Raw genomic sequence first — 144179 nt, 5'->3', positions numbered from 1 at the left:
GAGAGAGAGAGAGAGAGAGCGAGAGAGAGAGAGAGAGAGAGAGAGAGAGAGAACAGTAGTGAGATCAGGTGGGTACAGATGTATTATTCCCTGGAGAGACATGGGTATTACCTGGGGCGCTGATGGAGGGTTGTGCTGAGGGCTTGGGCATGGCTGGCTCTGGCTCTGGCTCTGGCTCTGGCTCCCGTGCTGCTCTGCGCTGGTCGACAGAGAGGAGTGAGATGAGACAACCTCACAGGCCCCACAGGGGAAAACCTCCTCCCAAGAGAGCGCAAACAAAGGGGGTGTGATCTGTCTCTTTCTCTCCGACACACTTGACCCTTGCACACACACCGCAGCCCAAGCACCAAGCTGTTGTCATGATGAAATAACCAACCTTACGCCTGTTGATAACACACAAGGCTTTTTATCGCCCATAATATAATTATGTAGTAGTCCAGCAAACAGGGCTGACCTGGAATTAAACTCTGCTATCAGTTTTATGGCACTTGGCAAAACACTGTGTAAGAGCAGGTTTTGCTAAAAGTATTTTACTTCTACCATATTGGTTTGTTTCTTCAATAAAAAACAAAGCTGACTGTACACACCTGGAGACTAGTTTCAGCACTGTCAAGACAGACTAGCTGACATTCCAGCCCCTTAATGAGGGTTTGGTATTTTCGCCCTCAGCCAAGACCAAGACCATCCGTCAGGAGCCAAAGCCACGTATCCTCTTGGCCTGTCAGTGTGAAAACAATAGCTGTTTTGCAGCCCTGGCCTAAACCCGTGGCCATGGTTATTTCCCAGCCCCATGACCTAAGAGGCAAGGCTGAGGTGGTTGCTAGGCTGGGGTTCAGGTGGACTTAATCAATGTGTTCCTGAAGGGAGCTACTACTACAGCCTGCAGATTTTTTTTTACAGTGGCTTACACACATTTTATGAAAAAAACTCTTTTTTTTTTAACTCTACACACGATTCACAAAACTGGACACACAAAATGCAAAACATCACAAATCTCCTGCAAAATGCAATAATCCCATTTCAAAATGTTTTGTGTCAAATTTTTCGGTCCCTAGATACACACTTGTTATTCCTTTCAATGTATCGTGTTCTAGTGCAGTTCATAGAGCAATCTGACAAAACCACAATAGACTGAATATTTAAACACAACAGCAGAGTACTTTCACAAATTTCAGTTATTCATTTTCAGTTTTCCAAAACACTGTGGACTGAACGTTTCACATGGACAGTGCACCTTTTGCATTTTCAGTGCTAGAATCAATGTTGAAAATACAAAATACTTTGTTCTTAAAGTTAAAGTTAAAATTATAACTTAAATATATTTAGTCAACACAAAAATGCAAAGCCATTTAGGGAGCTGAGGGTTGTAACAGCAACAAAGACTCAGTAGAGTGCATTGCCAAAACAGTATTTGAAAGTGTTATATTTGAAAGTAAGGAAACTATTTTGTAGTATGTAAGAAGAATACTAATTGGCCCTGTGTAGTTGGTACATGAACACTGTACGAGCAATCGCAGCCTACAATATAACCAGTGTCCTCCTTTGGAACTGGTATTGCGTTTTTACCTGCTGTGGCTTAAAAAGTGTTTCATGAAATTGAAAATTAGCTTTATGTTTTGCAGATTTTGTGAGGGGTTTTGCTCTTTGAGTGACAGGTTTCAGAAATTTCATGAAATGTAAAAATGTAATATCAAGCATCAAACATCAACAGGGAATTAAATAATGAAATACAAATGGTTTTCTGGCAATTAAACTACATTAACCAACACAAGAATGAAACATATGAACACAAACATGAATGTCACAGAGTAGAATTGAACAGATTTTGCCATATCTAAGGCCAAGGACTTCACAGAGGTGGAATCCTGCGAGCATAGGTGGTGCAAAAACACAGCAGGACTTACTGAGCCAATACTTTCTGAACTTTTACTGTTGTAGTTACCTAAAGTGTACAAAGGTCAGTTCATGTCATCCCAAGGAGACGAACCCTGATTATGGTGAAAGATGTCCTTCAACTGCTGTAGGGTCAAGGGTCGTCTTGGCACAGTCTACTATTACTGTAGTTTCTTCCCTACAGCGCAGTGAACTGTTCTGCCTTCACAGGAGGAGGCAGTGCCTGAGTAGTTCCACTAGGGGCGTTATCTTAAAAAGTTCACGTAATCATTTGTAAGGCCCCTCTGCGCCCCCACCTGGCCTTGCAGTGGTAGTGCAACAGCCCTTGAGTGTTGCATTGTCCTAACTAACTTGATGGTCCACAAGATGATGGTTATGTGTTGAAAACAGAAACATAAGGGATGCTCTGTTAGCATACATTTTCCAAGTAATACAAGAATGAGATATTATGTTATTGCAAATACAGTGTGTCCCCCCTGTGCGTTTGCTATTTACCCACACTGAAACCTGACAGCAAAGCAGGGTCTGCACCTCCAACTATGAAACTATAAAGATACACTTCAGTATTTTACTTTTACCATATTGATTCTGTTTCTTCAATAAAAAACAAAACTGACTGAACACACCTGGAAACTGTCAAGACAGACTAGCTGACATTCCAGCCCCTTAATGAGGGTTTGATATTTTTGCCCTCAGCCATCAAAACCATCCATCAGGAGCCAAAGCTACGTATCCTCTTGGCCTGTCTCAGTGTGAAAACAATAACTGTTTTGCAGCCTTGGCTTAAACCCGTGGCCATGGTTATTTCCCAACCCATGACCTAACAGGCAAGGCTGTGGTGGTTGCAAGGCTGGGGTTCAGGTGGACTTAATCAATGTGTTCCTGAAGGGAGCTACTACTACAGCCTGCTACAATATTTTTACAGTGGCTTACACACATTTTCTGAAAAAAAAGTCTAATTTTTTTTTAACTCTACACACGATTCACAAAACTGCACACACAAAATGCAAAGCATCACAAATCTCCTTCACAGGAAGAGGCAGTGCCTGAGTAGTTCCACTAAGGGCGTTATCTCTTAAAAAGTTCACGTAATCATTTGTAAGGCCCCTCAGCGCCCCCACCTGGCCTGGCAGTGGTAGTGCAACAGCCCTTGAGTGTTGCATTGTCCTAACTAACTTGATGGTCCACAAGATTATGGTTATGTGTTGAAAACAGAAACATCAGGGATGCTCTGTTTGCATACACTTTCCAAGTAATACAGTGTGTGTCCCCTGTGTTTTTGGTTTCATAATCCGTCTATGTCCTGACTGACTTATCTTCACCACACACACACACACACACACACACTCACACACACACACACACACACACAAATTGAATGACTCAAGTATTCACATATATTCCGAAGAGCAAAACGTGAACAGGGCAAATGTATTTGATAAGAGTGCAGCTTATATAAACTTTGCTGGAATCTGGGGACGCTTTCTTTGAATAGAAAGTCCAGTGCGAGACCTTGGTATCTCAGCTGTTAGCTTTCCCAGGAACTCTTACTGTATCTCATTTCTAAAAAGCTTTCATAACACCTACCTGGTAAAAACGAGAATGGGAGAAGGTGAGGAGGCAGAGTGCTCATCATAAAGCAACACTGCCTCTACAATTATCCACATTACACAAACAAATCCCTTCTATCCAGCAATTAGATTTTTTTTATCATTGAAAACAAGGTATGCCTTGGCCCACTGAGTTCCATCAGACACCAAAACAAGACACAAAGACAACACAACAATTTTCAGGGCACAAAAACTATTCAAGGACAGTAATAAGTGTTCAAAGGTTAAATGCATTCAAATGCATGTTGTATCTCTGAAAGACTTCTGGAACCTATATTCTGGACTCATAGCTCAATGCAGGCATATGATTGGTTCACACAAATGAGCACAAGCAGCCAGGTACCCTTAGAGTTCACTGAAGGGCATGAGAATAGTTTTTGATAGCACAGCTGAGTTGCCAATGATGAAAGTTCTCTTTTTTTTATCCAAAAGGCATTTCGTCACACCGACAGTGTGACAGGGGTTAGAAGCGGAGCATTTAAAAAGCAGCTTCAGACACCCTCTCACCGCAGTTGAACAAAGTCAACATGTTGTCCATTGTGCTGGCATCTGTGCTCATCGCTAGCGGTAAGGACCCTGTGTGTGTGCAAATTTCAAGTGTGAGTGTGTGAGAGAGACTAAGAGAGAGAGAGAGGGAGAGAGAGAGAGAGAGAGATATATATAAATAGAGAGAGAGAGGGAGAGAGGGAGAGAGAGAGAGAGACAGAGAGAGAGAGAGAGAGAGACTGATGAAGCATGACTGGAGTTTTCAGATAGTTTTCAGATAATGTGGCATTAGAGTGAATGGATACTGTTTCACCTCTCCAGCCCTCGGGTGCGGCACCCCCGCCATCGAGCCCGCCGTGACTCGCGTGGTCAACGGAGTGGACGTCGTCCCCAACAGCTGGCCCTGGCAGGTACCTCACCTTTCTCTCGTTCTCTTTCTCCCGTTTTATGAGTCTTTTACTTCATGCCTCTTTGTCTATGTCTTTGCTTCTTCTGTTAGTCCTCCCTTCTTTTCTTCCTTTCTTTCCTCTCACTTCATTTCTTTCTTTCTTCATGCATTGTCTGCAGCCATTAAAACAGTAGTAAAGTAAACAAAGCTTTTCATGACATTTGTTATTCTCTCTTGGTCTTAAGTCGTTCTCCACCTCCTTCCACAGATCTCCCTGCAGTATGAGAGGAGCGGAGAGTGGAGGCACACCTGTGGCGGATCTCTGATTGCCACCAACTGGGTCATGACAGCTGCCCACTGCATCAAGTAATAATCCTTTTTCTAGTGCTTAGTGTTACAATGTGCAACATGTAACAGAGGGCTATCATAGCTTTCCTGTTATATCATATGAATTAATATCTGCAAAATTATAATGTAACAACATGCCACTATACGAATGTAACACAAATGCCTGAGTAGTTAGGAAAACTTTGTTTAAAAAAGGAATGTTTGAACAAAAAGGTCCACTTCCAAGTTCAGGGATTTTGCTGAACAGAAAATGTAATTCATTGGCAAATGCTTTGGGAATGCTTGATTTTACTCTGAACCAGTAATTTCAACCTCTGTGGGTTAGAAATGTGTCTGACCATGCATTCTCTCCCGCAGCCACGACCTGACCTACAGAGTCTTTGTTGGAAAGCACAACCTGAAACTGGAAGAGGCCGGTTCCAAGGCCATCACCCCCGCTACCATCATTGTTCATGAGAAGTGGAACCCCATCTTTGTGGCCTTTGGGTGAGGAGAACACCCATTTACTGTCATTACCATAACTTACAAAAGTCTGGGACACAAGCTCCCTCTATCAAGGCTGGTCATACAGTATTGTTCAGCATATGCTATCCAGGAGAGGATCATTTCATGAAGTAAAAGATCACTCTTTTCTTTAATTTCACTATAATTTCTCATAATGTTATCAACTATTTGAGACATTGTCTTTGATGCTGTAGAGCCATGGCACTGAAGAAAGAGGTCCTGTTGAATTATGATGCCAGAACCTCTCTTGATTTGTGCTGCTCTCCTTGTCCCGTTTAGAAACGACATTGCCCTGATCAAGCTCTCCGAGCATGTGACCCTGAGCGACTCCGTCCAGCTGACCTGCATCCCCGCCGCCGGAAGCGTCCTCACCCAGGACTACCCCTGCTACATCACCGGCTGGGGCAGACTCTACAGTAAGTCTTCTGGTCTCTATATGGGGGCGACAGTGGTACAGGAGGTAGAGAAGTTGTTTAGTAATCAGAAGGTTGCTAGTCCGATTCCTCACTGTCGAAGCGTCCTTGAGCAAGACACTGAACCCCTAATTGCTCCTGATGTGCAGTGTGCCATCAGTGTAGATGTAAAATGTATATACATCCTTAATAAGTCGTGGATAAAAGCGCCTGCTAAATGTAAATTTCTCTTTCTTCTCCTCTTCTCCCACCTCCCCTTAAACATCTGCGTACTCATCTAAGCTCATTCAACAAGTCCGAATTTGACTTAGGAGTCACGTACACATGTTTTTGTGTCCATATGTACAATATACACTCTTAGTGCTTCATGTACATGTAGTGCGACTGCTCACTGAGTCATTGCTGAACTCCAGGTATGTCTCTCTGTACACATGCACTCCTACGACTGTTGACATTCACGTATGGGTGTGTGGTTCGTGCATACAGTATGTATACATTAGCAGTATGGAATGTGTGCAGTGCTGATGTCTGACTGTGCTGCTGCTGTGCTGTGCCCTAGCTGGAGGCCCCATCGCTGATAACCTGCAGCAGGCACTGATGCCTGTGGTGGACCACGCCACCTGCACCAAGAACGACTGGTGGGGACCTGCTCTTAGGAACACCATGGTCTGCGCTGGAGGAGATGGTGTCGTTGGTGGTTGCAACGTGAGTATTAGAGGCATGGATAGAAATGATGAAATATCAAACTTGTGTGGTTGGTTTGGTGAAAGGGCTCATACACAAACAAGCCAGAGAGGATAGAGGTCGAGTCGGTTGAGCGCAGTTTATCTGTGTGCTTTGAACATGAGTTACGGCACAGAGATGCGTCAGAAAATGAGGTGTGTGGTCTTGAATAAAAACGTCCTTAGCCTAACAAAGAAATCTAATCACTCCTTAAAACTAAAACTTATATCATGACTGCTATCAGTGTGTGTGTGTGTGGATCATACACCAGGTCGTGCCTTCTGTAAATGGCTTTTCTCTGTTTGGATAGGATGACTGGTGGCTCACTGTGCGCACACACACTCACATACAATACAGACACACACGCACGCACACACGCACGCACGCACACACACACACACACACACACACACACACACACACACACACACACACACACACACACACACACACACACACACACAATGCTGTCTCACTTGCACCTCCTAATGACTCATCTCAGGAGTGGAGCCTGTAGCGAGGGGCTCATGACTGCTATCAGTGTGTGTGTGTGTGTGTGTGTGTGTGTGTGTGTGTGGGGGTGTGTGTGGGTGTGTGGGTTTGTACACCAGGTGGTGCCCTCCAGAAATGGCTTTTTCTCTCTCTTTGCGTAGGGTGACTCTGGCGGCCCCCTGAACTGCAAGAATGCTGAGGGTAAGTGGGAGGTCCACGGCATCGCCAGCTTCGTCTCCGGGCTGGGCTGCAACTTCATTAAGAAGCCCACCGTCTTCACCCGTGTGTCTGGCTTCAATGACTGGATTGATCAGGTATAGATTTCAAGTGCACACACACACACACACACGCACACACACACACGCACACGCACACATCATACAGGAGCACTAGTTTCTGTCGACACACTGTGTATCCAACTAGTGCAAACATCAGTGTCCCTCACAAAGTGATATGTGGTGTATTTAACTTGTTATGTCATGTCCTCATAAAAACAGTAGTTGACATGCTGTTGTTGATATAGCAATACAAGAATATTATCCCCTGTAAAATAATGATGGGATTTTCTGTCTTTATCTTTTCAGGCTATGATGAACAACTAAGCGGAACATGTTTCAAATTGCAATAAACTGGTTTGAATAACATAGAACTATCTCTGAGCGTTTTGTGTCATTGTATGGAATTTGTGTGTGTGTGTGTGTGTGTGTGTGTGTGTGTGTGTGTGTGTGTGTGTGTGTGTGTTTGGAAGAGAAATCTAGAAGGACGTTTCATGAAATACGGGGGGAAAATCAATCACTGAGAATTCAAGAAGACCAAGAAAACACAGTTTATTTGATTTTTGTAAATTTAATTTAATATGTGCATGAAATGAAAGTTATAATTGTGCATAGTATATAAAGTGTGTGCTCACATAAATGTATTACTGTGGAGTACTAACTGAGTACATCTAAGCTACATTTAAGTGGTGTTGAGATGTATTTTAAGTACATTATGCCCAGTAGACTTTGAATTAATGTGATTTAATCACAGCTGTGGGGATGTCTTTTACCAACAACATCACTTTCACTCATGTCAAATAGCTTAATTATATTTCCTTTAGGCCAACTACAGTAATTATAGTGGAATTGGAAGTGTTTTAAGTTGTAGTGTATTTGATATTATGTATAATTAACAAAAGGTAGGTAGACCACATTAAAAATAAAATATTTAGTTATATTAAAAATATAATTTTTTTCTTATACATACACTACCGTTCAAAAGTTTGGGGTCACCCAGATAATTTCGTGTTTTCCATGAAAACTCACACTTTTATTTATCAAATGAGTTGCAAAATGAATAGAAAATATAGTCAAGACATTGACAAGGTTAGAAATAATGATTTCTATTTGAAATATTAATTTTGTTCTTCAAACTTTGCTTTCGTCAAAGAATGCTCCATTTGCAGCAAGTACAGCATCGCAGACCTTTGGCATTCTAGCTGTTAATTTGTTGAGGTAATCTGTAGAAATTTCACCCCACGCTTCCTGAAGCACCTCCCACAAGTTGGATTGGCTTGATGGGCACTTCTTGCGTACCATACGGTCAAGCTGCTCCCACAACAGCTCAATGGGGTTGAGATCTGGTGACTGCGCTGGCCACTCTATTACAGACAGCATACCAGCTGCCTGCTTCTTCCCTAAATATTTCTTGCATAATTTGGAGGTGTGCTTTGGGTCATTGTCCTGTTGTAGGAGGAAATTGGCTCAAATCAAGCGCTGTACACAGGATATGGCATGGTGTTGCAAAATGGAGTGATAGCCTTCCTTATTTAAAATCCCTTTTACCTTGTACAAATCTCCCACTTCACCAGCACCAAAGCAGCCCCAGACCATCACATTACCTCCACCATGCTTGACAGATGGCGTCAGGCACTCTTCCAGCATCTTTTCACCTATTCTGCGTCTCACAAATGTTCTTCTGTGTGATCCAAACACCTCAAACTTTGATTCGTCTGTCCATAACACTTTTTTCCAATCTTCCTCTGTCCAATGTCTGTGTTCTTTTGCCCATATCAATCTTTTCTTTTTATTGGCGAGTCTCAGATATGGCTTTTTCTTTGCCACTCATCAGGCCAGCATCCAAGAGTTGCCTCTTCACTGTAGACGTTGACACTGGCGTTTTACGGGTACCATTTAAAGAAGCTGCCAGTTGAGGACTTGTGAGGCATCTATTTCTCAAACTAGAGACTTGCTGAGTTGTGCACCAGGGCCTCCCACTTCTCTTTCTACTCTGTTAGAGCCTGTTTGTGCTGTTCTCTGAAGGGAGTAGTACACACCGTTGTGGGACATTTTCAGTTTCTTCGCCATTTTTCGCATGGAATAGCCTTCATTTCTAAGAACAAGAATAGACTGGCGAGTTTCACATGAAAGTTCTCTTTTTCTGGCCATTTTGAGAGTATAATCGAACCCACAAATGTGATGCTCCAGATACTCAACTAGCTCAAAGGAAGGCCAGTTTTATAGCTTCTCTCACCAGCAAAACAGTTTTCAGCTGTGCTAACATAATTGCACAAGGGTTTTCAAGGGTTTTCTAATCATCCAGTAGTCTTCTAAGGCGATTAGCAAACACAATGTACCATTAGAACACTGGAGTGATAGTTGCTGGAAATGGGCCTCTATACACCTATGTAGATATTTAATTAAAAACCAGACGTTTCCACCTAGAATAGTCATTTACCACATTAACAATGTATAGAGTGTATTTCTGATTCATTTAATGTTATCTTCATTGAAAAAAACAGTGCTTTTCTTTGAAAAATAAGGAAATTTCTAAGTGACCCCAAAAGGTTTTGAACGGTAGTGTACATATATGCTAAATTCCTTGTGCTATTGGTTGGGGACCTCCTACAGCGGCCAATCCTCTCGCTTCCACATGCAAATACTCAAATAGGCAACCTAACCTAACCAATAAAACGACTGCCCAACAATAGATCAACAACAACAAACAACTGGCTGGAGATAACCTACAGCAGTGGTTCCCAAACTTTTTACAGTCCCGTACCCCTTCAGACATTTAATTTCCAGCTGCATACTTCTGTTTCAAACGGTACATTCTGCGAATTCCGTCCGTTTTCTGTTATCGCGGACATTTTCTCCCCGCGTACCCCCTGAACCACTTCGCGTATCCCTGGGGGTACGCGTACCCCAGTTTGGGAACCGATGACCTACAGCACACGCCACATGTTGAGCCCGGGATCCGCAAAGGCCCTTCATCCCAGTAGGCTACAACATACGCTGTATGTAGCCCACACGTGCTAAACACAACATGACAGCACAATCATAGAACCTGAGCAGCAGTCAAAAAAAAAAAGTCTAAATCCTAAATCCTCCATACTGCACCTTTAAATGTCATTTTAGGAGTCATAAACTATAATCCTTGCAAAGACGCAGGTTTCTGACCATATCTGTATGATCTGTCTCCTCAAAACAGTTGGTAAAATATGGTCTTTTGAATGTTGATTGTCAGAAACAAACAGAAGCTGATGTACGTTCATCTATTTAAAAGCAAAACTGTCGTAGGTGAGGTTTTAGTTTGTAAGACAAAAAATGTAGACTACTTTACGATTTGGTAAAATGTAGGCTACTTTATGATTTGGTAAAATGTAGGCTACTTTATGATTTGGTAAGGCGTGTTATTGACAGTCAGGACGTGTGGCAGGACCTGCTCCCTCTGGTGTGCTCGTGTGTGTTTTGAGAGAGAGAGAGAGATAGACAGAGGGAAGAGAAGCTGGAAATCCCGCTAGTAGCCTAAAGCATAGGCAAGTCGGTGCACATTTTTTGACCTAACATATCTGAACCCGCAATATTTTCTGGGAAGCTTACAAAGAGCCAAGGGTTATGGGTCGACCCGTGCATCACTAACCTGCATGTGTCAGAATAATCTATCAAATCAACTACAGATGTTAGATCATTTACATCTCACACAGTCCACCCAACTCAACAAAGCTGCTGTTGTTAACTTCCTCTACACTGTGGTCTCGTGCTTCCTGTTGTGAAGATTAGATAAAGCTGCTTCCTGCCTATCTTCACTCTTTGCTGTTCCTGTTGCATTGGAAGGCCCTTGGGGAAACACCTAGAACAGGTTACATGCTTCTAATTACATTGGCAAAGACAATGATGAAAAATACTTTGAATCTGTATGCTAGTGTGTTGAATGTTTAAGGGCCCTGGTGTTGTGTCTTGTGTCTTTTAAGTCACTGAAAAAAATCTTTCTTATGCTTAGTAGCAGGGAATTTTTTTCCATCTTACTGAGACATGGCGATTCACAGAGGCTGAAATATCAGTGCAAAATAGGGTGACCAATTACAGGGGCATACATTTACGCATATCGTTAAATTGTTTATATCACTAATAATGTGTGTTAATGGGTGTGTTAATAGCCTTATGTAGAAGGTATTGTTTTCACAGGTGCATGATTGTCATGGGCATCTGTCATTATATCATAAGCAGCATTTCACTGCTGGGTAAGAAACGCTTCAGTGTCTGAGTGCATGGATGGAGAGACCATCTGATGGACTGATTATGTTTGATGACTTTGTATTTGGTTCTCTGTCTTGTTTGGATGTAGGGTTTGTTGCCATGGCACTCAACAGACATTCCTGCTTGCCAGTGACATGTCTTAATTGTAACAAAACTAACCTGAGCAACAGCTTAGACAGTAAGAGACTCATTTGCTGAATTTGTTAAAGAATTTATTCACCATGCTCAAATACCAATTTCCAACCTTTACACCTTTACATCTCTTCCGAAATAAACACAACATGTGCATACAAATGATGTTGTATTAGAATGTGTGGCTATAATATGTTGCATGTTTGTAATGTGGCCGTGTGTTTCTAGAGAGTTGTCTTGGTCTGTGTGAGGGTGCCTCACATTCCTGCATCAATGGTCAGTGAACTTCAACTTTATTTGTTTCGATGATAGTTACAATAAGTCAGTTCTATTTTTCAACACTGACGTTCTCTCTGTTTCAGTTTCAGACGCTCTTCTAGCCTGCATGAAAGGTAAACAGCTGATTAGACCCCAAATGCATGCATATTATACAATGACTGTGACCTGATTTGTTGAATTATTATTATTATTTTGTAATAATTTTACTTTTATTTAATTTTTATTATTTATCTTTATTTGTACACTTCTATTTTATCTATGTAAAATGTAGCACAACTGTGGTGCGCCTTATACCTGTAACCTCTGCGCCTCTTTAAATTAGGGTTTCCCCTCTTTGTGCTTCTCGATCTCATGCCATACGTCCTCCAACTCTGATGCAAATGATAAAACATTTGTTTACATCGACACACTGGCACCAATTTAAAGTAGGAGTGTCTGTCTGAGTCAGATTGTTAATATTTATATTGTTATAGAAAAAAAAATGACTATCCAACTAACTAAAATGCAGTCATTTAACCATTCCTGCTCTGCCATAATTGACTGTAGCTTAGTAATCAGGAACTCATACTTTAGTTATCAAGCTAAATCATGCTAAGTCTGCAATCCTTTACTCACAAAAGTTGCAAGAATATCATAGCAAAGAAGCACACTAGAGCAAATATTTACATGTTAGCAAAATGGACCACATAGTCAAGCGGTTCTTCAACCAGTTCAGTTAAAAAACGTTTGGCTTATGTTCTCAATCTTCATTAGATTTCCGAGTGTGGCTGAACACCTTTTCGACTGAGATCAACAAGGGGGATAACTTCACAGTCACCTGCGAGCACAACCTCACTCTAGACCACATTGAAGAATTGATTTGGCTTAAGGACAACGAACGTGTTCCTCGTCAGAACACACGCCAGTTGACCCTTGAGGACCTAATCATAAGTGTCACAGTGTCCTGCAAAATACACAGTCATTGTGGTGACTTCATCTCAGGCACCATGAAGATTGATGTTTCAGGTTAGCTCATTGTTGCTCATTATAACCACGAATGGTGCATACGTCTGCATATTCAAGTCAGCTGTTTATCTACTTGTATTGTTTTCAGGTCTGTTATACAGAAACATGTGTGCGAAACCTTATGTGATCTTAAAGTCCTGTCTGTCATGCCTGTCTTTCCTATTTCAGCATATGGGTCGCTGGGAGCTCCAGGCAGCGGCAAGGCGGTGTTGGTGGTGTTGCTGGGGGTGTGTTGCGTGATTGCTGTTGCTCTGATCGTTTTTAATCGGGATGGTGGTAAGGGTCAGGATCATTCGCCTCAGACTAGGACATTTCATAAATTACAGCCGCAGTTGAGAAAAAAGGGATTCAAGCAACATGACATGACACGAACATGTAGCCGGGTCGGACGTCAGGGAGGGATGTCAGTGTCAGTAGGGATGTCCCTGAATTTCTCCTCTAAAGTTGTGTTTCCCTTTCCAAGTTTGTGCAATTTCCGTGTGTGCATTTGTATTTTCCCACACCTCTGCAGATCCAGGTTCGGTAGTAGGGGGCAGGGGGTGTGCTGTAGGGAGGCCTGAGTTGGTTCCTACATTAGGGATTTCTTAAGTGCATATTACAATTCTAATGCTACTGTGATTTCCAGACTGTCAGCCCCACTTCCCCGTTTTAAGATGATGGTATGATTTGTGTCTGTCATCACGCATGATTGGTCGCATGGCACATAGAGCCAACTCGTTTGCCACGCTAATGTCGTGTATGTGTAGTGAGAGGCTACTTAGCTAGCATCCAGGATGTATTCTGGTTTTAAATGCGAGCCTTTAGCTCAGTCTAAGTCAGGGGTTTTTAACTGGTTTTGTCCCAGGGACCACCATTCTGACTAGAAAGTAATTCGCGGCCCACTGATGTGCCTGCGTCTTTGTAACCGCCGCCGCCACGCCCCCTCCCCCCGCACAGATATTCTGCCTATAACACTTAAATATGTGCAGTTATCAGGTTAGATCACTAACCGCCGTCGCCACGTCCCCTTCCCCCGCGCATATATTCCACCTGTAGCACATGTCAGTATAAATTATTCAATATTTTTCACGATATTCAAGAGTAATCTGGAAATGTGTTGAAATATCAAAGCAAATTTATAAAAATAAAAAAATTCAATGGTGATGTTGCTGACCCTCTGCAATGCCGTCACAGACCCCCGGTTGAAAACCCCTGGTCTAAGTAATTTGCTTCATTGTCGTGTGTGTCTCGAGTCTTGTTATTAACGTGGTTATAAACGTGCTTAACCTGTTCTATCAGCAGGAGAAGTATGCTGCTACCTCGTTGAATTCCTTTTCAGCATTTTAGGTATGTAATGGTTTTAATGTATTTGAATATCTGTTCATTTTCATATTGTAATTTTGTATGTTTTGTGTAATTATGCATTCATTGTGGTGGGTTGCAGCCCTACCCTGCTCCTGCTGCAGTTTGTTGGTCGTACTGTTGATCATTTCTCTTTGGCCACTGTCCCGCATCAATGGAGCTGTATGCACCTGGCTCGCTCCATGCTTGACTTCTTTTTTCTTTTCTTTAGAGTCAATGGAGTAAAACCAGCAACACCCATGACCCGTTGTGGCATCAGTACATTTTCCACCTCACAACACCATCACCATCACCAGCACCATCACCATCACCATCACCACCACCATACCACACCACAACACCAACACCAACACCAACACATCACAACACACACGTTTGTCCATCTACACAATGCAGAGAGGGAGAGCGCAGTCCTGTTACACTGTGAAGGGACTAGGATTTAAGAGTTAGTTTATTAAATATATTGCATAGTCAATAATTCAATATGTCTCATTCCTAGTGGTAATTTTAAATTATGTGGCTTTCTAAAAGACAGACAGTGAAAGAGATATAGGTGAAACTAGTTCGGTGAAATCTAACTCTCTCTCCTCCTCTGGTGTACATCATTGAAAGAATAAACCTAGATTTTTGGTTGTTCATCTCTCAGACTGAGTCTCCGATTATTGGGATACATTTTAATTCCTTTCAACTGAGATCCATCGTTTGTCCAGCTGCAGCTCAACGCCAGAGTTTTGGCCACAACAGTTACGTCATCACCCGGACCTGTTGTTGCTGATTCTGCCTCTGTTTCCTGGAATGCCATCTCCAGCATATCTTTTGCATGGGCTCTGAATTTTGAAGAATATTTTTTCTTTGTGTGTATTTTTGCTGAGGGTGATGCAGAAGAGCAGAAGCATGTATACATGTGCATATTTTTTATTTCTTCCTTGTATAATTTCTAGTATTTCAGAGTATTTAGTTAACCTGGGTTTTACTGGTAGCTGTCACGGATACTTTTTGTAAGGAGGGGTAGGGTCCTCCTTCATGTGTCCTCCACCTAGCCTTGGGTTAGATAGCAGTAGCTTAGTTACTAAGGACAGGCCTTGCCACAGAGTTTACCACCCCTTGATTATCCTAATGCAGTCACTCACATGTACTTGCAGACACACATCATACTTGCTTTGAAGTAATATAAGTTCTAAGAAGTTACCATGATCAGTGGTCTCGTTATCCAACTAAAATGCTGTCTCAGACCAGTGAGCCCGTCAGCTAGAACACTGCTTATCAATAATAACGTTGATCACATGCTTTAGCACCTGCCACCTTTTTCAGACTTTCACTTGGTGTGCTGTCTATTCTTGGAGCTCAGTGATATTTCAATATCTGATTTCTCTTTCTGTGTGTGTGCCACTTTATTCATGTTCCTCAATTCTCAGATACATGTGAGACCAGGTGTCCACGCCACCCTCAACAAATGACAGTAGTGAGTAGTGAGCTACAAGTAACTGAACTAATAGTTGAACTCTATTTTGCAGTAGCTTGCTGGTTGTTCAACTACATTCATATATGCAAAGTGATTCCAGTAGTTATCTTTTGCCATTTTTTTGTGTAGTTAACTACTGAAACTACAAACAATTGTGGTGTATAAAAGGAAAGGAATATATATATATATTTTCGATGTTTTAAATATATATTTTTAATTTAATCTCTACTGTAATAGAACCCCCCTTTGACTAGCCTCACACCCTTTTGCTTTCACCCTGACCGCTGTGAATGCATACACAGGCAACCTCTGAAAATTATTTGGCTATAGTTTTCAATGTTTTTAATCTGAATTTGTAAAACTGAACTATATTAGGTGTCAACTAGTCATAAGTATTGATTATTTGTATTTATTAACAAATGTTCGGAGAAGTTGTTGCATGTTATTTTAGAAGTTACCTGGCTAACTGAGTAGACATGCTTGGTGAAATACCCCCACCTGGACTCTACTTTATGGAAGGCAGGTGTCTGATGGACTGATGGACATTGTATACAAAACCAAAGCAATTTCTTTCCCATAAATATGGGGTATTTTTTATGTTTTTGGTTTATATGGACAAGTAGGCACTTCTTACAATAAAGTCACTTTTTCTGACTTTTTTGTATTAGATTTTGTTAAAATTTTGTGTCACAGATGCATGGTCAATTTGACCATTTATTTGATAAAGTAGTTTCATATACTTTTTATCAGTAGCTTTAGTTTACCAAACTAGATTTCTCCCTGGGTTTGCTTTGTTGTAGCTCAACTTCATCCAGTGGGAAGTTATTGGTTGCTTACAAAGCTATGCTTTTGAAGTAGCTTCCCCAACACTGGCAAAGGCACAAATGTATGAGGATTTAGAGAAGGTCAAATAAACAGAACAGTACAATGAGGGGAACTCTTTACAGTCAACCACTTGTGATTTGACCCTGTCCTTGCAGTGAAATGTTTTGTGAACATTGATCAATTTTGGCACATAATGTTTTGGATCGGAAAAAAAACAGTCCAGCTCTTTTGATGAAAATAAAAATGGTCTTCTCCTCAACATTGCCTTAAGGCCTTGTCTCTCTCTCTCTCTCTCTCTGTCTCTCTGTCTCTCTCTATATATGTTTGTGTCGGGGGTTAGCCACCGGTTTGGCGTTTGGGCGCGGACAGACTCTTTGTTTGGTCTGCCACGAAATAACATTCATCCATCTTAATATTTTCCTACACTCTGCCGTTTCTGAATTATACTGGTTTATAGTGTGGTACCCACTTTTGTCATGCATCCATTTGCCATTGGTATTTCTATAACGTCCATAAACTGGTTAAACATACACTTACTCACACTTCCTGGTGCTCTCCCTTCCCCATACTTCTGACTCACCCATGGACAGGAGACTTGATAGAGTGTCTATCAAGAACACTTTCCTCCTGGGCATCTACACTACACTGTCACAATCAATACATATTGTACCATAGGGTCCGACCCATTCTTGTATGTGTAAACACCCCACTCCTTGTGAACATGTTCTCCCTATGTGTATGTGATTTATGTATGTGTGTCTGTGAGTTGTATAAGTATATAAGCTACTGGATGACCTACATTTCCCTCGGGATTAATAAAGTATCCATCTATCTATCTATCTACGTATCTATCTATCTATTTATCTATCTATCTATCTATCTATCTATCTATCTATCTATCTATCTATCTAACTGCTCCAGTGGGGCCATGTCCCCTGCCTCCCTGAGCCACTCAGTGTCCCACCACCCTGTCAAATTCAGACGTGGATGTGGAGATGTGAAATTTGAAGAAATGAAATCCGTTTCAGCCAGTATACTGTGTGCATGATGGTTGGAGGCGGTATTTTTTATAACAGAGTAGGCCAATGATCTGATGAGACTCACATCTCCGATTCATGTCTTCCTTTACACCAGAAAATGTCTCTCTCAGGTCAAAAGTGTTCCGGTGGTGCTGAGCCTGGTCCAGGGTGTATTAACTCACTCAGGTCAAAGGTGACCACGTCATCCGGCTTCCCTTCTCCTGAATCAATCCAGCAGTATTCACTCAAGCAAATATAGGGTATCCCACAGGAATTAATCACAATGTAGTACTTGGTTCCCAATAAAGTTTAACTGCAGGCTAGAGGGTATGGCAACTGTTAAAACAAAGCAAAATCTTTCATATCCTAATCTATAAATACTCCGTACATCTGAAACATAGCTATAAGCTGTTTCTGTACTAACACCACATCCACCACATCCTGTCTTTCCTCAATCTGCCCTCTGAACTCACACTCATCCAGGGGGGAAGTGAGGTCGACTTGCTTCGCCCAGCTCATCTGTCTTCTCATCATCTCTTGCTTGCCCTTGCTGCCAGAGTAGCCACTGCCTGCCTTCATCTTCTTCTTCACCATTTCAGTTTCCTGCTTAACTACTGGTAAGCTAATCTCTGACAAATGTCGGTAAATCTTACCGGTTTTAAAAAGCTCTGTCAAAAATATGCAATGAAAATCAAAGCAAAAATGATGGCTATTTAAATGCTATTTATTATTATTATTATTATTATTATTATTATTGTCGTTGTTGTTGCTATTTTACACTTTTTATACTTCTCCTCATAACTGTGTGCAAGTACTATAAATAGTATTTGGAATTCTTTGGTTTGTTTTAAATCAAAGAATTCCAAATATTATTTAACACAATTTAATAATTTAGTAACACAAATGATATTTTGCCATGCCACTTGAAATGAAACTGAACTATTGCCAGGTGTGCTTTCTCTCTGAAATACGCCTACTGGCAGCAGTAGCACCGGCAGGAGAAAACATTGGTTCACTAACACTGAAGTATGCTTTAGTGCCAATAGGTGGCAAACTTTCTGCTGTTCCCATGTTCACTCGTGGGAACTCCAGAGAGGCGTTTGTGTGAGTCCTGCAGTAAGAGATTCCGATAAATAGCCTATATAGAGATATCATTTTAACTTCTCGGTCGTTTCCACATTTTCACTAACTGATTTGGACCATTTTGGATGCGATGATGATATCGTGATATGATTATATGGCGTGTAAATGAAAACTAAAAAAATAAATTCAACATTTTCAAGTGCTAAATTCTCTACACATTCCAGCATATAGCATTTTTAACCCGTAGCCATTCATATAAGGCTCAGTGCCCTCAGACAGAAAAAACTCAGACAGAATAGGCTAATAAGGTCGACATGATGGATTCTTGGTGCTTACACAAAATGTACATTACAACATGTTATCAGACCTAAGGGAGTTTGTGACACACAACATCCTATGTCAACCGTTGCTGGTTATGTAAAAGGCCATCTGTGAGCGTATATGCACGGCATGCTGAGGGCAGGACAAGGGTCTCTCATTATAAGCAGCAGAGCATTGTTTAACATGCAGTGACTGTCTCCCGAGAACGCTTGGCAGCAGTTTGAAAGAGGCGCTTTGTTTGAGTGTGCAGATCCGTGTATAAACCACTCCCCTAAGATGCCCCCGACGAGACAGTTCTCAGCTTCTGAGCGGAACACTGCTGCAATGCACGTTGGAAAGGAACATCAAAACATTGACGTTTTGAGCGCACAAAGGCAGTCGGGTAAAACACTTATGAACTCTTGTACGAGTCTACGTTCTCACGTCCAGCTGGGTGCAGATGGACAGAGGATGGGCGCGTAAAGGAACAAGTGCACTAACGCGAAACAAGTGGATTGGTCGAGTGGAATAGAGAATGTTATCGCGTTCAAGTGTTTAGTATTCACCTTTGTATTTAGTTGAACGGAGAATGAGAGAAACAGAGACGCTTCTGAACAACTCGAAGATACAAGTTGTGGGTAAGTTCAAATACTTATCGTCTGTGTTGAGCTGTTTAGCTTAAGTAGTCGTTTAGTTTTGGAAATTAAAACCACACCAATGTCCACATCATGTAGGCCTAGGATATGTATATAGATAAATAGATAGACAGGGAGTTTTGTGCATTCCACGGTCACAGGGGTCTCGGGAGTCATAGAGACGCGCCATGGGACGGCAAGCTGATAATATCCCCCAGTGTAAAGAAACATCAAGGAGACGAATGATCTGAACTTATGCTCTTGTTTATTATTTTGAAAATCTGTGCTTGGATTGTTTTTATTGCATCAACAATTTCAAAAGTGGTAAAACAATGTTAATTTCCTTGATAAATACAAATACACAGAGTTGAGGATGTACACATAATCAAGATTTATTCTGCACACCACTACTGAAAATGATCAACCATTCTTTCCCCTTACCCGCACAGTGACTTAGAGGAGATAGCCCGTAGCAAGGTTTGATGGCCTCGTGTTTTGACACATTATCATGCATACATGTCATATATTAGGCATGATATCCTAAGTTTGAGGGATATTTGACTATATATGATTACAACTAATGGGTCATATGAGTTGCTGTTCAAGTGTACCTCTGTCTGATGATGCATAGACCTTAAGTCGGTGAGCCAGGCAAAAGCTGATTGGTTCTGATTTGAATTGTATTATTCAAATGTTCAGTTTGATGAGAAGTAGCCTTGAGCATAGTTCATTTTCCTAGCCAAGACAACACAGACAAAAGAGGACTGTCATTGCTGAGATACTCCCATTGTAACATTTAAGAAAGTCAGCCCCTGCTGCAACATTGTCTTACAGTGTAACTGTACAAGTGTTGCATTGTGTGGGTTGAAAATCTGTGACCACAAAACAAGTTGCATAACAAACCCAGCCAGTAGATACGTGTAAAAAAGTGGCTTCATGGTATCGACAGGGTCTTGCAAGGTCTTGCAACACCAGGCAAAGAGCAGATCCCTAATGCGCTCTTTGGACTATGTGGGCAGCAGCACTCACTAAATTCGTATTGATTCTCTCACCACAACTGCTCCAAATGTAGTCCACCCACCCATTACCTACACACAAGCTTGGATGTTGTGAAATTTCCAATGGGTTCCACACTGTTTGCAAAACCAAGACCGATTCAATCTAATTAATGTATGGATTTAATTTTGATAATGAAAGAAAGCCACAAAGTCAGAATGAGCATTATAGAAATAGGCAGACTCTCTCCTATCTCACTATCCCAAGGCATGTAGTAAAACACATCAGGCTTTTGCAGGCTTTCCCAGGGTTGAACTATGTCTGAATTACTATTAACTCTGTTGTACTGGCTGTGGCAGATGCTACTGCAAGGCATCGAGTACAAAACAACATGCTACACCTTTTTTTCCTTAAATAAACAGAGGCTCACAAAATCTTAATGTGACCACTACTGAGACAATTTGTGCAGAGTGGGGACTTTAACGTACCATAGAGGGTATTTTGTCTGTTGTGCAGTGTAGAATCACTGTTCTTTTAATGTCTGACACTGAACTGTATGTTCTACTGAAACACACTGAATACATGTATGCAAAATTGTTTTTTTTTGTCATTTTATACTCCTTTTCACAGCTTTTGTTGTGGAGCCCCTATCAATGCTCTCATAAATATTTATCCATATTTCAATTATGTTGTTCAGTACCCAATTGTGATGGTTTTGTGTGTTCCTAGATGGGAGTGAGAATAAATTGGCTCTCCCACACATCTCAATTCACCCTAAGAAATGACTGCTGAAGGCTTAGATTGGAAGGGGCCTGACCAGAGGATTGTTTTTAGATCACGTCCAAGTTTTGTGATTTAGTCCAAATCGACCTTATCCACCCAAACCCCCTTGCCCTGGCTGAAAAATGAGTTTGTCCTTTCTGGCAGCACAAATAAGCACATCAATCTTCATCTGAGCTCAAGCTGTCGATCGCTGACATTACTGAATCTGTAGCTGGTTTCTAAAAGAGGCAGCTTCTTTTTTCTGGTGTTTCCCTGTGGGTTGAGAGGCAGCTCCACTTATCTGTGCATGTCATTAATGAGAAGCAGGTAGCTCTATGCAGATGAGTGTTAGAAGACTTTTTGAAGTGGGCGGCACTCCAGGCTCAACATCACCTTACCTGTCCATTGGAGCCACCTCCATCTGCACTGGATATATACATACTTTGCAATAGTGTTGTGGACACGCATATACATTGAGAGTATTGCACTGATATATGCATTAACAATATGATAAGTAATTTTGTCAGGTGTAGTGAAAAGGCTGTGCTTTTTGTTTTGCTATAGAAGGTGACTTTTTTATCTCTCGTATCTCTACCCTATCAGTCTCCATCACATCTGGGAGTCTTACACGTTTGATTATTGTTGCTAGAAATATGCTGGTTAGTTCTGTAGCAATTACTTCTAACTTTGTACTTACTTCTAAACTTTTAACAGACAGTAAATAACCACAAATAATGTTCTAAGACACCTCCTAGGCTTTGAATGTAAATGAGCTAGGCTTGTAATGCAAACAGGTCTGGAAACCTTTTGTTGTTCTGTATGATAATCTGGTTTCTCTGACTGAGATGGTTCTCAATGGCCTCCCCCATTCCCATACTATGATTAATTGCAGTCACTCACACCTCAGTTTGCTTCCTGACCCCAGGTTTCTGTGCAAATCCAGTCTGGGGACCTTTCCTTTGTGACCATGATAAGATTACCATTTTGGGTATTCTGCTGGCCAACTTTTGGTGGTCACAGCAGCTGCTTGATCATGAATCTAACACATATATTGATGTTTCCTGCTCTGATTCGTTGTTGCATGGTGGTTCTTGTGTAAACATATAAATGCTCATATGGGGGACTGATGGAACCGGAAATATTGCTATTCTGTTGTAAGACATTAACTAAGTGTAGCCTTATTTTGTATCTGTAACTCGTAATCTTGGATGTGTACTCTGTCTGTCTCACTGAGACCTGAACAAATGGCATGTGAACCCCTTCCCCCTGTTATCCAAGAGTTATCACCCCCCTCCCCCCATAGGTGAACCCCTCACCCCACTGTCTCCCCCTTCCTCTCACCTATAGGGTGTGGTCATCCCCTCCCCTATTGTATTCTACCTGACTGAATGGTATAAATACTATTCATAGTCTACACTCAGTAAGGTAGGCCTTTCTCTGAGCACCAGCTGAGAGGGGGTCTCCACGCCGAAATAAACTCCCGAAACCTGACTACGTCCTCCGGTCCCTTCTTCAACTTTGGCGTGCTCATTTAGATTCTATCAAAGGTTAACATATTCCTGAGACACACAGTCAGTGAGATCAGTATCACTCAGTTTCCACTAACTAAACTGGCTCAAGGTCTCCCATGTGCAGGGTTGTCTCAGGTCAGCAGATGGCTTACCAATCAGTAACATAGCACCGATTCACCAAGTGCCTTTCATTTTACTCCCAAGTGAGTTATTGTCAATGTCCAACAGTCAGCTATATGTCTGTTTCATATTACTTAATCTCATTTTCCTTTGCAGGACCTCCAGAGGGCGTCGGCCAACAAAACTAGAGGGCCCTCAACTGAAGAAAACGGACCAGTGGGATCATCGTCCAATCAAAACAAGAGCCCGATCACACCCTCTGTCCGAGGGTTCAACACATCTTTCCTGCCTAGGATGAAGCTGTGTATTCCTAAGGAGTGTAAGAAGTGTTCATTACATACTCATGAAAGGAGAGCATGTTCGCCAATTCAGAGCCAGTGATGCAGGAGTGCCTCTGATTGGTTGTGTACCTCCACTGTCAGCTCAGAGGGATGTCACTGACCCATCTCCAGGTATAGCCACAGGATTCACAGTCACAACACAGGATTCACAGTCACACAGACAGGCACACACACACGCATTTGTGCCTCCTTTTGGATCCCATCAATCATCATGGAATCAGAGCTGAGGACTGGCCTGTCTGCTGGGGCCATTGTGGCCATCGTCTGCAACTCGGTGGTGGGCTTCCTCCTCCTCATCCTCTTCGCCATCCTCTACAAGGCCTGCCAGGTGCCCTCCTGCCCAGAGAAAACGCCTGTCTTCACGCAAACTCCGGAACAGCAGAGGAGCGAACATAAGTACTTATTGACTGCAGCCTGAGGTACTAATGGGGGAAGAATGCCATCTCACAGTGCATACATATTACCATCCTGAGGGGAGATTGCTGACCCGAGTGGACATCACCATGGATACCTCAGTGAAGGAGACTGGGAGAAACTTTACTACTTATTGCGTTAAACACACTGGATAATCTGTTGAGTGGTTAAGCCAGATGGTGGTCATAAATTGCCTGCATGGTTTATTTGCCGTAATCACCTAAAACACATACACAAACACAAGCACACACACACAGCACGCACACACACAACACGCACAAACACAACACACCAACACACACACAAACACACACACACACACACACACACACAAACACACAGACACACACACACACACACACACACACACACACACACACACACACACACACACACACACACACACACAACACCCACAACACCCACACACACATACAATGCACACAGAAGGAACTCTGTTGGAGGATGTCAATGTGGACATTGAGCATTGTGCCTTTTGAGTCCCTCTCTCTGTCTCTCTCTTGCCGTATGAAGCGCGGTGGAGAACATGAAAAGCATGTCATAAAATGGAGCAAAGCCTCTTACGTGCTTTGAGACTGTCCATCTGTCAGTCTAAGAACAGCTCAGATCTATTTGACCGTTTTGTAACAGTGGTCAGCCCGTGTGGGTTATAAGAGTGTAAGATGACAGCCAGACTTGCAAGCTCTTCAAATAGTGAGAAAGAGAGAGTTCATATACAGAAAGTGTGTGGGAAGAGCCAGACAGTTAATAACTAATAGTAAAACAGTGAACAGGTTCACCAATGACTGGAACAGTAGGAACTAAACACTGCTCTCCTCCCATATAAAGACTGGAAAATGGTGCTTTGCTGCAATGTGCAACTAACTATACTGTACATTGACATTGTGTGCAAAATGACTAATATTTATTAATGACATTTACATACACTGTGTTTTACATGGTTTTTCACAGTTTTTCTATCCATAAATGTCCTCATGCCTGTTCTGATTATGCTGTACTCATAGTAATGTAATTAAATGAACTGACAAATTAAACTGAAACTTCTTCAGTCCAGTCCAATTCATCTGTTTATTCATTACTCAAGGGGTCATTTGGTTGCTTCCTACAACACATACTGAAAGGTCTTCAATGATAATGAAAAAAAGAAACCCCCGAATAGACATTAATTAAAAACAGAATTCTGTAAAATATCAAATGTAATTTCAACTGTTCTGATCATAGTACAGCGTTATTTATGAACAGCTTTAATGCTTTGTTTATTTATTCTCATTCATACAGAGCACATCCTCTTAACATCGCTAGTGCCCTGAACATCGTCACCTATGGGAATGCTTGCATCAATAGACATGTCAGCCAAATGAGGGTTATTAGGGCTGTTTGTAGGTTCCTAGGCTGTCCCCAGGGTCAGGCCTTTCCCATCAGGTAATGAGCCTCTGACAGCTACAGATCCTTATTTCGTGTGTTACTTTCCCACACTAATGAGATTTCAGAAGCTCTGTAATAGCCTGCAAAGCTGAACAGTGCAACAGGGCAGCAGTAAACCCAGGAGTGATCACACCAGTGACTGAAATAGGCGCTTAAGCTCTAAGCCAGTGCCACGCCAGTTAAGGGTGATGGCAGAGCAGAGAGAGCAAGGCTTAGCCAGGAGGATCACCAGGGTCTCTGTGTAAAGTTCTATGCCCCTCTGGCCAAAATCCATTGAATGTAATAAATTCAATATTTTGTCAACATGCTGAGATAAGTCAACACTGGCCTTGTGACTGAGTAGTCTCTAGCATTCAATGAAGTCATGCATTCCTTCATGTGTTATTCCACACTGATTTAAGTACTGACTTCACTAAACCAACATTTCCGTCTGTACTGTTGCAAGTTTATCACCCTGTCCTTGGTTACTCCTACTCTGTCTTTGTCTTCGTTCTGTGTTTCTTTATCTTTATGCAAATATTAGGCTGAAGAATCTATTAATCTGTATCTCCCTAATTCAGTGATCTGACCAACTCTGATTTAGTCTCCCCCTTTGTCACTCCCGTCTTTCGTCTGTCTTTTGCTTTCCCTGTCTATCCACTCTACACATGGACCTATGAGCTCAAAGGGACTGCAGCAGGTCGCAATGGCCCAAGGTTACAACTCCGTACAGAATCAAATTCCTAAGGTTCATTTACAGCAACAGGCTGAGTCTGATTTTTCAAGTGCATAACCAGGACCTTTTCGTGACCAGATGTTTTGGTGTAGAAGGTTGGCCTAAAGCAAATCCATTTTTGAGGCATTCAGTCTGAAATAAATACATTTTGAACACAGGTTGTGTTTATGGGCTAATTACTAACATCAGATTTTGGAAAACATGTTTTTGTAAACATCAAACATCGTATTGTATCACCTCAGTTACCAGCCAAAGCTCTGTACGGTTTATTTGATCATTATGCTCGGAATCAATTAACAGACCATATAAATATACCCTTTGTTGTGGATAATTGATTCTACTAATGGACAAAGTGATTGGAATGCTGATGATAATCACCAAAACAGGCTATGAACAGGCAGGTCATATGAACCACTGGGTTCTTCAAAATGGCTTTAAAAAAACATCCTGAAGCACAGGCTTCTATGGCAAGTGGTGTGGGTGAAGTTTCCATTGTAATGGCTTGCTTTGTTGTGACATGCACTCCGAAAGCGAATACACAGTAATACTAATGCAACCCTATGTAGTCTACACAGTACATATCAGTCATTATACGTGTGATAAGTTTTGATTTACCCTACTGCTTCCATGCATTACTTTGTTGCATGTTGCATAGTGGGAAAGTACTCTAATTACCTGCTAATAAACAGAGAAGGAGTGCATTTGCGTTGATGAGATAGTCCCTCCTGAAGCATACCTTTTCAGCTCTGGGAACTGGAAGGCCTGCTTCTCCATGCTGACTGTGCCAAGCACTATAAGCATTTTGAAAAAAAGATCAGCTGTGTTTGACGACATAGAGCGCCTGCCAGCCCCAAATGTGGTGACTTTGAGATTTGTTTCCTGGCTGTACCTCAAATCTCCACAGCCTCGTTTGCATTCCTAATGTTCCCATACAGCAGCTCGAACAAAGACCAACCAACAATCAAGCACACTCTAGAGGCTGAAAATGTACAAGTCAAATTGTACTATATCATTGTTTTGCAGAGATAGGGGCCAAAAAGGCTCTCTAGAACTCTAAATGGACAGACAGTTTCAGATGCCTGATTTCAGACTGTTGAGTGACCCTTGCTCTCGTCATTCATCATAAAATGTCATATGTTTCAATGGCTTTCCATTAGCCCTCACTGGGGTGAGTCAGAGGCCTCATTTGTGCTGTGCGGTGCTAGCTGTGCCCACCCCCCCCCCCACACACACACTCCCCAGAGAGGATTAGTCAACTGACCACAGTGGCATTGCATAACAAGATCAGGGGATATTGAAAAAAAAGAAAGATTCTAATGAACGACATAATCTGCCTCCCCATCTGCAAGGCTGTAAAGGGTTGCATAAGCCACATTTGAGGAGGACAGAGACAGCAACTATCCTTTCTTCATTCATTCATTCATTCATTCATTCATACATTACTCTTTCCATTCCATGCATTTCCCTCCCTCTCTCTCTCTCTCTCTCTCATTTCTCACTCACAGTCTCGTTTACTTTTGGTTCATAGTTATTTACAATGGAATGAACGTGTCGTTATTCATAAAATCCTTGATGAATTATTTTAAAGAGTATTTCTTTACTTTGCGGGGTTTCTTCTTGCTTGATGCTAGTTATTAAGCAACGCTCTCAACACAAATGATGATCACCTCACATCTCCTATTACAAAATGTTCTCTGCCAAATGAGACTAGAATGTAGCAAACAGCAAATTGCCACAGTATCACAAAAGCCACTGATGCTTTCCCCAGCTGTTGTAGCATATCAGCACAGGACCTAGTCACACAAAAAAACGAGTTCCAAATTCTGTCCTTTGTAAGCATCAGTATGACATGGCTACTTGCCTATGTGTGTTAATTACTGTTGCTTCTGCTCTCAATGCTTCTACCAGAGAACATTACACCATCCAATGTTTTTCTTCCACAATAACCCAGCTGCATTGATTTGTGACATTTCCTCTTAGATACATACAGACTTTTAAATAAGACCCTAATAGCCATCACAAATGTATCAGTCATAATGTCATTGCCACACTCATAGCCAACATGAATGCGAAAATTCCTGTATAGTCGCACATACACTTCTTCACCACTGCCAAGGTAAACTCTGACATCTTATAATGAGAGTATTAGTAAGTACAACTATTAGTACTTTAACTACTTTATATGTACATGTTTGATGATAAAGCCAGTGATGTATTATTCCTAGATTATCCAAGGACTAAAATGATCCTATAAGCATTAATAATTATCTAATTTATTGAACTATGAGATTAGTGACATTTTTCTACATTTTCTTAATGCCTAATTTAACATCCTTCATTTTTGCGTTTGTTTGTTGTTCAAGAGCCAACCTTATAATTGTTTGATATAGGATGGCATGCATGTGTAAGATGTTTAGCGAAAGAGACCCTGAAAAGATTTAGCGGTGTTGCTGAGATAGAGAGGCAATCTGCGTGAATCAGTCCCAGATTGTTCTTGAAATATGGAGCTGGCGCCCCCTAACGTTGAAAGTTTTTGTTTTTGGAGATGTTTTTGTATCTGCCTACACTTATCTGATCTGAAATGGTTAAAACGTCAGTGCAAAGTAGGAAAGCATATTCTGTTTTCACATTTATTCTGTGGAGCTATATTCCAAGTAAGGTATAAGGAACATCAAAAACTGCAAAGTGACAGTGACTGGAGCTCGAAGGTGTTGCAGTGGTCACCTTAATAAAGTGTTGATAGGGTACAGTTTAAAGCAGGGGTGGGCAATTCATTTCCCCAAGGGACCACATGAGATAGTGGGACTGTTGTGGAGGGCCGGACCAATAGGCTGAACTCAATTCTGCTCAATATAAGTGGTTCTTTATAAAAAAAACATTACATTGTATGGTTTTGATTAACTGCTACTGGCAAGAGTAGATGTTACATTTAGGCTATCAAAAAAAAATGGTGCAGGCATAGTAAAAACGCCAACATTATTTAATCAACATTTAATCAACATTCACCAAAACGATTTTGAAAATGAGCATGTTTTTGCAGTATTAAAGGTGTTCCCAGACGATCAATACACATGGCACACACACACACACACGAGAGCAAGCTTGCAATGCAATAGTATACAAATTAATAGTAATATCAATTTTTATCAGCGCAAATGGTCGCAGTGACACACACACGCACGAATGTAGGCCTACGGAAATAAAAAAAACATCCCGCTTATTATACGGTTACTTGCCAAAACAATAGAAGACATTTCTCCAAAATACCTATTTTTAATGATTTTGTTGCCGTTTAGTTCTTCACGCAAATGCGAAGCAACCCACCTTCTGACTTCAAGTTTCAATGACTTTCAGTTACGTTAAATGACCGGACTACTTGCGTTGCGGAATGATATGAAAGATGTGAATTATAAGCACAAAACCCGTTGCCAATGACAGCAGTCATACATTTTTCGCAGCAGTGAATATAAAGAAATTACAGACCTGCGAACGTTGGGATGGCCCATTCAAATCAAAGGAACTTTTTGGAACATTCTGAAGAGCCGTATAATAAGTACAGGTTTTACGTTTGATTCCTAATTTACAATTGACCTCCGCGGGCCGCACAGGGACAGCCAAAGGGCCGCAAATTGCCCTTGGGCCGCACTTTGCCCAGGTCTGGTTTAAAGGATGGTGAAGGAAGAGAGTTAGTGGGGACGTAGTCTTAATCAACCATCCTTATCCCAGAAGGCGAGTTCCGCAGAAGTCAGAGATTTTTTTTGTCCGTAGAAATGGAATCGTGTTTTTGATTTTGTGAGGGAGAGATGGCCTTCCAATGAACAGTTCACTAAAGGAACATTTGAGATGGACAATTATCTTTGAATGGGTCCTTACCGTCAGAAAGAGGACCAGCATCTGGGAATTACCTAGTTTGCAGGTAATCGGTGACGGTGCTGTCCAAGGTGCTGAACTGGAACAATTACAGGAGTGATGCCAGAACATTGCTGTAACTTTGCTGGTCCACCACAACAGCTGAACTGGATGGCATGATTTCTGTCTCCTGACTCTTACCTTTGCAAAAGCCACATGATGGCAATTTATTTGGAATCAAAATAAGCCAGTTTGCTCTATTCTGAATCAGCGTGCTGATTTAACGTCTACACATGACTCAAGCATTACACTGTAAAATACTTTCCGCATTCATAAAACTTCACATTAAATAGCTCCTTACACAATGCATGTTGATATAAAGATGGTAAATTCATGGTATTACCTCTATCAGTGTACGCAGAGCACAATTATAATTCATGTCGAAACACTGTTTCAATATTTCTCTAGTGCGTCATTTGATATGATCTGGAGATGTCATAAGGAGATAGGTAATGTCATAATATGTTTATATGTTGGTGTCTAGACTTGGGTGGAGCCGTTATGGGCCTTGTTTTGTAGCGCACTGAGTGCAGCGGCCTCTGGAGGGACCGCTCCACAATCGAGCCACAGTTTGGCGAGTCTGGTTGGAAGCCACGGCCCCGGAAGTGGGTGGTTGCGGGTTGAGTCGCCGCTTGGTCATCGCTGACTGAATTGGCTGCTGGGATGAGGCTAAGAACGAATGACGGCTGGAGCCTATTTGATATCTGAGAAACTGTGATTGTGATCATATAGAAACCTACAATTGCACCATTACACCATTGCTAGGAAACGTATTGGATAGCTTACATTGGACGCTTTAAAAAACGCTGAGCCAAGATGATGGAGGAAATGGATAGATTTCAAGTGCCGCCGTCGGTTCAATCGGAGATGCAGCCTTTAGTGAGTAGCCTAATATTCCTAGATTATAACGGTTCATGTGGGCTGTAACATACGAACATTTGTTTATTCATATAAGCAGACATTTTGGAGTTTAATTAAGAGGCTCGTTCAATCATTTTATCACCGATATTGACGCGATTGTTAGAATGGGTTTGTAAACACTTAGACACTCTACCACGTACAGCGACAAATCTATGATAGATATGTAAGAAAACAGATACCGCGATCAGTTACAATCCAGTCACTGCACTATGTGTAGCAAGCATCTTAAGTGCTTCCCGGCAGTGAAAACAGGTAGCATCAGTACCATTCAAAATAACTTCTGGGATAACGATCACGTACGATGGTTCAATTCTACTGCTTATTCAATCTCGACAACCATATGGTGAACAGTGTCTGATTCAAGATGTCAGTGAACAAAATTCCATCCTATACTTAGATGGCGGATGGATGTGATATTTGCTTCGCTGGGGGGATTCTCATACATTTCTAATGGAACTGGGGAAGGCCCTGTCCTACAGATTGCCTCATCATGCAGAGACGGAGACGTGCACACTAGTAGCCTATCCACACAGACGCTTGAACCCTCCCTTAGTTGATCATGTCTCAGGAAATGGGCAAGCATGTTTTAGAGGTCTCTTTTTGACCCAAATGTATTTATGCCATTTTGTACGTGTACATGGTGTTATTATAGGCTAATGCATGCATTCTTCTGCCGATGGCCACAATCTCAGTTAGATAGCTTTAGGTTAGTTTTCAGTATAAGTGGGTATCATATTCTTCTATACACATCTATGTAAATAGGCTGTAAATCTCCTGCACACTGAAGAAGCACCTCTCTCTCTCTCTCTCTCTCTCTCTCTCTCTCTCTCTCTATTACATACACACAATATAAATGATTTTGTCATAAATAATATAATAAATAAATAATAAACGACACCACAAATTTGTATGTTTATTAGATTTGTTATTTGGCCTTTATTTAGTAGTTACAAATCCATTTAATTCCTGATTCAAAAGACTCCATAATGGTCTTCGTCAGATTGAAATAAGCAGCCTTCTGCCCCCGCCTCCACCTCTTGTCTTGGAATGACGACATGATTCCTTTTTGCGACTGACAGCTTGTCCTTCAACAGTCCAGCAAAGTTCTGTTTCATGTCCATCGCTTCCTTTTGCTTAGCTAGCCTGGTCTTGGCCAGGATCTACCTTTGGCTTTTATCACTGTCAACTGAAAATATTCTACTCTCAGATGTTACGGTCATAAAGCAATTCTGTCCACTCTCTGTGTGTCTCCCTCCCTCTACCCTGTCTCTCCCTATTCCGTCCTTCCATTCACCAGGACCCAGCATCCTCTACCACATCAGAGGCGGACTCAGACACCCGAGACGGGGAACCCGCAACTTTAAACTATAAACCCTCCCCTCTGCAGATGAAGATAGGTGAGCTGTTCCCCCAGTTTTTAAACTCGCAGTTCTTATTACTTCATCGTTACATCTAGCACTAGGTCTTTGGGTTGGTATAACTGGTGTTGTTGTTCTACCTTGCTCTGTACTGGGACTATGGTTTTGAATTGCATCACTTGGTGCATATTGAATTGCATTCAAGTAAGTATTTACCATTTGCCAGTTGACTGACTTGAATGTCCGTGTTGTGTTTTCTGGTGTGCAGAGAAACAGAGAGAGTTGGCCAGGAAGGGCTCAGTGAAGAATGGCAACGCAGGGAGCCCAGTGAATCAGCAGCCCAAGAAGAATAATGTGATGGCCAGAACGAGGTACTTACTCAACACCAACTTACTGTTGCAGAGGATGAGGGAATCATCTATGCAGTATTCTGTATTCTGTGAAGCGAGCGGTTTTTCCTTTGAGGAATACTCCAATGTTCATGTAATCTAATCTAAAGTCACGATCATGGTCTCCTAATTTTTATTTTTAGGTTGGTGGTCCCAAATAAAGGCTACTCATCTTTAGACCAAAGTCCAGATGAGAAACCTCTAGTTGCTTTAGATACAGACAGGTATGAAAGTTATTTCATTGTTTTGGTTCTGACAACCTTTTTTATTTCCAAAGGACAAGCAATAATATATTGTCATTTATACTTATGTGTTCTTCCTTTTGCTGCAGTGATGATGACTTTGACATGTCGAGATATTCTTCATCAGGATACTCTTCGGCTGAGGTGAGATGTCTAAAGGAACATGTACTTTTATACACCAAATAACACTAATCATTTTACCTTCATGCCAAGATTCATACTTTCATATATAATGAAACAAAGGACTTCTGCTTTGATGAGAACTTGGCAGAATGGCTCATAAAAACCTTGTAGTCAAATGTTTAGGTCAGTAACATTTATCATAAAGTCTTATCCATTCAGTCATCATTTTGATGTTATCTATTAAATAGCTTCTTGCGTGAATTACAATGTGATTTTTGACTACTTAGGAAGGGATTTAAAGAAGGGCAGTTTTCACAGAGATGAGAATGAGTTTTATGAGTGGAACTTGGCTTAATGAGGAATGTGATAACAGAACCAGAACCAAAACAGAACAACACTGTACTACACATTTACATTTAGCAGACGCTTTTGTCCAAAGCGACGTACAATGGAGAGATAAGTCAAGCTAAGAGCAATAAAGAACATGGTGTAACAATAAATACTACTTTACATAAGAATTAGAAAACGACCTAGGAAGGAAAAAGAAGTGCAGGAATGTAACTGCTGAAGTGCAAGTTAAGCGCTAGTCAAGGTGCCAGTTAGGAAGGGAGGTGCTCTCTGAAGAGTTGGGTCTTCAAAAGCTTCTTGAAGGTAGAGAGGGACGCTCCTGCTCTGGTAGTACTAGGCAGTTCGTTCCACCAACGTGGAACTACAAATGAGAATAGTTTGGATTGCCGTGCTTGCACGGACGGCAGTGCCAAACGACCCTCACTAGACGAGCGCAGTGTCCTGGGTGTGACATTTGCCCTTACAAGAGCATTTAGGTAGGTGGGAGCAGAACCAGCAAGCACTCTGTAGGCACTACAGCACTCAGCACTCTGTAGGCACTACACAATGCTCATGCATAGAACAACACTGTACTACACAATGCTCCTGCACAAAACAACACTGATGGAAAAAATGGCATACATAACACACAATTCCAGCTAAATCCACTGAGGTGCTTTAAATCCTACAACCTTTTCTTCTCGTTTTGCAGCAAATCAACCAGGACCTAAACATCCAGCTGCTGAAGGATGGCTACCGTCTGGACGAGATCCCAGACGACGAAGACCTCGACCTCATACCCCCCAAAGCAGTGAATCCTACGTGCATCTGTTGCCAAGCCACATCCTCCACAGCTTGCCAGATCCAGTAGAGCCGTCCCCATCTCCTGTCCCAGCCCCGCCATCCACTAATGTCTCTCCAGTGAATCCATCTCACCGTGTGAGTGGTGACCAATTTCCGTGGGTTAAGCATAACATTGGAAATGACAAATAAATCAAGGTGATAGAAGAGAAACATACGTACAATAACCAAAATTAATTCAGAATTCCAGTTAATACAGGGGAAATGCGGGAAGGGTTATCGCAAACAAAGGTCTCTTATTGATGGCTTCCTCCTATGGCAGGACACGCACTTCCTTGTTTGGTTAAGAGACAGGAGAAGCCAGTGAGGAATTAACTCACTGCCCCTCCTCCTGACTGGCCTTGCATAGTTTAATTCATTTAATTAAGTAGTGGATTAAATAAAGAGAAATAAAAACATTTCGATTTAACATTCAATTTAGAAATGTGACAACTGTTTAAAATCTGCTGCTAACTGACGCTCATTTCTGTGTTGACACGATTGCTTCTATGTTATATTTACTGTTCTGCGCTTACACTTTCAATTTGTGTTTTTTTTTTCTTCACATTGAACGTTTAATCCTGGACATTTCAAACAGTCCTGAGATGTTTCACAGGATGTTCAGTCTCCTTGTGTAAAGGTTTATGGGCATTGCAGGGGCTACAGGTTGACACTGCATAGCACTGAGGGCAGAATAGTGTAGCATGTTTTAGGGCATTGCACTTTTGGTTCACTTGGTTCAGTTTCAAAACACTTTTATTTACTTTGAATTGCCCCATATCTGCAGTGGAATGCAAATGAATGTATCATAAAGAGATGAAAGTAGAGAAAGTAGAAGAGTATGCAGATACTTCTCAATTGATCAGGCATATCAGTCTATACAGCTTGAATTTAATTTCTTTTAATTTTTCTGTCTGGCCATGTGGCATGTATTGCAATATGCACACTTAAATGTATCCTTAAATAATATCTTGTGAATAATATGCCTTCCCTGTCACTGCCTATGGATTTAATGTGGTTTTGTTTCCTCTCTATAAACAGAGGATATGTATTAAATTTGGTGAGGGTAAAATAACCAAACAAACTCCAGTGAAAGTAATCAGGCCAGAAAGGAACAATGGGGGGAAACATGAGGGGTTTACGTATATCCTTATGCATTGCAGTTTATTACGTGACCTTTGAACTGCAACATTTGGGAAAGCATCAGCTATATCTGGGCCCACAAAATAACGTTTTGCCATGCTTGGGATAAATGCGTCCGTCATTAGAGTGACTTTGTTGGGATAGCTGTAAATCATTTCTAATAGCCCTCCTTACACGAGCACAAGAAATCACTCAAGGCCCAGTCGTTTAAAGCAACAAAAGAGATTGTACAAAGAATTTGGCCACAGATTTGGATTCGAAGAATGGCAGCTAGAGTCTTGTGAAATGGAAATGTTTTGGCACTGGGGGAAAATGTTCTCGGAGGTATTTTAGAGTAAGCAGTGTGTTACTATATTGGCATATACTTTAATATGACAAGTCAAGTATCCAATACATTCACTGTATGTTAACTACATTTCTGGTTGTGTAGGCTTGGTTTGTCATATGACATCTCTTGTAGGGTTCTTGGTCAGGGCCCTCGCCCAAATGGCGTTTACAGCTACTTTTGTGTTCACACTTCTACTTAGACTGTCATCTAATTATCAGCTAACACAGCACATTCTTAACTCCATTACACGGATTTGGTTTTGTCGTTTGAGTGTTTGTTTACTTTTTCACTGGATGTGTAACACGACATTTTGTGACATTTGGTTAAACTGGACTCACTCATCTCCAAATTAGTTTGCGTATAGAGTATGCCTTAAACGAGGAGTACTAACTGGAATGAAAATGGTATGTTCTGACTCTGTAAGACATACTGGGAGTCTCTATTTGAAACACAACTTTTTTTTTTTTTTTTTTTTAATATATTAATGATTATGTAGAACTATCCATGAGTATTTAACTATGTTACAATTCTCTGTTGTGTAAGATATCAATAAACACAAAGCCAAAATTAATCTTGTTGAGTTAAGAAATGATTTAGTTGCATTACAGACAAAACAACTCCACACAATACAGCACTGCGTGATGATAAATACCACACAGCTAAACCCATATGTGCACAAACGAATGTCTGGCTAACTTATACCATAATAATAATAAAAATAATAATAATAATACTTTATTTTGATATAGCGCTTTTCTAGAAACCCAAAGACGCTTAAATACCATAATTGTACCTACATGTACTTTCCAGCAGCAAAATAGTTGTCAACGACAGTATTCAGTAAGATGATACTGTGACTACTGATGCTTATGAAATACACCCTTAGCATACAACAGTAAACGCTGCTATTTTTCCAGTATATCTGTATCCATCTCAAACCTTAATGATGTTTTGGTTTTATTGTTCATAATAACCCAAATATTACAAAAAACATGATTAGAAAGTATTTATTATATTTCTATAGGGAATTAATACAGAAGTTTATATTTCATTATACCATGACTATGTCCATTTCAACTAAAGGCACAAACAGTGATGCATTTCACAGTATGAAAAGCAGCCTGTCTTAACAATACCAATTATGAATACAGTATCACTAACATTAACAGTAGTGTCTGACTTGCTTTAAATATATAGTCTAGCTGAGCTACATGGTTTAACAAAGGCAGGTTGGTAGACAGCAATGTTGGTGGTGAGTTTACTTCTAACTTACAGTAATTATCATGGAAAACCTTCACAGTACAAAGAGCTGCAACCAAAAGGTCTGTACCAATACCCCTCCCCCCAACACACACACACCCCACCACCAAAAATAAAGCTTAAAAAACAAACAAAAATAAACAAAAAAATGTCTGTACATACATAGAAGATGAAATAGAAATATTAATTTGGTTATGACGCACATGAGAGGTTGTAAAAGTGAGTTTTGCAACCGCTAGGGGGCGCAAGAAGGCGAAGCCTCAAATACAAACAATCCTCTGCTGTCTGTAGTGACTAAATACCACTTTGAACAATGAAATAAGACCTAGCCCTTTGTTTTTCCCAAATCAGTTGGGAAAGTTTTCTGTTAATTTCACATGGAAGCCACATGAACAAATATGAATTACAGCCATATTACAAAATGATGACCTAAAGTTGAAGTAATTCCCTTTTTTAATTTTGTAATTACATTGGATCTATAAATAGAAATGCAACAACACCCATATAGGATGATCAAATCAAAGTATGGGAAAACATTTCCGCTGCAGCATCACAGATGAGAATATAAAATCACACTGAACACTACCATTCACTATATCATCAATATGTTAATTTCTCTGAACCCTTATTCTCTGAACCCTTCACTTGGGTTCATGTCTTTAAAATGTAATGTCTTCAACCATTCCGCATTTAATCTAGTTGTACTTAATTCTATAATTAAAACGTAATTTCTTGTTATGATCTAGGGCTGGGACATCTACCTAAACTGATAGTTAGGTAAGGTTAAAGTTCTGTGATGACACAGAAGGTTGTAGTTTGGTGATGCTATCAATTATAAACAGTTCCTTGTGCCTATCCTGTAATATTATAAAGGCAATGGTACAATTGCTGATAGTTTCTTGATCAATGAAAACTTTTAGCTTAGATATATTGATAGCTTTGATTAAGCGAAGGACATTTATTGGGCGATGGGTGTGCTGGACAGTACTTTTTTTGGGGGGGGGGGGGGGGGGGGCAGTGGGGGCTAAAGCCCCCCTCTCCCCCCAATAATATACCTAGCGATGCCCCTGATTTTACTCCACAAGACCTGCACCACCTGGTCCACTCCATATGACTGTATTGGACTATACAGGGATGAGTGCAAACACATCCTTGCGCATGTCTGCTTGTGCATGTACATAGAGGTTAATGTAGGGAGGTGAGGGAGAGCTGATTGCGAATATCACACACATTCAGACGGCGTGTCACTTGATCCAGATGACGAAATGGATGCAGAGGAACGTTGTCTCCGGCCAGATGCGGTCTGGAGCATGCTGGGGTGGAAGCCGGCGTGCCTGCGAGCGTGCTTAGTGAGGTGATCGCTCCTCATGAAGCACTTGTCACATAGCGGACAGGTGAAGCGCTTCTCTCCGGTGTGCGTACGGACGTGACGCGTCAGCTCATCGGAGCGTGAGAACTTCTTAGCACAGTCAGGCCACGTGCACTTGAAGGGACGTTCACCTGGAGTCACAGCCAGGACAGTGTGAGGAGAAACAAAGAAAAAGAGTGAGTTTCAATCTCCACACACCCATATGTCACACAAGCTCTTTGATTTGTGTTTGAAAACAGTCAACACGCACTAAACGCACTAAGGTTCAGACCTGGGCGAGGGATGCAGACGCACGAGGGCAGGGGCGGAGATCCCATTTCATTGTAGGGGGGGACAATACATGGTAAAATTTCGGAGAGTAATTCCGGGGGGGGGGACATGAAAAAATTGCTTTCACGAGAGCTAGCATAACTTAGCTGCTAAATACCGAATTCTCAATAACATTTACAAACAGAAATTCGAAGTCATTTTTAAATCCTCTAAATGGCATTAAATGTACTAACACAAAATATCTACTCACAGACAAATAATGTCCAAAGTTCAAGAGAACTTGATGCTCAAAATAAGTTCTAAAACAGTTCAATTTGACCTATCAATAAGCCCCGCCACCAATATTTACTGTTCCTAACTCGGACAAGTTATCCGAGCTGAATAGAGTCAATGGCAGCTATCAGTGTCAAAACGATATCCCAAGAGCCTCGAGACAACTTTTGGAGACAAAAGAACCTGATTCCGTCTAGAAGCCATCAAAAGGGCCTTCATACTGCAATGGAGGGATATGCATAACATTTAAAACATAGATATATGGTGGATAACACGCTTACATTTGAGGCGAGAATTTACAGATTACACAATACAAGAGGGAGAATCCGCATCTCACGGTCATCACGATTGCAGATACATATATCCAATACCAGCATTGTTCAGGCACCGCAGGGAAAGATTAAATGAATTTACCTTCAGTTAATTTAACTAATCTGGAGAGGCACTGAGATGTAGACCTACCTTTATTAACTAACATTAACCTGCCCCTGACAGGACAGTGTCCTAACTGTCTAGCTAGCTATCCTAACGGTGTTAATTACCGGCATGCGTGTGTTATTATCAGCAAACGTTCACGTTGTCATGTCAATCCATCATTAAACTTATGTATACTTGTGCATATCGATTGTAACTTCGTAAAAGGAGTTTAGAAAAAACTTTAACTGCGTCAGTGGGAGAGAGGAGGAAACAGTCTCACTGTCTGACCGTGTACTTGGCTAATTGACTGAAACACGGAGCTGCCGGTAGCCCCGCCCGGTGGAAACAGCATGTGAACCAAACCATTTTAAGGAATAGGGGGATCATGATTTTTCAAAACTTAAAAACACATTGTTTTACGTTTATAATTAGCACACCTTGTGTTGTCGTGCATTTATTTCAAATTACTATATTTAAAAAAAAAAATTGTTTTGTTTCCAATGATTGTTGGGGGGGACAACTTTATGGTAGGGGGGGACACGTCCCCCCCGTCCCCCCCGTGATCTCCGCCTATGCACGAGGGCTCAGTCTGAAGGGGGTGCCAAAAATACAATTATTGTCAGGGTCTTAGGGAGGTTCTTTGTATTTTCTCCGCAAATTAAACAAATCCAATGCTTTAAGGCAGGGACAGGAAGAGTGGCTTGAACTATCTAATAGCGATGTAAACGGTTTCTTGCACATATTCCAGCGGCAAGATTGATTAGGGGCGCACTCATCAGAATACGTAATTTTATGATGTACAGTATGTCCTGTCTGTCTCTATGGGAGCGACATCAGTTCTGAGATAATGATTATGCTCCCAATAAATGTACGTGTACGCTTGGTACGTGTGGTTCTATTCTTTAATATCGAAGTCGTTCTTAACACCGTTTAATTAAACCCTTAAACCCTGTTTAATTGGATTTGGGCGCGCCTGTCCCTTGTTAACTGGACTGATCGAAACAGTGCAAGAGAAAAGCAGGCCCATGCTGTTTACAATATTAATTTTGCCATATCTTGTGTAACAGTAGTCAGCGGGTACACCTGCATGAACCTCACTCCGCGACACCCGAAGAGACGTGCTACACCTGCATGAGCGGGTACACCTGCATGAACCTCACTCCGCGACACCCGAAGAGACGTGCTAGCCAACCTAGCACCAGACGCTAGCACCACTGGATCAACGCCTCCTTTCTGACACGCCCGCCTCCCATGCCCGAGGTTGCGAGATCGAGTCCGGTGTGCGATTGTGCGACTTCTTCTACATAACGCTTGATACACCCGCATCCACAGGAGGGTCGCGTCGCCCAGCTAAAGTTGAGCTGAGGAAAATCTGTTCAGACGCGTTCATAACTCCCCCACGTTTCATCATCACTGAGCACGTGCGAGCTGTTTACAGTCGGTGGGTGTTGGCGAATGAGGGTTAGGTCCGGTCACAGTGGAGTTGTACATTTCGCAATCAAACCAGGTTTGTCAAACGAGTGGCAGTGTAACCTTTAGAAATTGTGGCTCTTTTATTAATCACCATCGAATAGTATAACGCAATATGTGCATAGTCTATACTGCCTAGTATACGTGGAGTTTCGCCTAGCATATTGCTTATCAAATAGTTTGATATTAGTTTTAATTTGTGATTTACTTATTTTCAAAGCGACATCAAATGTGCCATATAGCGGTACCAGACGTTGGTTAAGCGATCTGCACCGTATTTATCGCCAGTATGACTAAGCTCCGCTGGAACAGGCACCGAGGCGCATTAATATGCAGTCACACCCCCTGCAGTGTTCCATCGGCCTGACAGAAATATTACTGAGTCAACAACACCTCTACGGTAAGCTACACACTGAGATCATCCACATGACTAACACGTTGCCCTATGCCTTGCATACGCCCTCAAGGACAATGAAAGGCTTTGGAAACCCCATACTTTGCATTCATATCAGGTCACACCAGCAAGTTGTCACGCGTACCCATTCTCACAGCAGTTTTCAATAAACAAAACAAAACAAATAAAACTAACCTGTATGAACTCTTAAATGAGCCTTAAGATGAGATGATTTGCCATAGGTTTTTCCACAGCCATTGAAGGGACAGCAGTGCTTCTTTTCCGGGGACACGTGCAACCTCCCGGTGCGCCGACGACTCTGCTTAACCACCTTTGTATTTGGTCGACAGCGTCCGGTTAAGGGATTCCGCACTTCATCCTCCGCTCCGTGGTTCCACAATACTGTCTGATTACCTGCGTCACTATCTCCTAAACGTTTGCTGGCGCCGCTGTTGCTTCGAGCAGTTGAATCGCACTGTTTAAGATCAAGCAAAATCATTGCTACCATCAGCAAAGTCCGATTTTCTTGATTTTCTTTGGTCAGGTCTTCCACAGGACAGTCATTTTTGTCCAAACAGTTAGAGATTGAGTCCAAACACTTTACAGCCAGATCTGACATAGCGGGAAATATGGATGCAGCTGTATTGAAATCCGTAAACAGGTTTAGCCCTGATGTTTTAAATGAACACAGTAGTCCTATTAGGCTACTGATCTTTTCTTGTAGCGATTGGCGAGATTTCAAGAAACATGCGGCTGGTCCCCACACGTGTTTTCTCCAATGTGAGGACTCTAGATAGCAATAACATTTCAAAGAAATTGAGGCTGTCACGCTAAATGTGACGGTGTGGTGAAATATAGAAAACGAATCGTCTAAGTAGTTTTTTTTTTATCGCTGACTGGGCTCTTTTTTGTACATGAACTGAAAACAAAAAGTCGGTGGAAAGGAACGTCGCACTCCTGTTATCCCCTGCCGAAAGACACACATGGCTCAACACTATTCGTTTTGCTGCATTTCAGGGTGCCTTCTCAAAGTAGCAATTTCGCGGAATCCCAGGGTGTCATCATGAATCTGGTACACGATTGGGCAAGAGTATCAGTGACGTTCCGTCTATGCACTACTCGGAAACAAATTACAGGAAGCCGGCTAGAGGTTGGCCAGAGCCGCTTTCTGCTTCAAGCCCGTAGTCCAATCGAATTCGAAACAGAGGGAGCGTCAGCTCACGTATGTTGGCTACACTAAACTTAAATGACAGAAGTCGAATAGTGGTAACTTGCACTGAACTGAACTTTTCCCCTCGAGGTTAGTTCATTAACATCAGATGTGGTCAAGTTCAGCTTGTTGCTTGTTGTCTGGAAAACATTTAGTGATAGATGGATTTTTGTAATTAACTACTTTGACAGATATATAAACGTCATATTGTAGGCCATACTACCCTTATAAGTAGGCGTACACCTAATGTAAATAAAAGAAACAAGTCAAATGCACCGCAATATGACATAGCAATGTGTAGAGGTTGTTAGAAATCACCCAAACTAACAGGCCTATTGGATTAACCCCTATATTGAAATTGCATGATTAAAAAAGGCGATAGATAATAAAGGGAAGCAATGGAAGTGCTGGTGACAGTAATTTGCGAATGGCACTCTCAGTAAAGAACAATATGGTAATCTGATAGTGTGCCACATTAAAGAAAATATGTTGGTCTATATATGAATGATTGATTGTGCTTGTGTCAAGATCATATTGTTAACGCGGTGAAATAATTTGTCTATACCCTACTAATGTGCTTTGGAAGTTTCCAAGAGTTCACAAGGTCAGTATCCCATGGTAGGCTAAGTAGGTGTCTCCTTTCATTTCCAAAAACACATGAACTGATGCTCACTATGTAGTAATGGCCACTGGCATGAGGAATAAGGCACTCAATGAACTCCCAGATATTGCGTATACCTGGTGATAATTTATAGACAAGTACAAGTCAGAACAGACACTGTCAGTATTGTGTGTTTTCCGAGAACTAGGATGAGAGCAATATGACCTCTTAAGGACGCTTTTAAGAAAATAATTTTCGCGGCACTTCGCTGGCATGTAGTAGTTCATTTCAGGACATATTTCCGAGTAAAATATGTCTGCTACGCATAGACCATTTCATCCACGGCATGGAGTAGTTGAGCCCACCACACACTCCCTGAAGCTTAGAGTTGTGGGAGTTCACAGCTGGCCAAGGAACCCATGTAAACGGTCACGGCCCCCTTGAATGTTTTCCTGGAAGCACACGTGAAGGGGCGTTACACATTAGTGCGGGGTAGTGTGCAGTTCAGTCTGTTTACGATGTACAGATCGGGTACAGATTATGTTTTTCTTTACCAACTAACGTATATAGTCGTCATTCCGTTTCGAATGTGTTCTATGTGTCGATGATGTGGTCAGTAGTACATGTAGCCTTGCAAACCTACAAGCTTTGCAAAGCCTATCACCTTACTCAGCTCTAAACGTTTTGTTTTTTTGTAACAAGTTAGCCGTCCACGTATCCCTAACGTCGTGCGGCTTTACATTTGATATATATATATGCTTAGTAAACAAATGGCAAACAATTGGAAACGTGGGGTCTACCGAATGTAGGTTACAATAATATCAAGTTGAGGTCACGTTGTTGTTGATGATGTGTGTTAGCTTACTCTTGTCCGCCCTTCTTCCCACGTGTGAATTCTCACGAACATAATGTTCCCTGGGTGAAGATTAATGTTCCGCCAGGCACCTTTGCTTATAGTGAGCCGTTAATGGCCTGGTTTTTTTTATAACCTTTAAAAGGTAGGCTACATTATATGTAAAATGTACTATCAAAAGCTAGTAAAATGTTAAAGCTCGTTTGCCGACAGAAACATCCTAAAATTCACTTTTTTTGATGTCATAATAGCATGAATGTTTGAAATTTTTTTAAATTCCCAGCTTTCCCCAAATAATGTGTGATTAATGTGAAATGTACCAAGAATATGACAAAGTGTAATGGCTTGATCACACATCCTGCTTTTTGTGAGGCACAAACAACTATGACACTGACAAGACTGCTTGAATTATCATACATAACCTGTTGGTCATGTTGTGTGACTCACATACTCAAAACAGACCAAAAAGTGATGAAAGAATGATCTGGAGTTGCTCAGACATGGAATATTGTGGTTAGGTAATACAATAACATGATGTTGCCATTCATGGTGGCAAACAGCACTTTAATGATTAGTTATTGTAGTTAATTCCTTAATTCCGTGGCTGATCCACAGTTCTCGGTCATCAGTACTGTTTCAGTTCTGTCTCTTTATCCCCTCTTTTCATCCAAGTATAGAAATTCACTATGGATGCCTTAGTTTTGTCTTGTGTGCATTTTGCCATCATTCCCTGTAGGCTGATAGGTAACAGCAAAATTAAATAGCAACAAAGTGAGAGGACTTGGGCAGCTGTACCAGGCTGGTGACATTAAGAACAGGAGCATTACAGTACACTCTGGGCAATGTTGCTGACCAATATTGTTTGGGCACTTTCCCATTGATATTGGGCAACAAACTTTTCTTGCAGAACTTAAATCATAAGTGGGCAACTTGTTATGATCTTCCAATCCGAAGGATCCGTAGGAACCGGTCATACGATTTTACCAGCAATATTGCTCGAAAAGTGGCCCATTGTATCACCTTTACTTATCTATCTCACTCAAGTAGGGTCTGAAGTGCTTTTAGAGCAGTGTCCGGGATAAGGCTTAACGTAACTTACAAAAACTATACTGATCTCTGTACCTTAAGGAAACTGTGGTCAGATCAAATCAGATGAAATTCAACAGGTCTTTCTTCAGCTTATTCTAGAAAAAAACCAATGCTTGAAAATCACCTTCTAACTTTCTAACTTGACTGTAGCTACTGCTATTAAGCATTACTTGGATTTAAACCATTTGAATTATAATGTAAAAAATACTATTGAAACATTTTAGAACTATCAACCATTACAAACTGATATACAACTTACTCTCATGCCTACTTCATATACATATATTTTGTTTGACCACACTAATATTTTAACAGCAACTGATTCTATCCTTACTTTTATGTAAAAAAAAAAAAACAATGTACCTTGGTGAATGAATGTATTTTAACGGTAGTTTGCTTGTTGTCTCTAAAAATGGAGGCTAAATCTTGTGTTATCCTTTGCTTTTCTATGCACTGCTCTACTGAACGCTTGGATTGATGGCAGAGGAAAACGCTCAGAAACAGTAAGAGCCACCGGTGAAATTCACTGAATCATGAATTTATTTAGTAACACATGCCAAACATCCTATTCACATTAAGGAATATTAAAGAAAGTAGAACTGTATTTGCATCCAAATACGTACTACTCCAACAAATCGCCATTCCCATCCCCTTCTGTTGCCCTTGCCCTTGACCCCTACTCTTCACCGTGGTAACAGATTGCATCCTCTGAGGAAGAACTGCATGCATCAAAGGACACTACATAAACCGAGGCCCTTCAGTTAAAACTACAATATTATTGCAGAAAACATGTGCTTGGGGTCCTTAGTAGCATACAAGTTCTCACCAATAAATAGAAAAAAAAAACATTTTCACATAGGTGGTATTTAATTCACAAACCTGTATGCTACAATATAGGAAAATATTAAGAAAATACTGTACATAACATTTCCTCATATCCTTTTGGCACATAGTTAGGTTTGTTGTCCTTATTGGTACGTGTCTGTCATACAATGACTTGTCATAAATTCTTATATATATTTATTTATATTAGTATCTCTTACAACAATCACAACTACATTTACAGGACATGTACGTGTGACCATCAGGTGAGGTGGGTCTAAGTCAGGTCTCAAGCGAGTCATATAAAATAACGGTCATTAAGAATGGATTCAGTGAAATCTCACTCGAATGAACCCGAATGAACTTCAATCTGTAAGACAAGGCCAAAAAAACGGAACATTCAGTGTTGTGTCCTTTCATCTTAGCTAAACATCACTGATATGTAAAACAAACAAAAAAGAAAACAAGTGGGACAACCATATTTGTCTGGAGGAAAGTTAATTATTCATTGGTTGTCTTTATTACTGGCTCATGTTTAGTTAAAAGAAGGTAGGCTTTTCCAGACCATACATCTAATCCTGATTATTCTATATTCCTCAAACATGGAAGTCATGGGAAGTTCTGCGATTGGATAACACTACCCTCACGTGTGGTGGAAATCACAGTGATTAGATTGGCAGAAAGATATACATTTCCTCTTTGCCGTGTGCCTTTTTTCCTGTGATTATTTCAAATTGGTTTGGACACAAGCTAAGATACTCAGAACCTGCCTCCTGACAGGCCTCTTAACGTGCGTGTCCCAACAGCACTGTGTCACGTCAGGACGTCAAGCAGCACATCTTCTACTACAAGCTGGTGATTTCTTCTCCTGTCATACAACGATGGCTTGGTCAAGATCAACAGATTGAAGCCTTTGTTATATGTGGAGATCTGATTGAGTGACAAAAACTGCAAGGACCCCATTCAAGAGAACAGGTCAAATTAGTACAATTATCCCCAGCTTCTCTCTGTAGTATTGCACATGGAAAAGGCAACAAAAAAACAAAACGATTCAGTTGATAGCAAAGATACTATATGCACAGGCTGACAGCAGGTCCGTTTTGCATTCTTCTTGATGCATTCATACAGTCTAGTAGTAGTCTAGCACCTGGCAGGTACCACATGTGGCCATTTCTGACATTTCTGAACACAGCCAAGACCCCACAGCTTTGTAGGGCACATAATTATGTATTGCTTATAGTTTTTACAAGGTCAGAATTATTATTTTGTAAAACAATTTTCAGGTTTGGGTTCATGATTTTACCTGGCTCCAGTGGAAAAGTGTCCATGCACACATGTACATCATGAAATGCAGAAATTGTGATTGAAATCATGTCCTGAACTTTTCATTTATTGTATGTTACCTTTCCTTGGTTCCAGAATACTGAATAAAACACAAAAAAGTAGAAGATAGAACACTTTAAATTGACAATTGACAAATTGTCTTGAATTGAAAAGAAATTTCTCGACATAAATTGAGAGAAATGGCTTGCTCTACAAGGGCGTCTAGGAGTTAAAGGATGCTAAGAATAAACATAGAACAATCAATCCAAGAATCTCAAATGAATACTGAGTAAATATAAATTATTTATATAAATGTAAAATATTTCCTATATTTAGTATTATACAATAGGCTATGACAAACAATTATATAGTAATAATATTTTTTCAAAATAGTTTTTGAAATATGTATTTTAGGAGGCCTGTTAAATCATATTTGTACATTAGGGAAAAAAGGTATGCAACAGATAGAGCTCAGTGTTTTGGATTAGTTTGAATCACCTCTTTAGAACTACAGATTATTGTTTCTGTTTAGGTTTGGCCAGATTTCACTGGTAATGTTGATGTTTTAATGTAACTACCACGAGATTATTAAATTGTGCACTTCATCGGCAGCTCTGTAAAACATGAAATTCATGAGAAGTGATCAATGAGAAACAACTCTTCAAGTTTGAGATGTGCATACCAGAAGAAAAAAAAATAGCGACATGGTCTAAAGTGCATACTGTAACGTCCCAATCCAACATTGCCATCTCTGACATCTTGCATAGCAAGTGTTACAATGTTTGAGTTTATATACGAATTACAGTTGAGCCTCTGTATCCATGAAATAAAAACAGTAACCAAAAATACTACCAGAACCATCCATGTTCGGCACTTAAATGAATCGTAAGCCATACAATTTCTGTTTTTAAATGTTACTTGTGTGTGTGAAGTGTAGCACTATGACCTTAGTATGGTACAACGTTTTAAAATCAGCAACTAAAATCCTGCCTCGTGGAAGCTTCATGGTGCCCTCTAGTGGTGATAATGAGGCCATTGCAGGGGTACAAGCATTCGGCCAGATGAGCTCAATTCCTTAATCACTACTTTCTGCTTCTGATCTCAGTGCGGAGGTGGTCTGTATTATAAGGGACAAAACCTAAGACAACAATATGATAACATCAGGACGGTGTCCTCTTGTGTTATAACCGGTTCTGATAAGAACATTTTCAAAGGAAACCCACAATTTAACTACATTCATCATTGCCACTGGCAGATTTGGGAGTCTGATTCATGGTTTGTAATCAGTAAGCATGTGCATGTGTTTAGTGGGGATCCGAATTAATTACATCAACAGGAGACTCCTCTGACAGAGTTAGCAGGAGCTTTCATGATTATGTCAGTATTTCCCTTTTCTGTGGTTGTTTTGACTGGTTAAAATGACCACCACCACAACTTGGTCAGCCACATCCGCAAATCATAAGAGTGGGCTGTACTATGGAGTGATCCATGATTTATACACAGATTGGAACAGCTTCAGTGTCACCCATTGAACAAGGTGAACCCAATTTGCTAGCCTTTATGCACACTGATGTCAGGGGGATTTTTTGTCTTGTTTTCCTTACCATGTATGCATGTTTGCCACTTTAGTCTCCCAAATCAAATAAACACAAATCATTAAAATAATGTTTGCAATGCTTGGTTGGTTGAAGATGTAAGGTTTCATTACCACTGTGTCCCCAGCATGGAATAACTCCATGCATCTTGAGCGAGAGAGAGCGAATTAAGCTTTTGCCAAAGCATGCAATGGAAGGGCCACCTTAGAAATCACATGAGGTAGAGGACCATTTCCATCCAGTGTGCCTCCCACTCTATCCTTGGGCCACATCTGCTCTGAGCCCACCGCCATCATGTGAAGTTGTGCCTGCTGTCGAAGCTCCGGAAGGCAGCCGGCTTAGCCAGCTTTCTCATGGACAGGCTGTCAGTTTTACCCTCCTGTCGAGCCCCTGACTTGCTCGTTTGGAAGGGGTTCCTGGAGGAGGAGGAGGAGGAGGCCGCGCCATGGCCCCGCTCCATCCTCTCGCTGATGGAGAAGCTCTTGCGGGCATAGGTGCTGGCGGAGTGGGAGTCCTCGGATGAGGAGCAGCTGTTGGCTCTCTCGAGTCGGGAGAGCGGGGAGCAGTAGGGCCCGAGACCCATGCCAAGGTCTGCCCCGCCACCTCCCCCGCCGCCACCCTTCCTCAGAGCGCTTCGGCTGGACTCTGCCAGCATCTCCCCCGGGTCCTCGGGGTCGGACTCGGCGTGGCTGAGCTCAGCCTCACGCTCCGGGTGCGTGGAGCTCATGTCCTGGGGCTTGTCGAAAGTGAAGGAGCCCCCGGGGGAGTCGGAGCGCTCTGGCATGGGGAAGGCGGTGGAGACGCAGCGCGTGTCGATGCAGTCCGTGATGCTGGTGTACTCGGCCGCTTTCAGCGGCACGTTCAGGCCGCCGTAGTAAGGGCGCTGCGAGAACATCATGCTGTGGGACTTCACCAGTTGGGGCTCGTCCGGGAACAGCCCGCCCGAAGTTGACAGATAGCGGCTACTTTTGGAGCGCTCCAGCAGCCCCGCCGAGGGGGGCGGCGAGGGGTCCAGGTCCCAGGGCGGCAGGCTGTCGGGAAGCAGCTGGCCGGAGCACAGGGACAGGTCGGCCGCTGCGCTGTCCTCGTATATCATGGTGGCGTCGGACTGTTTGTCACCAGCCGCCGACCCAGACCTCCCGCTGTAGTCCCGTCCACTGGAGAGGACTGCTTCCATGATCTCCGAGTGAAGAGAGGACTCACGGGCCAGGGGGGGCACCATCCTGATGGGCTCCAGGAATCTCTCAGAAGGGGCGGCCTCCTCTGAGGCTGATACGTAGATGTCGATGCAGGACGAAGGCCGGTGGTGCTGTGACACAGACAGCGTGTTGATGGGAATTGGTTTGGTGTCTTTGGAGTTCGAGGCCACTGACTGGGAGCTATTGGCTCGATGAAGACTCAGCGATCGCTCCTTGAAGAAGCTTTCCACCCTCTCGGCCGCGCCACCAACCCTGCCACCCCCAACGTAGAAAGAGTGACTGCGAGCCCGCGGGGCCAGACTTGTGGGTGAGGTGGGAGAGATGGACTCCTCACCGCCCTGCTCCTGGGATTCGGGCAAGCGGTAGGAGGTGCCCTCCTGGCTGTTGAAGCTGCTCTGGCGCAGGATGTAGTGGGCGTCAGTGCAGTCAGAGGACGTCCGTGAGCGAACCTTGTTGACCTCACCCCGCTCCAGGCCCGTGACCCGCTCCAGGGTCATGGCGATGCGGCCTATCATCTCCTCCATCTGGGCCAAGCGGACGTCCACTGTCTGCAGGGATGCCTTCATAAAGTGCTCCCGCTCGTTCACTTCCTCCAGACGCATGGCCATATTCTCCACCCTGAGCAATAAAAGATTGAGAAAGTATACAGTCACCTTTTGCAGGCTGAGATGCTGACCAAAGACAATAAATGAAATAGGACGAGTAACGATGTCACACAAACTATTTGTTTACAAGGAACTTCATTTCATGTAACATCACATGAGGCTGTTGAGCTTGTCCTAGTAAAGTTGGCCTGGTATAAGCACTTAATCACTGAATCACCTTTTACGTTTTTCTGTGGTCTGGAAAGTGCCACTCCAACATTAGTGAGAACCACATTCTTCTGGTGAGAAGTATGAGTACAGTATGAGTTCTACTCGTTATCATTTGCTCCGGGGAATAGGGTCATGACTAATACCCAGCTTTGCAGTGTAAAACCTACAATATACTAACTGTTTCCTGGCAAACGTCACTGCATATTTAAACGTTTATAGAGGGACCTTACACCGGGGTCTTTTTGAGATAGGGACTGGCCTGTGCCTGCTGTTTTCCCTGTGGTATACCCAACCTTTCTGACGTCACACGGATCCTTTCGTCGTTGGAGGAGTTGAAGCGGTCATCTTTCTCCCGGAAGTACTCCTCAATGCACTGCTCTTCAAAGTCGTGCAAATTCTTCAGTTCATCCTCAGTGATAAACAGCTCTGTGGTTTTGGAGATAAACACAGACAGCTCAGAATTCTTCAAATGATTCTGGGGAACAGAAGCATCTATCTGTGTGGCCAACATGCTGTGAGCAGCTGTGGAAGTCTGCCCATTGTTTACAGCCACAGTTACAGATTTTTTGTGGCGTTTGGACAGAGGAAGAGGCAGTTCTGGGTATAGGCAACAGGAGGTAAATGGATTTACCCCCCAAGGGTTTGTGTTTGTAAAGGGCATGTGATCCAGAAATGCTACTACAGAAAAGCAAAGACTGGTGGAACCATGTCCTTGAATAAATATGGTTCGAAGCAGATTATGAACAAATCTGATCGCATTTCTTTATTCCAGTCACTGAAATATTTAGATTTCAACTTAGTATGCATGCTGCCATGTTAGAACAAGAAGCAAGCAAGCAATAGAAGAACTATTGACTCACTGAGCCCGTAGTCTCTCTCGTCATCGTCGCGTTTTCGCCAGCGACAGCAGAGGTGCTTGAGGACCATGGTTATGTGACTCAAGATGATGAGGGGGGGAGGAAGCACCGGCCGCTCGTGGAAGGTCATGATCAGCTGGTAGCGCTGGAACTTCCACACCTGATTGGAGATGGACTTCACTTCGAAGAATGTATTGCTAAGATGACAAACAGCACCGTGATAGGAATGACTACAGTTGAGAATTCAAAGTGTGAAGAGGCAAACTTATGATTGACATAACATATTTACTGTAGTGCTACCAGACCATCACTAGGACACTAAAGTGCGTATTAATTTCACTAAACAGTGAATTTTCTTCAGAAAAGAAATAGCAAGACTATACGTGATTTGAATAACAAACACTGAATGTGGACCTAATTCACGTGGCCTTTTAGAAATCGTCTCCAGCTTTTAATCAGTAGCAGAAACAAATAACACAAATAACACAAATAACAATAACAAATAGCACTTGTAAAACTGTGGCAAAAATAACAAAACCTAGATGTTAACCGAAATCTAAGCATCTTCTCAGTTCAATCCCCTTTAATGAAACCTTCATTAAAAAATTGTCACTATAAAGCTAAAATAAACCTGATCCAAGACACTACATACTTGAACACGGCTATGAGCAGGTTGACAAGCAGGATGTTGGCCACGAGCAGGTAACAGGCCATGATGGCTGGAACAATCCATGCCCCAGTCTTGCAGGCTGGAAGTGGGACGATGTGCCCGTCTTCTGTCGTGACATTCTGTCCACATGGAGCTGGAGAGTAGAGAACACAGTCAGGCTTTGAGAATAAAAGTACAAAAATCAAAAAAACGTAATTAATTGTCTTTCTCTCTCTCTCTCTCTCTCTCTGTCTCTCTGTCTCTCTCTCTCTCTCATGCACACCCTCATTGTCTTACGCTGCTTTAGTGTCTCATGCTCGCAGACACAGACTCACACACACACATGCCCACACCCTCTCTTACACAGCATGCACACGCAGAGAGGAAGGGGAAGGGGTGAGTGCCATAATGGAGATTATGTGGGCTGAAATGCAAAATATATAAAAAATATATTCATCATGTAGCTCGTTTGCATACCCAATATATTTAAACATGTTCCTAAATGTTTAAAATATATTGCTGCCCATGTGTGCTGTTGTCTTACAGGATATGGTTGTGCAATAGCTTCAAATGCACTGGTTCGTAACACGTTTTTTCCATTTGGGATGGTTCAGTTGCTGTTGGTTCCACGGAGAGGACACTGAGTACACTTGGTATTGAGTTTTATTCAGGAATATGGCCCATTCATAAATTTCAGACGAACACATCACACCCAGAAGCCCAAAGGAAGAGAACTGAAGTAACTGAACTGGCACTGTTTTTAATAAGTAACCATTCATTTTTTGCCTGAATTTGCCTGAATTTGCCTGAATTTGCCTGAATTTCCCTTAGCTAATCTGTGAAAAAACTCTGACAACTGAACCACGTGAAAAAACATTGTGGATGGAGAGATGGAGAGTTGATGTTGATGAGCCGGGCTGTCTCGGTCCATACACTTTGCGTGCATCAGGGATGTTGGTGTTTATGCGATTCTAAACACACAAACTGTGTGTGTCTTTTGGTTATTCATTTGTTTATAGTTGGCTGGGAGATGGATGGTGCTGATGCTGCCGTGCAATTCCAAGGGTGACAGAGTGGTGATGGCGATAATGAGGCGGGATGTAGAGGGGACGGGGGAGGGGGAGGGGGAGGGGGGGGGTGTTCAGAGCTTCCATGGCCTGGGTTCTCTACTTGAATAAACATGACTGATCTAGAGACACATGCATAGAGTCCTGGTCATGGACAGTTAGCCCTCAGCTCTTCAGAGAGAGCGAGAGGAGGTGTGAGAGTCGGTCACTCATGGATTCTCTGCTCAGGCAAGGGGAGGGGTCGGGGGGGATGGGGGGGAGCTCAGTCATGAGCATGGCTTTGGTGAGGCTGGGATGGTGCTGGTGGGGGCTCTTTTGTAATTAATTCATTCAGCTTGTGTCTTTAATTTTTTTAATGGCTTGAGTCTTATATATGTATGTGGATAGATATATATATAGATATACATATATGAGATGGCCCATTGTTACGCCAGGTTCCACGAGTTCGAATGTAATTTTCGACCGGCCAGAGTTTTTCATTCAGCCTGTGCTGTCGCTTCCTACTATCTGAAACAAAGAATCACAGTGTTATTTCAGCTCTCTTGTCTTTGGGCCATGCATCCTGCACACACACATCCACACACACACATCCACATACACACACGCGCGCGCACACCCACATACAGAGCACAAGCACACACAGTATACACTAAATCAAGTGGCAGTATGTCCACATGTGGCGGCAGTAAAAGAACTGAATGAAGATGTATGCTCTTCAGTATGCCGTTTTGGTGGATACAGGAGATGTTTCTAAAGGTGTTTTGCAACTATGTGGGGTTGGTGTGCATGCTGTGACGTCCACAACCTTGTAAAATCATCCTGGTGACAAAAAACAATGAGCTATATAAAGCACTAGCCACATTCATTATAAAAACAAATTCACACCATAAACAAAATGCCAAGTGAACGTGAGTCATAATTATATAACTCCTCATGGGGCTAAAGTTGACCAGCAGTCTGAGAACAGAGGAGACGTGTGTAATTCTGCTGGTGTAGGTTTTTTTGATGCAATAGTTCTCAGCCACATATTACACAAAGACGTCTGGATAAAGGAACTTAGGACTCAGAGAGATGATGGTTCACAGAGGCTTCTTCTTTTGTGCGTATCTCTGGCACTTTGACCTCTGGGGTATTCAGTGACAGCCTCCTATAGATGGGCAGATGTACCCACTAGGGACATTGTGAAAAGAAAAACACACTAGAGATTGCAAGGGATAAAAAGACCATATCACACCCTGAACCAAACAACAACACATGTACAGGGCAGCACAGGGGAGGCCATAGTAGCCAGCTCTGCAGATGACTGTACGAGCAATTTTTCCTAACCTGAGCAACACATTCTAAATGTTCTGGCACATTCTGTAGCGGATAAACATGTAACACAGTCGGCCATTCCTTGAGCTGCACAAGAGGCAACCATATCTCTCCCGTTCTGCCAGTGTGGTCAAACGGGTGAAGTGACGTTCTTACGGTCGATCTGGTCAGCGAACACCTCCCCGTAGATCATCCAGTAGGGCATGAAGAAGATGTTGCGGGCCAGCATCCAAGAGGGGTCCTCGTTGGGGTGCAGGATGGCCTGTCTGGCCACCCCGAAACTCATCAGCACCACCAGCATGATGATGACAAAGTACATCATGTCAATCATCTAGAACGGGAACCAATGGTTGCGGGGGAAAGAGACACAGGGCGGGCAGACAAAGCCAATGCGAATTAGAGTCTAGAATCTGCTTTGAAGTAATATCTCAGTGCTTGTACCTGGATATTTTTTCACTAACAAATATATACCATATGTATGAGAAGGCAACTATAAAAGGATTAGTCTGTCTTTAATCATTAATCATTAGTCGGACTGTGCAGGGTCCTGTAAAACAATTGGCTTAAACATTGACTGAGCGATGTTGGCGTCTCTCACCATCTTGCCGATCATCATGACGTAAGGCCCCAGGTACTTGTTCACCCCGAAGATGTCGAGCAGCCGTATGTACCAGTAGATGATGTTGACGCAGTAGATGACGCGTCCATAGCTCATGAACGGCGGCTCTTGCAGACGGAGTATCATGCCGATGGAGAAGATGAGGATGGCCATCAGGTCTGTGACGTTCCAGTACTCCTGCAGCCATACCTTCACCTTCTGCATCAGCTTGCCCGGCTCCGACATCAAAATCTATCCAAAAGAAAGCAGTGGACATGTGAACAGACCGATTTATATTAATTTACATTTTCATTCATTCATGGTTTTAGCTAATATACTTATGTGAAGATGCTCAGTAGACTGTGCATATTGATACTTCTGGATTTAACTTCTGTCACATAATGGAGTATATTGTTCTTTATTATTTACAAGCGGATACATGTAGTTCACATTCATTCCTTCTAATTTCAAAATAGCCTACAGTTGAAATATGAGCCTAGCACACTTTTTCTGTTCCTGTGTCCGAAGCAGCATCAAAGCTGCACTCAAGGTATATCCGCCATAAAGGACTGCACTCATTGCAATCATGGATTAATGGTGTCAAAAATAGATGTAGATAAATCTCTAGTTCAAATTTGGCAGAATCTCTGTCCTCTAAAGTGATTGTTGCACTGTATCAGTGGAGCTACAATACCACAGCCCACAGCATAGTTCTGCTGTAATTGTTGATTCACCAGCAGGGGGCAGCAGAAGTCTACTTTCATGTGGCGACTCAGTTGCCTGAATTACAGCTGCTGAACTGTCCACGTATGCCACCCCCAAGAAACATGTGTCTCCACATCTGAGCTTGTGCGCATTGTATGACCTTCCCCACATTGTATGACCTTCCCCACCTCTCTCATCTTCTCGATGCCGTTGGTGAAGATGTAGGCAATGACGATCCACTCCTGCGTCGACGGCCAGAGATCCATCTTCACCAGCACGATGTAGTTAAACAGCATCAGGTACGCGACATAGGCCAGCTGCGCACGACGGACACAGAGAGCGTTCATGGGACAGAGTAAAATTCATGGCCAATCATTTTGAGCAATGGAGCCTATGGGATCTGCACAGTAACGGCACAGTTGCCGAACTGGTATTTAACAAGCAGTAGATGAATGTGAAGGAGTCCACTGAGATACGCTTCAGCATTTTCCAACAGCGATGTCTGACATCTGTAAAATAATTAGATAGCATATATAAAAAAGATTTATCACAAGATGGCCCCTAGGATCTGCTTTGAAAAACTTGTACTCTAAAATTGAAAAAGGGGGGCTCATTTTCTGCTATCGGCCGTGGTACACTGTATTCCCATATTCATGAGGGCGATAGCGGGTGATAGCGGCTCGAAATAAAAACGAGTGCTGAACACTCACCTCACTTTAGGCTGAGTGCATGATAAGAGCGCCATCAAACTATTCCACTTCTTTTGTTTGCTAAATGGAGGGCCCCATTTCACTCTGCTTACATAACTTTTAATGTTGACGGGGTGAAAATACTACCCCTCTCCAACTCTACTGGGCCTCTGCATCAGCTTAAGGTTTACAGGATTCATGGTTTTGTTGGTCCACTTCAAATCATAACTTTCCTTTTACACTGATGTCAGCAGGGGTGTTTCTGTAGTGCATTTGTGTTTTTCCACAGATGAGGGAGTACATTTGTTTAATTCTTAAGCTGATGGGTATAAAACTAACAAACCAATATGTGAATAACATTTCATGCCCATCCTGAAAATTTGGATTCTATTGGTTATAAACCTTTAACCATAGAAAAACAAACACCACCATTTCAAAACAACCACAAATCTAAGGTATCACACACTAGGGATTTTATCAACATATTTACTTTTTGGCTTTACACTCACCGGCCACTTCAATAGGTACACCGGTTCAACTGCTCGTTAAAGTAAATATCTAATCAGCCAATCACTTGGCAGAAACTCAATGCATTTAGTCATGTAAAAATGCAAGAGGATCTTAAATTCAAACCAAACATCAGAATGTGGAAGAAAGGTGATTTAAGTGACTTTGAACGTGGCCTGGTTGTTAGTGCCAGACGGGCTGGTCTGAGTATTTCAGAAACTGCTGATCTACTGGGATTTTCACGCACCACCATCTCTAGGGTTACAGAGAATGGTCCGAAAAAGAGAAAATATCCAGTGAGCGGCACTTTGCTGGGCGAAAATGCCTTGTTGATGCCAGAGGTCAAAGGAGAATGGCCAGACTAGTTCAAGATGATAAAAAGGTAACTGAAATAACCACTCGTTACAACCAAGGTATGCAGAAGAGCATTTCTAAACGCACAACACGACGAACCTTGAAGCAGATGGGCTTCAGCAGCAGAAGACCACATCGGGTGCCCCTCCTGTCAGCTACGAACAGGAAACTGAGGGTACAATTCGCACGGGCTCACCAAAATTGGACAATAGAAGATTGTAAAAATTTTGCCTGGTCTGATGATTCTCGATTTTTTCTGCTGTGACATTCAGATGGTAGGGTCAGAATTTGGCGTAAACAACATGAAAGCATGGATCCATCCTGCCTTGTATCAATGGTTCAGGTTGGTGGTGGTGGATTAATGTTGTGGGGGATATTTTCTTGGCACACTTTAGGCCCCTTAGCACCAATCGAGCATCGTTAAAACGCCACAGTCTACCTGAGTATTGTTGCTGACCATGTCCATCCCTTTATGACCACATTGTACCCATCTTCTGATGGCTACTTCCAGCAGGATACCGTGTCATGTCACAAAGCATAAATCATCTCAAACTGGTTTCTTGAACATGACAATGAGTTCACTGTACTCCAGTGGCCTCCACAATCACCAGATCTCAATCCAATAGAACACTTTTGGAATGTGGTGGAATGGGAGATTTGCATCATGGATGTGCAGCCGACAAATCTGCAGGAACTGTGTGATGCTCTCATGACAATATGGAAAATCTCTGAAGAATGTTTCCAGCGCCTTGTTGAATCTATGCCACAAATAATTAAGGCTGTTCTGAAGGCAAAAGGAGGTCCTACCTGGTACTAGAAAGGTGTACGTAATGAAGTGGCCGGTGAGTGTATATGCTTCTGGTTTCCACCTACAATTATGTTGCGTATCATCTTAGGAAACTATTGCATTCTCAATCTTACTGTTTTAAGAACAAAACTTGTAACACACCGTGTGGAACCAGAATTTAACAATGGGGGCATTATAAAACTCGTAGATCTTGCGGCCCATCGGGATCAGCCGATACCGATTTTGAACCTCCGTCCCCTCCTTCTTCCTAGACGCCTCGGAACTCACTTTCCCCAGCATGGCCTGTCAGGGAACAGGAAGTACAGACAAGGACAGGAAATCAATAGGCCACAAACCACACATCCACAGCAAACATGTCTTATACTGTAACTCGGATGCAACAATGAGGGTGATGGATTTGGATGGTCTTTGGTGAGGTGGAGGGAAATATGTGACTTGTGGAAGGATGAGGGTGTTTGTGTTTGTGACAAGAAAGAGGTGTGTGGGGGGGGGGGGGGGAGTAAGGTGGATGCTGGTTGTAGTGACTAGACACCTGCTCCATCCAAGAGAGAAGGGAATAATCCATGAATGTTACACAGCACAGCACCATGGTACTCTCTTGGAACATGGGAACATTGTATTGCAATGTTGACACTTTGCTGGCGTTTAAAAACGCAGGCTTCGGCTTGTCGTCCCTGGGGAACTGTGTCTGCACCACTTTCAGTCTGAGCCATCTGCAGCACTACTTCTGAATAAGCATTTCCCTAGCTTAGCACTTCCCTAGCTTAGCGCTTCCCTGGCTTAGCACTTCCCTAGTTTAGCGCTTCCCAGGTTTAGCACTTCCCTAGCTTAGTGCTTCTCTGGCCTAGCATTTCCCTAGCTTAGTGCTTCCTTAGCTTAGCGCTTCCTTAGCTTGCCCTGCAGAAGAGATAATGTCTGCATGTGCATGCACTCTAACGACCTAATTCTTCCCCCACTTTCAGGAATGGCCTGATTTCGGAGACATAATGCAAACATACAAAAAACCCTGATTACTCAGTCTCGACAGTATGATTAAATAAGCTTGGTCTACACTGAGCATAGAGTATAGTTTCTGACGTGCACTCTCAGCTGGGCGTCTCTCTGTACGCACGTATAAAGGCACAACATGTCTAGGCAGGGGAAACACGAGTGTATGTGGGTAATTGCAGAAAATTGTTATCATTATCTCTTCCCGCAGTGATTTGATGCTAACGATATCCTATTCCTCAAAATTAGTCATTCAACTGTTGTTTTGTTATCAAAATCAATGCTCTTAACCCTCTATCCTAAAGGAAATCAGTTTTTGACATTAACTTTCAGCAAAAGAGATATATAGTATACTACAATTCATATTATGGCAAATTACAGTACTGCAATAACACTACTCTTAATAATGTCGAAACATGGTTTAAGAACAACTCATGGACACATGGTACAACACATAATCACATGAGGATTATAACTGGTGTTTGACAGGAAATGTATCATTTTCAAAAATTAATTTGAGAAGCACTGATGGTGGGTTTTGGGTGTAGGGAACCACTTTCCAGACCAACAGTGGAACTGGGAGTGGGTGAAGGTTTATGCGTGTTTGTCTCTTTTCACTTTGCTGAAATATAATATTTAATTATGGATTAAAACCTAATCTTTGCAAATACAATTAATCTGACTCCACTTAATTCAGGATTTTATTCAGCATTTGCTGTTCTGTTAATGCAATATCAATAGCCGTTCAGTAGGCTGACCTACGGTCATTTCCTTTGGTTACCTAAAACTTGTTATGATGAATAGCTCCCTTACTCTTTATTAATCTGGTTTATCTAGGGACAGTGTCCCTCAGGATTTCACAATCAATCTAATCAAACATTTTATTTTCAGCAAAGCACAGAGAGACAAACATGCAGAAACCTTCACCCACTCAATTATGTTGTCGATCTGGAAAGCAGTTCCTTACATGAGTATTGCAATACAATTCTGGTCATGTGTTTGCTGTGAAAAGATATGTTTTGAAACTGTTTTACAGGCAAATAAGGATTCTCTTTAAACTGCATGTCACGATCAGATCACCACAAATGGTTGCACTCTAAGTGATGGGAAATGCTGTCCCCTGAGGTCTGTCCCACTCAATTGGTTCGGTCTAGAAAAACATTTCCCATTCTCAGCCATTAGTGTTGGCCTGTTCCCCCACGTGTATCTGAGGCAGGATGTTGAATGCAAAATGTGCAGAGTTAAATTTGTGCAATGTCAGCAAATGAGACTGAGACATTTGCCTGTGTTTTTTTTTCTCATTAAATACAGTGTCTGCGACTAAGGTGTCTGTGCAAAGCCCTTATGGCACAGACACCATGCAGTTCAGACATCCAAAAGCATGCAGAATGATGCCAAAGTTGCAGAAATGATAAGGTGGGGGTGGCGGGAGGAGGGGAGGGGGGCTGTATTCATGCTGCATTCATTCACAGTACCGTACATCAGACGAGACCTTCGCTAAAAGAAGATATAAAGGAGAAAGCACACAGAGCAAGAAGGGACCAAACACATGTAGACCGACAGAAAGACTCACTCACAGACAGACGATAAAAAAAGCAATCAAACAAACAAACAAAACAAACAACCAAAACGAACATAAAAAAAACAGACACAGAGACAGATATAGAGATGTACAGGTACACATACACGTTTTCCAAAGTGGCAAAAAAAAGCAGGAAGAGACAATACAACTCCACAACCGTGTCTTCACTGAGACAACAAGAAACAAGTAGGAGAGAAAAGGGGGGAGCTAGAAAACTGCAAATGAAACAACGCAAATTTGACTTGATACAGGCCAATCAGGAGAAACCGCTATGCCATACATCCAGATGGCCTCCCTGAAAGGAAGGTTGTCTCTGTTAGCGGATACTTTTGAAAGATAACTTGAGGTAGATTTTTGAGGTAGTTTTAGTTGGGCATCCTCAGCATGAATTGGAAGACTTTCACCGACCTACTGTGTGGGTAAAGACTGTGTGTGTGCATGTGTGTGTGTGTCTGTGTGTGTGTGTGTGTGTCTGTGTGTCTGTGTGTGTGTGTGTGTGGGTGTGTATGTGTGTGGGTGTGTATGTGTGCATGTGTGTGTGAGTGAGGTCGGGCTGAGGTGGGTTCTCTCACCACGGAGTTGTACTGCGTCTCACAGTAGGATCTTACTGTGAACTCCATGTCATCCTCTTCCTTGTCTTTGGGGGGCTTCTCCGGCTCCTCCACATCCTTCTCCTGCAGGTAGGCCTCCTGGTCCTGGGGCATGTACGACATCTCATCCTTGTTCTTGAACTCCAGACTCAGGATGGATGGCGGGAGCAGTAGGCCCAGGATGACCTTCACCAGGACACACACACACACACACACACACACACACACACACACAGTCACACACACACACACACACACACACACACACAGTCACACACACACACACAAACACACACATACACACACTGTGTTATCATCAGGGTATATACCGATGCATATCAACCCCAACATGCATATACTTACACGCATGTGCAAAACACATATTTACACATAGACATTTGTGGCATGCACAAACAAATGGAAATCCTTGAAAATGCCAAGAATCACATTCAAATTCATTGGCTTACGCACAAACACACATACTCTGTGTGACGGGGCACCTGCGTGACCCGCCACTGCAGCCTGTAGGCTGCTGCCTTTACTGGACTGGGTGCTGGTGTTTTGTGTGTGTGTTGCATGTTTGATGTTCGGGTCTTAGTTCAGTTAAAATCAGCACACATTCAATGTCTTGTCATAAATGTTCCGTTTATTGAAGTTACCAAAACATATCGAAATATCACTTTGCATTGTACGTCTTACTGTTGTTAGTGTCTCGTCCTGCGTCTGTTTGTTTAGGTGCGTGAAAATGGCGCAACCAAGCGCGAGTTTTAAAACGTAATAATTTCCGGGTAACTCGAGTTAGTGTTAAGAATGTATTTTGTGCTGCCTTATTATGTGTCGGCTATGCCGTCACCGAGCCAAGTTGCTACCATGGTGTCGTGTTTCTCCCAGCTGTGTGGGACATTATTTGTTTACGTATGGCTGTGTGCCACAGGTGTTGGTGCCTGGGCCGATGACACACCTGCCGTTTAATAATTGGCTTGAGCCAATTGGAGGTCGTGTCTAGGCTATAACTCGCCTTTTCTTTTGTTCGACAGAGTGTCCTGTTTTGACCAGGAGAGGTATCGTGTTTAATAAGGCGTAAGCCTTACGAGCTCTCACGTTTGACCAGGAGAGGTATCGTGTTTAATAAGGTGTAAGCCTTACAAGCTCTCACTGACCAGTTAATGTGGTCCTTTTTTAACATAGTCGACTATTTATTGTGCATATTTGTATTGAGGCTATGATGCCCATTTATTTGTCTTGGAAAAAGCTTAATTTCTATTGCTTTATTTTTGTGTTTAGTAATGTCCTTGTTTTCCTGCCTTATGTGAGGAAATAAAAACCTCATTCTTCTAACATCTTCTACCTCCTGAGTCCTCCATGAGTTTCCATCTAGCTCTAACCGTGATGGCTATCTCGACCTTTCACACTCTGTCTCTCACACACACACACTGATACACACACATTCAATTCTTTTGTTCGACTCTCTGCAGTGAGAGCCTATATTTAGTCACTGGCGAATTGTTGGATTATATATTCCTGCAACGAACCCCCCCCCCCCCTTAAGCGCTGAGCAGGTGAGATAATTAAAAAATGATTAGTCTCAATAGAACAGTGTGGAGGTGGCGTGGGGACAGCGGTGAGGTCTGACGCGCGGGGAGTAAATAATGAAACTCCACCACTCGTGCTTTCTCTACCACTGCGGCTGACTCGCCTTGCCTGCCTGAGTGATACGGAGGTGATAGTGGCGATAGTGGTTCAGGAGGTAGAGTAGTCATTTAGCAATTGGAAGGTTGCTAGTTCGACGCTGACTCCTTCTCACCAAGTGTTGAAGTGAGCAAGACACTGACCCCCAATTGTTCCCGATGAACAGGTTGGCAACTTAAATAGTAGCCTCTGCCATTGTATGAACGAGTAGAGGTCTGAGGCATCTGTGCGCTTTGAGTGCTCAATGAGTAGAAAAGCGCTATATAAATGCAGTCCATTTACCATCAAGTAAATTACAGTACAGTAAAGTACAGATATGTCATTATCTGTACCTGTATCTCTCTAGTGGTGAGGTTTTTACAGGAAGTAACGTTAAATCAGGCAGATTTTTGAAATTTCTACCCTAATATTCTTCAAAGCATCAGGTTGATTTAATATTGGCATTTATTTAATTATGAAATACACTTCCACATCCCTACACTGTACTGTACTCTTCATCTCTCTCTCTCTCTCTCTCTTTCTTTTATCTTTACATTTTTAAGTAAATCAGGCAAAATCCAGAAGATAAAATCCAGTTAAATACTATTGTCAACTTTATTTGGTAAAATAAAATAAAACTCCTGCACTTTGTTGATAGGTTCACACTCTCAGTACTCTCGCATGACACAAGACATAGAAGGACAGCTAGTAGGTCATTATTGACTAGTCCAGCAGAAAGAAGGCCAGCTCGGTATCTGCATTCTTTTGTAACTTTAGCTCTCGCCAACGAGTAAAAGCCAGTCCGAGACCGACTCTTTTTCTTGCTCGGTTACTCTCTCGTTTTCTCTTCTTCACCTCCTCCTCCTCCGACGTCTTCCTCGGTGCATCAGAGCCTTGTGTGTTATCTCCTCCTGCCTGTCATTGTGTGACACTTATGGGTTTGTTTTTGTTTTCCCTGCCATGTGCCCTGGACTCCACCCCTCACCTTGTTTGGTCTGCTTCTTGTCATTGTTAATTTCCAGCCATTTTCCTTGTTCACCTTTTTTTCATTTGTTCACCCTGCCCTTTCACGTTTAGTTTGTCAGATCGTCTTAGTACTTTTCGTACTTTGTACTATGTAAAACACCTGTTTTTGTGTTTTTGACTTCTGCCTGTTTAGTTCATCACTGTGTTGTAGCCTTACGGATTTTGGATGGTTTTGCCGGTGTCTGACTGCTTTCTTGGTTACAAACTCTGCCTGTGTTTTGGGATTTAGATTTTTTTCCCCTGTTGTCCTCGCCTGTTTTGCATTAAATTACTTTCGTTGAAAAACGTATCTTGATCTGCACCTGAGTCCCCTCCTGGGTCCTGACACACACACTTTTTTTTTCACAGCCCAGATGTATTCTGAGATCCAAGCACCTGCCAAGGGTTTCACTGAGGGAAAGGCTAATTGCTTGGAGTTTGGCTCTTAGCTACATGGTCATACCCTCAGGGTGCCAAGCCTCTGGGCTCTCTGTCTAGACCAACTACATTTCACTGTCAAGATGAATCAGGTATGTGGTTTCAGATTGGGATTTACTGCCTGTGTCGAGGTAAGGCGATGTCATTTCATTAGAATGCAAACACCTCACTTCTTCTCTTTACCAAATGCAAAAGATATTCAGTGCATTGCTGCCTTTTTTCAGGAAAAACTGTCCATATTAGTCAGCTATTCAACCCTTTTGAAGATTCTGAAATATTAAATATGCAGTAAGTAAAGCACTTGACTTTCCCCACTGCCTTGCAATATTAATGTGGTCTTCCACACTGATATAGTCTTCCTGTTGCTTAGCCTGTAGCTCATGTCCTCATCACACCAAGAGCATAAGGTTGATCCCTATGTAGAGAGGGAAACGTTAACGTGGGCGATATCACCCCACTTAACGTTACTGAGGATAAAAGCACCTGTACAAAACAGGGGGCCGGGTTGTACCCTTAAGGGCTTATTCTCCACCTTTGGTTCTTTACATCCATTCAAGAACTCTGAAACCATCTAATTAGATCTGGGTTAAGGGAACTTCTTTGAAGATTCTATAATTACCAGCTGCAGCAGCGTTTAAACTTGACGGCATCCAAAAATAGCCTACAGTGTTGTGTACATTTACTATTTGAGATCTTTTAATACTGTAGTTTTTCCCGCTATTAAAAATGCAATTAAATGCATGTGAAGGGGAATTCGTGAAGTTTCTTTGTCGAACAATCTTGTGGAGGGTCTTTTGTGGAGTCCTTTTTGTAGATCGTCGTTAAGTTGGAATTTTCTGCAGCCAATAATCCCCTAAAGACCCAATGAATTGTTCTTTTTGTGGACAACTCTTGTCTTTATTTCTTCTTGATTACCCATCATACACCCTATGGTAACTTGGGATGAAACATCAAGCTCAACCCAAAATGGCACGTCTCCCCTGTAAAACCCTGGCTCTCACCTTCAGTCCTGAGTTCTTACGCATACGCAGGCGGCCCATCCACATGTCGGTCAGCAGCATCTGGCTGCAGGTGTGCGCGATGAAGTCTCGGTGCTTGGCTGCGACCGCGAGCTGCAGGCAGGTGGCGTTGCTCCAGTTCTTCAGCTCGTAGGTCAGAAGCTTCATGGCCATCTGCTCGTCCTGCTTGTACGACTGGTCCAAGAGCTCCACAGACAACTGAGCAAACTCTCTGAAGAAAAAATATGGGATTGAGACCATGGCATAGATATAAATTCATGAACTAAGACACACACACCCATACACTGACAGCATGAAACCACAGGCCCACTCCTGCATATATAAATACACACACACACACACACACAAACATACATACACATTCTAATGAGCCCAGCTGTGAATTTCAAAGCCCTCCATTTGGCAGAGCTGAGAGGGTCAATCACCATCACTTTAATGGGCAACACATTTTGGCATTCAACAATTCCTCTCCTCCCTAATGACATGTGTGGTCTCTTCCCATCTCCAGTATCTCAAACTGATTCAGATACAAATCCCCGGTTCAGACAGTCCACCCAAGGATTCTCTGTGAATCATCTGTATTTTATCATGTAAGTCACACAACATCTGTGCTAGTATGGAGGACGAATCAGTGTCCGGAACTTGAGTGCGGCACAAAAGGGGTGTTTTGAAGTATAGCCTCCTGACTTTGCTCCATCTTATTTACCTTTGTCATCTCATGTTACGCCTTGTCCTTCATGTGACTTCATGTGAATCTGAATAAATATACAGATACTGTGGACTCACATTTCCTCTGCACTTGGCCACACCAATCTTCTTCTGTAGACGGATTGTAACGACCCTGGCGGGTCTAGGCCCCGCCCTGTGATATTGGCATGCCTGTTCTCTCTCTCTTGTTTTCGCAATCTCTCTCTGTCTCTGCAGCAGGTGATTGTGGACAGGTGTGTCCTTGATTGGCTGGGCTACAAAAGCCCTGACCAGCCGGTAGTCGAGGCTGCTCTGGTCCTCCCTTTTATTCTTTAAAATAACCTTTATCCTTTTAATTATTTACTTATTTTTATTGAATACTGCGTGGCCTCCCCTTCATGTTTCCTGCATTGAGCCGTGCATGTAACACGGATATAAATCCGATTGCAATTTACCGACACATATTGACACTCGAGATGAGTAGGTACTTAGATGGCAGTTGACCATAGTGCTGTCAAACACGGCTATCAAGACAGATCCATTCACACTTCTCTAACTTGCTGTTTCAGTGTGTCTCAAGACTCCCATCAATGTGGTTTTAGCAATCAGATTTCAAATGTGTCCTGCATGTATGTCAAAAGCATTTACACTTGGCATTTTAGCAATCCAACAGTAATCTGATAAGCTCAGGTTGCATGGTGACTTGTTGTAAAAGGGCTCTTAGCGTCTGGTCAGTGAGTACCAATGCTTCATCACCTGGAGTTGTGGTTGAGCTCCTGCGATATGTCGTCCACCATGTCGTTCTCCGAGGCCTCGTGGGCCATGGCTTTGCAGAGTTTGCAGGCCACCAGGGCCTTGGCCATGGCCTCCTCTCCGTGCTGCCAGAAGAACAACGCCATCTTCTGGCGCTTCATCAACACTGCCCACACCATCAGCTCGTGGTAGGGGAAGGGGAAGTGGTGGATCTCGGGGTCGTCAAGGTCGATGTCCACTTCCTCCTCACGTTTGCGTGTCGTCTTCTGGCGGCCTCTCCTGATTGGCATGTCGTCCTGGGGTGCGTGTGAAGGAAACGAACAGTAGAAGTTTGTGAGTGTGGGGCATTTCCACGACGCCAAAATAAAGGAGTTAGCAGACAGTGGGGGACGGAGCAGTGAACAACATGAGGGCTAATGGGTATAATTCCCTATGAAGACATTATCATGCATTAGGATGTTATTACTGAGGGTATTTTGTGAAGATTATATAAAGAACCAAAGATAGATACACAAGACTCACCTCCATCCCAAGTAATTTAAGCGCCTTGGGCTATAAGATAAAAAAAATTGAGAGACTCATTTATTGTCTCCATGTCTTTTTGAAGATCCAAGCAAACACTCACACTCACACACACCCTATCTAACACTCACACACCGTTTCACACACATAAACACAAACACACACACACACACACACACAAATGCACATTTACATCTATGTATTCACACACACTGGCCCACATACATACATATGCGGACTGTGCATGTGAACATACATACCTTTATCAGTGTAATCAGTGACCTCTTGTTTTTATGCGAAAGAGGAGCATGCTAAATCGAGGTTTTATCTGTTGCAGTGGAAACAGGCCATGTATGAATAATAAAAAAGCTGGCTGCCGTGTGAGTGAGATTCTGCTGCTGATATAAGTAGACCAAGCCTCCTGTGAGCCTGGTGATACAACGGTGTCTATTTTTGGGGATGTTTTCCCACTACAGCGCATTAAAGTGTATTATCTGCATAGCCATCTACAGTGCATAGTCTAATACAGAGGTGGATATCTCACTCTATCTCTCAGACTCTCCCTCTCTCTCTCTCTCTCAATCCACTCTCTCTGTCTCAATAAAAACACACTCATTCTCCCAAAGGGCACGTTGCAGTTGCTTGAAAACTGCTAGTTGTAAGTAAGAATACAACCAGTGCAAATGTATAAAAAAAAGTGAGTTTTATCATTCTATCTTTGTTTTTTTGTTGTTTTCATGTTTTCAGACGTTTAGAGGAGCTGTTCAGAGAAACACTTTTTGGGAGGGGGGGGGGGGGGGGGGCTGCAGGCTTCAGGCATGTTGCTGTGCTCTCATTTCTCTATTGTCACTTACTCTCTTGGGGCCGAAGAGGTTGTGGTAGAGCGTTCTGAACCTCTTCCTGGTGTAGTTGCAGCGGTAGGCTCCGCCCATGAGGTACTCGATGACCAATCCGATGTCGATCAGACTGATGCGGTAGTCTGGTGGGAGGTTACCCTGGAGACACCAATGTTATTCAGACAATGTTGAGCGATCCGTTGCGCATATGCGGAAGACATTACACAGAGCGAGAAGAGCACAAATCCTCACACCCACACGCTCTGACGCATGCCGCATCCACGCCACTCGCAAGCACATGAATGCACAGTCTCCGTCCACACACTCCTCTACTCACAGATAGAACTCGCTAAAAAAAACGGAATATAAAAGGAATGTGATTAGTGGATTCACCTTGAAGTAGATCCAACCGAAACCTGGATATTCTTGCTTGGAAAGAACACACAAGGTCAATGAGACAATATCATATGGAAGGGCGTTATAAGGGCGGGAACATTGACACTCGGCTAAGACCGCTTCTAGACTAGCAGCAGTGCTGGATTGGCGGAGATAAAGCACAAAGCCTAAAGGCCAGTCCAGACACTGACAAATAATGATGGGAAGATGGAGGAGAAGGATCACTAAATCACTCACTGGCTCCACTTGATGTTCGTTTGATTTCAGTCTCCATGAGAAAGGTTGTTCTAAACAGGGGGTTTGTGTGTTTAGAGAACCAAACTGAACTCTTGTGGGCGGGGGTAGGGTGGGATGGGGTGATAAGCTCTTTTCTTTCTTTCGGTCTGCCACTGCACTTGGGCTTGCCTTTCAAATATTTGCTACGAGTGAAATCCTCTGAGCTGAGATCCTGAGATCAGACATCAAACAATTTAAGAGGCGAACAAAGAGAGGCTGCTATAATCACTGACTGGATGCTGCTCCTTCTACAAAACCTGATCCTAATCCTAATTATTATACAGCAACAAAATTCAATTAAAAACTCCAGACCTGACCATTTAAAGTCTCAATTGGACTCAGTGAAGCACAAACTTTATGTTAGGACACAGTCAAAATAAATGAATCCCTGCCAGTTCTTTTGAGCGTCTAAAAAAAGGCAAGACGTGTTCAGAGGAGAACCATTATTGAGAGTCAAGAAAAGAACTGAGTCGAGGTGACAAGTGCCTCACAAATGATTTGTGACCCTGCATTACAGCGATACGTGGGACAGCCTGCTATAATGAGTATCTGACGACTTGTCATCAGAAGCAGTTATGACAGAGGTCTAGCTGAAAGCAGCTGCATTCGGAATATACAGAGTCAGCAGACAACCTACCCAAGTCGTCTCATCAGGACTCTTATTGATTTTAGATATATCCAGTGACAGCCCGCTTCAGTGAGACTTGTGGCAGCGTTGTGAATCAGGTACACCTCAGTGTTGAGACAGTTAGCGTGGTTGGTTTTCAAGTGATATGCTCATATAGATTAATGTTGTCATATTGTTTCGGTTATCTCCAATTCAAAACACACCAGGAACCCCCAAAAGGTGAAACATGGGTTTTTAAGGGTACACAAGGGTAAAAAAACAGAGAGCCTGTGCTTTCTCTATAGGATGGTTTTCTTATCAAAGCTTCTAACTTGTGTGTGTCTGTGTGTGTTTGTGTTTGTGCCTTGCAGACTCTGGCTAACTGCATAACTGCAATACATGCTAATGTGAGCCAACACTGCTGACAGACCTGAACAAGATTAAACGCAGGGTAAAGCAGTGCCGGATTGTTATGTTGGTGGAAAGCTTAACTTTTTGCATGAAGGTTTGAAAAGCGAGATCACAGAAAGAGCATGGAATGTGCCGACGGAACACCTTTTCTTCCATAGTGCGCACATGTTCATCACAGAGCCTGTGGCTGATCAAATGGTAATTGGCTGAGACCTACTTAGCTGACAATGGTGGCGAGGCCGGTTCAGGCGATTATGTCTGAAACACTGCATCCCACATGTTATGAAGCGGTATAAGAGTGTGTATGACCTTTATTCCTTTATTCATAAATCCATTGTCCCTCTCCTTTAACACACACATTTAACTAGTCAGCCATGCCAGGTACTAGAAAATGCAGATAAACAAATAACAGCAAACAGACAAACAGAAAAACCAAACCCATGAGCACTAATATATCAACTAAGATGCTGCATGTAGCCCTGAGTACAAAGACTCAATAAAAATGATTGGTATCAGAAAGAATGACCCCAGGGCTTTCAATACTGTTCAATTGATTTACGTCACCTTCCGTCACCCATTCCCCTTTTACAGATTAGTACAAGAGAGATTATGGTACTCTTTGCAAGAGGCAAGTTTTTCTCCACACTAACAGAGGAACACACACAGCTATACAACACCATGTGCTAGAGCTCTGGGGTAGTTCCCGTGAGTACCAATATACCAGGCTTTGGTCTTTAGGACTAAAACCTGATGACTGGTATTGCCATGACTAAAGCAGTGGCCACACAAACAAACAGCAGTGTGTTTACAAGATGGAAGCTCTTGCTGAGGCAACTTGTACTGTGCGTGGCATTACCAGTGGAGCTGTACCCACATGGAAAAAAGAAAATGACACTTAAAAAAAAAGAAAACTGCATGAAAAAGCAACACGGTCTACGCAGCTAGCTCTTACTCTAGTCACACACATACACACTCACACCCATTCATACACATGCATACACCAGAAGAGATACCACCTACTGTGAACACACACTGTATCGTACCTTTTTGACATCCCGCACAAGATGGTAGAGTGTGTTTGAAGGTCCGTGCCTCTGTCAAACAAAACAAAGAACAAGACGTCATCCGTCTGCAAGCAAGCCTTTTGATGGATGGGTGGAGAACTTCAAAAGACCTTGGAAATAAATTACTATGCCACATCTCTCTGAACTATTAGACTACTGTAAGGTTTCAATATGCCTGGAAGGCCGTTTCAGCCAGGTTTTAACAGTGGAGGAGAAACCAGCAGTTTTGTGCGTGTGTGTGTGTGTGTGTGTGTGTGTGTGTTTGTGTGTGAGTGTGTGTGTGTGTGTGTGTGTGTGTTTGGTGTGTGTTTGGTGTGAATGTAACTACCGTGTTGTACAGCTCCTCCAGTCTGCTGAGGGTGAGGAAACGATGCATGCTCACTCCATTCTCGATTAGCAACTTCACAAAGTCCACCCGGTCCAGCACCAGGGCATCCAACATGGACTGCTCCAGGGAACCCACCTGGGAGCAGGAGTAGCAAATGCGTAGGTTAGCAAGACAGTGGCTCCTGCCCGTAAAAAAAAGGTTTCACTGGACATTGTACCTTACCGGCCATTGCTGCCCGTATATGAAGATCTGACTCCGGGCGATGTCAACTCTGTTCCATGCCAAGGCCAAGCTCAACTGGTCAGGTGCAGACGCATTTGCACCTGTGCACACGGAAAATATTTCTGTTATCCATCCACTGCGAACATATCTAAACCATAACCAGAAGGACCAACCCTAACCCTTACCTACACAAACATCCATCCAACAAAAACATTAAAAAAATGTGCTATAGCAAAATAATGAGATAATAGATTTTAAGGTTTAAACTAGGGCTGTTAGCGTTAACGCGTTAATCTATGCGATTAATGCGGCCGCGATTAACGCAATAAAATATTTTAACGCAATTAACGCAACTTGCCTTTAGTTGCCTTTATTTGGATAGTTATGAAGTTATGACAGGAAGCGATGCGGAGAAGAGGTGGGGAGAGGATTGGGAAATTACATCAGGCCAGACTTGAACCTGTGTCCCCTCGGGCAATGTAAGTAGGGGGCTTGGCCTACCAATAGCCCCCCTTGTTCAAAGTGGGGAATGACAGAAAAAGTTTGAGAACCACTGCGGTAGTTGAAGATGGAGAGAGCTGAGGGATTGTTGGGCGGAAAGTTTCTGTTTAATAGGCAAAATTACGGAACAATCGACAAAACTAAAGTTGTATGTAGCATTTGTCAAATTGAATTTAGCTATCACAGAAGCAGCTCGTCTTTAAGTTATCACCTTAATGCAAAGCACCCGACAGAAAGCAGTCCCAGGTTAGATGGTCGCCAACCCACACTCTACGACTTCTCTAGTAATATAACTAGACCAGTCCGTGAAAAGGTTACCAACGCTTTAGCAGTTTGGGTTGCCGGTGACTGTCGGACCATCAACATAGTTAAGGACGTTGGGCTGACTGAGGTGATTCGAATTGCTTCAGGAGACAACTCTTATGATTTACCGTCGAGGGGCACCATTGTGTCTCGCATACATTCCTTTTATGACGGCGAGAGAGCACGAAAAATTCAGCTCCTCGAGCAAGCTGCCACTGTCACTGGTGACCACTGGACATCAGTCAGCAATGACAATTACCTGGGTGTCACAGCTCATTTGATTGACAATGTATGAAAATTGAGACATTTTTCATTGGAAGTAAAAAAAAAAAACCAGACAAACAAACTTTTAATCGCGATTAATCTAGATTAATGAATTTCAAAATGTGAGATTAATTAGTTAATTTTTCTATTGACAGCCCTAGTTTAAACACAAGTGCCAATGGGCTACCTTTCACTAGGCATTGGTATTTGCGATTGTAAAAACTAATATTAATGCAGTGAATCAAACAGATCGTGCTCAGGGGTCCCACCATTCTGAAAAAGGAAATGCAATTGAGATACTGACAAACTGAACCGACACAGTTCTGAGTGTTGTCTACAAAAAGAGATGAGATGATTAAAGAGACTCTTCGTCCTGTTTTAATGCTCCAGCCCTCACACCCAGACCCATCCATCAAATTACATTACAGAGAGTAAAAACCGGTCTGCAGAGATGTATAATAAGACATAATAATAGACATCTAATAAGAACCCACACAGTACAATATTCCTGCTCTATTATTTCAAGAATATTTCATCAACCATACTTATTAGTGTGAAACTTAGTACTTAGTACTAAGTGACAGGCCTTACATACATCTTAATAATTGAAGTCACTAAATAATTTAACAAGTCACTTCAAAATCTCTATGTGCTGTCAAAGCAAGCAGATACTTCAGAAAGACAATATTGGTTGTCACATTAAAATCCTGGCTTTCAAATTGCACTCCAACTGATAGCCACGCCATACATTATTAATTGAAAAAGAATGACACAGGTGGGCTGACTCAGACACTATGCTCAGCCATCTCTACTTCATCATTAGGGGCTTTTATCTGCACTCTGCTGCCCCTTTCTCCTCGGAGGGCCCATGCGGCTCATCATCCAGTCTCAGCACCATCTCATCACTAGCCTGGTGCCTGCCTCTCATCTTCAGACTCACTGCAATCACAGCGGTGGCCAAACCAAGCAGGACGGAGCTCATCAGCGCAGTGCACACATGCATGGAAGTGGTGTCGACACTGCGTGCGGGACCCCTCTGTGTCTCATTTTCAGCTTGGGAAATCCTAATGTCGACGGCAGTAAAGCAAATGCAACTGTAGATATGGTAGGAAGAGTAGGACTGGTGGAGCATGCATGAGACAGAGGGTATTGCGAGGGAGTAGTTGCCAGTATTTCGCAAGTATATCCTCTTTCCTTGGGGAACATCATTGTGCAGACTCTGAGAGGAGTCCTTTGGCAGAAGAGTTTTCCAGTGTACTAGGTTAGAGTGGATGGCTATGGTGCATCGAAATAACAAGCAAGAGTTATGCTGTTTTTTAAAGCTTTGGAAGATTTCTGTGGACCTCATAACCACCATTCATTGTGTGAAGGTTTGACATCGGCCTCTTCTGTTATAGAGCATGACCTGAGAAGCGTTGTACAGCACCCGTAGTCTACCCTTTAGTTGTTCAGGCAGCACCTCTAGGGATGAATTGGTGTCAAGTACCAATCTAATTCAAAAGTCCTGACAAAGGTGTTGCTCTGTATAGCTATGTCATTTGTAAGGTCTTTGGCAGTGGAATTTGACTCACACAAACCAATTCTCCTATCATTCCAATGCGGTGGTCCTACAGATCTACTGGCTTCTGTAGGGCAGATGTAGTGCCAGGATTTCTGTTCAATGAGACTTCTGTTTTTCCAGCCATCAACCCTGTAGTCTCCAGACTGTGAAACAGTTACATTGACAGGAAAAAAAGAAATGCTCCCAATCCTTTCCAAACGATTGACAAAGCCAATAGAATACCCTGGTTGAAGGGAATGAGACTCAGAGGAGTTAAACAAAAGTAGCTCTCCTTCTAGATCTTTGTAACAAAACACAGTAATCGGCCTGCTCCGTGTTGTCGATGTAAGATGTGACATGATGTAAGATCTTGACTGAAATTAGCACCACTTCTGAACAGCATCAGAGAAAGTGCGACTGCACTAACTGTCATCATTAAAGCACTATCACATGTGCTCATATTTGCTTTAACACTTGTGCCTATCTTCCTGTGTGTTGCAACTGAGAGATGATTTAAAGATGACAAGCCTCCAGGGGTGACTGAGCCAGGGGAACTGCACATCAGAGAGGATCCTCTATAGATCACAGATCAAGGTCTCCTTGTGTGGCCCATAGGTGAAGTCACATCTTCCTCTGAAGTGTTTTCACAACATACCTTAATTACATGAAATTAACCCCAGTGTCCCTTCATTCAATGGGCTCAATATGGTGGTCTATATGTAATGAAATTAGTTGAATTTACAGGCTTGAAATTTTATTGTGCACTTGAACTTATAGCTAAACCAACAGGCTGCTCACTACGCTCCTCAACTACTGACCTACTGACCTAGTTGGTAGAGATACCCTGTTGTAGGTGTGAAAAAATACACTCCATTCTGTCATGACAAGTGGCAAAGTTACCTCTTACAAAGTCTGTCACACTGTCCTGCTATGTTTAATAGTGTCTTTCACTGATAAAATGAGTAATTTCCCCACTACACTGGGACTTGCCAGGAGGGCATGAAGAACAGGATCACTAAGGATGCAGCAGAGCATGAATAATGTAAGAGTTTTGGATCTGACTGTCCACTTGACAATGGCTGTGCTACTCTGAAGCTGCTCTCCTCAAAGAAAATCAATCTCCTGGAATGGATTAAGGCACCCGTCTCTGAAAACAGAGTAAGTAGTTTACTCTGTTTCACAGTCAACAGTCCCTCTGGTTTTTCAAATCAATACTAGATGCTAAAAAAAAAACAATCAGCCTATTGATACACATTGAATAATGTGTGTCTTTGTGTGGGCCTTTTGTTAGCCCAATCCATTGCCCTCTCAAAGCATAACACAGAAAACCCCCAGGATAACTGGAGACTGTAAATAGTTCTGAGGGTATCTGACAGCTCAGCAACTGCAGGATTTGGAGATTGCATTGAATTTCCTCCGCTGCCTGAAAGCCAAGTGTAATAATAGAGGCAGAGATGGGTGGATGAGACCCTACTGTCAGTGCTGTCATGTGAAGTGCCTGTCATCCCTTACATATTACCAAACGTCAGCAAGCCGCTAATGAGACAAGGAGGAATACCTTCATGGGAGCGCACTGGAACACTTGTATACATGCAAGGGATCAGGTAAGCAGCCACTGCCAACCTCAAGAAGCAAAATTGGTGGTCTGTATCTGAGTGAAACCTTTGTGTAAACCTTTTTGTTGTTGTTGTCAAACCAAAGCATCCCTATAATACATCAGTGCACAGGTATGAGGGGACGCAGATGATATGATACCTTTGAGCAGAGCGGTGAGGATGGCTAAGTCGATGTCCTGATGTCCTTCGGACCCCATCCGGAACACAGTAATCTGGAGGAGATGGTAAAACAGGGGAGGAGGACGGCAGTGAGAATGTATCAGATTCAGCGTGTATCAGCAGACTGTATCAGATACTTCGCGTTTAGAATCACAGGGCCCTGATAACCACAGTGTGAGGTCCAATACAAAGAAATTGTCTACCCCAGGCTGCTTGCCATTAAGCTCACTGTCCTTCACATGCAGTCAGTTTCCAGGCTCTTAGAAATGAATGCAAGCAAACGACGGCATTCTTTCTTGCTAGTGGACTGAAGAAGCAGGAGATAGAGTCCGTTTTGGCCACCATTCAGAAACTTCTTCACCTGTCACTCAGCATAACCAATCGTTTTACGCAAAACAGAGCTCTTTACAACATGAAAAGTGGTGTGTGGTTATTCTATTGTATGCATATGGTATGTGGCATCTATCCTTTAATTTCTTTATGTAGCAGATTGCCTCTTCCTTTACCATAGATCAGGGTGTAAGAGGGTTATTTCTCAACACACTGAGTTATGACGGTGCCTGCAATATGACTCATAAAAGGCTGCACAAATGTGATTTGCATATAGCTCTGCTGTGCAAGGGGATTAGAGTACAGTAGGGCCTGAAGAAGGAACTGGGGGAGGAAGGGAAAATAAGAGAGGGAGAGAGAGAGAGCGAGCGAGAGAGCTGGTGTTACGGCTGCATTGCCAACACACTGTGTGCCGCATTATGGCACACACATGAAGGGCACCTTGCCGCACCACATATGGGAAGCGTGTGACCAGAATTCCTGAGTGCTTGAACGCTCTGGCTAACTAGCACCAGGAATTGATTCTTCATCACCGGGTCTAATGCTGGTCCACTAATGCATCGCTTGTCTGAACTCACCTCTCTGTAATGGAGAAATCTGTTGGCCTCCACTGCTATGCTTCACTGGTCAGCCTAATTTCCCTGCTTCCATACCCCACCTCCACGCTCACCTTCCCCAGCCAAACCCACCCCATATGTGGGTACAAAGGTACTTAATTTGACAAATGGGGAATGTATGCACCAGTTATCCTTACAGTGAGAGTCAGTGAGCCGTGCTGGATGTTGCAGTGGAATGCATATAGGAAAAGACTTCTGGACTTTGTCACAGGTCCACTGACACATTTGCATGTACATGTCAGGGACTGCCGTGGTTTACACACAGATGCGCGCGCATGCGCTTACACAGATGCTTACATGCATGCACACACACACACACATGCTCACACACATGCTTACATGCACACACACACACACATGCTCACACACATGCTTACATGCACACACACACATACACCCACGAACACACACAAACACCCACACACGCACACACACAAACACACACATACATACACACACTCTGGTGTGTGAATGGATGCATGTAGCATGCATTTGCTCTCTAGAGGCTAGCTTGAGCGAGTGTGTGGGACCCGTGATGACCTTTGTCTGCAGGAAATAAGGGATGGTGAATGGAAGGCAACGATATCGACTCCACCGGCTTGGAATCGGCTCTCTAAAGAGCTCCGGTGTGGGGCTGGAGAAGGCAATTACTGTGTGGATGGAGAGAGCAAATTACAGGAGCCCCAGTTATTGATGACCTCATGTGAGTGACCCTGGCGAGGATCCAAGTGTCATTGACCTCTGCACCTTACTTTCTTTCACTGCACGAGGGAGGGTGCTTTAATTCTGTCCACACGTGGGAGTACCACTGAGCGACCAGCCATGTAACGTTCCATCATAATAAGTCATTATAGAGGAGGGTTACACACCCATTACTTGTACAGCCCACAGTAGTTACTGGTTGCCGTGCAGGGAAGACCACAGATGGATTAACTGCCTGTGTTGCTCAAAGGTCTACCTTAACATTTCATATAAAAGCAACACTGCGTCACGTGATCACAGACAGTTTGTTTTTTCTTCCCCCCCCCCCCCCCCCCCCCCGCCTCAGACGAGAATCAGGGTTGACGTACAGGAAATTACATTAACCAAGATTGATGTGCCTCTGGAGTTGCTGAATTGATTATTTAATGCATTTTAATTCTCCCCCATAATTCTTACAAGACACACTTCAACATGGCCAAGGTTAACGCACAACCCAGTCCAAGGTCCCTGGACCTCATGTGTCATGGCTGCATGAATCTTGTTCATCACCCAGCTACGTCATGTCACGTCTTAGATCAGATAAACTCCTGGGGGAAACATAGTAGAGATTACCCATGGCCAAAGGTAGAGGCTCTGTTTTCACACCCAAGTCGGTCAGAGACTTGATACTGTGGGGCAACAGCAGATACTGAGATCTTGACTCATAGACAGTTTCCAGGTGTAAAATAAGGTCAATTATTATCTCCTACATCAGGTTGTTACAACAGACCTAAGGATGACATTACAACATTAGATGACGATTTCAACATGTTTCTCTATCGTGTTACTCATGAGAATTTTTTTTCCATTAGACGGTTGCAATTTTTGTTTTTTTTTAAAAGAAGAAGGGGCTTTCTCACTGGTGGTGTTTGAATTTGCGGAATTGTGGTCCCTGGCAAGGGTTACATGGGATCATGCACCAACACCGCTGCTCACAACATCTCTCTCGGAGCAGGGGAGTTTGGGCCCTTTGATCCCGTAGCAGTGCACGTGGCCACGGAGGATGTCTTCATGGAGGATGTCTCCGTGCGTGCTGCTGCAGAGGCCGCTGAGGCAACATTCATCTTCATTTAGCAAGATGAAAAAATGTCTCTCATCCCCAACCATAAAATATACAAACGCCACGAGCCCTCTGTCCCAGTTCTCAGCAGCTGCTGCCGCCAGAATACTGAACGCTTCCTTCACAATCTTTCAATGCATTTAACCAATCAATCAATTAGCTGATTCAGTCACATTGTAGAAATGCATCGTGAAGCTTAAACCAATACTATGTCTATTGGTTTATTCGTTTACTTCAAATTAATGGTGGACTCTCAGGGAAATGGCTACAAGTCCTGTTAAGCCATTTTGTAACCCCCCAACCCCCCCCCCCCCCCTCCATAAATACATCAGGACACAGGGAAACAAAGCGCCAACAGCTGCAATGCGGAAACGCAGAGTCTGGGACCGCATACTCAATCAAATCATCTGTGCTAATAGACTTATCCCCATGCCCAGAGGTTAAGGAGAGGGCTACATTTGTAAGCATCAGAACTACTCGTCATTCAGTGATATAGTACATACATCTTAGAAGTATGCAATGCAGTGATAACACACTCATTTTGGAACTAAAAGCAAGGGCATGTATGCTTAAACTAACATTACACATTCCGTTTTGTATTACACTATAAACAATTACACCATTTTTACTCCACTAAGTGCTTGACCTCATATGCTGGAAAATGTAATATAGGACCATTTTATCAATACTCTTCAAAGATAAATAAATTCGGTACATAATGTTGACCTTATTATTTCTAAAGGTTGCACAAATTAAATTAGCAACTACTTAGAATTCAGTTAATGAAATATCTGGAGGGAAAATCAAACAAAATCTACGGGAGTTTCCTCTGGAGGTGCAAAACCCTGCAGTATTGAAATTAGTTAATGGGGTTTTCAGGCATTATAATAGAAGATGTCATCAGCTGATGCATCTGTTTATGCAAATAGCAAGATGTGGGGCACAGTGCATTCTAGCAGCACGCTTTCAAGTACTCCATGACTGCAGTTTAAGGCGTAAATAATCATTTGAAGGACATGTGCCACCCTCCAGTGTCTGACGGTCTGCCACGCACCTTAGTTAATCAGAGAGACACACGTCAGCTGTAGACAAAGCCCACATCCTGTCCAGCTGAGAGAGAGAGCATGCGACAGAGAGACCAGAAGACAGAATCTCACAGACACCTGACTGCAGAGATTAGACTTTCCAGCGTGGCCTTGAGTTTTAACAGACCCCCTCCTTCTCCTCCTTGCTTGTTCCTTCTCCTTCACCGTCTCCCACTGCAGTGTGGCCACAGAGGAGCCTTGCCCCAGGGGGATTTGGACCGGGCTGGCTGCTGCCTGTCACCTTGATTTATAGATCCATAATTTTTCCACTGTAGAAAACATAGGCCTCCATGGTGAATGGAATTGGAAACACAATCACACTCCGCAAACCAGCAGGAAAACGAGTATGTGAAAAGTGATCCCCCCCCCCCCCCCCTCACTATATTTCTGTATATGTGAGTGTGGTTGAGTGTGTGTGTGTGTGTGTGTGTGTGAGTGAATATATGTACATCCACATAGGCTTTTCTCTAGTTCTCTATTTCTCGAAATAACCCACACATTTATGGGTCTCCATAATTCAGTTCACTTCACATTATAGGCTTTCAGCAGTGATCCATGAGATTTCCAACCCAGTCCATGATCCCGTGATTACGCAACCAAATCTTGTGAGACATGTAGTATTACTCCTCCTCACTCTTACTGAGATGAACCCCCCAGGAAGCCGACTCCACTTAAGTTTGGAAAAGAAACAGAGCCAAGATACATCACACCAAACTAACCAACCAAACTAACCAACCAAAACGACGACAAACTACTACTATACACAACTATTAACTGACTTCAGCCTCTCGGCCACAGACCATGGAAATGTTATTGCGGTAAACCAAGCTAAATCAGCAACCCTCACCAAACTATGGTGCATATTCATCCTACACAGTTTGGCTACGTCTGTGATCGAGCCTTTCTGAGAGCCAAAACAAATGACAGATACCACAGATACATGCAATTCAGCAATCCTTGTAAAATAGCAGGTTAATATTGTCTTGTACAACAGAATAATATGAAATCAGAAAGCTGTCATTCTTCCTGGGGCATACTGTGAGCCCAGTGCACAACACCACATCTGTGAGTCTTTCAAGCCTACTTAATATCCGCAACAGATCCTCTTTGCAGCTGTGTACCACCAGGTGGAAGAAGTAGGGTCATTTCCATTTTATTCCATTTGAAGACAAATCAATGGAACCGGGTGGAAAATCTTCACCTCCTAACTATAACGTTTGTGAATCTGCCTCAGGGGCCAGTTTGATATTTGCAAGTCAACAGGATGAATTGATTACATGCTGACCGAAAGTGCATGAATTGTGCACGTGCAAAATCCTATAAAAGAGACAAAGAAGCCAAATCAGTTATGTCCTGGCCATTAAGTATGCTAGTATGCGTTTAGATCATTTACACCTTAGATAATAGTCTGAAGTAACATGTTAATATAAAAGACTTTTCATCATGTATCATATTTCTCTCTAACCCTACCCTTCCCTTTGCAAGGTCAAACAAACGATTTCCTACATTTTCTTCAACACCCACTGTCCATGTCAGTTTCTTACCAACGCACACCGTGTGTGACTCAGACATCTATTCACACTTTTCTGTTTAACTCTCCTCTGCGCCGCAGCTTTCACTGGGAATAACACAAGCTCAGAGCAAAGCGCCTTGTTGTCGACTCTACCTGCAATTGTAACACCGTGAGTGTGTCCTTGGGAAAGGAAAAGAGAGGGAAATTGCATCCCCTGGACTGCAGGCAGAAGACTGTACACTGAGGGATTTGTGGGCTTGACTCGAGCGAGCTGGAGGTTCTCAGCATGCTGAGATCACATCTGCCAGATCATCAGTCCCCCGCAGTCCCCCGTGGAGCAGCTACGATGAGATTTCAATATGTACGGGTTTCAATCTCTTTCACTTTGTCTTCATTCTCATTCATTCTCTCCCTCCCCCTCTCTCTTTCGCTTGGTGGGTGAGTGTGAGTGTGGATTTGTATGACCTTGGTGCTTTTGAGTGAGCATTTTTGGATTGTTGGTATGTTAGTGTAGGGGTGCATCCCTGTCTCCACCGGATGTACATGTCAAAAGAGGACTTGTGTGTGTTCATGCTGTCTAAATGAAGGAATGTAAGAGTATCATGCCACGACAGGACAAAGGCATCACAGACAAATAAACAACACTGAATTTATGGCACGAACACAATGGTTTATTTGATTTATTTCAACAAAAATGTTTTGAAAAAATGGAGAAAGGAAATTTGAAAAGGTTGAAAGAAATGCAGATACATAAAATAGAATCAATAACATAGCATGCAGATTCACTGAGTCACAACACTGAGAACTGAAAAAAACATCTAGTGACATTCATGCAGACCACCACATACACAGATATGGAGTTTAACACAGTGTGCTGAAGCTGTAGCCAGGGGGAGGTAATGTTTAGACATAGACCCGAGCCTAAGGGATGTTTCTGGCCATAAATATTTAAAAGTGGGCATTTGCTTTTAACAGCATGTACTCATTTTCACAACAGACCAGAAAAGAAGTTGCCTTTCAAGAGACAGCCAACATGAATTTTGAACAGAATCCTAATAATTTTGGCTGGTTCAACCAGGAGTTTGTGATAATGCTCTTGGGGCAGGAGCTACATTATATTGGATGGGACAACCACTTCCACACTGAGTGGGGATGTGATTGGTGGTGCTGCTAACTTCTAACATGTTTATGACACGGCTTGCCCTGAAAATGGGAGTCATCCCCGTCATTGAGATGTGCCTCACACGAAGGTGACATTCATTTGAGGAAATCCTATCTGTCATCGGCCATGGGGAGAATTGCTCGTCAAGCACAAGTTACTGTGACATTTCTCAAGTCAAATCCCTCCCAGCAGGTGCCACCCAAGCGCTGATCCACACCAGGGACAGAATGTCAGGTCACGACCAAACAGGAAAAAAAAAGTTAATGGCCATGATGTAGGTGCTCCGAAACAAACTGAGGGATTTGGTGTAGCTGTTTAGGATGTGTGCTCATCCAAATGGTTGACACAAAATGCTGCCTGAAAAATCTTACTTCAAGTTCCAATTTTTTCTTTTACCCCTGGGTACAGCTGAGAACACACAAACACATGAAGTAATTTTCCTAAACAAGAGTCTACCGAAGTCAGGATGAAATTCTTCCACTGGACATTTCTCCAAAGTCCAGGTTAAATTCAAATTTGAGAAGAGTGAACCCTGAAGATGATGCAAGGTGGGGGAAACACACGTGTCGGACTACACTAAAGGGTTACGCTAAAGGGCTATCCTAACGGGCTATGCTAACGAACTAGCTCACTTACCAGCTCCTTTTTCTTCATGCACTCCATGAGGATGATGAAGAGGTGCTGGGCTTGACTGCGACTGTAGGTGAAGGTCTTCTGAATGGTGACCAGAAGCTGATCGCGCAAGGATTCATTGATGATCCTGCTGAGACATAGGACCAAGTGTAGACACAGACACACACACACACACACACACACACACACACACACACACACAACACAAACACAAACACAAACACAGGGAGAAACATACACGCAGGGCAAAATTAGACAAGTATTTTTCTGTGAAAGAAAACCCCGCCAAAACCGGCATTCACCACTGCAGATAAATAGAACAACCAATGAAACGTGCGACAGAAAGGGAAAATTAAAACATCATCTCCTTTTAATTCATCAGTCTCGTTTCTGGCACTGACACGCACCCGCCTTCCTCCGAGTACTTGTGCCCGAATGCCAGGATGTCAGATGCCCGTCCACTGCCATCACACACCACCACGGGCACTGGCGGCGTGTCTCTCAGGTATTCCAGAACAATGGAGATGACATTTGGCCCCCCTTCCACGATCAGTGCCACCACAGGCACCCCCTGTCCAATCCCTATAGAACAGAAAGACAGAGAGAGAGAGAGAGAGAGAGAGAGAGAGAACACTGTAACAGATTTGTGTTGTCCTGAACACAGCACAAACAAACGGTTGTTAAATAGAGGATGTTTATATGTCGACACTCCAGCGTACTGACCGCTTTGCTTAAGTGCCTGTTTTGTCTGTTTTGTGCTGCCTGTTATGCTTTTATATTCAGACCGCTTCAACCTCAGTGACCTGACTAAAAGCAAGACCTACCTGCACACTTCAGAAATGCTTTTTTCCAGTAACTAGGTCACACACATACAGCTGCATGCTGTAAAAGTCACAAATTAGCCATCTGAAATCAGCCTCGCATCCACCGCTCAGAGAAAATTAGCAGTGATTTGGAGTAATTAGCTGGTGCACCTGACGCTGTGCCGGACTATAGATGCAGGAATGCAGTGAAGATGATAAAGGACTCAGAGAAGACTCAAGTCCCCAGAGACTGTCATATATTTAGTCTACACTACACTACTACGACTACACTATTTTCGCCATTTTGGATTCAATTCAAAAGGGTTTCAACACACAGATTGTCCTCGGAGACCAAGAGGACAGAGCATCTGCCAAGTCAGAACGTGTTCTTTATTAGATAAAATGCATTTTGCTGCTTTAAATGTGCGACCAAAACAACAGGTTGGTGCACACCTAATCCAAGAAATTATTCATCATAGAAATTCATGCACTGTACAGATTTTCATACGGCTTATGTAGCAGAGGATTTCCTTAATCCTGACAGCGGTAAAATGTCATGGTGGGCGCAGAGGCAAAAATATAGCATATGAGCCAATGAACCTGTTCAACGCTACACATTGATTTCAAGACTTTCTATTTTTTTTGGAGTACTGAGAAGCATTCAGCACACTGTCAGCATTTCAAGTTTCACTTCAGATATTCAAGGCTTTACCTCTAGCCTTAAGAGGTAAAAGTCATACATTTGTATTAAAATCACTGCACTGGCTACCTGTTAGTTTTAGAATAGATTTCAAGGTTCTCCTACTAGTCTATAAATCACTCCATAGTCATGCACCTGAATATATAACAGACATGCTCTCAAGGTACACACCCAGTAGGTCCCTGAGGTCCTCCGGCACTGAACTTCTAACAGTTCCAAAAGCCAGGACAAAGAGACGTGGGGAAGCAGCTTTTAGTTTCTATGCCCCCAACCTTTGGAACACTCTGCCAGAATACCTAAGAATGGCTGAAACGGTTGAAACCTTTAAACATGCACTTAAGACATACCTCTTTGATCTCGCTTATCACTCACTGTAAAATGTATTTAACATTTATGGAACATTTATTTATTTACTTATTTCTGTCTCTTTTCAAGTGTTTGTACCCCCCCCCCCCCCCCCCCCCAGCAGCTGTCTCTTAGTTTGACGATAACTGTGCTGAGCAGTCCTTTATGGTGCCAGTGCGGTTAGTACGTAATTTCCTGCTCATTTATCTCTGGCAAAATCTGTGTCTTTTTATAAGTGTTTTGTAACTTGTAAAATGTATTTATTTAACATTAATGTACCATTTATTTATTTACTTATCTGTGTCTCTTTACAAGTGTTTGTAATCCCCCCCCAGCAGCTTAGTTTGACGATGACCGTGCTGAGTAGTCCTTTACGGTGCCAGTGCGGTTAGTACGTTTATTTTATTTTATTTATTTATCTCTTGAAAATCTGTGTGTTTTTTACAAGTGTTTGTAAACCCCCCCCCCTTTTCTTTCCTACTGTGAGGCGCATTGTGTTACTTCCTTGTATGAAATGCGCCGTACAAATAAAGTTTGATTTGATTTGATTTGATTAAAGCATATATTTTAAACACAATGTACAGACTTTTCTACAGCTTCACTGGTTTTGAAATAGTTGTGCAGCACATGGGTGGATGTGGCCTTTAGTGTGAAAGGTGTGAAAAGCTGAGTGAACATGAGCTGTGACCTTCAATGTATGAGTCACCAACAGCACAAAACTGTCTCTCCTTTCTGCTAGCCCACATGGATTTCAGCACAACTCCTTTCCTTTTGTCTTCTCCACCCTATGTGTCTTTGAGCAAATGTGGTTACGGGCTGCCCTTGCTGCAACCACAAAGCCTCTGAGACCACAGCAATCACTCTTTTTTCTTCTTTTAATAGCACGCGCTGCCACCACGTTTGGCTTTGGCAATGAAAAACCCCCTCACCTCCCAAGTTTCTGTCACATCCTGCAGCTCTGGGGGGGGGGGGGGTAAAAACACTTGGCCTGATAAGGTGAGAACATGTGATGGGCTCTGAAGGAACCTGGCCAAGGAGATTTTTATCCGATCAACACGTCAAGGAAGGAGGCCTGGAGCTTGTGAATGTGTTGGCTGTAACCGCCGTAAACACTGCTTTATCCATTTACCCGTTTCTTTTTTCTTTGCCTTCTTTACAGTTTTAATGGGGCTTAGCTGTCCATTACATATGCTAATCTCTGCATTATTTCTTCCTCGTAATGCAGTTAAATCCTAATTTTCAGATGAAAGAGTAGAGTACACATGAACACATTTTACTGCAGTGGTATGTAAATGTGTTCTAAGAAATAACAGGAGAAAAGGATCCTGGTCGAAGATCGAACTGGTCTTCTTTTCAGCTTTGCTGTATTTTGGTAGGGGATATAATACACTCCTGAAAATAATAGTGAAATAGTAATATGATATAGTTTTGAAGAGTTGAGTAAAATCGAGTAAAATACAGAAAGGGATCTGAAAGAGACATAAGCTTAGATATTTTACTTTTATGTTTCTGAAAAAGATGGATATGGCATTTTGGTATTTTGAGTAGTCACAACTCAATGTGACTGTATGCACAGTATGTGTATTTGTTATTTTCTGTGTCACTAGATAATGGATTTACAGTCATTATGGTAACTGGTGTACAGACTAAACAGGAAATGATGTCGGAGTTATGGAGCACCAGGGCATGTAGCCAGCACAGCTGTGATGGGAGAGTCGTATGCAAGCAGGTTCTGGGGCCACACAAGAGGAGAATCCTGAATGGCAGCATGACAGCCAGACTCTGCAGGAGGCAGGAAGCCCCACCGCAACCTATCACACTGCCAGGGAAAGGGGCAGATAAGGAAGGAGGGGGGATCGGGGAGGACCATATGGGTGTCTGGATAAGGAGGGACAGGAAGCCGGAGTCAGGAAGCAGTGTGAGTGATGCGGCCTCTCTGTTTGCACCTTCATGGGAGGATGGGGTCACGCTGCAGGGCATACTCAGATTTGCTACAGGAAGTGACACGCCATAAAATATAACAGGCAACGTCAAAAACAGCTGCCCATTCATGTAAGACTTGTTGGAGCAAGTGAGGGGGATTGTTGATTTGTTCGCTTTAAGACAAGCTGTGCCTCATTCTGATAAGACTATTACAATGCAAAAACTGACCTTGGCATCTATAGGAGAGCAGAGAGCTGGGCCGTAATTATAAAAAACATCATGTTCTACCTCAGTGGAGGTAAGTAAATAACTGGAAATCTGAAGTGGACATCGTACAGTTTTAACCAAGTATTCAAGCATGCAGTGTATTTATGCCTGAGTCAGTGCATTATCCCAAATAAGATTCAAATAGACGGGTTGACCTATTTACTGGTTGACCTTGACTAATTGGGGAGTGAGCTGAAGAGCAATGGCAACAGGAGCCATGCATCAGGAGATCTAAACTTCCTCAGAAAGCACAAAAGGGTAGTCAGAGCTGATAAAATCGTCATATGTTGACGATTTTACATCACTGTCTGTACTATATATACTTGCCTATTTTTTAGATGTAAATGCTTCAAAGGCTGTGAGGTATATGGTTAAAATGGGAGATAGCACACAGAGTAATAATACACATACACCATGGCAACAATTATGTGGCATATGAACAGATGCAATTCTCACAAATCTTAGATAACAGATCATACAGACAGTTTCTCTCTTGGCCTGATGTCTTGCCTGATCTTTGCCTTTGTATGATCTCTTTGTCTATCATTGTTTTATGTCAGGCTTTCAAATGCTCGTCATTACTGTGGACATCAGAATTCGAAACAGACATGTTCAAACTAGAATCCTGGGACTCCTTAGAGGAGGAAAAGATGATGCCACTGCCTTTTTACCCAGTTCAGTATTCCAGGCATTCTCTGGCTTAGGTAGCAGAATGTGCAACACCAACTCTCATGATTTATTTAGACCTCTCGCATATGGTGCAGTAGGACCACATGGGGGAGAATATGAATCTTTAAGCAGCATTACAGCCTGACATAATGCCTCCCAACAAAACAGACTTTTTATTCAGCCAGGGGAGGACCTGTAGGGTCCGCGATGCAGCGTGTGCCCCGAGCCCGCGCTAAAAGTGAGATTGATGACCTCCCTCGGCTCAAGTCGACAGGTAATCAAACCACTCAGCAAACCACCCACCTGATGCAAAACACGCTCCCCGCAGAGAGAGAGAGAGAGAGAGAGAGAGAGAGTGAGAGAGAGGGAGAGAGAGAGAGAAACAGATTGAGAGAGAGAGAGAGGAAGAAAAGGGATGGATTCCACAGAACAAACACAAATGTCTTTCTAGCAAATGCTCGTGGCCTTTTGAAAAATATTACAGTTCTAATCTGCCATGATGCAACTAACCGGATTCGTATGCAAGTGTGTGTCTCGGTGGGGCTGGAGGATAATGAACTAGTGGTGGTGTTGCTGGATAATGAGCTAGTGGTGGGGGTCTTTTGTCTTGACAGGAGGGGGGGTGTGTGTGTGGGGGGGGGGGGGGTGTCTTTATTAGTTTGATGCTGATGATGACGACTGAGCGTCCCTTTGCCTTCCCAGCCCCTTTTAATGACCCCAGGCATAGGATGACAAAGGGAAGCCCATTAGTCACATGACCTGGGAAAGGGAGGTCAAACAGTGCGCCTGCCCCTTTTGACCCTCCACGGTTCCCACAGCAGACCAACGCATGCAGATGGCAGGGTGGAGGAGGGCAGCATGCGTCCCTCTCAAACATGCAACAGGCGGAGGAGCTAAGAGTCTCTATGCTCGTCATTCGGAAGGAATCTTGTGCAAGGAACATGTAAGGCATTCTAGGGATATCTCAGCAGACCAGTAGACGTTAATCAAAGAAATTGCTAGAAAATGTTCCAATTCCATACATTATGTTGTGAACGAAAGTGTGGCATCTGAAGTATTCATGAATAGCTGGGGTTCCATCCAACCCTTTAATGCTAATTTTGACCCCATTGATTTGGAAATCCTGAGTGGAAACACTTACAATTCCCATATATTGATTCGCTAGAGGGGGTGGATGGAGTCTCAATTCACATACATTGAGAACATAAATTCACATTTATTGCAATTTTATTAGGTGTTTCCATTAAAGCTGCCCGGGCAACCTTACGTTTTCATCCCACAGCTGTTCACAACTCCTCCCTTGGTTTGGTGAGCGACCATTTTAAATTGGCATTTCACAGCTGATAGAAACGCGCACAGGAGCTCATTCTCTTCAGCTGAATTTGCTGGGCATTAGGTGTCCTACACCTCCTCCCTCCCTCGCTCTCATTTTTCACATGACACTACGTGCATAGCTCGCAGATGCATTTTTTCGTCCCCTAGACATTTTTTCCGCGTTTTTTTTTTTTCTTCAAATAAATTCAACATTAAATGTAACCTTGTTTGTCTCATTTTATGTTACGACTACAGCCGGTTGTAACATAAAAGTGGGAGCTCGTTTGGGATAGCATTCGTTTTTTTGCGGGGGAACATGTGACTGAGTTGGACAGAAACCCCGCTATTATCTCATTCATGCACATTCCAGTGTTAGAGATTGAACCAATAAAAAGAATTGCATTCACATGTTATGCAAGCAAAACCTCAAAAGGATGGTGTCATTTTTCAAAAAGAAAATCATGCTAATCATGCTTTCATAATACATTCCATAGCACAGTGTGGTGCTTCATGTCTCTTGGACATGTGAGGTTTGTGCTGTAATGACACGACCCCATGGTCCTACTGATGCCCTCACTGGTGTTGATCAGTAACATCTATTTGCTATTGCTGGCTGTTTGGTTGGGTCAACATGACTCGAGTGGGACCTCTGCCCCGTGTGCCCCAGCTGCTGTGCTCTACTCACGAGTGTTGATCTTCTGCAGGGAGATGTGCTTCTCCAGCTGCCGGCGAAGCTTCACCTCTGCCCCGTACTTCCCCGTGGTGCCGTTGTCAGCCAGGATGAAGTGGGAGTGCAGGCTGTTCAGGACGGTCAGCTTGCTCAGTGGATTGGACATGGTCTGATAGGGCCTGACCACCTGAGACATGGGTTTGGTACAAATAAACACACACACACAACCACCCACCCATTCACACACACACAACCACACACACATTCACACACACACAAACACACACACACACACGCACAAATGCACAAATGTGAAGGCATGTATCACTGACAAAAACGCAAAGCAGTGCAGTTAATCTCGCCACTGCCTAATACACAAAAGCCATGCTGTTGTAGTTATTTCTAATGATTATAAATCAAAGAGTCCTTCGTTTTTCTTTCCCTAACCCATATAAAAAAACACACAATCTCCCTTTTTGGATCTCATTTCATCTGAGTGCACATTGTAAACACTGCTCTCAGCTTTTAACATGGCAGCTGTTTTCTCACTGCCTCCGCACCGCTGCGGCTCCGTCCCTCAACAACATGATGCAAGCGCACACAGACAGGGAAGTAGAAAAAGAAAAAGAGGGGAAAGAGAGAGAGAGAGAGAGGAAAGGGTAAGTGGAGGAAATGGAAGTCATAAATATGGAATCCCAGCAGCCGACGCTTATGTGTTCATTTGCCTATTTGAGCCCTCTCTGAGTGTCTGGTGGCGTTATGTAATGGGAAATTAGCATTCCTCAGTAGAGGCAATAAGAACCATGGAAAAAGATCTAATGGAGGAGCGACTCCCAGCCCCCCAGTCATTTAATAAGACTCTGAGTGAGATCCTGTGGCTGAGGTCTGCAGCTGTGGGTACTCACGGCCTGCCATATTTACAAAGCCTCCAGATAGCAGCACACACCTACACACACACCAACACACACACACACACACACACACACACACACACACACACACACACACACACACACACACACACACACACACACACACACAATCACACACACAATCACACAATCACACACGCTTCACTTCACTCTCTCTTCACTGTAATCACTCACATCCTTGCCCACGAGGTCTTCCAGATTCTCCACAATGCCCCAAGGGGCGATCCCGATGGTGCAGATCTTTCCACGAGATTTGGAGGCATGGTCCTTGAGTGCGTCTCCGACATGTCGGATGACCCCTGCGTCGGTGGAAAAAGAGCAAAATAGAAGGCTTGAGACTTTGAGCTGACATGAAAGGCAAACACTCTATCTGGCTGGGGAATTACACTGCCTGCTCCCTTGGTTGCATAGGCCCCAGGTCTGCACTCAATCCCTGTCAAGGGGGGCAGTAGGCTTCTCCCCCACCTCCTACCTGACTCTTTCTACACTCATTATTCACACACAGGTTTTGTGACAGGGATCACATTATTTTTAGCCATCAGTGTTTTCTTTATTTTTTTTCTTCTCTTTTTTGCCTCTCTGCCCTTTAAGTCCTTTCAGTAAGCTCTCTCAAGGGCTTGTAGCACTGCATTGGAGTCGTGACCTGATAGAAACTCATGTCTGTCAGGAAAGGCTAGTGTAAGCCAAGCCGAGCTCTTCAGAGCACGCAGCACCCAGAACCCAGCATGCACCTGTGTTGGCCCCTCCTGTGAAGATCCACGCGCCAGTTGTCATGGCGGCCTTGATGAGCCCCTTGCCGAAAACCTGCTTGAGTTTGGGCTGGAGCTCGAAGTTCTGCAGCCCCCCATGGACCGAGATGAGCAGCTTGGGAAGATCCAGCTGCCATTCCTTCGTCATCAGGTGCAGCAGCAGATCAGGCTTGGTGTCATAGGAGACCCGTACATACTGGATGGGACGACAGTTCACACGAATAACACGTTGCAACGATATCATCTCTTCAGTGTTTAACAATGGCATTTGAGACCCGTACATACTGGATGGGACGACAGTTCACACGAATAACACATTGCAACGATATCATCTCTTCAGTGTTTAACAATTTCATATCAAACTGGATGTAATGGTGGGATTTTTCTATTTCCACTTTTATATGTGCTTTCCTTCCTGTTAGCATCACTTTCTAAAAAAAGGAGCTTGTTTGTAAAGAAGAAGTGGTCTTTGTGAGACTCTTTTTGAATTAAAAAATGGGAGGGGGAATCTAATCCACGACATACAAAGCGCATCAAGTAATTTCTCAAAGAAATTAAAGAAACAATGTCAGCATTATGTTGGCAAGCTTGTGGATTATTCAGTAATTGAAGAATCCGAACAGATAAGATTTGCCTATCATGTGTACTTTGGTAACCCAATCATGATCTCTTTTTTCAAATGCAATTTGCAGTGAGATCAATTCCCTTTGCGAAAGGCACATGAATAAATTTCCTTGAAATACTGAATCCACTTTACGATTTCTGTGATCAAATTTACAACGTGCCTTTCTTAGGCCGCCATACACAAACCGTTTAATATTGATCACGAACGCTGGCTGTGACCACATTTGTGAGTTACAAGTCTGATATGCTTTCAATCAATTTCAAAAGTCTGAGGCTTTATAACAGTCGTGAGCTGAACAGCTTTACCATTGCCTTGTTGGAATGGCCCCCGCCTTGGAACTCGATGGTGCCGAAGGCATCGGTTGGGCTGAGCTGTGTATGCTTGCTGATCGACCATTTCTCGGAAAGGCTGTCATTCTTTGGTAACCGCTCCGACTTGTCATTTTGATTGGAGGAGATGCTGGGGGGCAGGCCCACATGCTGGCCAATCAAACGACCACAACAGCACCTGCAGGGAGAGAAGAGTCAACTCAACTGTTGGATGTCAAACACGTAGTGACATTGTTGCATTTCCTGTGCAGGGGGCACTATGGAAAGACAATGTCTTGCTGTGGTTCAGTTCTCTCAGTTTATTTATGAACATATCCACACTGAAACGCTTCAAATCTGACCAGAACATTTTCAATACAAGTCTACCATACATACCTATGGGGGTCTTTGGCGCTCACTATGATATGAACACATTCTCTCTTGCTGAATGCTCTCTCAATCCAGGACTTCTGCGCCTTGACAGGAAACAAAAATGAAAGGAAAGAAAACAAAGATAAACATTGGACACATAGAAGACGTCCCTCCATTTTTGTTCTGCACGCCCTCTGATGCACATGGGAACCCAGATAAGCCCTGGATTTTTCTCAACTCCATCACCTGACTGGCAGATGCATACCAAGATACTGCTCATTGACATGCAACAGTGTTCTCCTCAATCAATTTACATACTCACTGTTAACACGCACATCAAAACGTGCTCAAAGGTCAGAATGGGATTACACGCCTTTAACATATTCTAATGTGTTTGAGAAATTATTTTTTATAGGACAATCATTATCAGTTGTTTGCAGGGTTAATTTCCTTCTCTCTTCGGAGCCCTCTTATGAAATGCTGCGAGTGGAATTAGAATTTATATTAGAATTGAATAAACATTAGATCTATTCATTTGCCTGGCTGATTTGGAGTTGGTTGTTTCGTCTAAACTTACAAAACTACATTACTGCCATTGCAAAGTGGAATGTGATGGAAAAGTCTTATCACAATGCCTCCTGCCTAGGGTTAGTGTGGTGATCCGTGTGGAGGGTTTTAGAAATGGGAGATAAGTATGTCAGTGTTGCCTGGACTACAAAAGAGACTTCTCACTGTCTTTTTCCTTAGATCTCTGTGTTGTATTGTATAACACTGAGCTGAAGATAAGATGTTTGCCTGAGGAGATACCCTATTATAGAACACCTGCAGGAGGGAATGGTGAAAAGTGTTTGGTGAGAAAAGGTCATAGTAAGGTAGCTCGAATAATGTTTTTTGGGAACACAGAAATCATCACACACATGAACGCATACTTCAGACACAACATAAATCTGACAAATCTAACAAAGTAAAGCAGCATACAGGACTGCTTCATGTTGAGTTCTTCAGTGTAGTACTTAAGTTAAGCCAGGTGGTAAGTACTTGGTGTCATTCGACATGAAGAAGTGGACGGATGAATTACACTAGGCCATAGAGTATGATAGACAGGGATTATGGCCTTTACACCTGCGAATCAAACCCGAATAACAAGACCATACAGCATTGTGTGTGTGTTTGTGAGGCTGTGTGATTTTGTGTGTTTGTGAGTGTGTGTGTGTTTGTTCAACCCTTATTCATTTCGGATTCCCTGAGCTGTTTGTACAGGGGTTGCCCCTAACACAAGAGAGCATGCTCATTTTCTGCCTGTAGGCCTGCAGGCCAGCATTCCAACACCCCAAATATCAGCTCAGCCTGCCATCCCCTGTGTACTGTGACTTCACAGGGCACCAGTACACTTGGCCTAACACCAAGTGCAACCATTAGTCTTTAAAAAGAAGTTAGTGATAGGAAGGGGATGGGAGGGGAGCGGAGGGGAGGGGTGGGAGATCAGCTTCATAGAGTAGACTTAACCCGATGACTCAGCAATCTGGAGCGCATCACTGACAGGGCGCATTCATGTATCTTTACGCTGCTGTGCACACGTACAAAGTAGATCTGCGCTCAACATGATACTTTGTGACAGTTCTGGCTGTTCTCAGCTTTGGTCTGGTAGACAGTGAAAAGCAGCATGTAACTGCAACACATAATAGCGCAACAGGAAATCAATGCAAATCACATTCTTTCAGACCAAGCTGTGAGGGAACAAACACAATAAACTCAATAAGGTTTTATCTCAGGTATTATTCCTTCGTATCTTTCTTCACGCTTCGTAAACCTCCTGTTCTACCCACACTCCACGCTTTCCCCTCTGAACTGAACTTTCAGAGCATAATTGGCAGACAGCTTTTAAGCACACATTTAATTAAACTGTATTTATGAAGAGTAGTTGCAGACCCCCCTACAAAGAACCCTGCCAAGATGAAAGATATGGATTCGCTGAGAGTGAGCAGTAATGACTGCCCGGCAGATTTTTTTTAGGTACAACCACCAGTTGCTGAAATGGACAGTTGTTGCACCGTTAGTGTCCCTCTTTCTCTTCATGGCTCTTGGCCTTTGTTTGTCTATTTTGACATGATTCGTCAGGGTCTCTGTTTATGAAAGCCAGCCACCCAAACACAGTGCCATAATTAAGATTTACCTGTGGGTTCTCACCACCTAGGATGAGAGAACAGATTTGCTCTTTGCTGGAAGTCGTCGGGTTAGGCAAAACAATACACAGGCAAGCCTGTAGAAAAAAATGGCATTTAAAAAAAAAAAAGCAGCTCTGATTTGTGGAGACTGATTATTCAACACAAAGATAGTTTTTGAACCATTAAAACATGGATTGGGTTCCCAGAGGGAGTAGATCACCCCTAATTATTCATAACCAAGTATTTATGCTCCCTTTCTGCAGGGATGAACTTTTCTTTTCAAACTGGCTAACAAAAGATTAACAGACTCTCCCTGCTTTCAATTAGATACGTTTTGTCAAGATTTAACAACAAAAAGATGTCCTTATCTCATCCTTCCAACCGAACGAAACATAAGAATCTATAGATATTACCTGAACAGATAATTGAAACAGCACACACTTTCACTTACAAACGGCCCTTCAAAGAAACAACCTCTATTACCGGCTTGGAAAAGATTATTTCGGTTTTCCTCTACCTGACTGCCCGCTCCGTTCCAATAGCATATTGTCCAGTAGATTAAATATCAGGGTCAGTAGTGGAAGTGGAGGTGCGGTGTCCTCTGCCTGCCCGGTGCTCTCCCCCTGATGGGGCAGCTAGCATCCTGTCCCTTCTGCTTGGTTGACTGGACAGCTTTGGAGTAAGAGATCTGCATATGTGGCCCAGTGGGCTCCCTGAAATATGCCTGGGATGTTGGGATTAGCCCCATCACAGGGTTCCTGGGTTAAAACAACTCGAGCCAGGACGCCCCCCTACCCCACCCACCCACCCACCTCTCTGCTCCTCCTCTTCCAATCCGACGCCCCAACAACAACAAATCCCCAATGGCAGGATCTTGCTGGGTACACTGTGCCACCCCCCCCCCTCCACCCGACCCCCACTCCCCATACCTCCTCCCCTTCCAACACCAAACAAACACACACACACACACACACACACACACAGCAGCAGAAACAGCAAACCTTGCACCATAAAGCACTCAAAATTACTTTGAACTAATCCTTCACAAAGTTTTGCAGCAATAAAAGTATTTGCTCTCACTGCGGTCGAAGGCCAGCTGCCATATCAGGATTTCACAAGAAAGCTTGACTCATCGGCACGCTTAACTCAGCGGAAGCCTTAAAGGACCTTCCAAAGTTATGACGGAAGTGTGCTCTCAAGGCCTTGTGTGTGTGTGTATATGTGTATATGTGTATACAGTATGTGTATATGTGTTTGTGTGTGTGTGTGTGTGTGGCAAAAGATTAACAATGCTTGTCACTACGTTCCCCTGACACTCTGTAATTACTATCGTTTTGCTGACATGCCAACACGGCAGCAAGGCGTTCCCATCTGAAAAGGCAACTTTTTGCAGAGACGCACGCAAGCCGGGGCTGTCTGTCAACCCCCTGCCACACACCTCAATAAGACTGGAGGAGAGGAGAGCAGGTTGAGTCTGCCAGGGCCGCGGGGGCAGAGCACAGCACAGTTAGATTAAACTCGCTGCTCCCTCTCTTCTATAAGTGCAGTAGTTGTAGTGCAGCCTACTTGGCCACACTCTTTCCCTATAAATATGCAGGTTTAGACATTCAGCTACCACCAGTAGCCATGATTATATCCAGCCATAATAACATGCAGGAATATATCTAGCAAGATAGCTTTGTATCGTTAACATAGCAGCATAGTATAGTATAGTATAGTATAGTATAGTAAAGTATAGTAAAGTATAGTATAGTATAGTAAAGTATAGTATAGTATAGTATAGTATAGTATAGTAGTATAGTATAGTAAAGTATATTCAACCAATACACATTCACACATACTGTACCTAGTCCAGGCCTGGCAAGTGTTTCAACCTTTCTAGAACATGTGACTACAAACCAGAAAAACCTAATAACTTCACTTAAGACCATGCCATTATCTGTCTGATAATTGAAGACAGGAAAACAACATGACAGGGCCACCAGGTAGACCACAACAACCAAACAGTGGGAATAAAACAAACAATAAAACACGCGGATACTGACTGAGTCCTCAATCTCTCCTTTAGGCCCAAATCTCATCACACAGACATAAAGCCTCTTTCTAAAGACGGCATTTAGAGATAGGAAATGTCTAGGTAATGCATAGTGTGTTATGCATTGGTATTATTTGAGAAAATGTCCCTATTGTCACACTCTCATGCTGCAGCCAATTTATTGGTTGATTAAATCACACCAATAAAACCAATACAGACATTTATGTGAACACCCCACCCCAAATTCAACCATGGTCAGCAACTATCATTTCACACCCAGCGAGGAAAATTATATCGGCCATTTTTATGGCCCTTCTGACTGGCCAGATAAATGTCCCCACCTCACAGGTACATATTCTTGTAGGATGGATAGGATTCTTATACATCATGAATTACGACAACCTATTGTGTTCAACTATAAGGGAGGGAAATTGGATCAGCCACACCAAAATTCTGTATGTGGTATAATATATTGCTTTGTGATACACAAGGCAGACTATGTGGTAAACAGGTTTTTATTTTTACACCCTTCAGGGATCTAACAAACCAACTCTGTTATTACTGTTAGATGAAGTCCTAACGTCGTCCTCTCTGTATGCCTTATCAGATGATTTCTTATCAGAGGGGGCAATTTTGTGTCACCTACAATTGAATTGCTGTAATCATGAATGAATTTTCATTCAACAAAATGCTGCCGTAAATGCGATACTGGATATCTACTGCTGCACGTCAGGTATAAACCAATGAACTGTCAAAATGATAATGATAGGTTATTTAACTCTCTCCTGGCTGTAACTGTGATACATGGTGTTTCATATAATATGCAATGATTAAACATGAACAGTCACATGAAAAAAACAAAAAACAGAAATAGATTGCGCATGGGAACAAACATTAAAGTACTTCATAATCTTCAAGTATATTGTAGCAATACTTAGTTCAAACTATACAAATAGATCTATTGATGTTATGCAATTATATCATATAACGCACATTATAGTAAACATTCCTGTAATTTGCCACTTTCGTTGTGAATGGGTACGGGTCACTGTCACTTGACGAACAACTCAAACCTTTTGAGATGTAGTTTTGGTCATCAGCACATGCTAGCCGGACCAGGTGAAAGTTCTCTGGTTGCAAGGGGCACTTGCCCTGAGTCCACTCCCTATGTTCGGAGCCACTTGATCAGGCCACATTCCTTTGTGGGTTAATTTAATGTGGATTACAGCATTATTCGTGCTCTCCCCTCAGCTCCCTCTAATTAAAGCCTCCACAGATTAGTTAAAGACTGTTTATCCCAGGGCGTTCTGTGGGGCTAAAAATGCAGCCGGTTGCTTTCGCCTGGTACAAAAGAGCAGCTTGCAAAACTCCTGAAGCAAATCTCTGGGGTGTCGAGGTTAGGGGGTGGGGGCATAGGAAATTCCTGCAGAATTTACTGCTCCGTGTTTCAGTGAAGGCTTATTACTGGAACTAGGAAATGATTTATAGGTAGGGTGGATAAATTAGAGCTGTCTGCCTGGCTACCCCCCCACCCCACCCACCCCCCTCCCCCAATGGCTCCTTTGTTTTCTAAAGTCTCTGTTATCATCTAAGAGAGCTTTGCCGTGAAATGCCTAATCGATAAACACCTTCTACAGAGCAACAGAGGAAGCACTCAGGGCAAACAGCGGACCAGTCGCTGCTGGGAACTAAGGAACTGTGAGGAAAAGGGAAAGTTCTAATCAAGCTATCCTCGTAAATACCCTCTAAATGTCTGCTCTGAGATACCGAAGGAATGGATTTCCTGCAGCAAAAGCTGTTAAAGCGTTACACCTGTTTTTGAGTTCTGAAAAAAAACTGGACATTGTTTTACTGATATTCTGGTTTAGTTACAAGTGTACTAATATACTAAATTGCGTAACAAATTGCAGCCCACCAATAAGAACAGCTGGCCTATCTTTTGTGTTTTGACTGATACAAGCTTGTTTGTCAATAAAGCAGTCTATGAATTGAACTTGTGAGGTTGTTATTTTATTGCAGATGTATTCATCAAGTTGCACACACAAAATGCAAAACTGAAAAGATGTTAAGCACAGGACAATCTGTCTTTGTAGTGGTCAATAACTGCTTCATGCCACCACATCTGCAACATACTATACATGAATCCACCCTTCATCTAGAACAATAAAAAAACTATAATTTTCATTCCCTATCATTATCTATTCACAATTAGTTCCATTACTTATGCTTCATAAAGCCCATCAAAGTATTATGAATGCTGCATGTACAATTCATCAACTTTATATTTCATTCACACAGATACACACCACACACACACACACACACACACACACACACCACACACACGCACGCACGCACACACACACACACACACACACACACACACACGCACACACACACACACACACACACACACACTCTCACACACACACACACACACACACACACACACACACACACACACACACACACACACACACACACACATATCCAGGTCTCTCCAAGACAGCATCTCAAAGGTATTTCAAAGTGATTCTTCACTCATGCAAATAACATGAGATCAAACCAATCTCATGTCAAATTTAGTGCACTTTATCTTGTGCAGACCCTTGACACTCAGTCCCTTGATATTCAAAACCACAATGTGTGTTTATGTGTGTGAGTGTGTGTGTGTGTGTGTGTGTGTGTGTGTGTGTGTGCGAGGATGGATTATGCATTTGTGTACTCTTTGCACACAAGTACACATGAAGAAACACAAGTACTGACTATAGCGCAACTTCATTAGCTAAATGGACAAAGTAATAACGATCACGGTAGCTATGCTTACTAAAAAACTGACAGCTATTGATATTCTTGCCATGCTAGTAAATATAGGCAGCAGAGTGGTGTGAAGGTAAGCAGATGTTTGTTTATTGTTATTGTTTGTTGTTTATATGTCTCTGTATTAGTGTACATATGTGTTATTATGATTGTAGATGTAGACATGTGTGTTCATGTATGCTCTTTTGTATACAAGAGGGTATCTGTGTGCACGTCTCTCTCTCTCTCTTTATCTCTCTCTCTCTCTCTCTCTCTCTCTGTGTGTGTGTGTGTGTGTGTGTGTTTGCGGGTGCGAGGAGACAGACGCAAACACAATAATTGAACGGCTGAAGCAGAAGGACGGAGCTTGTTTTAGCCGTGTCATTCCCAATACATCTCCCCCCTGCAGAATAAGCACGGGCCCCCTTTCCCATAGGCCTGCACAAAGCCAGGCACGGCGCCATCTCAAGCGGCCCATAATCACTTGTGGCAAGGCCATTCTGTGGGCTACAGCTGAGAACATGACCGCCTAATGCTGCCTGCCTCCCCTCCCCAGCAAGGCAGCTATCAGGGGAAAGCACGGAGCAAGAGAGGGCCGCAAATAACCAATCTGCCAACATGATAAGAAGCTTCAGCGCGCCAAATTGCTCGCGGTATCTATATCGGCCGAAATAAATTGGCGCTTTTTCAATTTCATACAGCACACATAGGATGAAGAAAAAAAAAATGTCCTGATGCACACACTACTGTAAATAGGAACAAGAAAGTTCTCTCTAACCACTAATTTGGATCTCATGATTTGAAGCCTAAATGTTTGATACACTGCACACTGCCCTGTAGTGTTTTTGAATGGCAGTCCCCTGTCATCTTCCATGTTAAGGCTAACATTCACAATGTGACTCTGATGGGGGAGGGCAGCAGGGCTTAGCACTTGGGGAAAATGGCGGCTGAAAGGGCTGTCACCAAACCGCAGTGGTCTGGGCCGTAAAGATGTCTGTCATATTGTCACAGCAGTGCTGTAATTTCTGGAATGAACTTAAACCTGGGCACTGTGAGTTCTCCTGTGTGACAGGCTGTAGAATGTATAACGAAGCATCTGAATCATTGTGTCAAATGACAGTGCTTCTTTGTAAATAGCATGCCTACAATACAGCAATACTACAGTAGTGCACTTAACATTAAGGCTTTTACTACAAAGAAGTCATATTTTACCTATGGGGAAAATTCCTTATTCCACTGACAGCAAAGGAACATAGTGAGATAAGTGGCGTAAAAAAAGTCCCGAGATGGAGGCGTATTAAGCAATCAGCATCTGCGGGCTGCATTTACAGTGGCGTAGATCGAAACAGTAAAGCATGACTCACTGAGATGTGGATGCGTCCATCATATCAGTCACGGAATAAATCAATGCCACTCTACAGTCACATGAAATGGCTACTTCTTCCCATGCACCCTGGGAGTTTCCACAAAGAGCCACATTCCTCCGCTAATCACAGACGGAGATCAATGTGTTTGACCATCACTTATCTTACAAGGTCCATCTCTGATGTAACCAGCGCGAAAGCATACATTTTAAATTACTCTCCTGATAGGTTAACAGATACTTGTGTCAGATTTGTCACATGGTCGATTTAAGCCCACACTTCTCTTAATTTCCTACATTCAGTCAGAGTTAAGTCAAGTAATTTATATTTACCGTATATAAGCACATTTAAGAATTGATTTTGAGTTAGGATAATGGGGACATTTACCAAATAACAACTGCATTCAAACAGTAAGCTATGGGGCGCCGTTTGTAAAATGTTGCACGTTCGAAAATCCTGCTCAGTTTTGCTACATTTAGCATTTTCATATGGAACAAAAAGCACGACAATATTCGAATGTCACTTTTTCAAGCATTTAGAGAGAAATTCATGTAAATTCATGCGATAACTTTTCCAAGGATATTTTTTGGCAGTAACACAAAGTTGTTAAATAATATAAATATTTCATCTAAATGTTAATGTTAAATGTAAATGTTAAATATTAATGTAAATGTTAAATGTAAATGTAAATGTTAAATATAAACGTAAATGTTCGATGTTATATATAAATGTTAAATATAAGTGTTAAATGTAAATGTTAAATGTAAATACAAATATCAAATGCTAAATGTAAATGTTAAATGTAAATGTTAAATGTAAATGTAAATGTTCAGTCTACATGTCAGACTTGACAACAGAACATTAGAATATTTACGGTAATTCATAGCTTTCAGTAACACTACCAGGGATACCTTGCGGGCAAAATGTGTCGACCAACAGTGGACATCGTCGAGCAGTGCAACCTACTCAATTACGATCGCCATCAAACACAGATCATACCACAATAGCCAGACAGAGATATCTAGAAAAAAAAAAAATTTTGGGAACCTGTGATCCCTTTACTGCACCCGCTGATATTTGTATTTCTGTAACGTCGTAGAAGTCCCTGCCTGAGCTCCAGTTTGGAGATATTTACATATATCTAATAGAAAATCCGTCCCCCTACACACCTCAAAAACTGAAAGCCTACCAAAAGCACAGATAGTAATTTAATTTTCAGAAGGGGATGGGTTAATAACGATGTCGTCTGGAAGGTGAAAACTAATAAACATCTTCATTATCAGAGCAAAGATGATTGCCATTGAATAGCTAGCTACCAGCTAGCGAGCTACATGCTGTTAGCTAGCAACATTTAGCCTACCCAACACTGTTCTTTATCATTTTACACAATTTCCTGGTTAACACAAGTACAACCACCTGGTCTGGCGAATGACAACTGAAATTATCTTCCCAAGTATTTTCTACTGGCATTGTAGTATTACCAGTTGGATGACAAAATACAGTAGCCTAGCCTAGTTGCTTAGGTACTTGTCGCAATCTCAGAGCAGAAACCGGGTAATCCAATTTTAATCGTGTTGATGCTTTGTTTCTTAACTTTATTTCTTGATCTATTCCCGTTTTAGGTAGTTATTCTGATGAATGAGGCGACCAAAACAGGGTTAATGCTTTTATTGCAAGCTCCAAAAAGAAGGCTAGTTTACTGCCCGCCTGAGAAAAGTTGACCCAGAAGACGTCTACAATCAGCTGGAAACAGCCGGGCTTGTCTCCTCGCCGATTTGAACAGCCAACCGAGCAACAACTGTCTGGCATTTTACTACCTATGTCAGACAATTTTAAAGCGGATATATTAAATAATCTTGAATGAAAGATGGTCAGTTCCAGTATAAATTCCAGTGGTAGACAGCTGTGGAGTGTATTTTCTTGCCTGCAAGCTGGTAATTCTGACGTGACGTGAAAACTATGAAAGCCAATTACCGTAAATATTGTAAGGTTCAGTCTTCAAATCTGACATGTAGACTGAACATTTAACATTTACATTTACATTTAACATTTACATTTACATTTAACATTTACATTTAACATTTACATTTAGCATTTACATTTAACATTTACATTTAACATTTATATATAACATTGAACATTTACGTTTATATTTAACATTTACATTTACATTTACATTTAACATTTACATTTATATTTAACATTTACATTTAGATGAAACATTCAACAACTTTGTGTTACTGCCAAAAAATATCCTTGGAAAAGTTATCGCATGAATTTACATGAATTTCTCTCTAAATGCTTGAAAAAGTGACATTCGAATATTGTCGTGCTTTTTGTTCCATATGAAAATGCTAAATGTAGCAAAACTGAGCAGGATTTTCGAACGTGCAACATTTTACAAACGGCGCCCCATAGTAAGCTGCAGGCTGGGTTCTGCATCTCATTACACCTTGTTTCAACCCAGCTTCTGTAATGGATAATGAATGATTTTAAAATATATTCATATACATTCCCATTAAAGTATGCAGCATCGTAAGATTAGTCCTATTTTAGATACATTAAAAAAGTGGTAAACACTCATTTAAATAAAAACAAAAAATGTGTACAAGTAGGTTTGTAGAGTTATGTCGTCACTTGTTATTAGAAAGCAATCAAAGCGCTGTCATTCATAACGGATGGATTATTATACATTACCCATGGTTTCATCATGAAACATAGATGTGAACCTTACATAAACCTCTCATCTCTTTTCACTCTGTTACATATTGATAGAGGTGTCAGAGCTATTGAGGACCCGGTCACGAAATTGAATCACCACTTTTTTTTTTTTGGCTTTGTTCCTGCTGAACATGTTCTGTCCTATTCTGTTGTTCTGTTCTTTTGGGGGCAAATGTGTTCCAACCCATTTCCCTCCTTTTTTAATTGCACCTGTGTTATTCTGTTGTAGGCTTTGAGGTGTCAGAAGGTGACGGCTGTGAAATTGCCTTTCGTTCCCCCTGACTCCGGGGCACACGTGGCTTTGAGATGCGTTAATAATAAAAAGGAGCCGTGTCAAAGATAACCTTGCATGGTCACTCCTTCCATCACTTCCACTTGACTCCTTTTCTATGCTTTCCTTTCTCCACAGCACTCCTCTCCTCCTCTCTCCCCCTTTTCTCTCCGGGCCACACTGAGCTTCTCCACCCATCACCTCCTCTTGTCCATTCTCTCTTTTTACCCTCCTCCCTCTTCCCTTAATTTCTCTCCTCCTCCTCCTCCTCCTCCTCCTCCTCCTCCTGCTGCTGCGGTCCACTATCTTAGCTCCCTCCCCCAAGATGGATGCATTCCACGAGTCAGTCACACACACTGTGGTTCTTATTAAATCGGTGGCCCCAGAGGGCTGCCTCTCCAGTGAGGACAGAAAGAGAGAGAGAGAGAGAGAGAGAGAGAGAGAGAGAGAGAGAGAGAGAGTGCAGATGGAGCGTGGCGCATGATCATCCTCAATGCTTTTTCGCTGCTAGGAATCACACACAGTGTGTCAAACTGTACACAGCCTCTGGGTCAGAATGATGGGCTATGCTTTTGGTCAAAAATGCAACATAGCAAAACTGACACTTCTAACCTTGTACTCGGTTCCTTCTGGTTTTGGACTCTGTCCATTGTCTAAAATCTTGGCGCTGTCTCCTTAGTAGTCCACCAAGCAAAGCAGCCCTCCAGACCACCCCAGCCTCCCTCAGCCTTCCTGCATTTCTGACAGATTCCCCAAGCCCTGATGGAAGCTCCACAACTGGCAGGCCATCAAAGTGGACGGTCATTGGTATTCACTCCACTTGACACGCCATGCGCAAGATCTATGGGCATCCTCTCTGACCTTGAGGACTTGCCACGCCTGGTTAATCATCAAGTGACGTCTTTCCCGGAAGCCATGCAGCCATGAAGGGAGGGGTAATTGGATGCTCAAAGTGACCCCTCATCCACTGTCATAGTGTTGCCAAAGAAGGACAGTCAAGAACCGCATTCAAGGTTAATTAACTCTTAATCTTCTCTAATCTCATCTCTTAACCATATCTCACTCGGAAAAGAGTAGCCTTTAGGGGAAGCGGATTGAATATGACGAATATCAGCTCCAAAGGCAGTGGAAACATACCAAGACCTGGCTAAATCTCCAGGCTGGATTTTTCTCACCCTGAACCAACATCTGTTGCCAACGAAAAAGGGGAGAGACAGATTTCCATAGTGTTCTCTTCTGAATGAAGTGAGTCATTCTGTTAATCTTAATCTCCATTATTAATCTTCATTCCAAAGTGCACTAATTCCATGCAAAAAATGGCATTACCTCTAAAGCTCAGGTCTCTGCTTATTCCCACAGACATTATGAAACTATAGCCCCGACCTGCATAACACTTCCTTTTAGAAACTTAAAATTAGCCTTTCGTATCTGGGGCAGTCTTTTTTTTCTGAAAGGTTTTCCAAGGACCCATGGCGTTTTTGGCCAGAAAAAAAAGAACTGAAAATGTCAACAGCCTACTGTCTATATGTTCACAGGAAAGAATTATTTCAAGGCATTATTTTCTTCTTAAATGCTTCCTGTTTCTCACAGTGGAAGTCGTGCCTCTCGCAGTGCACAGGGAAACACAAAATAAACCTCAACATCTGGCCACCTTCTGTGTGAAAGGAATGAAATCACACTTTCAATTTTGTAGATATAAGTGGACCTGCAGATGGCCGCCAGAGCAAAGAACAGTTTAATCTTTTCATTCTCTTTGCAAACACACACATCCTCTCTCTCTCTCTCTCTCTCTCCCTCTCGCCACATACACACACACACACACACACACACACACACACACACACACACATACTCTCTCTCTGTTTCCCTTCCACTCACACACACACAAACATACACACACACACATACACACACACACACACACACACACACACTCTCTCTCTCCCTCTCTCTCACACACACACACACCAGGTGTGTAGCATACGGATGTATGTGCTGGGATAGGAGAGAAAGAATATCACCATTGCAGCATTACTTATTTAGAACTGTCAATAGTTGTGGATGATGACACAGCCTACCTGACTTCCACACTGTGTACCTGGTCAAGTGAGCCATCCAGCTCCAATGTATCAAGCTCAACATTTACAGTACGCATTGTTAACGTCATTATTATGGGGAATTATTTTCTTTAATCCAGGGTATAATATCACCCCTGGCTCATCAGGACACTGCTATCAAGGGAGGGACATGATAATGAACATTAGCTGAGTCACTCTGGGAGAGACGCTTGTAAATTGCTTTGCTTGTGCTGAGCATCTGGCTGATTAAAGGGGACTTATTAATTATACTCTAGTTCAACACCGCATGAAGACAAGGTGTGAGTGTCTTACACTGACCTGTTGTTAGATAACCCATAATTCGTAATGTTACATAATTCATACATAGCTTCAGATTGATTGATTGATTGATTGATTGATTGATTGATTGATTAATTGATTGATACTGCCCAGAGTCAATGACTCTTTCATCTAAATTTCGTGTGATGCTGACAGTAAGGACCAGATCTGTTTTGTACTAATTACAGCAAAATTGGATATAAAACAGGGAGGAGGAGGATGCAAACATGAGAGATAGTGGTCAAATAATTGTGAATGATATCGACTTTTCCACTTAATCTCATAGTCCATAGTACTTAATCCAAAGTCTTTTATCACAGATTGTATTCTATAATGCTTTACTTTTGGGGAAGACTCAGAGACGACACCTCAAAAATGTTATACAAGGTCATCTTTAAGTGTCTATTTGGAGGGGGAATGTATGCCTGAAAAATGACAATTTTGTCAACAGATGTCTGTCTTGTCCTCTTGACTTAATTATGGAGAACCACAGATCTGCTTTCAATGTCTCCAAATTGATTCATTTGAACACTTCTGAGATTTTCACCTGGCATCTCCGTCAAGCCTCTCTCAGGTCGCTGTGCCATTGTGAGGCAGCGTTTTTATACTGCTCCAAATATAGCGCCACCGAAACTGATCTCACACCTTGGACTGGGAAGCAAAGCAATGGCCCCCATCCAGAAAGGCTTTGACAATCTCCTGTGAAGACGTCCCTACATATCTGGCAGCATCCAGGGCCTCTCCCTCTCTCCCTATCCCTCCCTATCTGGATCGAGTCCCAGGGCTGGTGAGACACAACAGACTGCTCTCTGGTTATGCAACACTCCTCGCTCGCCCCCCCTCACTCCTTCTAGATCCGTGCCAACGGTCCCAGCACACCGCCGAGTTCAGTCTGTTTTCCTTTGAACCGAGTCTCCTGTCATCTGTCACCCAGGCTCCACGGAGAGGCCTGGTCTCCGCAGACTGGCCTCTGCAGTCGGGGCCCAGAGATGGACCACGCTGTGCACAAAATGATGGATCAGGGCGCAGCTAGACAACAGAGAGAGAGTGAGATGGTCCGGTGCAATCATTAATACACGTCCAGCTTCACTGTATACGTGTCAGCAGGATGCACGGCTTGTTATAAGAGAGCACAGGGGTGTCTGTGCTGTGCAAAGGCTATTGACCTGTTATTATTCTTACTGTGTGGTTAGAACTGTTATCAGGGTCAATGTTTCTTCTTCTGTTCTTCAGGCACATTTTTACATATTTCATACATTTCTACATTGGCTTAGTTGGAGCATGCCTGCTAGCCTGGTGGAACCACACACATTCTTTAGTTTTCTGTGCTGTGGTGTATATGTAATAACAGTGAGTGAGGAGTTAGTTATTACAGTGCTGTGGTAATTACACAGTGACTGCTGTGACTGGGTTGGTTAGGGCTGATGATTAGGATCAATATTCCGCCCCTGTGTGGGTCCTGTTGGCTGGGTCTCCTGTGATGCCTCTCGGAGTGCACAGTGTCGCGTGTCATGCCATGGGTTGCTATGGATACTGAGGGGCTGCATTACCATCCCTGCTCCAAAAACCCTCCCCATTTTTCACCTCCTCTCTTACACACACACACACACACACACACACACACACACACACACACACACACACACACACACACACACACACACACACACACACACACACACACACACACACACACACACACACACACACACACACACACACACACACACACACACACACACACACACTCTCCCAACCAACCCTCTGGCAGACCTTAAAATGAGGCCACTGCACACATTCATACAGATATGCCAACATGCACATAAACACACACACACACACACACACACTCACACACGTGAGAGACCTTTGCAAATACACAAGCACACACACACACACACACATGCATGCGCACACACATTAGTTACAGGTACACATTAATGTTCTGTCTTAATCTGAATCTATGGTTTATGTTCTTCAGGACTTAAATGTGTCACATCCCTACCTGACTGCCCTTTGTCCTCATAAAATCTCCCAGTGGATGAAGTCAAATCAGGTGCTGCTGGTTGCCTCACTGCTCTTTTGTAAATAGGCCACAAGGGCCCATTTAAATGGAGAACAATCAGTAAGAACACATGGACTGAGGGAAAGGAATACATACGACCAAATGTTTAACTAAATTCTCTGTCCTTTTAAGAGCTAGCCATAAATTATTGCGCTGCTACACAGACACGAGGCAATAATCTGGCCTTTTAGATAGGAGGGACAGTATCACACGTGTATAATTATCATTAGCTCACTGAGGTGTCTCATGAGATCAGATAAACACACATACACGCATGCAGGCACGCACGCACGCACGCACGCAAACACAGATCTGTCTTAGTCTGAACACATGTATAATTGTCATTAGCCTACTGAGATGTCACATAAGATCAGATAAACACACATGAACACGTAGAAACACACAAACACACACACATACACACACACACACATCTGTCTTAGTCTGAACACATGTATAATTGTCATTAGCTTACTGATGTGTCACATAAGATCAGATACTGTGAGCAGGAGGAAAAGGCAACTGTCAATCCCTGACGTAAATGCATCACTTCCCACTGGACGTAGGACATGGCTATTACACCGATCCTCTTTCTTATCGCTTCATCATTACGTCTTTTTTCGTGGTTGTGTCCTTTCCCTTCCAGTCAGGAACAGGAACATGACGACATTATGATAATGTCACACCAAGATAATGTACAGGTTGAGATAAGAACCTGAGCTCCTGGTGTGTGTGTTTAATGTCTGCTCGTGTGTGTGTTACTGAGAGCGAACAAGGGCATGAAAGGTGCTTTTTAAGCTTCTGAACATACACATTTCAGGAGATGAGAATTCTCAGTCTCATCTATTTTCAATTAGCCACAAATCAGTACTTGGGATTGTTAATGTATCCATTAGAAAGAGTTATGATAAGTAAGATTGTGCTTCGGAAACAACCGGAGGATGATGAGTGACTGGATAAGCTACCCAAATGCCCAGCTCAATCAACACCTTCAAACCTATTACACGCTCTTCACCACTAAAGTGACACAGGGAGAGTGAGAAAGAAAGCAAGAAAGAGAGAGAGAAAAAGAGAGAGAGAGAGAGAGAGCAAACAATATCTGCATCCATGTAGAGTAATTGGGGCAGTCCGAGACCTCCATTACCACACAGCACAGCATATACATGTGAATTTAAAAAAACAACTGCTGTGATATGAGGGGCCCAGTGTGGCCAGTCTCCAGAGTGTTAAGCATGCATGTATTTAAAGATATCATTGTACTTATGATGAAACGCAGTGGATACTCTCCAAAGAGCATAGCTATGAACGTGCCAGTGAGGAGGATTTGAAAATCTTTACAAATGAAGACTTAATGTCGTTCGTCTCGCTTTTCACTGTATGCCCAGAGGCACCCACACAGCTATATATTTGAAGGGTGATTTTTTTTTTCTCCCAGGATTCCTATTAAAGATGACTATGATTGCGGGAGATGCTCTGATTCATCTCTCCCCCCCACCAGCCAGAGTGACAGAGACGTCAGCGCCCACCGATCTAATCCGCTTTGCGGAGTGCGGCGCTAGCTATTGATTTGCCGCAACCCGGCTGGGCTCAGACATGTGTCTCCGAAGCTGGCCAGCCCTGCCATTTGATCCTGTTTCCTCGGCGGTGAGACTCTCTAAAGTCCAGATCACAGTGGTGCAGGTGAGGACCACCTCTAACCCTGGCTGGTTCCTTCAACACTGCTTATACTTTACACAAACATACACCCTCCAGCGAATGCACAACTAACAGGCAATTCACAAACAGTGTGCTGGCTGGAATGAACAGCAATAGAGACTCATCAAAGTGTGCTCTGTAAAAAGCTGACGTGGTTTTTCATTGCGGTCAGATATAGATGTTAGATTGCATGTCAGCTGTGACACGTCATTGTATATGCCTGCTAATGAACAAAACACAATTTGATATACTATGGATGAAAACGACAGGAGCAAAGCAAATTTTAAGTGTTAAATAATTAGTATGGCCGTCTCAGTATTAAATGGATCAAGGTTTTGACCTGAGGTTTTGTCTTATCACCAGTTGAAGAGGTTGTCCTATCATCCAACATGTGTTCAGTTTCTGTATCAAACATATGTTGGTGAGGATCACACATACTGTGATTATAACTTGTCAGTGACTTAAGGGTCATACACATAGGGCCCCAATTGAATTGATGGACAACTGGCAATGAGCAAAGCAATGAGCAACAATTGAATTAGCTAATAGCTAATTTAATATCACGAGCAAGATCGCAAGTGCAAGCATGGGTGGGTCAGCGCATTGTTTCCACACGCCACACGATAGCTTTAGTTAATGTGCGTCGGACTTGGCCATTGCTCTGTAGCCAGTCAATGAAATTAGGGCCTATAGTGTTTAGGATGAAGAGAAAGGGGGATGCCGAAAGAAAGAAGAATAGAGATTCAAAATTACAGAAATGCAATGGTGGATTCAGCAAACTTTGAAGTCCTGACACCCACAAGTTTGTAAACTGTATACTTACTCTATGCAACTGACAGCCCGGCCGTACAGACACATATTCAGTGAAAACTGTCAACTGGCATAGCTTAATGCATCCATATGGTTCTCCAATTCCCTCCAAGAATTGCATCACATCATTCCCCCGAAAATCCTCCACTGAAACCCACGTATTGAAGATGCACAATATTGTCGTTACCCAAAGCATATGCTAGTGGGAAGCTTGGTTGAACGTCATCCTAATTGCATAGGAAGACAGTGCCCACCAGAGCTGCTAAAAGAGGAGTTCGTCCCACGCCTGACTCGTGAGGTCGCAGGTTTGCCTGAGAGACGGCCAGGCTTCGCCTGCTTGGCTACAGAAGCAATCCCTCATTATCTACTGGAGAAGAGTCGGAGAGTGGGAGGACAGAGCGAGAACAAACTGCCAGATATGCGGGGGCTTCCCACCCACCCACAGCAACTCCACACAAGCCGACAGAGGCTTCTTTATGTTTAAAAACAAAGTTTATTTGTGGTAAATTAAGTGTGAACTGATGATATGTGTGTGTGTGGGATGGGGAGATGTCTGAGGCATTAATCTGTAAAGCACTTTAAGTGCTCTATGAGTAGAAAAAGTACTATAAGTGCAGTTAATTTGCCACACAGGCCTACTGGTAAAGGGAGATCTTAAGGCTTTTCATGTCTCTTCAAGGGATGCTTTCATTCCAACTGAGTTGTAGCAATTATACCCATGTTAGTCCGTGTGCTCCAGCATTCCAGTCATTCATCAATACCTGTCTGCGACGAATCCTCCAGATCCACTGGCCTAACACCATCAGTAACAAAGAACTGTGGGAACGTACCAGCCAAAAGCCAGCGGACGAAGAGATCCTCCAACGACGTTGGAGATGGATAGGCCATACTCTCCGTAAACCAGCCACAAACACCACAAGACAGTCCCTCAAGTGGAATCCCCAAGGGAAAAGAAAGAGAGGTCAGCCGCGAAACACCTGGCGCCAAGAAAATGGGCTACACTTCGGGACAGCTTGAGATGTTAGCTCAGGACCGAGATGCTTGGAGAACTCTTGTTTGCGGCCTAAGCCCCAGAAGGGGTAGTAGGCGATGATGATGATGATGAGTCCGTGTGCTCCCTGGCAACAGACCTCATTACATTAGCATTGTATTTATTTTGTTTTACCACTCTAAGTAGACAAATGTTAATCTCTTACACACACACATTGATGACAGTCCTGTTGATTGTGTTACATGTACAGTGTGCAGTTCTAGCGGGTTAAGCGTGATGGGTAGAGTGTCGACACAGCCTAGTGTTCGGCTACAGGCAAGTCAACTCTGCTGCTGAGCGAATAGGAGCCCAATAGCCTGCTGCACCAGTGCAGGACACATGTATATATTCATAAGTAACATAAAGCAATGCATTCTTATTGTGAAACTCTGTTGCCCAGTGAGAATGTAATTTATCCCATTTTAGATTATGCAAGACGTGGGAAAATGCAATTACATTTTTTGTAGGCTTTTGAAAAGTATTTCTATTAGTATTGCTATTCTGTATTTTCATGTCTGGATGTTTTGGATGCAGAGCCTCTTCTTCTACTAATGTGCTGTCGTGTACACAAGAGAAGAAAAAAAAAACACCCTAAATGGATTCAGCTAAATATTTTTAGAGCCAAGAGGGAAATTCTGAACACCGACCCCCGCAACATAAACTAGACGAAGTGCCAAACACATCCACCCACCAGACAAGTGAAGTGCTCATGTTTGCTGCTCTGGCACTCGATAGATGATATGCTCTAAACAACAAACAAACAACAAATAACACATTATATTTCCATCCCAACACAGTCCACCTGTTAGTGACACTTGTCTCCAATTTCGAAGTGGGAAACAAAACAAGTAAACAAAATGGCATCAATCTGGTTTGCCTGATTGATGCCATTATAATATTATAATATTCTCTAAAAATATAATATTTTTAGAGAATTATTCGTATACCATCGTTATTCCTTCATTCTTGGCTGATAAATACCCCACACAATACAGCCCAAACTTCATGAACAAATAAAAACACATTCACATTGTGTGTACGACCTTTGGACTGTGCATGAAATGACTGAGTCTTTAGCACACCTCTGCTCCTAACAAAAAATATAGGAGACACTCAGTGTGGACTGCAACACGCACCGCACTGCAGATCTCCCCCTGCAGTATGTGGGCTTCAGATTAATCCTTTGTCAGTGGCTTTGTCAGTAGCTGGCATTCATCCTTCATGTTGGCGGCATTATCATCTAAGTTGGCTTTAATGTAGTTTTATGTGGCCTTTGTCTGAGGTTAATGTGAGTAAACCAGCCCTGAGGGAGGAGGATCAGAGTCTCTTAGATCAGCGCAGTTCAAGCCTTTTGCTGCTCATTAATTTGGCCCAGGTCCCTTATAGCAGTCCTCTAATGCTGTGGCGGATCGCCGCGACTGCATTACTCAGTCACAAGCGGCTGGAGATAATGCGGCCAGCCTGCTAGCATGTGCCAGTGTGTACGCTCTGTAATGAGCAGCCGCAGCAGGACACACCAAACGATTTGTCATGAGACATTGCGCTGTTTCTTTTTCAGAGGCTTTCCATGCTGGAGACACCAGGTGAACTGTGGAAATGTACGATCCTCATCAGCTGAAATATTTGTCACAAAGCGAAAAACTAATGACTGGCTCTGGCCATGAACATAATGATGCCTTTATGGTGGTGGTGTAGTATTGCACAATGTGGATAAATCAGGGGGAGAGGTGTATACATATATCGATATATTAATATTAGGGCTGTCAAAGTTAACGCGTTAATCTATGAGATTATTGTGGCCGAGATTAATGCAATAAAATATTTTAACCCAGTTAACGCAACTTTGTTTACTTCCGGTGTGCGTTGACCCTTGACACGAAACTGCAGCGTGCCTAGATAGAGAGATAGGAGAGACCGAGACGGTAGTTGAAGATGGAGATAGCTGAGGGATTGTTGGGCGGAAAGTTTCTGTTTAAGAGGCAAAATGACGGAACAATCGACAAAACTAAAGTTGTGTGTAGCATTTGTCAAGCTGAATTTAGCTATCACAGAAGCAGCTTGTCTTTAAGTTATCACCTTAATGCAAAGCACCCGACAGAAAGCAGTCCCAGGTTAGATGGTTGCCAACCCACACTCCACGACTTCTCTAGGAAAATAACTAGACCAGTCCGTGAAAAGGTTACCAACACTGTAGCAGGGTTGCCGGTGACTGTCGGCCCATCAACATAGTTGAAGACAGTGGGCTGACTGAGATGATTCGAATTGCTTCAGGGGACAATTCCTAAGTTTTACCGTCTAGGGGCACCATTGTGTCTTGCATACATTCCTTGTATGACGGCGATAGAGCACGAAAAAAATACAATTAAACAACAGTGTCTAAAATACACGCTGTCTGAAGTGATTACTCGTTAATTTATAAGATTTAGTCTTTAGAAGAAATACAAACTTTTAATCGCGATTAATCTAGATTAATGAATTTCAAAATGTGAGATGAATTAGTTATTTTTTTTATCTATTGAAAGCCCTGATTAATATATATATATATACAGTATATTTTAGTTAGTGTGAGCTTAAATTGAGATGTATGGAGTAGCTCGTAATGTCAGGAAAATGGACTTGACTTTATTCACCAAACCTCTCAGTCGAATTAAGAGCTGTAATTAAAATCAATATCCCCCTCCCTCCACTCTATCGTACTGTCTTGGCCTTTAGTGGCGTCTTCTCATTTCCCCAGTGACAGTTCCCATCTGCCCCGGCTCAGGTCTCGATTTATAAATGTCTATTTCCTCCACAGCTGAGTGTACCACAAGGTGTTAGCCTACCACATGTTTGGAACGACAGGAAGTGGCACTGTAATTTGTTTGTGTACAATGGGCGCATCATTCAGGGGCGACAACAGATCGACTGCAGTCCCTGCCTCTGTTCATACCGCATATTAACATGGCTGACTCTGGGCGTGAGTAGGGTGACCAGGTGTCCCCGCTTTGCATTGCACTTTACAGCATTCTGACCCTTTGTCCTGCATCCGGCATACTGAGATATATGTTCCACATTCTGACCCTTTGGCCTGCATACTAAGATAATGTTCTGCATTCTGACCCTTCGTCCTGCATCCCGCATACTGAAATAATGTTTCATTTGCATCGGTCGTTTGGTCTTTAATTACCAGAAAAAAGGACATGGTTGCATTCTTTTACCCGCAAAGCACATGAGCCACTTGTGCTGTTGCAAAATACTTTCTGGTGTGCTGTGGAATCGACTCGAGGACAAAGGATAGTGGATTTGCAAGCCAAAAGGCAGAATACAAATGTTTCTTATTCAGTTAGATATACCTTACATCAAAGTTTTAGGTTACCTCTCAGCATTGGTAACATGTCCCACATAAACTCACTACTCGTCCCACATTTGGTCTGTTTGCTCCAAGGTGTGAGGGACAAAAATAACTCACATGCAAAACAGGAAGTGAGGTCATGCTGTATGGGGCTTTTGATAGCATTAGTAATTATATTAAGTTTAGTAGTACAATAATGGATTCACAGAAAGGGTGTGTGTGTGTATGTGTGTGTGTGTGTGTGTGTGTGTGTGTGTGTGTGTGTGTGTGTGTGCGAGGGAGGAAGACAGATAGACACTGAAAGAGAGAGAGAGGGATAGAGAGCAACAGAGAAACAGAGCATGACAAAGAGAATTACTTTTTTTGCCCTACATGGAAGGCAGTGAGAGAGGGGTCTTGGATCTCGACTGACTCCACAAAAGGGCGTAATTACAGGCACTGCTGGAGATGTGCCGAGCGCCGAAGCAATCACACAGGTAGAGAGCTGTTACACCCGTGTTCAGCTGCCAGCCGAAAGTGACACCCTCTTTACATATTCATGACTCTCCCTTGTACAATTGTAAGAGACAATTATTCAGCGTAAAATGAGACTATTCCAACCAGTGCATATACAGTGACACACTAAAATTGTTGGATAGATTCAGTAAGGAGGCTCGTGGGATATGTGAAGCCCCAGATACTTGAATGCAACATACCATGTCTGTGACTGTTCTTTTTTTACTGTAATCATTTGACTCTCACAATCATGGTCAGTACCATGACATAGTCTGACATAACATGACAATGCCAATGTGACTGCAAATATTAAACATGTGAAGGTGGTCACACCACTGCAATCTCAAATACAATAGAGGGAACTCATGAGATTTCAATATAAGATCATTACTGTGGTGTTTTACAGAAAACCTCATAAGATTTCATCTGTAAATGAGCTTCAATGGTGTGCTATTAAGGTATTGTACCCCTGATGCTCTGAGGATGCTATAGACCTATTAATCTTTCTTCATTCCATAGTAATCCATTGGGTGTGTAAATATTAGTATGAGGGGGAATAATCGCACTTGAGTTCAGACCAGCAAACGGGCCGTGAAAACTGCCCGCTTCACCAAACTGAACTGGAAATTCTATTACTATTATCTTTACTTTTCACACAACTGAGATAAAAAAAAAAATCTGTTTTACATCAGGGTCATTCTCAAAAGATATGATTTCCAAGACAGCAGACAAGCCAATGGTCATCTATTGACATCTTGTCAGATGAATCACCACGCATCTTGATAGGCTGAGATTAGCCTTGTCACATTGTCAGCAATGTACATGATAATGAACTGTCAGAATGAGGAGGTGCAAATGGGTTGCCAGGGCCCTGCCAGCGTAACCATGGACATTCAGTCAGTAGCCTATCAGATGCTCAGGACCACGCTAGGGCCCAAATGAATCTCGTCCATGTTAAACAGAGGGATAGACTGACAATTTTTTGTGTTTAACAAATGACAACGCCCTTCAATTAAATGGCTATCCATATAGTACTTACTGTGAATGCATGTTCATTAGCATACAGCTGGGAATTGCCTTGTATACAAAGTATGAGATAGATTTTTTTTCATTAACATTAGAATGCAATTTCATCTTCCTTCAAAGGATAGGGGAGAGGCATACTATTGAGGTTTCCCATCAGAGAGTCTTTTTTAAATATTATTTATTGTATGGGGTTCATAAAAGAGAACTTGAAACATTGACAGTTCAGAATCAACGTGCTCTCACACAAATGAATTGATCTGAAAATGAATGAATCAACATGCTCTCACACAAATGAATTGATTTGAAAATGAATGAATTGACATGCTCTCACACAAATGCGTTCCTGAATTAATTTAACCTGCTGATTGCCTTAAGGACTTGCTTCTCTTTGTGCCAGTGAGAACGGGACAGATGATGGGCCAGAGCAAGAAAGGAGGCAGGAGCCCAGAACACAGTTTATTTCCCAAGGCGTGAGTGTATGTGTGTGTGTGTGTGTGTGTGTGTGTGTGTCTGTGTGTATGTCCGTGTATGTGTCCGTGTGTGTGTCCGTGTGTGGCTGTCTGCATGTCAGACCTGCTCCACAGCAGAGACTAGTATCTGTCTCATCGGGACTCTGACCTCTTGTTTTCATGCCCCTTTGCACAAAAACTGAAGGAAAGGAAATACCACCACACACCTTCAGTTAATCCTTTGACAAGAGCAGAAGGGCTGCTTTGAGAACGCCAAGGGCCCTGAGGCTACATATAGTCAGAAGTATGAGTTAGAGTGTAGCCGCAATGTGCTTCTCACACCACAGACATGCAGTTTTTCTTGTCATACTTTCTCCCTTTGAGTCAGCAGTTGCACAGTTGGTGCTCTTCCAAAAAAAATTGGAAGGGAATGTGGATGTCCGCACAGAGCTGCACGTACACTCTCCGATGATGAAATCTACGTCATGTACTCGCAAAGTATACTCAAGAAGTAAGAAGCCCATTGCGGCTACACTCATAGCCATACTTCTGATTACATAGATGTAGCCCGAGGGCGTTCTCAAACCAGCCCTTCTGGTTTGGCCTGAAGGGCTGGTTTTTACTGAAGGTGTGTGGTAGATGTAGCCCCAGGGCCCTTGGTGTTCTCAGTCCAGCCCTGGGTACATAGTCATTGTGATTTTGATTTACTGGTATATCCCAAGAGTATGATACGGCATCAGGACCCAGTGTGTGTTCTGAGCCAGGCAGAAAATAACTATACGCATTTGAACTGATTGATTTTTTTCAATAAAAAAGGTAATGCTTGAAAGTGAGGTAAGACAGAACAGAATCCGTCAACCCATCCCGTGAATAATCTCTTCCCAGTACACCGTAGACATATTTAAAGTACATTATACCCCATACACACTGCATGAAGTACTGTAAGTGTTCACAGTAAGTTTCATTTACAACATCATTAAACAGGGTGGCCAAGAACCCCGAGGCACATATTCATAGTTAATGTTCAGTAATGATGTATAGCTGAATATGGCTATGACCTTGGAGAATTACTGTTCTACAAAAGCTTTCCCTTGATGTATAGTATCCTTGCACTATGTGAGAGTTAACACAGGCTGGCGTGTAAATGAATGCTGAAAACACAGTTAGGCCTACTTCATCCTTTTTGTGTTACTGTAGAAGAATATATCAATGTGCACTGTGGAATGTGAATCTGATACACTATGAATTTGGCAGAGTTGGCAGAGAATCCCAAACAGATGGAAGAAGTAATACAAGCTTTTATCACCAATTAACAGACTCTTATCGACCGTTTTATGTTCAGTATTTCAGTATCCATTGAAATTACAAATACACAATAATAGTTCTAAACAGACACAATGTGATCTAAGACTGTACATACGGATGACACAGGGGGGCAAACTCATGTCTTGGGCAGCAAAATTTCAAGGTCATATGGCACAGAAACACCGCTAGCTCTTATTTGTGCAACACACGTCTATTTTCAACGGTTAAGCATGTCTGAATATTTATCACATAGGTCCAGTTGCCCCAAATTCAGAATATTGTAAGACGTGTTGAATACAATGTTATAAAAGGTTACAAGGATGTGTATTTTTTAAGCAATCTGACACTTGTGTTCGTGGGGTTGGTGAAGGATATCCCCATAGCAGTAATCACAACCGTAGGAATATCCTTTACCAACCCCACAATCACGAGTGTGAAATTGCTTTCATACAACAGTTGTACTACCAACGTTTTAAGTTTTAAGACACCAAATTGTTGTTCCAACCTGAGTTTTCAGCATCAATCGTTGCCAAGCAACGAATACTGTCACTCTGCAGCCAAGTTGAGTGAGCAAGGCTATTTGTACACATCAGTTTGTACACTACATGTGAATCTGTACATTCCATTCCTTGTACATTTGCTCCTTTTCCTCACTCAGAAGCTGTCAAATGTAACGTTAAAAAAAATCGTTGCCTGCCATTCTGCTCTCTCGCTTTGAATGAATGGAGTATTGACCTCATACAATTCAACGTTTGAAGTATATCAAACATGGAGTGATTAGTAATGGTGAAGAGGCTGTGTAGGCTTGTGCCAGGATATCCCCACTCATGGAATGCCTTTTGTCCAACCAGACACAGCACACCATGTTGTTGATTATCCCTTACCAATGCCAAAACAACTTACAGTAATTGTACCCCATATGTAGAACATGAGAAATCCTATGATCTAAATACAGCTATGAACAGTTTTTCTCATGAATACAGGTTATAAAAGTTGACTTTCAAATGCCAGCTCTTTCAGAGCATGTGATGAGCTTTAAAGTGTTATTTTCTGCACTGTTTTCCTTATGAGATAACAGCTTTTCACTAAAACAGTGATTTGCGGTACAATGTGTTACATGGATTTCACCAGCACTTAAAAAGGATTTAGTAATTTATGAAATGGAATACACCCTCCTCTCACATGTACACACACACACACACACACACACACACACACACACACACACACACACACACACACACACACACAGGCTGCCTCATTCCCACTCAGAGTGCAAACAATGCATTTATTAAAGCGATCTTTAGTGTTATGGTGTTGTGTGGGAATAGACGCTAAATGTTTTTGATCGAATCGTTAATAGATTCACTGGCAACCACTGACGTGTTCGAAAAGGGCAAGGGGGAGGGGGGACATCACCACCTTCATTCACTACATTATATCAGAGTAAGCCTGTGCTCCATTGATGTCCCATTATTTCTCTCAGGATTGTTTAATGTCTATGCGAAGCCAGGGAATACACACACCCGTTTCTTTATTGTTATGGGAGACTGAGTGTGAATGAAAAAAAATTCTATCCCATGTTTAATGGGATTTGTATGTGGAAGAGGGAGAGAGACCCATTCTTCCTGTGCGTGTTACTAACTTCCAGGCAAAAAAAATGCGCTCATGTATAGACTGCACCCAAGTATTAACCACAGGGCTGCAAAAAATGTACAAAATCGATGTATAAACTGCAGTCAATAGTCAGGAGATTACGGTATGTGGACTGAAGCAATGCAAGCGGTGAATGCTAGAATAGTTTGGCATTGTGTAAGAGAGTGAGTTGCAAACGTTTTTCAGACCAGAATGGGGTAAGATGAAAGAGTCCCCAAGGCGATGGTTTAGCTGGTGCAATGTGAAATTGTTGTCAGTAAATTAATTCCGCTTTAGAACTGTTGCAGGCATGTTGCCAAGCACTGACATTCTAGTGTGCCTTGAGTTGGAGTGCACCTGTAAACACAAAACAACAACAGAACACAAGAAAACAAAGAGGATATGAAAAGAGGACATGAAAGAGAGGGTAGAGGAGGATGAGCTGCAGAAAAGGACAAATGCTTTACAGAACAGTGATTATTTTTGGGGTGGGGTGGGTGGGGAGGGGGGGGGTTGTTAGGCTGTAGAAGGGAGACACAAGATGGAGGTATGGAATGTGTTGTTGGAGGAGGTGGAATAGAGGACAAAGAAGACGGAGGGATGTGATGGCGAGAGGAAGAGTCACCATTGAGGGGAATGAAAGAAAGAATTGAGCCATGAAATGAATGACTATGATAAAACTGAAGAAAGGGTGTCTCTGCAAAGGAGAAAAGATCAACGATGAGATTGAAAGAATGGAGAAGAAATCAAAGACGACAGAGGTCATCAATATGGTTGTGATGGAGACAGAAGCTCTACGGGGGGGGGGGTGATGATGGAGGAAGGACTAAAAGAAAGGATGAAGAGTAATACAGACAATTCCACCGGAGGAGAGAAGGACAAATAGAGACAGAGAGTAATTTTATTACCTCTCAGAGTGAGGGTCACGTCAAAACAAACCTCTCCATGCTTCTGCTAAATAAGACTAATAACTAATGCCTGCGACTTGTTCTCCTTGTACAGAACTAAATGTGTAGATATTATTCGCCTACAGAAAATGTATCCTGGACAGAACCCTGACAGAATCACGAGGCGCAACCCACAGCAAGTTCTGATTTTCCCTGCACCCAGAATGGATACCAGGTGAGAGCAGTGACATTGTTCATGTGAAATGAAACGTTGAAATCCTATTAACCACTAATAGACACATGCTGTCATCTTGGTGCTTGTTCTGGGCGGTTCTGTGAAGTGCCTTGGGACTGTTAATAGTTCATCCTGCTATGTGTACTAATGATAAATTAAACTGAAGAGTGAAGTGAATATTTTTTCAATACGACATATGATATGCCACTGCAATCCAACTTTGTGTGCATGGATAGAACGAGGAGGAGAGGAGACCTTTAGGTATCTCACTGGCCAGTGGAGAGGTAGGAAGGGGAATGGCAGCAGGAAGAGGACTGAATAAAAGAGGGAACAGTTAGCCAAAGGGGGGATCCACGGGCACATACCCCGGGGGCCTTTCAGACAATCTGAATATGTTTTCTGTAAATGCTCTTTGGATTCCAACCAACTCCTGGTCCTATTAGCTCATCTGAAGCCAGTGAAAGATGCAGAAAAGCATTCTTATCACCTCATTGTATTAGTGAAGAGGCCTCAGAGTACAGTTTATAGGTCCTTCATAAGGTAATTAGGTGCCGTTGCAAAAATAGGTGATTATGTATCCCCGTGGCGATAACAATGACATGACTACCTCTTACAAAACACTATGCTACCTTGCCACACATTATAATGGTCCCTTATTCATGAATAATGTTGTGGCCCTTGAACATTGTACCGATTTATGCATATAATAAAATAAGTTATGATGTGAATATTTCTTTGAAGCGTTGTTAAGTATCGCATGCTTGGCAAAAGTGGGTTAATCAAATAATGTTATGCTTTAGTCATTTGGTCTTTTCCCACTGGTTTTCCTCAAACTGATTTGTAACAAGCATATTTCATAGTATTTCCCATAGGGGTCAGTGCTACAGCTTCACCTCGCTGAATTGTCAGTGATGGGCTGAGGGTGTCAAGAAAAGCCTGAGGGTTTGGTGTAATCAGTCCTTTAATATCATTCTAAAACATCTATATGTACGTATATTTGACCTTAAAATATTAATATACATTATAATATATTAAAGAATTCCTCCATCATGGCAAACAAAAAACGACACAATGCTATATAGACTAGTCACCTAAAGTGGTGCTTGGCACTAGACTACATTTACTGACATGTAAGGATGGCTTTCGGGCACGAAGGGAATACAAAACCACCACCGGTGATAATGGCAGGTATCAGTGCAGTGCCTGTCTATGTCATCTCTGACTATTCTTGTCATCAGGGAGCTAAATCTGGAAGGTAAGTGGCCGTGATCTGGCAGCAGTCTGCCAAGTCAGTTGTTATCTGAACGAGAGGGTGCCTGATATTCACAAAGTGTATCAGGTGCCAACAAACATAAAGATGTCTGAATGTTGGCAAGATTGAAGGACACAAAATCAATACACTTTGTCAGTCAGACATCCTTGTGAAGTAGAGAATTACATTGCAAACAATGTGACACAGTCATAGTGTTACATAGTGTTGTACGTAACATGTCATTGACTACGGGAGAGTGATGGATGGTTGACTTGGACTGTCCTTGTGTCGGAGACATACAAACAAAACAACGCAGGACTGCAGGACTCTCGAAAGGAGACAAACAAGTGGGAACGGCACCTGGCAATGGCAGTTACTGACAGTGGAATTCTTATGATAGAACATGCATTTCGAAAGCAAATCCTGAGCAGTACACGATTACTACAACAGCCCTAACAGGTCACCCATGGCCCGGCTCTTGGCTGGTTTGAGGACTGAGGAGAGGTCAGACCTACAAAGCAGAGCGGAGCAGACACCGACATGTGGCTCTGAGCGTCTGGAAGGGCTGATAAGGCCCTGCCTCAAAAACCCCAGCACGGATCAGAGCCGCCTCTACGGCCTCTCTGCACTCACTGATGCCTCCTCTCCCTCTCTCTTTCCATCCATCTCTCTCTCTTCACCATTATCTTTCATTCACACGCTCTAACCCTGATCTGAGGGGCTCAGTGGAGCCAGCAGCTAACTCTTTAGCATGTCTAACAGGGCGAAGAGGATCATCTGTGGAAGGGATTACGAGGAGGAGAAACGACGCAAGTCTTCTCCAGGCAGCCACACTGAAGGGAGAACAGTGCTGCGCAAAACAAAAATACATGACCGGGGGCAAAGACTGCCAAATGCAGACAACACACATCCTTTAAATGTAATCAAATTTAACTTTCCAGTTTGTGACTTGATGCCCTATGCTAAAAGCAAACACGATTTTTTTATTTTTTTAAATGAATGAGGCGGCACTGCAGTGTGTTTTTCTGCTAGAAGTGTGTGTAATACATCTTATGAGATGAGTCGTTTTGGTTATTATTTCACCTGGTATGCTTACTATTACATTGGCTAAATACATAAACATCATTGTAGAACCTATAAAGTCTAACTGGAAATAGATGGAGGTCCTCAGATCTGGTGGGCCAAGCTGTAGCAGTACCTGGGATATGTGGTATTCTCTCACAACAGAAAGCTCAAAAAGATGAAAGATAGGCTCAGTTATCTGTAGGTATCACCTCTTTGTCATGATCAAAAACACCAGAATATGACAGGCTGGATGTCTAAGATTATAATCAAAGTCAGGTAAGACACCAGGAAAAAAAACACTGATGCTAAACAAGTGTAAGGCAGCATGCATTCTGAAAATCATCAATCTACCAAATGGACACCCATATTTCCTGACCAGTCTGACCAGTGGGACAAATGACAATTTAACAGAGGGCTTCTCTCTGATCTCACAACAAAATAGCCATTGTTTACGATACAGCAACCACCCAAAGGGCTTCACACATCTGGGTGCATAGGCCTCACTAGCCACTGTGAGTCATCTTACTAGTGGCTCCTGCATTGGTGTGGTTGCACACCTGCCACCTCGACACAGAGGTGACCTGTAGATGGCTGTGACGCCTAAAACTATCTGTAAATCTATATGAATGTAACATATTCATATTTAATCTTGATTGATCCTTGAGATGTCTGATGCTTATCAGTATCATTGACGTCTTGTTCTAGCCAGCTCCGGCATTGGTTGGTTAGGAAATGCATGGGAATGGGCTTGAGGGATAAAACCTGGGTTACATCATGTAACAGTCTATCTCTTCTTTTTGTACTTTCTTTATATTCAATGTATTCAGGTTTATGTGCTCATTTAAACTTATTCAGTCTAATTGGTATTCAGCCTGTGTATCAGTTGTTACAGTTGTACTTTTGGTTTTTTGTACCGTTTGGTTTTTCACCCTTTTTTCCATTTGACTGATACTTGTAATATTTAATCACCATTTACTGTAGTAATGCATTGTTCATTCATTAATCATTCATATAACTTCCTCGCAGGGGCGTTTCTAGGATTCAAAGAAAGGGGAGGCTTAGCCCCAAGGGGAGTGGCATGTTTGGGAGTGGCATGTTTGCGCGCGGCAATTTATTTTTTTAAGGCCCATTTGGGGCCGCGGATATCCATTGTTTCAGACAGTTCATAGATTGGTTTAATCAGAAAGAGTGTGATTTTGCTCTGTAGTTTTGCTTGCATTCAGTATATGATAACACAAGAGACAGAATGACAGGGTCATAGTGAAATTTGACAACACAAATATACCAGCTGTGGTGAAATGACCTGTTCTGAGCACCAAAGCTGTCCTGTGGGTAGCTCTTCAGCTTAACCTGTCTGGGCCCTGTGTCTTTTTCACCTAAATCATTAGTTGCTGCAGCTGCTTGGTCTGTCTCCTCCTCTCTCTGACTCTCTGCCTCAGCCTCTCCTTCTGCATGACCCTTTAAGATAAGTTCAAACATTGAAACATTAACTGATCGAAATCCAGAAGCCAATTTTATGACTTGGCATAAAAATATCATGTAATAATCTAGTTTAGGCTAACCCTTGGAGTAGCCTAGGCCTGACAACAAATGCATATACATTTCTACCACAGTAGAAGAAAATAAAAAAAACTCCACTCATTTCCTTCTAGACCTGTAGACCACTAACCTCCATCACACCGGCTCCTTCAGCCCTGTCAATCTCCTGCTTCTCTCTCATCTGACTGGGTGGAGCTGCCACCTCTCCTAAAGAATGTTCTTATATCCATCTGGTCAATGAATTGGATGATATACCGGTACAATAGCGTTATGAGGGACACTATGACATTTAGTTTTCACTAGCATTAACTGATTATAAATAACAACATTATATAGGGACTGATAGTATTGTTTTGAAATACTAGAGAGATATATCAGTGCAAAGAATAGAGAGATGTCGATAGTTATTTCTTGTATTTCGAATTCGCTCGTTCACACTCTTGCTAACTGGTGACAGTTTCTAACAAAGTAGCAAGCTAGCTTAGTTTTAACATAGCCCACTACAATATTCGCTTTCATTTGCCTCATATCAAGTAAGCCTAAAGCAGGTAACACTCGTTAACAACTACAGATAGCCACATTCTGTAACTTCTTGTACTTACAATTTCACTCCGTGCATCATTTACTTTGAACTACTTGTCTATAATACTGGCTGTCGTTGACGAGAGACGGTACTAGTGCCTGGGGTTTATATCGTAAAGTATGATGAAAGGCTATTGGATTATAAATTGAAGGGGGAGTAAACATACAAACCAGAACGCACGCACATAAGTAGCATGTTAGAGTTATAAATAACTTGTCCGTGTCAGAAACAATAGTTGAAATTTTTTTTTTAAGCCAATAATGCCAAATGATTTGGGGGGGCTAAAGAACCTTTTAGGGGGGCTTCAGCCCCCCTAAAATAGGCCTAACGACGCCCCTGCTTCCTCGTGTGCCAGGCCACTACATTGTGTCTCTGGCTTATACCGCTTAGTAATAGTGAAGGTCATTCAATGAATTTCATTGTGTCACATTAATTGTGTTTTTCCACAATATTTAGCACTCTAATGCTGTTCCGTAACGTTCAGACACGTATAAATCTTCCAGCCTTGTGTTTTCCATCTTCATGAACATTTTGGCTGCCTTTTACACAAGACAATCACAATACCACAGCAATACTGCTATGATATACAAGGGACTATTTTGAGAGCCGATACTAAGCCAGTCATATGATGTTTTGGATTTCTTCCTCAGGCTTAGGATTACAGTGGGAATATGGAGATGGGAGGCGTTTGCTATGGCTTGCCAGAGTCCTTTGCGACTGTCTGTCTTCACACTTGTCTGATGATTAGTGACTGTGCACTTCATGCCTTACATGAGGAGGACACAAAGGCTTCTTCTGACTGGCTAAATGGGACTTCTGTTTACCCTCTATCCCAAGGTACCCAGATCTACCTTTTAAGTCAGCCAGGACTTACAAGTGGATTTTTAGAAAGACACCAAGTGGTTATACAATGGGTTTGACCTCAGCTTTGGTGGTTTTAGTGTGAGTACCTTTGGGAACCTTTGTTTGAAGAATCCTTGACTGTTTGAAGATTAAAGTCTCGATAAACCCCCACCTGTGTGCCTCGTTCTGTGTGGAGGATAAAGAGGCCTATGGTGCTAAAAGCAGTAAAAATAAATCAAACCCTGTGGAGATTTATAGGACCACATGCCTGCTTAGGAACTCTTGGGAAAGACAGTTGCCTGGACATGCCAGTCTGCTTGTTGTTGTTGAAATTAATTCAGTGATTCTCACCAATTTACCAAAGCCGCAAATTATACCCCTGCTGTAACCTCAGCCAGTACTCTCCTACCCTTGAATCTAAAAGACTAAAAAGAATGCTATAAATGTTTTTCTTTTTAAATGAATACTATTATCCTTTCTATCATATGCAACCAGGTGGTAAAAAGGGTGACTTAAATCTAGTTTAGTCTTTTGCATAAATATAGGATGAGATTAGTTTAAATACGACCAAAGGGTGAGAGTCCGTTAAAAACTTCAAGTGTAGGTTTTATTTACAACAATTAGTATGTCATGTGTGACATGATGTGATGTGCAAGGTGAACTATGTACGGGACAGGAAGAGGAGATTGTTAAATGTTTATTTGTTTACCCACTAGGGGGCAATGGGTCCAAAATTGACCAGTGGGCATATTTGTGTATTCTCTTTGTAATTCGTTAGTCATCTCCTGTGTGGTTGATCTGTCCTTATGAAATGTTGTACCAGATGAAGTGTGTCTGCTGTGTAAACACATTTATCTTTGGTAAATAGCCTTTTATAAGGCTTGGTAAAATAAAAGTAAAAAAAAGAATGATCTCACAATATAAACAAGTGGCATCATTGTGTTGTAGGTATTACAAAACCGTTGATGTTTGAAGATTTTGGTTTCACCACGTTGGCTTGAAATGGTTAGCATTAGCATCCGCAAATGGAATAGCTGAGGGTGTAAGTGAAGTTCAAGTAATTTCTTACTTTAAATGATGAGGTTGGTTGGATATTTTGAATCTGTGTTTGTGGAAAAGCCCACTGCTGTCTGTTTTATAACAGTAATTTATACATGTATAAATTAGAGTTAGAGGTTATTATTCTTCTAGCACACAGTTTGGAAATAAAGAATAAAGATTCCAAAAAAGCTTGTTTCCGTTGTGGTACAAATTCTGCAGGTTAAAACATATTTTAATCCAATGAAGAATCTCATGACAAAATCCAGCACCTATCTAATCAGAATACCCTTGAAGAATTTCTCATCTATGCTAAACCACAAGGCGGCCATGATGAATGCCATGCTGCGCTAACAGTGATAGCTGCAATAGCTCATTGATATCATCCATTTGTCTGCTCTTGCATCCCTCTGCTCCTCTCATGAATATTGCATCTTGATTTGTGAACCCCAGGCAACGACTCTGATGTATTACAATGAGAGCTCTGTATCAGGGATGGGAGAGAGAGAGACGGCTGGTGTGTAGGGTACTTGTATTTCTTGCTAACATGGCCGGCTGACAGGTTTCCATGCCTGTGCTCTGAGATAATTAATCTGGGGATTGACTCCATCCCAAAGTTACTTTTCGCGTCGAGTGATAATTTGCCAGGATGTTTAATTGCTTTTTTTTCTCTCTCTCTCTCTCTCTCTCTCTGTCTTTCCCCTGACAGAGCAAAATACTCTCTTCTGATGGGGGTGGGGGTGGGGTGGTGGGGGGGGGGGGTAGGGCGTTGGATAAGGAGAAATTCAGGGACTGTCTTTTTCCGCAGCTACTGAACGAGCATACATGGTTGATGTTGGAGCTTCCAGCTGTTATTGACTTCTCAATGTATGCTCTTTGAAATACGTCCAAAGTGCTTGTACTTTAACAACAGAGAAGAGAATGCATTGCAGCGGGTGATTTTGTGAAAAATAATCCTTGTGTGCTGCTCCGCATTATGTTGCTGCATGCACTGTATGTGCACAGCCTTGGCAAACACATTCTTCTCCGCATCAAATAACTTTTACCTCTCTGAATTGGCATTCAGGGAAGCATTAGAAAATAAAAAGCCTTTATTTTTTACCACACACACATAAAGAGAGAGAGAGAGAGAGAGAGAGAGAGACACACAGCAGCAGCAACGACCTGAGTTGTCTGTCAACTGAATGAGGAGTCAGGCAAACCTACCAAAAGCCTCTATTTGCCTGTCTCCCCGCTACTCATTTTTGAGATAAGGTTTTATTTACTTTTGAGATTTTGCATTATAACAGATCCATAATAAAAACACTTCTGTACTGGTATAAAGACTACACTTATGTAGTACGCCTGTGCATATCCATGAACTGGCTATGGACATGCAGTCCTGCAAACTAAACATAGGTCATGATTAAATTACGCCTGCAGCAGCTGTTTTTATTTGAATAGTTTTACGATGCGATGTTTGCCTTGTATACACACAGCTTCCCCAGGGCAATATGATGTGATATGACCGTGTGTGTCAGTCTTAACATACAAAGATTCTATAAGATGTAAAATGATAATTAACGCCACATCTAGTCGAAGCGAGGGAGTGCATGACTGCCATGGCAGAAGGTCATAGACAATGACAATATTAACAGTTTCTTAGTTATATCATGTTAGCAGTATAAAACAGGGTTCACGTTGCTATCAAAGCACAGGACTTCAATCTGGTCACGGCTGTTAAGTTTCACTGATGTATCCCAGCAAAAACTGTCCTTCAGAAATGTCTAATGAAGTGACCTCTAACCCATTGGTTATAGAGTACGTTTTATTTGGCTTTGGAAAGCAAAAAAAAAAAAACTTGTATGTGGTGCACAAGACAGGTCTGGACCACTCGTTAATTTAGTTTCCAGGTCAGAACAAGTCGTGAATAAGAGAACATTATTGATCGCTACAGACTCTCTTAAATTGCTTACTAGGACCCTAAGCAGATCTGTTCACACGTGGGGTTCTTGTGCTATCCATTGCTTGTGTATCTTCACACTGCCCTGTGTACGTATGCCTGGGGGGAGAGTGGGTGGAGTGGGGGTGGGGTAGACACTGGAAATAGCTCCACATTTCATACTGCTCACCTCCACCTCCCACGTCCACACATCTCATCTAGCGCCCTTGCACAAATCATGCCAAGCAGACTCCAATAGGTCCCCACAGTCATATTTCTCTTGCACACAGACACTTGAACACACACACTCAAACACACACACACAAATACACACACACACACACACACACACACACACAAACACACACACACACACACACACACACACACACACACACACACTGAAACACACACAGATACAGACACACACGGACACACACACACAGATACAGACACACACGAACACACACATACACACACAGTCAAACACACACAGATACAGACACACACACACACACACTTGATGTGGGTGGGAGCAGGTTGGATGCCATTTTATCCTTTGCTGACAGAGCATTTCAAACACTAGCAACAGACGGATGATATGCATGATTGGGTCCCATTTACTAAAGCCAAATGACAGGAATGGAGTGAACGATTTCATTTTTTCCTACAAATCCCAAGGAGGAAGTGTACGACACGGCCATTCAGAGTGTTTTACACAGCTCATTCAAGACAGAGTGAAGCCTATTACTAGTATACTTCAAAGGCTTAAAAGAGTTAAATCAGTCTGTAATGACTCTTCAGTAAAGCAGTGCGATTTCAGAGAAATTCCCATCTCTGGCACGTGGCACGGGAGGACTTCAGTTCACTTCAGCTACATCTGTGGCAGTCAGAAACATTACAAGCGATGGGCAAATGACCCCCAAAGGATGTTTCCAGTGGACTAGAGAACACACTTATAACAGGAAGTTGAGGTTGAAGAGACATTATTACTGTCCATGAGAAGAAAACCCTCCTGTGTGCACTGCAATTTGAGAGCATGCAAATGACTGCTAATAGCTTGGGAGAGTCTATTATCTTGTAAATGTGTGTTTCGTTTGTGTGTGTGCACGAACGTGCATGTGTGTGTTTGTGTGTGTGTGCACACGTGCATGTGTGCGTCTGTGTGCGAGCACGTGCTTGTGTGTGTGTGTATCTGTGCGAGCACTTGCATGTGTGTGTGTGTGTGTGTGAGCACGTGCTTGTGTGTGTTTGTGTGTGTGTGACAGATGAAGGAAAGATGGAAAAACGGTGGAGGTGGAAGTGGGTGTGAGAGAAGGAGGGTGGGATGTAGGAAGTAAGAAAGATGTAGTTAGGAAACTAAATAATACCGTGTACTAATTATTTAGATAAATACCCACACTTAAAGCATGCTAGTAAGCGGGGATATCTAGAGCCCATCCTTCACTCTAGTTTGAGCTTTGAGTATTTAAAGTGCTGCTGACTTCTACTGGCTGTGTGAATGCCAATTCAATGGGCAAAGGGCAGCCCATTGATTACAGATAACTAATTGGAATGAGCTTTCAATAAAAAAGGTTTTCAGGGTTGATTAAAGCTCTGTCTCAGAAGATTGGTGGGAAGCCCCTTATTTTCTCTGTTTGATCCGACAGCAGCCAGAGGGAGGCACTGATGGAGGGTAGACCTGTTACCATAGCTTCGCCTGAATTTACACATTACGACAGCTGACAATATGAGATGAATTAAATTGTGAAAATGAACTAAGGTTACAGCTTACAGACTATAAGCATCATGTTCAAGCCTGGGCTTTTGTAAATTGTCTTGAGACATAAGACATTTTGTACATAAGTCTATATACAAATGTATACATAGTAATGACTGCACTCATAAAGCGTTACAATGTTATAGTGTGAGCTCTTACAGCTTGAAGTATCAGAACCATATCATTTGACCTTATGTGACTCCAAGCTTTCATAACAAATGTTGTGTAGGGCAATATTATAACCCTTTATGAGTGCAATCAATCAGTTATATAGACTTATGTCTGTTGCTATGATGCATTACTTTATAAACATTTATAAATGTGCTTATAATGCTTGATGGTTACTGGGTTTAAAGTAAAGTGTTAATGAAAATCCTTAAACGTCACAATCGAAAGACACTATCTGTGATGGCCACTTAGTCTAATCGTGAACCCTTTGATTGAGACATGCTCAGTCAGGCTTTGAAACGAAGCCTCCAGGTAGCCTTTGGGTTGTTTATCCACACATCACAGTCTCACAGCTTTGATTGCAAATTGTGTGATCAAGCTAGGTGGGAGCCGTGACCCACACCTCAGGAAACATTAAAGCCATTCGTCCTCAACGTTGAATGTGTGAAGATGTGAGTCACCCAGAGCTTCTCAAGCGGTAAAGCATGCCACATCCAACAGCAGGCTGGACCTGAGCACGAGGCACAACACTAACCCTTGCTGCACACTATAACAATGTAAACCATGGGAAAACCCAAATGTTAAATGTTTTTATGCTGTATATTGAATATTAAATACAATATGTATACACACTGAATGGATGCACTGTATTGGATCAAAAATATCCTGGCATGTGAAAAAAAGGTGAGTTAATTTCGAAATGCTGGATTGAAAAAATGTAAACTGAAGAAAAATAATTGTATACGCCTATAGTTAGATGAGCCTAACTGTAATTCTAACCTCAAGCCCTGTTTGTAAGCACATTGTTAGTCATTGTGACACAGTATGGTTCACTGCACTTAAATACTTTAATGCTTCAATGCTTCAATGAGGGTTAAGTAATTCAAATTGGAACCAAACAGTTGGAACCAGCAGTTCTTTCTCGTGCTGTCACACCGCGGGCTCTGACAACAGAGCTGATGAGAGGCACCCTGGGACCTATCCATGTGGGGAGAAAAGGAGGCGGACGAGGAGGAGTGTTGGGACTCAGCAGCCTCGTCTTCATCTCATCAAATATTGAAGCGTTCAATTGACAGGGAAGCAAACGCATCAAATGTAGAAATGAATATCCCAACTGTGGGGCCTTGCACTATCCCAACCCTAACCCCCCCACACACACACACCTCCCTAACAATAGGATTACAGAGAGCATTTGAGTAGTGAGGCTGAGGGAAAGGAGTGTGTGTCCAATACAAAATTATACTAAATGTCCTTCTCAATGTCGCGATGCACCTCAGGAGGTTTCACCGCTCTTTGTCCCTATGGATGCAAAGGAGTATGGGGACTGAAGCGTGATGAGTGTCAAGAAGTAGAGATGTTTTAGAAACACGTTAACCTCCATGCAAATATAAAATGAAGTGTGGTGCAATGACAAATGTGGTGAAGTGAAATTTGAAAAAGGAAAGTCCCAGACATTCCGTTACTGTTCAAGTTGGGTAAAAAAAACTAAACCAGGCACACAGAATATCCCTGTGTCTCACTGTTTGGTTACCTTGAAGAGAACAGCTTGTGTGTAGGGAGCGCAAAAGAGAACTGAAAATGCAGATCAACTGAGCCGAGCGCTGAATCAAAGGTTCTGTCAGGAAGCAACTTGTTTGCAACTCAGTGGTTTAATCATCATTTTGTGCACATCACAGCATTAATTGACGTGACTAATGAGGAACTAAACGCAAGCATTAAGCACTCAGAACTACTCCAGAGGTGGTGAGTGTGCGTGTTTGGGGTGGCTATATGTTTTCTACAGTCTTATCATGTATTTGAACATCTCCCAACAGGTTTGTGTGCTAATCACCTCTGGGGAAACAGCTGAAACCTGTCTCCCAAGGCAGGTAGCCACTAAACGCACACCTCAAATTGGTCCATTTCTCAACATGTCCGCTCTATCTCCACTACAGAGCTGAGTTTATTAACATACTTTCAACCTGGTCATGTGACAGAGTGAGAGGGAGATTTGGCAGGCAAGAGTTAAGAAGGGTGAAATGTGGGAGAGACGAAAATAGAGTGTGGGCGCTGGTGAGGTGAGGAGAAATAGGACAGGTGAGGATGAGGAAGGTGGAGGACGTTTAGCTAACCTCTCAGAAGAATAACCTAATAATGCATAACATTAAAATTGATTCATATAATTCTATATTCTAGCAATAGAATAATCACTGTAACACTGCTGAAATAAATTCCTTTGCAAAATGGAAACCCTTGGTTTAAAAAAAAGCTATTTATATAGAGCATATACGCTTACCAAGTGCATTTCTTCGATCACAGGCCACGTAGAGAGCCAAACCAATTCCAAGATCCTAGATTTAACTCTAATTATACATGTGGCCAGAGGTCTATTGATTTCTAAGTGACCTCTCAGCAAGGCATTCTGCCCACTATGAGCTATAGATTCAACAGTGCCAGTCATTAGCAATGTGCAGTCATGACATCAGTATACCTTTGAAGCACAATAGCTGAAAAGCCTACATGACTGGCTTCGATTCTTTTTCAGCAACACACCTGAAATGACCCCCTCTCTGTTCTATAAATGTCAGCCTGTCCTACAATCATTGACAGTCATTGATTCCATAAATAGATCTCAGTCTGCCAAATGAATAGACATTCTGTAGACAGTTCCACTGTGTCGAAAGAACCCTGCGATAATCTATATATTTAATCACAACCAACAAGCACAAAAATCATATGCACCCATGGTTATTGAATACTTGGTATTTCCTGACTGAATTCTGTCAGTAGAGAGTATTTATTGACCAGAGATACAATCAAGCAGGGAAAAAATGACAGAACGTGACCACAATGTAAATGTGTGGACTCAAGCAGTGACTGGTGATGTTGGTAGGCACTGTAGATCACAAGCTACTTGAAGCGTAAACCTCAGGCCAAACAGGATGCACTCTGAGAACCTGATTCTTACATAATACTCACACTCCCTGTAAAGGAGGTCATTGTGAAACAGAAACTATTTTAGATGCCCTGAAATACACAGGTGTGGTTCACATGCAACAGCCTTGTAATAAAATGGTTATAACTAAGGGGCAAAATGTGCTTATAACTGTTAATAACCATGTGAGCTATCCTTAAAAATGTAAGGTCAGTTTCGCCTCTGTTATTGAATGAAATATTGTTATTTTAGCAATACATCCAAAAATTGGAGTGATTAAATATGCCTGTAGCTACAATCAGACACCTAAAACACCCTTCTTCTGTTCTCACAAGTATAGCAGACGGCTCACTTGACAGGAAAAATAGCTGATGCAAAAGAAAGTCAGATCAGCGCCAGAAGAGATTTGTAATACAGGAGGCTTCTTCGAAGAACACAGCAGTGTTGATGCAGACGATGGCAAGGTATTTTTAGCAGATTTGGAAGTACGTATGTGTCTCTCCAGAGCTATACATTTTTCATTGCTCCGTGTTCTGTGATCTCCAAGCTGGAAGGCGTTGTGTGAGCAGAAGATTGCATTTTTTTTTTTACACACACCCCAACTCCGCGGGGCACCACAATTCAGCTTGGATTAACACCCCCCACTTTCTTTCTCTCTCTCTCTCTCTCTCTCTCTCTCTCTCTCTCTCTCCCTCCCTCCATCTCTTTCCTTTCTCACTGTGGCTCAGTTGCAGAGTGGATAAGAAGAGCCAGAAGGAAACCAGAAGCACAGAGTGACCAGGGTGACCTCATGTAATGCCAGGGTAGCTTTTGTCATGCAGAAATGAAAGATAATGCCTAATACAGTTTCATTGCTGATGGGAACACTATCCTCCCATTGCATACCTCAAAGTCTGACGTGCAGTTCCTTTTTTTCCCCCAAAGAAAAGGAGCCACCTCACATCTGTTGGCTCTATGATCAACACAGTTAGATGATTTGACACTGCTGTGCTGCTCAGTAGAGAGGTCCTAACAGTACACCAGATGTCAATTCACTGCAAGTGAGATCCTTTATTTAGGTATCAGCAGGAGATAGAGGAGTCTTTACTCAAACACACCAGGCTTTGACATTCATTTCTAAACAGGCATAAAACAGACCTGCTGTAAGAACAGAGACAGCATTAGTCATGGAACTGCTACACGAGAGAGACACATTCCTTCCTCCATACTGGCTCTTCTCCCTTCATATTCATGCCAGGCAATCATGCTAATACACCCTACTGTGTATTCCCACGAGAGACATCATCAATCAACAGTATCGATTCTGTACCAATGAGTCACCCAGTTGACCTGCCCCTTCTTTTTGCCATTTTACCCACTTGAGCAAATATAACTGTTGGATATTGTTGTCTGGTGAAGAAGGATCACAAGAATAAAGTGCAAATGCTCCATTAAGGAACATGTCCCATCGTCCTCATCATATTCCATTTAATCCAGAGAGTTCTTTAGGAAAGGTCATGCTTATGACCTTCACCATATCTGCCAGAGGACACCAGAGGCAGTGCAAGCTCCCACTGGAAATTCAGGAAAGTGATTTACTGACCTTCCTAATTGCAGTATGACAGACGAGATCCCTGTGTGAATAATGATAGTAGCACCAAAGCTTTGTGTAACACAGTTTTGCAAGGTTGACCTTTCAATCAACACAACTCCCCAGCATATCAATCACATGTATAGATACAGTTTTGCACAGGTAAGACCAAAAATAATACAGGCTACACTAAGAGGCCATTTATTATGATAAGACATTAGTGTGAAGCTGTATTTATGTTCTCTGAACTGAAGGCATGCATTCACATTGATCCTCAGCAGAAAAGGCTTCTGGAACAGCCAGTTATCAAACAGCTTTGAGTCTCCATCATTATGGAATACATCAAAAGAGCTGGTTCTTCACAGCCACACAGAGATATCTAATGCAGACATCTAATATATAGGGAGCCCATTTCTAATCTAAATGTACTCCAAGCTTGGTGAAAAAAATCAATACAAATTGAATTAGTCTCTAAATCTCCTAAAGACACCCAGGGAGCAAGCTGTAACAATCAGACCAATGCAGAAGAACCTCTGCACTCTCACACATATACCATAAGCACCTGTGAGGATCGCATACAGTAACATCACTCAAACAGAGATCAAAAGCAACCAGCAGCAAACCTCAATTTGTGTCTCAAGGATGAATATTCATTCCTTCCAATGTCACCTCAGGGTGAGAAGACTCACATGTCACCAACTAAGGTTCATTCCATTTCATGTCTCTGTCTTAGGCTGAAGGACAGCCTTTGGGACAAAAAAAAACACAGAAAACCCAACTTTGCCTCCTTGTCATTGAGTCATATAGCCCCATGCACCTGTTTCATACCTTAAGCAGTCGCACAGAGGGTAGGAAGGCTGACTGGCACAGTTTCCTGATGGTCCAGTTGAGTGGGCGAGGGGCGTCCTGCTGGTTCGCCGCCCCACCGTCCGCAAAAGGGCCCCACATGGGGGCCAGCGGATGGGATGGGGGTCTCCAGCCAAATCCGGCTCAAGTCATGAATCATGTCCCGCTAGCACCACTCCAGTACCGCCACCGTCATCACCACCACTGCTGTTGCTTCCACCGCCTCCGCTCCGCCACCTCCAAGCTCCCCACCGCCGTGCCCTCACCTAAACCCCCTCCCCTCTTTCCTGACCCTCCCCTCCCCTCCCCGCGGATCCACGAGGCACGAGACGCTGCCCAGAGCATCCAGTCCGACCTCCTCCTCCAGCAGCCAGGCAGACCCAATTCTGCCAGAGGTGACCCGGATCATACGTTTCCGAACGAGCGAGAGAGGAGCGCACAGGAAAAGCGGAGAGAGCAAGGGATGGAGAGGAGATGAGATGAGAGGAGAGGAGAGGAGAAAAGAGGAGCAAAGCAGAGCAGAGCAGAGCTGAGCTGAGCAGAGAGAAGCGCGCACACACACACTCACACACACCACCACTCCACCAGAGGGACGGGAGCAGCTGTGTGCTCTAAAGCAGCGAGTACTGTCTTCAAGAACAGGGGGGGTGGGAGAGGGGAAAGAGAAGGAGAGAGAGAGGTGAGTGACACGCACACACACACTCAGACACACAGTGCATATGCTCAGGGGAAGCTCAAAGCAGGGATAGGATAGGAGTGGGATAGGAGATGAATGATAGGAAAATGATATAACTTCTGTGAGAGACTAAGGGATGGATCTTTTTGTTAAGACTGAGAGATGTGGAAAGGGTTTGGAGATGCACTGAAAAAGAAGGGGGAGGAAGAGCACAGGATTACAATATTAAGAGAGAGGATGAGGATGTTTTAGGTGAAAGACAAAGAGGATGACTTTCAGGACAGATTTTTGTAAAGGATATATGGAAGCTTTAGCATACTTAATCAAATGACAATTGATGTGAGCAGCATAGAAAAGCAGAGATACGGAGAAATCTGAAATAATGACATTTTATTTCATGTGTAAAAATAAATATATATTTCAAATGCAGAATTTCTCTGAGACATCACTTAGCACATCCCTATATGCAGAATTTCTCCATTCCCCTCAGTCATTTATTATTTAAGGCATCCTTAAATTACTTCAAAGTGAGACTTTGAAGATTATTCTTTGGAACATGGTGAGGAATGAAAAAAACATAAATCTAAAGCTTTTACTTGGACATTAAATGCTTTATTATTCATGTAAAACGCTTTTAAAACTGGACCATTAAAATCCTCGAAACTTGTCAGCACAGCGGAGCCCTATTGAAGTGGGGCAGATGTGTAAGGAGAGAGGAGGGGATTTTTTTCCAGATCCAATCGGTGCAGAGATAAATGGCCGGAAGAAATCCTGCGTGTGGAAGAGAGGGAAAGGAAGGCTCCCTGCCACTCAGATATATGGGGCACGCTCCCAGTAGATTACACTCTGGGATGGAAACCTGGCAATCATGTTAAGTCGGCACACATCGCATCGCATCACATGGCGCATGGAAATGTGCGGACATAAAGGTAGCGCAGCGAGGAATGCTAACTGCAGCGTGTGTGAAACCGCAAGCTCCATTTCTCTCTCTCTCTCTCTCCCTCTCTCTCTCTCTCTTTCTCCGCACCCCTCCTCCTCCTCCTCCCCCCGAACGTCGCATAAGTGAATGCCTTCTGATGTGCGGTGGGCCGGGCGAATCCGGGGGCAGGGACGTGCGTAGCCATGGCAACGTCTGTTTATGCTGCCGTCTCCCCTGGAGCCCATTTTAATGTGCAGGTATGAGAGAGAGGTTCCTCTTTCCCTTCACATGATTAAATACACCCCAACGCCCCTCAGCATGGAGGCTGTCTTCAGAGCAAATCCCCTAAAACTTGCAATGTCTTTAAATACTGTTGTTGATAAGGTTCCCCAGAGTTAAACCTAGTGGAAATTAGTGTGTGTGTGTGTGTGTGTGTGTGTGTGTGAAAAAATGTGTGAAAGGTGCTGTTATTTCTCTCTTGGGAATGTAATTGTAAGGTTGTGTCAGACTAATAGCCTTAACACATATCCCTCTGGTCTCCCCACAGAGGCAAAGGGAAGTCCTTTGCAGGGTTCTGGGAATCATTGAATAAACAGTGACAGGAGCTTGACACGTCCTGCCACCCCTCAAGAAATGTGTGCGGACAGCCAACCTAATCACTATTCATTTATTCACATGGCTCACTACACTCCATAGCCTCGCACGCACGCACGCACGCACGCACGCACGCACGCACGCACGCACACACACGCACACACACACACGCACACACACACACTCCTACACAAACCCATACACACACACACACAAACACATGCATATGTTAACATATACGAAGAGACAACTCAGTATGCATTGTTATCTGCAATACGCTCTATAGAGAACAACAGTTTTTGGATCAATGCAAAAGCAATATAATGGTTGCACTGTGTGCAATACTCTTATGATAAAGGAATATGTGATAATATCCAGAGGAATCTCAACTGGCACAAAGCAAATAAATCGTGCCAATGAAAGGATCATATATAGCCATTTATCCAAATGCGTTATATCTCTGATAAGATTTCCCTTGTTGCCAGAATGTGAAAAAAATAATGGCAGAAAATAACATCTCGTCTAGGCCACCCCTACCTGAACCCTCTCCGCCTCCCTCTCCCATAACTTGTCTGTTTTTGAGTGAATAAGATCATGTCAACTGACACCCGTCAAATTCAGTACAATCATGCCATCAACCTGGGCCCTTCATCTCCATCCTTGGACAAGTGTGTGAAGACCTGACGCAGATACAGAATAAGCTCCATATTCAGACTTACGTTTCAAATTGTAAAAAGATAAATCTTCTTTTTCTTTTTTTTTAAACTAGCCATCCATAAATACATTTTACAAGTGCATTTCAGTTGTGCGTGACCAAATAAATATTTTATTTTCTCTCAGCCTATTGTAGGCTGGAGAGGCTATTGACACTCTGAGCACCACCGTCTTTCTCATGGTGGGCCCCATAGCCCCAGGCATGGTCCTGCACTTTGGGCATTTTCTCTAAGCTGACAGTTACATTTCATTAGGCCCACAGACAACATCCACATCCGCATCCACCTCTCCTTTATGCCTTCTCCTCTACATCTACTCTTATTATCAACCTCTCTCACTCTCTCTCTCTCTCTCTCTGTCTCTCTTTAACATGCTGAACCTGAATTTGTGTGTAGAGTTCCTGTGTTACACCCCTTGGACACTAGATGGCAATGCTCTGATGCAGAACAAGCGTTAGGAGCGCAGGAGCACTGTAATTTGTCTTTGCAATTAGCGCCTACCCTGTGGTCTGCAACATTAGAGGAAAAGGAGGAGGCATACACAACCATCATTTTTCAGTTATTTAAAACTACTTAAGCTTTTATTACTATCTATTATCTAACTACTCTCGGTACTGCTGATATTTCCAGTGCTGCCATTATAACCACTAACGTTTGGCTACCACTTGAAGGAATCAGAATTTAAGGTTCAGAGTTAATAATGATATACCATAGTCAATAATTCAATGCATCTTATATCTAGTTGTAATTGTGCTTTTATTTGGAATTGGGCTAGAATGTAAGCATTTCTGGTTGAATGTTCTGTTAGCGAGAGAGATTGACCTGGGGGAGGTGTGGGTTTCTCACTTGTCCTTGATGGCCTTTGGCCTGTGAATACAAGTCTCTGAGATCTTAATGCTCAGCTGGAGCTCTTGACCAACATTTCCTCTGCGTGGCAAATGGTTCAGAGACTCGTGTCTCCAGGGCCTCATTAATACTGGGTGACACCCCTTATACTCAGAGTGCATATAACTGAAATGTTGCAATGGCTGATTAGAAGATTCTTAGGTTGAGCTCTGTATGAGTGAACTTCGGTCTGTCTCCATTGGTTCGCGCTATTGTACAAGATTAAACCTGTTTCCTGAACTGATCCTATCTCAGACTGAGTCTCCAAATATATGGTATAAAAATATTACTATCACACTGCATACTTGTTCTCACCAGCACCAACACTGGAACTAGCTCTGCCAACTGGAACCTTTACCAGAATCAAAACTCCACCTTCCTTCCCACACAAACCATCTTGTATATAACATCTTATTATTTGTGATGACACTTCTAAGTAATTGTGGCATTTTTAGAATAAACCCACAAGGGAAAACATCCTGTTTTGCACAGACACCTGTAAACATCACTAATTAGGTGCAACTAAGCAACTTTTTCTTTTTTTTTTTTAATGTCCAATTATGATATGCCTGAGCCAGCCAGCTATGTGGTATTGTGGAAGGCAATGCATTTAATAATATTTTTTTTTTATATACATGATAACATGTAGGAACAGACAAATATACAAATAGACCAAAAGGGAAGGGACCTCTTCCATCGTATGATTAAATCAACATGACAAATATGCATAAAACATCAAAAAATAAATGTCTTCTATCGTCCTCATACATATATAATGATTACTACTGTGTTATAACAATGATTTTTGTTTAATTGAAATGTGCATTGCAGTTGATATCACTGCAGGACACTGGTGGCACTGAAACTAGTAACTATATCAGATCCAGGCATGACCATAATGGACCACCTGAGCCACACAAGATTGAACGGGGCAGATGGTTCACTGTTCCTCAATTTACCTTGCAGGATTGTGACTCTATAACAGCACTGTGGCCCTATAAAATGGGCATGCCAGTGTGAGAGTGTGTGTCTTTGGTTTGTGTTAAATTGAAAACATTCGTAACACAGCTGCCATGTTCAGGTGAATAACAGAAATATTTAACCAAAATATGCCCATTTATATAACAAACTGTGCAAGACTTAACCTTTAACTTGTGTTTGTGGTGCATTAAGGCAGTGGTTTGCCAGTCATCTTGTGTAGAGAGATGATTTCAATCCCAAAAGGTCGTTAGGGGCACCAATAGAGATGCAGTGGTGATGTCATAAACCATATAGGGGACATATTGGCAGGAACAAGTTCAGTGGAGTCCCAGTCTGTCAGCTGGAGTTCAAATAATTAATAAGTAAGAAGGGCTGTAGTGTCATAATGGTAGACAAGTACTGTGCCCCGGAATCCAAAAAATAAACGTCTGAAAGTAGGAGTCAGTGGATTCAGCTGTTGCTCATTGAGTTATTCATTCATTCGTGGCTTGATTCATTATTTGGCTTCCTTGTTTTGTTTTAATTTAATCTTAAATCATCACACTTACTTCCCCCATAACAACAGACAGGTATTTGCTGTTAGGCTATAGGCTACTTGGATACCACACACAAACCTTCATTTGGTCTATTTATAACCCTCTTGGCTTTTATAAGGCCTTAAGCTATCAGTCAGGGGTGTGGTTAAACAAATATTCGGCCTATAGGCTATATCTGAATGATGGAGGTTGGGAACTTCATGTGGAATCTCGATTGGTTTGAAAAAGATGCCAGTAGGTAAAAGCTCTGTTCGGCCTGTTTAAAATACTACAGATCGGGTCTAAGAATGTTTAGTGGGTTGAATAATTATACCATTGAAACTAAGCAACATCTGGCCAGGCAAAGGCTTTACAGAGGCCAAGGTAGAAGCTTGCTGTCACACTTCATTGTCTTTCAGATTGCTAACACTTCAGATGTTGAAAGTGACAAGCGTGAATATGAAACCAATTCCCACCTTCCGCTCTCTGCATGACACTGTGTGCATAAGGGACAATTGCTTTGAAAAAGACATTTTTCACTTTGGTCAACGTGGTGCCTTATAAATCAGAAAAAAGTGACTCATTTCAGCAAGTCTATTTTTTCCTTTTCTATTTTTGTGGGCCTAACCTTTTCATTTTTCTAGATGTGTGTTTGCCAGGTTATATATCAGGGCTTCAGGGTTTTGATCGTTAGTGAGTGTGTGTGTCAGTTCTCATGGAGTCAGCTCTTATGGAGGATTGTTGTATCTTTCAGCTCATGTCAAAATGTGTGTGAGTGTGTGTGTGTGTGTGAGAGAGAGAGAGAGAGAGAGAGAGAGAGAGAGAGAGAGAGAGAGAGAGAGAGAGAGAGAGAGAGGAGTCTGTGTATGTGTATGTGTGTGTGAGAGAGAGAGATAGAGATAGAGTCTGTGTATGTGTGTGTGTGTGTGTGTGTGTGTGTGTGTGTGTGTGTGTGTGTGTGTGAGAGAGCTAGTGATAAAGTCTGTGTATGTGTGTGTGTGTGTCTGAGAGAGAGATAGATAGAGTCTGTGTATGTGTGTGTGTATGTGTGTGTGAGAGAGAGATAGTCTGTGTATGTGTATGTGTGTGTGTGTGTGTGTGTGTGTGCGTGTGTGTGTGTGTGTGTGTGTCTGTGTCTGTGTCTCTCTGTGTGTGTGTGTGTGTGTGCCTCCATGCACACTCTCATGTCTGAGTTGTGTATATACATAACCAAACAATGTATCCTTTTCTGAAACTGCCATTTGTGTCCCGTTGCTCCGGGGGGGGCGCAGTCTTGCCCCCGGAGGCTGCAGGATACCAGCAGCACCATGGGATCTAGTCATGGGATGGGTTCAGACTCCTGCTGTGCCCTCATCCCGCCGTCAGGAAGACCTCCACTGGGTTAGCCTTCCCTCTCCATCTGGAACGCTTATCCTCCAGGGCTGGCTGTGTTCAGACACAAGCCTCTGTCTACACAACCAGCTCAGCATCCCCCCCCCCCACACACACACACACACACACACACACACACACACACACACACACACACACACACACACACACATACACGCCTCTGTCTACACAACCAGTTCAGCGTCAGGCACACACACACACACACACACACCCACAAGCTCCAGCAGAGAGAAGGTACTATAAGAAGTCAGGGAGTAATTAACTGCAGTTAAGAAAAAGTATAATATATTTAAATACTGGAAAACAAATGGAAATCGTATGAAGATAACATGAGATCTTGAGATTATTATTGTTTTTATTGTGCCATAATGCCATAGAATTCATTGTTGGGGAAATAGAGAGACTAAAAGATTTTCAATAAATGTTACTTCCTCCACCTCTTTCTCCCTTTGGGCTACATGACTGTGCACCCTGTGTATACTGATGGTAGGACATACTGCAGTGGAGATGAAAAGACTAGATTAGTTCACATCCATGCTGTACCATCACAAACATCTTTCCTCTTCAGGGCATGCACTCAATGCACAACAGTCTGGTTTTGCAATGTGCACCATAAGGCATAATGAGGCAATTTGCGCCTGGCCTTCGTCTCGTTAGCATCAGGAGCTAATGTCTTTGACCACGGATTTGAAAATTATCATTGTTTATTATTATTGAAATATATATGTTCCAAGTACAATCATTTCCCAGAAGAATCATTTCCAGTTCATCTCTCACTGTGCCCTGATGGTATCCATTTTCTTGATTCCCTGTTGGCCTTTGTGCTTTATGTACTCGTGCTCTGTTTTCACT

At 42.6% G+C, this 144179-nt stretch overlaps 6 protein-coding genes and 1 long non-coding RNA gene across 23 annotated transcripts in view; 4 read left to right on the top strand and 3 right to left on the bottom strand.

Annotated features, from left to right (window-relative positions):
* The window catches only part of bco2l (beta-carotene 15, 15-dioxygenase 2, like), a 10064-nt gene extending 9778 nt beyond the window's left edge, over nucleotides 1–286 (bottom strand). Inside the window, exon 1 of the mRNA XM_031570276.2 lies at nucleotides 112–286. Within this exon, the coding sequence (XP_031426136.1) occupies nucleotides 112–151 (40 nt within the window). The 5' untranslated portion in view covers nucleotides 152–286. The remainder of the gene's footprint in view (nucleotides 1–111) is intronic.
* A 3689-nt stretch (nucleotides 287–3975) lies between these two features.
* Nucleotides 3976–7503, top strand: ela3l (elastase 3 like). 2 transcript variants are annotated; one of them, XM_031569946.2, is made up of 8 exons: nucleotides 3976–4070; nucleotides 4311–4399; nucleotides 4646–4743; nucleotides 5083–5211; nucleotides 5509–5645; nucleotides 6202–6347; nucleotides 7019–7171; nucleotides 7442–7503. In XM_031569946.2, exons 1-8 carry the CDS (start codon nucleotides 4031–4033, stop codon nucleotides 7457–7459), a joined length of 810 nt encoding a protein of 269 aa, XP_031425806.1. In that variant the 5' UTR covers nucleotides 3976–4030; the 3' UTR covers nucleotides 7460–7503. The 2 variants fall into 2 exon arrangements, with proteins under 2 accessions (XP_031425806.1, XP_012685841.1); XM_012830387.2 differs by lacking the exon at nucleotides 7442–7503 and having other exon boundaries at nucleotides 7019–7177.
* Nucleotides 7504–10563: 3060 nt separating this feature from the next.
* LOC116220992 lies at nucleotides 10564–14771 on the top strand. 4 transcript variants are annotated; one of them, XM_031569945.2, is made up of 8 exons: nucleotides 10564–11358; nucleotides 11463–11552; nucleotides 11735–11782; nucleotides 11869–11898; nucleotides 12539–12790; nucleotides 12959–13017; nucleotides 14072–14116; nucleotides 14343–14771. In XM_031569945.2, the coding sequence occupies exons 1-7, from the start codon at nucleotides 11259–11261 to the stop codon at nucleotides 14114–14116; spliced, it is 624 nt and encodes a 207-aa protein (XP_031425805.1). In that variant the 5' UTR covers nucleotides 10564–11258; the 3' UTR covers nucleotides 14343–14771. The 4 variants fall into 4 exon arrangements, with proteins under 4 accessions (XP_031425805.1, XP_031425804.1, XP_031425803.1 ...); XM_031569944.2 differs by having other exon boundaries at nucleotides 14069–14116; XM_031569943.2 differs by having other exon boundaries at nucleotides 12959–13066; nucleotides 14069–14116.
* A 15387-nt stretch (nucleotides 14772–30158) lies between these two features.
* Nucleotides 30159–35911, top strand: fam219ab (family with sequence similarity 219 member Ab). Its single transcript, XM_012830401.3, has 6 exons — nucleotides 30159–30548; nucleotides 31888–31987; nucleotides 32217–32319; nucleotides 32481–32561; nucleotides 32669–32723; nucleotides 33742–35911. The coding sequence occupies exons 1-6, from the start codon at nucleotides 30486–30488 to the stop codon at nucleotides 33898–33900; spliced, it is 561 nt and encodes a 186-aa protein (XP_012685855.1). The 5' UTR covers nucleotides 30159–30485; the 3' UTR covers nucleotides 33901–35911.
* A 5-nt stretch (nucleotides 35912–35916) lies between these two features.
* Nucleotides 35917–43276, bottom strand: klf9 (Kruppel-like factor 9). The gene is made up of 2 exons (XM_012830451.3): nucleotides 40989–43276; nucleotides 35917–38100 (listed from the first exon to the last, which is right to left on the bottom strand). Exons 1-2 carry the CDS (start codon nucleotides 41410–41412, stop codon nucleotides 37823–37825), a joined length of 702 nt encoding a protein of 233 aa, XP_012685905.1. The 5' UTR covers nucleotides 41413–43276; the 3' UTR covers nucleotides 35917–37822.
* On the top strand, nucleotides 40105–46832 carry LOC105902785. The gene is made up of 3 exons (XR_001162496.3): nucleotides 40105–40799; nucleotides 45031–45049; nucleotides 46175–46832. It is a non-coding gene; the product is annotated as an uncharacterized LOC105902785 (long non-coding RNA).
* A 386-nt stretch (nucleotides 46833–47218) lies between these two features.
* trpm3 (transient receptor potential cation channel, subfamily M, member 3) lies at nucleotides 47219–137251 on the bottom strand. Of its 13 annotated transcripts, none has more exons than XM_031570265.2 (27): nucleotides 136635–137174; nucleotides 92465–92544; nucleotides 92066–92267; nucleotides 91118–91331; nucleotides 90561–90685; nucleotides 89470–89641; nucleotides 83171–83345; nucleotides 82767–82890; nucleotides 75603–75675; nucleotides 71240–71340; nucleotides 71018–71152; nucleotides 70669–70719; nucleotides 68329–68364; nucleotides 67954–68094; nucleotides 67100–67129; nucleotides 66581–66873; nucleotides 65120–65348; nucleotides 61026–61193; nucleotides 57990–58130; nucleotides 55679–55807; nucleotides 54786–55037; nucleotides 54344–54518; nucleotides 53279–53380; nucleotides 51810–51960; nucleotides 51161–51354; nucleotides 50594–50726; nucleotides 47219–50103 (listed from the first exon to the last, which is right to left on the bottom strand). In XM_031570265.2, the coding sequence occupies exons 1-27, from the start codon at nucleotides 136752–136754 to the stop codon at nucleotides 48579–48581; spliced, it is 5271 nt and encodes a 1756-aa protein (XP_031426125.1). In that variant the 5' UTR covers nucleotides 136755–137174; the 3' UTR covers nucleotides 47219–48578. The 13 variants fall into 13 exon arrangements, with proteins under 13 accessions (XP_031426125.1, XP_031426121.1, XP_031426122.1 ...); XM_031570261.2 differs by having other exon boundaries at nucleotides 60990–61193; nucleotides 82767–82893; nucleotides 136635–137173; XM_031570262.2 differs by having other exon boundaries at nucleotides 60990–61193; nucleotides 136635–137173.
* Between the last annotated feature and the right edge of the window lie 6928 nt (nucleotides 137252–144179).

This window comes from Clupea harengus, chromosome 7 (genome assembly GCF_900700415.2).
Source record: "Clupea harengus chromosome 7, Ch_v2.0.2, whole genome shotgun sequence".
Taxonomy (NCBI): domain Eukaryota; kingdom Metazoa; phylum Chordata; class Actinopteri; order Clupeiformes; family Clupeidae; genus Clupea; species Clupea harengus.
Note: the sequence above shows the minus strand (reverse complement) of the source record. Positions and strands in the feature narration are given on the sequence as shown.

Excerpts from the sequence above, each read along its gene's own strand:
- ela3l (XM_031569946.2), top strand. The coding sequence starts at position 4,031 with ATGTTGTCCATTGTGCTGGCATCTGTGCTCATCGCTAGCG. Across the intron at positions 5,646-6,201 it reads CGGCTGGGGCAGACTCTACA|CTGGAGGCCCCATCGCTGAT; the intron begins GTAAGTCTTCTG and ends GCTGTGCCCTAG. Across the intron at positions 6,348-7,018 it reads GTGTCGTTGGTGGTTGCAAC|GGTGACTCTGGCGGCCCCCT; the intron begins GTGAGTATTAGA and ends CTCTTTGCGTAG.
- fam219ab (XM_012830401.3), top strand. The coding sequence starts at position 30,486 with ATGATGGAGGAAATGGATAGATTTCAAGTGCCGCCGTCGGTTCAATCG. Across the intron at positions 31,988-32,216 it reads CCCTCTGCAGATGAAGATAG|AGAAACAGAGAGAGTTGGCC; the intron begins GTGAGCTGTTCC and ends TCTGGTGTGCAG. Across the intron at positions 32,562-32,668 it reads GTTGCTTTAGATACAGACAG|TGATGATGACTTTGACATGT; the intron begins GTATGAAAGTTA and ends CTTTTGCTGCAG.
- LOC116220992 (XM_031569941.2), top strand. The coding sequence starts at position 11,259 with ATGGGTGTGTTAATAGCCTTATGTAGAAGGTATTGTTTTCACAGGTGC. Across the intron at positions 11,359-11,462 it reads AAGCAGCATTTCACTGCTGG|GGTTTGTTGCCATGGCACTC; the intron begins GTAAGAAACGCT and ends GTTTGGATGTAG. Across the intron at positions 11,899-12,538 it reads TCTTCTAGCCTGCATGAAAG|ATTTCCGAGTGTGGCTGAAC; the intron begins GTAAACAGCTGA and ends AATCTTCATTAG.
- trpm3 (XM_031570261.2), bottom strand. The coding sequence starts at position 136,754 with ATGTGGGGCCCTTTTGCGGACGGTGGGGCGGCGAACCAGCAGGACGCC. Across the intron at positions 54,519-54,785 it reads TCATGATGATCGGCAAGATG|ATGATTGACATGATGTACTT; the intron begins GTGAGAGACGCC and ends TTCCCGTTCTAG. Across the intron at positions 50,104-50,593 it reads ATCCGTGTGACGTCAGAAAG|GGTGGAGAATATGGCCATGC; the intron begins GTTGGGTATACC and ends TTTATTGCTCAG.
- klf9 (XM_012830451.3), bottom strand. The coding sequence starts at position 41,412 with ATGTCAGATCTGGCTGTAAAGTGTTTGGACTCAATCTCTAACTGTTTG. Across the intron at positions 38,101-40,988 it reads TCATTTAAGAGTTCATACAG|GTGAACGTCCCTTCAAGTGC; the intron begins GTTAGTTTTATT and ends CTGTGACTCCAG.